The 116,149-nt window shown below is 55.6% G+C and overlaps 6 protein-coding genes across 23 annotated transcripts; 4 read left to right on the top strand and 2 right to left on the bottom strand.

Moving 5' to 3' along the window:
* The first annotated feature begins 5,519 nt into the window (after positions 1-5,519).
* On the top strand, positions 5,520-43,381 carry MAST3 (microtubule associated serine/threonine kinase 3). Of its 13 annotated transcripts, none has more exons than XM_032625645.1 (29): positions 5,556-5,609; positions 11,234-11,265; positions 13,750-13,839; positions 21,841-21,929; positions 22,016-22,085; positions 22,275-22,295; positions 22,823-22,901; positions 23,577-23,737; positions 23,937-24,012; positions 24,306-24,515; positions 24,614-24,715; positions 24,990-25,122; positions 26,627-26,703; positions 27,129-27,214; positions 27,839-28,047; positions 28,727-28,865; positions 31,414-31,546; positions 31,703-31,868; positions 32,408-32,509; positions 33,220-33,342; positions 34,191-34,300; positions 36,399-36,538; positions 37,077-37,321; positions 37,776-37,982; positions 38,489-38,715; positions 39,151-39,273; positions 39,904-40,040; positions 40,153-40,334; positions 41,303-43,381. In XM_032625645.1, the coding sequence occupies exons 1-29, from the start codon at positions 5,571-5,573 to the stop codon at positions 41,833-41,835; spliced, it is 4,041 nt and encodes a 1,346-aa protein (XP_032481536.1). In that variant the 5' UTR covers positions 5,556-5,570; the 3' UTR covers positions 41,836-43,381. The 13 variants fall into 13 exon arrangements, with proteins under 13 accessions (XP_032481546.1, XP_032481543.1, XP_032481544.1 ...); XM_032625643.1 differs by having other exon boundaries at positions 22,013-22,085; XM_032625655.1 differs by lacking the exon at positions 13,750-13,839 and having other exon boundaries at positions 5,520-5,609.
* Positions 43,382-44,721: 1,340 nt separating this feature from the next.
* PIK3R2 (phosphoinositide-3-kinase regulatory subunit 2) lies at positions 44,722-57,087 on the top strand. Its single transcript, XM_032628435.1, has 16 exons — positions 44,722-44,851; positions 46,652-47,399; positions 50,094-50,186; positions 50,532-50,573; positions 50,682-50,813; positions 50,904-51,114; positions 51,611-51,696; positions 51,847-51,955; positions 52,045-52,143; positions 52,293-52,473; positions 52,587-52,712; positions 53,758-53,900; positions 54,132-54,308; positions 55,137-55,208; positions 55,383-55,553; positions 55,877-57,087. Exons 2-16 carry the CDS (start codon positions 47,078-47,080, stop codon positions 56,082-56,084), a joined length of 2,172 nt encoding a protein of 723 aa, XP_032484326.1. The 5' UTR covers positions 44,722-44,851; positions 46,652-47,077; the 3' UTR covers positions 56,085-57,087.
* Positions 57,088-60,148: 3,061 nt separating this feature from the next.
* IFI30 (IFI30 lysosomal thiol reductase) lies at positions 60,149-63,637 on the top strand. Of its 4 annotated transcripts, none has more exons than XM_032629091.1 (7): positions 60,170-60,364; positions 61,379-61,561; positions 61,648-61,722; positions 61,965-62,057; positions 62,874-63,026; positions 63,207-63,260; positions 63,443-63,623. In XM_032629091.1, exons 1-7 carry the CDS (start codon positions 60,248-60,250, stop codon positions 63,470-63,472), a joined length of 705 nt encoding a protein of 234 aa, XP_032484982.1. In that variant the 5' UTR covers positions 60,170-60,247; the 3' UTR covers positions 63,473-63,623. The 4 variants fall into 4 exon arrangements, 3 of the variants coding, with proteins under 3 accessions (XP_032484980.1, XP_032484982.1, XP_032484981.1); XM_032629090.1 differs by having other exon boundaries at positions 60,175-60,364; positions 63,345-63,637; XR_004349434.1 differs by having other exon boundaries at positions 60,149-60,364; positions 61,965-63,026; positions 63,345-63,623.
* Positions 63,638-72,975: 9,338 nt separating this feature from the next.
* MPV17L2 (MPV17 mitochondrial inner membrane protein like 2) lies at positions 72,976-75,921 on the top strand. 2 transcript variants are annotated; one of them, XM_032628713.1, is made up of 5 exons: positions 72,996-73,241; positions 73,874-74,044; positions 74,701-74,777; positions 74,938-75,066; positions 75,389-75,921. In XM_032628713.1, the coding sequence occupies exons 1-5, from the start codon at positions 73,055-73,057 to the stop codon at positions 75,485-75,487; spliced, it is 663 nt and encodes a 220-aa protein (XP_032484604.1). In that variant the 5' UTR covers positions 72,996-73,054; the 3' UTR covers positions 75,488-75,921. The 2 variants fall into 2 exon arrangements, with proteins under 2 accessions (XP_032484605.1, XP_032484604.1); XM_032628714.1 differs by lacking the exon at positions 73,874-74,044 and having other exon boundaries at positions 72,976-73,241; positions 74,938-75,921.
* Positions 75,922-75,971: 50 nt separating this feature from the next.
* RAB3A (RAB3A, member RAS oncogene family) lies at positions 75,972-81,620 on the bottom strand. The gene is made up of 5 exons (XM_032628715.1): positions 81,465-81,620; positions 80,091-80,318; positions 78,795-78,913; positions 78,040-78,164; positions 75,972-76,815 (listed from the first exon to the last, which is right to left on the bottom strand). Exons 2-5 carry the CDS (start codon positions 80,316-80,318, stop codon positions 76,625-76,627), a joined length of 663 nt encoding a protein of 220 aa, XP_032484606.1. The 5' UTR covers positions 81,465-81,620; the 3' UTR covers positions 75,972-76,624.
* Positions 81,621-85,211: 3,591 nt separating this feature from the next.
* PDE4C (phosphodiesterase 4C) lies at positions 85,212-100,124 on the bottom strand. 2 transcript variants are annotated; one of them, XM_032628730.1, is made up of 15 exons: positions 97,754-100,124; positions 94,577-94,768; positions 93,852-93,888; positions 93,693-93,766; positions 93,408-93,460; positions 93,000-93,112; positions 92,826-92,919; positions 92,125-92,288; positions 91,827-91,925; positions 91,231-91,395; positions 91,045-91,144; positions 90,257-90,411; positions 88,257-88,379; positions 87,818-88,000; positions 85,212-87,291 (listed from the first exon to the last, which is right to left on the bottom strand). In XM_032628730.1, exons 1-15 carry the CDS (start codon positions 98,146-98,148, stop codon positions 86,902-86,904), a joined length of 2,337 nt encoding a protein of 778 aa, XP_032484621.1. In that variant the 5' UTR covers positions 98,149-100,124; the 3' UTR covers positions 85,212-86,901. The 2 variants fall into 2 exon arrangements, with proteins under 2 accessions (XP_032484621.1, XP_032484622.1); XM_032628731.1 differs by lacking the exon at positions 91,231-91,395.
* Positions 100,125-116,149: the final 16,025 nt, after the last annotated feature.

Here is a 116,149-nt window from a genome sequence, read left to right as displayed (position 1 = left end):
ATTCTATGTATATGAAATGTCTGGAACAGGCAAATCCACAGAGACAGAAAGTAGATTAGTGGTTGCCAGGGGCTGGGGGAGGGGAATGGGGAGTGACTGCTCATGGGGATGGGGCTGCATTTTGGGGTGCTGAAAATGTTTTGGAACTAGACAGAGGTAATTGTTGTACCATATAGAGAATATTCTAAATGTCACTGAACTGTATATTTTAAAATGGTTAATTTTATGTTATGTGATTTTCACCTAAAAAAAAATGTTCTCGGAGCCCAGGTGGGAAAAGAACAGGGTAAGGGTCTCTCCTGGGGGAGAGCATCTGGGGAAACTGAGGCCCAAGAGGCCAGGAGGAAGCCCATTCTCTGAGAGCCAGTCCTGAGGGGCAGCTGGGCTGGCCAGGGTCAGGCGCCCAGCAGGCCATGAAGTCAGAGCCATCGGAACAAAGAGGCAGTGTTCCAGGCCTGGCACAGTGGGGACGGGGACCCTGTGACCCTGCACAGAGCAGTCTTCACAGGCAGCAGGGCCCAGGCCAGGCCAGGGGGCGGAGTAGGTTTGAGGCCTGGGGGAGGGTCAGAGACAGAGAGAGACAGAGACACAAATGGAGAGAAACATAAAGATAGAAGGGACCATTGGAGATAGGGGTAAACCCATGGCCCACCTCTCGATGATCCTGAGACCCCTACATCAGGTGCCCCATTTTGCAGATGGAGAAACTGGGTCCAGAGACACCCAGACCACTCAGGGCCCCAGCTAGAGGTGAAAACATGGATGCAAACCCTGAGGCAGGGCACCCCCCACAGTGGGGCTGAGCTTTGCACCTTCCAGAGTAAGACCCATGCCCCGGGGCTACTCCCTACCTCCCACCAACCCCCCTCCCGAAAGTTGGGCCTCCCAGGCCTCAGCTTCCCCATCTGCAAATGGGCTAGAGTGTGGATAAAAGAGGGTTGCTGCCCACCAGACAGCCAGTATGATTTATCACTCTTTGGCGGCTCACAGTGGCCTCTGCGCTTGTCACACCTCTTTCCCATCCCCCCAAAGTTAGAGCAGTCACTGGAAAAACGTCAAGGGGGGTGGGGCAGAGCTGGACACAGACGCCCCCAGCTCCTTGAGGTCAGGGGCTGGGTGCAGGGAGGGGCAGAGGTTAAGGGGGTCCTGCAGGGGACCAGGGAGGGCTGCCCAGAGTAAGGAGGTCTTGAACTGGCTTTGTAGAATTAAAGGGCATTCCCGGCAGAGGTCACAGAAGAGGCAAAAGTTTGGGGGACATGATTTGGGGAACAGCAAGATGAACGTGGCAGGTCTGGGGCTCCATGGGAGAGACGAAGATGGTAAGGGGGGCCAGGGCCTTGAGTGCTGGGCTGAAGGGCTGGGCTTTTTCCCAAGAGCTTTTTCCCAAGGAGCTATGGCAGGAGTGTGAGAAGGATTCCAGCCACTTGTCAGGTGTTGTTTCTACCCTTTTTGAAGTCACAGTTGGAAGCTCACCTTGAGGTTCACCGCAGCCCACCTTCCCCGTGCCAAATCTTTATACTCCCACCTCTCTTGGCCTGCCTGCCACCTACTCCAGGAAGCCCTCCCAGCTGCCCCAGAAGCACACGTGGGATATGTCCCCAGAGCTGTCCCACTTTCAGATGCCCCACAAACTGGGGGGAGGGAGAGGCAGGAAGGATAGGGTCATAGGCCGCCCTCCCCAGGAAATGGTAATGGGAAGAACCACAGAACTTCCCCACCCCCTCAGCTTCCGCCTTCTGGGGGAAGGACAGGTAGTAACCTTTAGCCCGAGAAGGGCTGAGCTTCTCTCCATGTGGTCAAGAGACCTGGTGCCCCTGAGGGGCATCTAAGGAGGGTCTTGAAGGATGAGTAGGAGTTGGCAAGGAGAAAATCCATGAGTTCATTTAACAAACACATTTATTAATAAGAACATTTTTCACCAATAAGAACATTCTTCATTTACTCAACCAGGACTTCCTGAGGCCTCCAGAGGATCAACTGAGGATGTTTTAAAGAATACATAGTGGTGATCATTTTGTAAGATATAGAAATATCAAATCAATATATTGTGCACCTGGAACTAACATAATGTTGTAGGTCAATTATAATTCTTTTTTTTTTTCTTTTTTTCGGTACGCGGGCCTCTCACTGTTGTGGCCTCTCCCGTTGCGGAGTACAGTCTCCGGACACACAGGCTCAGCGGCCATGGCTCATGGGCCTAGCCACTCCGCGGCATGTGGGACCTTCCCGGACCGGGGCACGAACCTGTGTCCCTTGCATCGGCAGGCGGACTCTCAACCACTGCACCACCAGGGAAGCCCTATAATTCGATTTTTTAAAAAAGAATACATAGGGGAACTCCCCTGGAGGTCCAGTGGTTAAGACTCCGCACCTCTGCTGCAGGGGACATAGGACATCGATCCCTGGTTGGGGAACAAAGATCCTGCATGCCGTGCAGTGTGGGGCCCCACCCCCACCCCCCAAAAAAAGAATACATAGGTGGGACTTCCCTGGTGGTGCAGTGGTTAAGAATCCACCTGCCAATGCAGGGGACATAGGTTCGATCCCTGGCCCGGGAAGATCCCACATGTCCCAGAGCAACTAAGCCCGTGTGCCACAACCACTGAGCATGCACTCTAGAGCCCGCGAGCCACAACTACTGAGTCCGCATGTCACAACTACTGAAGCCCGTGCTCCACAACGAGAAGGCACCGCAATGAGAAGCCCGCGCACCGTAACGAAGACCCAACGCAGCCAAAAATAAATAAATAAAAATCTAAAAGTAAATAAGTACATATATTTATTTTTTAAAAAAGAATACATAAGTTACCAAGAAAAGAACTCATTCATTCACTCCCTGATTACACTCCCTGATACTCTTCATGGAGATATTTGAGGAGGGTTTTGATGGATGTGTAGAAGTTTGCAAGAAAAAAATCTATTTATTCAATAAATGTTCTCTGATGATTCTCAAAGAGAATTTGAAGTGGATTTTGAAGGATAGGTGTTCACCGTGGAAAAATTGCAGTCAGTCCTCCAGTCGGTCAGTCAATAAATGCTCCCTGTTGCCCTTTGAAGAGGTCATTTGGGAAGGGGTTCTGGGAAGAAGTTCTCCAGATAGATCACGGGCATTTGAGACCTCTCTGGTGGCTTCCCCTCCAGCAGCTCCCCATCTGTCCAGCCCAACCACCTCTGGTACAGGGAACCTCTCTTTCCTCAGGGTTCCAGCCAAAGTCCCAGGGCTGGAACCCTGAGGGCTGAGCTTGAGTCACATCTCCATCTTGAACCAATCACAGTGACTGAGATGGATAAGGACTCTAGGTCACATGTCCACCCCAGCTTGGATTACAGAACTTTTAGGCAGAACTAGCCAGAGACAGAAAGTTGGCCATGGTAGGGTGTAAGCTTACCATCACCTGGGGTATGCAAGCTCCAGATGAAGTCCATTTATTGTAGGGTTGTCAGATAAAACACACAACATCCAGTTAAATTAGAATTTCAGATAAATAACACATAGCTTTTTAGCATATCTATGTCCCAATTATTGCACAGGACATATACTGAAAAAGTATTCATTGTTTATGTGAAATTAAATTTGACCAGGTGTCTGTATTAGTTTGGTAGAGCTGCCATAACAAAGTATCACAGACTGAAATCACAGAGTGATTTCAACAACAGAAATTTACTTTATTATAGTTTTGGAGGCCAGAAGTCCAAGATCAAGGTGTCGGCAGGTTTGATTTCTTCCAGGGTCTCTCTCCACGGCTTGAAGATGGTATCTTTTCCCTGTGTCTTCACGTGGTCTTCCCTTGTACAAGTTTGTATACTAATCTCCTCTTATAAAGACACCAGTCATATTGGATTTGGATCTACCCACATGACCTCATTTTAGTTAATTACCTCTTTAAAGGCCTTATCTCCAAATACAATCACATTCCGAGGTACCGGGGGTGAGGATTTCAACTTATGAATTTTGGGAGAATGCAATTCAACCCATAACAGTGGCTGCTTTGGAAAACGGTCTGGTAGTTTTTGAGAGTATTTAAATGTAGAGTTACCATAGGACCCAGGAATTCCACTCCTAGGTATATACCCAAGAGAATCGAAAGCATATGTCCACACAAAAAGTTGTACCTGAATGTTCACAGAAGCACTCTTCACAATAGCCAGAAAGTGGAAAAACTCAGATGTCCACTAATGGATGAATGAGTAAACAAAATGTGTCGATCCATGCAATGAAATATTATTCAGCCATCAAAAGGAATGAAGTAGTGGCGTTTGCTGCAACAAGGATGAATCTTGAAAACGTCTTGCTGAGTGAAAGAAGCCAGACACGAAAGGCCACATGTTGTATGATTTCATTTATGTGAAATGTCCAGGACAGGCAGATCCACAGGGACAGAAAGATTCGTCTTTAACAGGGGCTGGGGGAGGGAGAATGGGGAGTGACTGCTCACTGGTATAGGGTTTCTTTTGAGGGTGATGAAAGTGTTCTGGAATTAGATAGTGGTGATGATTGCACACCCCTGTGAATATGTTTAAAAACCACAGAATTGTACACTTTAAAAAGGTGCATTTTATGGTAGGTAAATTACATGTTAATTTCAAAATGTGTGTGAGAAAAGCCAATTTGGCCTTGGAGTCCTGTATTTTTATGTGCTCAATCTGGCCACCATAACTTGGTGGGACACTACTGTACCTCACAGGCGATTAGCCAGAGACCTTAGCTAGGGTTCCCTCCAATCTGAGAACATACTCTAATGTCCAGCTCGAACAGTTGGTAACCAAGGGACCCTGCAGCTGCAGAGACAGTGGGAGTCCTAGTGAAAGAGAGAATATGGGTGCCACCTTGGGACCTTGGACTTTTCCCAGCCTCCCTTTCCCTTCTGCAAAGTCAGGCTGAACAATTATCATCAGATACCTGTGAGAGGAGGTCCTCATGAGGCACTTAGTCGGGTGCCCAATTGGCGCTCGGCAAAGGCAGCCATCCTCAAAAAAGAAACTGGTAACTACAGTGGCCACCTATTCTTGTAAATAAAGTTTTATTGGGACAAGGGCCAGGCTTGGAGTGAGGCAAGCAGGCAGGGTCGTGCAAGGGCAGAGTCTGATCCTGTTTTTATTTAAAATGTTCATGTCTAGCTCATCATGCATTTTTGTATTCGTTTCGATTTGTTAAACTATTGTATTAAAATGTTGTGTATCTTCATTACTGACGTTTTTTGTGGGCGCTTCTTAAATTTTGCACAGACGTGAGTGCCCCACTCGCCTCACCCTTGTTGTGTGCCCCCCCGGGGCGGGGAACATGGATTAACTTTTCTGAGCCTCAGTTTCCTCATTTGCAAAATGGGGATAACTCTCCCTTCTAGGAAGATTCATTGAAAAATGTTTACTTCTAGGCTCTGGGGGGTGGGGCGGGGCCTGAAAGGGCGGGGCAGGCTCGCTCGAAGGGGGCGGGCCTTTCGAGACCAGCTCTCGGAGAGGGGCGGGGTCAGGCCTCGTCAGCTGACCGCTTTGGCCAACGGCAGGGTGTGGCGGGGCCTGGCAGACTGAGACGGGGCAGGGCGCAAGCGAGCATTGCGGACTAGCCGGCGATGGACGAGCCGAGCCTCCTGCGGCGCCGTGGGCTCCAGGTGAGGCCCCTGCGCGGGCGGGCAGAGGGCGCAGGCGGAGTGAACCTGCTTGGGTGCCGGGGTCGGGGCTTTGGCGAACCTGCTTGGGTGCCGGGCTCGGGGCTTTGGCGGACCAGGGGAAACTGAGGCGGAGGGAGGTGCGCGCTCCGGAGACTCCCACTTGTCCACCCGCATCTCAAAGTGCTTTTCGCCTGTTGGGAAGAGGGTATGTCCATTTGACATATGGAGAAACTGAGGCTCCGTGGGAGAAAGGGGCTGAGGTTTCGACCTCTCCACCAGCAGCTCTAATCATATGAGCAGCGACAGCCTTTGAGCGCTCACCATAAGTTCATCTCGTTGTGTCAATACTTTTACTAGTGCTATATTAATATTAATTAATGTGTATTAATACATGACTCGTGCCTTCGCAGCGCCACCGCAGCCCTGCCTCAGCTCACCCCTAAGGCAAGCTGGGGAGGCTGGGGATGTCAGTCCGCCCTTTCGTCAGATCAGGAAACTGAGGCTGGAGTCTGGGAAAGTCACAAACCCCAGGTCGCACAGCAGGGATTCAGTCCAGCGACCTTAACCAGCTCTCAGGTGCACAAGCCACTGCCAGCTAGCTCTGTGGCCTGGGTGGGGGTGGGGAGGCTGAGGCGTTGGGAGGCACTCTTGGGTCTCCCGACCTCAGTTTCCCCATTCATTAGAAGGGCCCTCCTTTTCTGACCACTGGCCCCCGGTTTTTGTTCGGGAGGCAGCGCCACCAGGAGATAAGCAAAAAAGGCATCAGACCTAGGGGAGGCTGACATTCTAACGCACGTGACCCCGCGGCGGCAACTTCCTTGACCTCTCTGGACCTCAGTGTCCCCATCCATCCAGTGGGAATTTAGACAATCTAGCCGTTTCCCTCTGGGGCTTAGACCACACCCGTAAGAAGCCACCAGTTGCAAGTGGGGGAACCCGGGATTCATCATTTACCCAACAAACGTTTATTGAGTGCCTGCTGTAGTCCCCCGTCCCACCCCACCCCCGTCCCCCTGGAGAGGCGGGGGATGGGGGGGTTCACCCCTGGAACCGCCCTCCTGGATCTCCCAGCCTGTTGGGGGAGACGAATGCCTGAGCAGCAGTGACCCCGCACAGGTGTCAGCTGCGATGGGGCACGCTCAGGCACCCCTGGAGAAGGCGGCTGAACCGAGGGTTGCTGGGTGGCCTTGGGACAGAGGAAGCAGCCACTGGTGGCAGGGCAGGGAGTAGGTGTTTGGGGAAATGAATGAGGCTCAGAGAAGCTAGAAAGTAGGGGATGGGGTGGGGAGGTGGGCACTGAGGCCGAGGAGGGAGGGGAAAGGCAGGCCTTGAACCCCGGCTGCGGAACTGCGAACTTGTTGGGAGGTGAAGGAAGAGCCACATGTGTTTCGGTTGGGAGTCGGGGAGGGTGTGGGTAGAGCTGCAAGGCAGAGACCCTGAGGACATGCGGGGGGCGGGGGGAGGGGCCGTTGCCAGAGGCAGGAGTCGGGGGCCTGAGCATAGAGGAGGGGGTGCAGCAGGACTGGTTTGCAGTGGGGTGTTGTGGGGAAACAAGCCCCGCCCGGAGCCCCAGATAGAATTGAGCCCTGCCTGCAGCCTCTTAAAATAGAGAAACCGCCTTCGGGTAGGCGAATGGGGGGTGCAGCTGACGTCAGAAACGGGGGGGTTGCTGTTCCATGGGGAAGAGGCACCCATTCCCTGATGACGAGTCCCATGTTACAAATGGGAAGACTGAGGCTCATAGAATCATAGCCTCTGTCCAGGTGTCACAGTGTGTAAGGCGACAGAGGATTTGAACCCAGGCAGATCTGGCTCTCCCTGCAGCCCAACCCCACACTGGCAGGCCTCCATCCAAGGAGGCGGAGGGGCAAGTAGGGTTTGCCCAGTTGAGTGAGGGCATTCTGGACAGAGGGAACGGCACGTGCAAATGCCCAGAGGTATGCAACCATATGTGTTTATGGGGAAGCTAGAAGCCATTTCTTAGCGCTAGAACTGGGCATGTGAGATGGGACCATCTGCTTCCAGGGCTTCCAGTGCCGATTTTGAAGAGGTTAGACTTTCTTCCTAGGGTGATTGGGAGCTATGGAAGGTGATGGAACAGGGGAGGTCATGTCAGATCTGAGCGCTTTGAAAGACTCCTCTGGAGCAGGTGGGGGCCAAAAAGGGGGCCAGAAACCAGGAAGGCATCTAGAGTAAAGGACCAAGTAGGAGACACATGAAAATAATTTTTAAAATAACAGTAGAAGTGTAAATAACTGCTCACATTAAGGGGCATCTACAAATGCTAAGCACTGTACCTGCATTTAGTTCTCCAACAGCCCAAGAGATTATTAGCCTTATTTTTCACCAGGGGAAACTGAGGCTCAGAGAAGGAAAATAACACCCAGGAAGTCAGGGAGTTGGAATTCTAAGTGGTCTGGCACTTGAGGGTGCAAAGATGTTGAGGGCCTTGGTTTGGGGCATCAGTCACACACTCCTTTAATTGGAGCCCAGAGCGCCCCCAGCCGATCAGGTCAGAGCCAATCAGATACCCTGGAGGGTGATCCTTGCCAAAGGTCAAAGAGTCAATTCATAAAAGCTTGAGGAAGTCAGGTGCCGATTGGCCAGTCCAGACAATAGCTGGGGGTATCCTGGCCAATCTGACTGTGGCAATGCAGGGCATGCGGTTGACTGAGTACTAGGAGGTTGTAAACAGGACCTGGCTTGGCCTGTGGACCACCAGTTTGCATTGGCTGTGGGTAAGGGGAAGAGGTGGAGACTGGCCCTTCTGGTTTGGGTTAAGCTCAGTCTTCTGTGTAGCATTTGTAGGCGCCAGTTAACGTAAGCTGTTATTACTAGGACTACTACCACTATTATTTTATCATTTTTTTCATCATCTCCCACTTTGCCCTTTGCTTAACAAACGACAGAATTTTAAAAGCAGATCCCCAAAGAGAGCATCCAGGGACAGAGAAGGTGTCCAGTCTGTGTCTGGACTTTGTCTCTCCTGCTGCTGGGGAAGCTCCCTGGAAGGTCCATCTGGCATCCTCACGGCCCAGTTCCAACTATTCTCCTCCTCCAGGAAGCCCTCCGGCTGGTGCCATGTGGTCCCTGCTGACCTCTCTCTCTTCGCTCCAGCTGCCAACTTCCGATGAGACTTGGTGCCCACTGGGCTGAGTCCCACCTCCACCCTACTGTTTCCCACTAGCCTGCTAGCCCAGCCTGAAGCCCTCCTCCTGGAACTCTTTTGGCTCCCCTCTCCCTCCAGCCCCTTCTCTTCCTCTGGATCCCTACTGATGCCTCCAGTATGGGGGTGTCCATGCCCTACCCTGTCCCCTTCAGAATGTGGGCTCCTCAGGGTGGAGCTGAGGCTTCTGGTGAGGAGGCAGCATCTCCCAGCCCAGTCAAGCCCAGAAGAAGATGCCATAAATATTATCTTTAAAGGGCAGTTCTGGGGGGTTAGACCACCCCCACCCCCACCCCACCCCCACCCCCACCCCCTTCCTAGGCGGGAGCCACTCGCTGAGGAACAGCTGGCAAAGAGGGGGCTGAAGGCAGAAGCAGATGGCGCAGGGAGCAGAGGGTCCGGGGGTGGTGCCGGGAGAGTTCCATGTGGGCCCAGCGTTCCACTGAGCCTTTGTAGGGGGGCTGCTGACTGTCCCTCACCTCTCTGTGCCACTTCACATCTTTTTGTATTTTGGAAGTAAATTAAAATTTGTGGTTGAATTGGTAGTTATTAACCTCACAAAATCATTGTGTGGGCTCTGATTGATCAAAGCTTCCCCCAGTGCCAGGCCCTGAGCCTGCTACTTGATTCCTCCCAGGGCCCTATGTAACTGGACCATTTTCCAAAGGAGGAAACTGAGGCACAGACGGGTGAAGTCGTTTGTCGGGGATCACACAGACCAGATTAGGGAGCCAGACTGGGAACACAGGACTGTCCGTGTTTTGGAAGGAAATGGCTGGGATGGGGTGTGTGGGGGGGTGGCATGTGTGGACACAGCAAGAACCCCTGAGTTCAGATCCCAGCTCCTCACTGTTTTGCGGGTTAGTAGGGGAGGAGGAAACTGGTATGAGATCTCATAACAACCGGAGGGGGCCGAAGGAGACCCTAATGGTGGTGGTGGCGGTGGTGGGTCCACGAACGTTTGCACAGAATGATAGTGAGCTCTCCGTCCCCAGAGGTATTCAAGCAAACAAGGGGACCTCAGGGTGGCAGGTGAGCCTTCTCCCACCTTGAAGGGCTCTGACTTGATTTTCTGAGCTCAAGGTAGCCGGGGTCCAGCCTCAGGGCGACGCCCCACCCCCGCACATCCTCCTCTTCCCCTGCCTGGAGACCCTGTTAACCCCTCCCAGCCCTGTCATCCCGAGCCCAGCAGCTTCCGGCCCCCTCCAATTGGCTGCGGGGGCTGATGACATCATTGGTTGCCATGACGAACGCCCAACTCTGGATGTGGGCAGCCCTGAGCCCACCGAGGTAAAAATAGTCCTGCATCCTCAGCGCAACCGCCCCAGTGTGTGTGTGTGTGGGGGGGGGGGGGGGGGTGGGTGTGTGTGTGTGGGTGTGTGTGGTGTCCAGAGACCTGGATTCCCGGCCCTACCTCCGTCGAGAGATGTGGGCAGATGCTGCCCTCCGCGCCTCAGTTTCCCCGCCTGTAAAAAGGCTTCTGCTCCTGATGCGTAGTAGCGGCTCAGTAAATGTGCGTAAAATTTAGCAAGTATTGCGATAGTCTGCGAAGGCCCTTGCTGAGCTCAACAGTAACACAACAATAATTTCTGATCATTTTTACCCCAGAACCCTCTTACATTATCTCCAAATTACAGATGGGGAAACCAAAGCACAGGTAGTACCAGTCACTTGGCTCAAGGTTCCATGGCCAGGAAAGAACAGATGATAGATCTGGACCCAGGTCTGGGTGTCCTCAGATTCTAAACTTGTGCCACACAGCCTTTTGAGAATTAAAAAGCCCTCTTGGGCAAGCCATATTTGAGGGTGGACTCTGGGGTCACAGTGGAACCCAAGCACAGGGCTTTCTGCCCTATATATGGTGAGGACACCCAGGGTTGGTGCAGATCGGCTTGCTGAGCTCTAAAAGAGTCTTCAATAGGGAGTCACTGGTCAGTGTGCCCAGCCCCCACAAATGACCAGGACCCAAACCTGCATAGATTCTGCAGAAGGTGAGCGGGGAATGGCTTTCAGATCTGGGAGGGGACAGGGTGAGGATGACTAAGGAATCTCCCTTTTCTCAATAGATTATTAGTATTTAGCCACTACTGACATACTTCTTTGTAAATATAACTAATTTATTTTGAATAATGACTTTAAAAAAATGTAAGTAGGGGAGCTGAGAAGGGAGGTAGATTGGGAATCTGAAAGGGCTTCCTAGAGGAAGGGACACTTGAGCTGAAGCCTGAAGGACGAGCTTCAATTAACAAGCACCAGAAGGGAGGGAAAGTGGTCCTGGCAGAAGATACAGTTGGTGCAAAGGCCCTGAGGCAGGGCTGAGCCCAACGTGTGGGGTGAGCAGAAAAGAGGCATTGGTTGGAACAGGGTGAACAAGGGGCCAACTGGGAAATGAGGTGGGTGGAAAGCTAGGGATGTGAAGGGTTTGTCTCCTTGAGAATGACCCCTGTTTTCTTTTCAGAAGGAGCTGAGCCTACCGCGCCGGGGACGTGGGTGAGTTCACCTGGGGCCAGTGGGCTGGGTGGGGCCCTGTGGTCCTGGGCACAGATATTTCAGCAGCAGCCTCCAAATTGTGAATTTATTTAGTAATTACTACAAAGCTTCTCACCTTGATCCTGCCCCGGTGTTTGCAAAGTACTTCACAGGTGCCTCACGTGGCCCTCACCACAGGCTGGGAGGTGAGGTACAAACTATGCCAGTTTGCAAACGAGGAAACTGAGGTGCATAAGGGTTGTTTCACTGGCTGTACGGCAACCAACTTGAAAAGGTGGCATCCAGAGTCCAGACTGTAGAATTCCAGTCAAGTATCCTGGAACCAGCTTGCATGCCTCCCATGACAGGAAGCTCACTCTATTTTGGGGAACACCGGCAGAAAATCATACACTTCAGGGTCACATTAATGTTCCTGGTGATTGGCATTTTGAGATCCCAAAAGCTCAAAAAACATTTGTTCAGTGCCCTCCCCTGTTTACAGATGGGGAAATCAAAGCCCAGGAGGGGGAGGAGTTTGCTTTGTACTGGTGGTCTGGGGGAGTGTGAGTGCAGACACTCCCTCTTTGGAGGCTGCATTTGCCTAAGTTGGGGGTGGGAATTCCCTTGTGCCTCAGTGAAATCACTCACTCAACAAACATTTTTTTAGGATCTACTGTGTGCTGGGCTCTGTTCCAGGCACAGGGAACACGGTGACGAGTCAATGCTGGACCCTGCCCATGGAGCTTGCACTCTCTTGGGGAGAGTGATGAAGTGATGTTATACAGGGGAGAAATTAAACAGAGACAGACAGAGGGGGCTGGAGGGTGGCTTTAGCCCTGAAGATGTGGGATCTCTTAGAGGAGGTGACATTTGAGACTAGATCTGGAAGAGGAGGAAGAGCTAGGGGGAAGGTGTGGGGGGAACAGCATTCCAGGCAGAGGAAACAGCATGGTCAAAGGTCCTGAGGTGCGAACTAGCTTGGCACTGGAAAAACAGCATGGAGACAGGGGTAGCTGGGGTGAAGTGAGCATAGGGGAGGTGGAGGGAGAGGAGAAGGGGTAGGTCCTGGGGGTTGGATGAGAGTTTGAAATCTGATGGTGGGGCTGGTGTCGGAGTAGCCCCCAAGCCCAGACCATCTCTTGTTGGACTGGGAATAGTGCACCTGGTGGGGAGGGCCCTGAGGACCCCAGTAGGGAAGGGGCTTGGACACTGCCCGGAAGGCAGGCACTGTCCCCAGCCTTTGCCCAGGCTGGGGGCGGGGTAGTGGACCGTGAATCAGTACAAACCACTGAGGGCAAAGTCCTGGGCCACGGAATAGGACCGGGACAAAGACTCCCTGAGGGCTGTCTAGTCTTTGCCACCTGCGGTGTGCCTGACCGGGTCCAACCAGGATTTCAAGGGGGCCATGGCCAGACACAGACAACCGCAAACCTTCGGAGTCAGGGCTGGGCAGGAGGGAGGGTGGGGCTCTGAGCGCCAGGGGTCCACGTGTAGGGAGGAGGCTGGTGGGGCTGAATTAGGATATGAATGAGGGGGATGACTGTCCTGGCAGAGGGAACCCAGGGAAACAAAGTGCTGGAGGCGTGGTCGGGGCCTCCGGTGTGCGCCGGGATGGTGACACCCGCTGCGGGCGGCCGGGAACGCCTGGGCCGAGCGGCTGCGGGTGGGAGGATTGGGGTGGGGCACGCACACCGTGGATTGGTGTCCGAGAGACACCCCCCGGGGGCGGGGCGGGGCGGGGCTCGGTGAGCGCGGAGGTAAGGCCTCGACAGGGAAGGGGCGGGGCCAGTTGATGGAGCAAAAAGTCCGGCAGAGAAGGCAGTGACTGCCCTTCCTTTCCGGCCGTGCAGCTCGGGGGCTCGATACCCGGCACCCTCGGCGTCCCTGCTCGGGAGGGGTGGCACCGCGGCTCCCGCCTCGCACAATCCGACCTTTGCTGCGGGTCTGTGCCTGCGCGCAGGTGCGGGGCTCCGAGCCCCGCCCCGGGACGGAGAGAGCCCGCCCCCCCACCACCACCCGGCGGCCCAGGCCCCACTCGGCGTCTGTCTCGCCTGCCAGGCGTGCTGTCCCGCTGTCCGCGTCTGTCTGTCTGTCCGATCGCGACACAGTCGGGGCTTGGCGGCCACGAAGGGGGCGTCAGTACTCGGTCGCGTAGACGCGGCCCCGGCCTCGTCATGAAGTCCCGCAGGGACAAGCTGCACATCCCGGCGCTGACCCTCGAGTGAGTGCTTGGACCTGGAAGGGGAGATTTGGGGGAAGAGGGGCAGACTGACAACCACCCTTCTTCCGTGTCTCTGTTCAAGTCGCCCCGAGTCGCACCGCCGCCTCCAGGGAGCCCTCCCGGGTCAACGGCCTGGCCCCGCCCTCGCGGCCTGCGAGAGATCTAGTATCCCCAGCCTCAGGCCCCTTCTCCCTAAGGAAACCACAACCCCGGTCCCGTCTCCCCATTCGGCCACACGCAGGGGCCGTTGCCGGGTTCACCGTCCCCGGCCTCTTTCTTTGCAGTCTGTCTCCAAGCAGCCAGAGCCCGTCCTTACTGAGTCCCAGCAGCCCCTGCAGCCCCTGCAGCCCCTCACTGGGCCTGCACCCCTGGAGGTAAGTGACAGCGCGCGCGGGCGGGGCTCGGACATCGCCCTGGCACCCCAGAGACTTGGAAGCTGCCCAGACCCAGCTCCCCCGCAAGGTACTGTGGGCTGGTGACATGGACTCTCTGGGCCTCAGTTTACCTCTCCATAAAATGGCACTGTGATCCACACTAGGACCATGATGGGAAAATTCCATATTCGGTCATAGGCAGCAGGTTCCCCCTTCTGATAGACGGTCAGGGCAAGGCCAGAACTTGAGCTGTTGCCCAAGGACTTCCTGGAGACAGGTGCTGGGTTCCCAGCCTGCTCAGGGCCCTGCTGAATTGGCCTGGCCTCCTGTGCTGTGACCCAGCTCAGCTGGCCGGAAAGCTCCTCCCTGTGAATGTATACACACATACACACACACACACACACACACACACACACACATTCCTAACGCTGAGAGTCCACCATTAGAGCCCTGTGCACTGAAGTCAACCAGGCCAAGTGGTATAGGGTGAAAAGAACCAGCTTGACTGAGCACCTCAAGTTCCTTCTGTCCCCTCTGCAACCCTGGGAGAGAAGCACCCTTTCTGATCCCATTGCCCAGTGGAGGAAACTGAGGCTCAGAGAGGGGACACCAGTTCTCCTGGTTCAGTACGTCTGGGGGCCAAGTCAGGGCCAGCTTTGCCATCAGAGTCTGTTGAGGGTTTGAGCCACTCTCTGCGATGGCGGGGTCTCAGGATCTTGCCCCTGTATGGGAGAGAACATCAGGGATATAGTGGGCTCCTCACACAGCTTGGGCAAAAATTCAGGGAGGGGACAGATGTACAGGTCAGTGATGTCTAGAATTTGATGGCCCATCAACCATTTACACCTTAGTATGAATGAGCTGCTCAGACTCTTCCCATGGGCCTTTAGTGGGAAGAAGAGAGAACACTTTGGAGCCCACACTGGGAGCTGGGCAACAGGCAGGTACCTTCATTAAGTAGGCATCTACTGTGTGCCAGGTGCTAAGGGCATAGCTGTGAAAAGATGAACATAGTTTCTCCCTCATGAGGCTCTCAGTCAGTTCTCAGGAAGTAGGCAATGAACAAGGGAATGGACAAACAAGACACATTCAGACGGAGATCTCTTAATGTGGTGTTTGAGCCAAGGCCTGAGCAGAGCTAGGGGAAGGGAAGCACCAAGCAGAGGGAGCTGCACATGCAAAGGTCCTGAGGCAGGACCAAGATTTTTAAAGCCCCTGTGGCTACCTTGGGGGAAGAAAGGTTGGCTGGGGACAGGAGACAGGAATGGAGGTGGCAGAGGCAGGGAAGTGGCTAGGGCAACATCTAGGTGGGAGATGGTGGGGCCTGGACCAGGCTGGGGTGTCCAATGGGAGGCAGAGACTGTGTCGCCCCCATTTAGCTGAGGAGAAACTCGGCTTGGGACCTCAAAGTGTGTTGTCCAGAGGGACCCTGAGAGAGAGTGTCAGGCCAGATCTGACTCTGGGTCCTTGGCCTCAACCTCAGGTGAGGACAAGATGAGGGAAGGGACCTGTTGAGAGCAGATAAGCCAGTTTTACCAGGAGGAAATAGAGGCAGTTTGGGATTCTAGCTGAGTCCACTGGCCCCTTGTTTGCCACCAGGGGGAAGCAGAGCCCCGTTGACTTGGGCTAGGCAAGGAAATGGGTACCTGCCTCCCCTGCTCCAAGGGGAATAAGCCCACATTTGTCCCCTCGGCCTCCAAGGCCCTGTGGGTCCAGCTCCTGTGATGAACCACCCCCCCGCCCCGCGTTCTCCCATCCACCTCTCCAGTGCTCACCCTATTCTAGCCGTGCGGCTTCCTGGACTGCCAGAATATAAGCTGGCCAGCCTCAGGGCCTTTGCACTTGTTGCCCCCCCGCCCAGAGCTCCGCTTTCTCTGTTTACTCCTTTATTCATTTGTCAAGTATCCATCAAGCTCTCAGATAGGAAGCCTTTCGTGTCTAAACCTGCCCGCCCCTGCTCCACCCCACCATAAGGGCCCCCAAGCCCCGGTTGCATCCATTATGCACATCCATTTCCCTCACCCTGACCCCATCATGGTTGTGATTTCCATGTTTTCTTGTGTGATTATTGAGTTGTTTTTCTCATCCAAAGGTTTGAGAGCCCCCTGAAAGCCTGACCTGGATCTGTCCTGGTCATCCTATAGCCTCAGGCAGGGCCTGCTATACATCAGGTGCTCAATTAATGCTTGTGGCACGGACAAATGGGAAGCAGCTGGGAGGGCTGTACCTGTGGTGTTGGGGGGGAGGGAGCAGTTTGAAGAGAAGGTCATGAGTTGGGCCCATATGGCCAAGGGGACGACAAAGAGGCTGTTCCAGGCAGGAACAGCATTGTCAGAGGCGTGTTCCCTCTGGGGGCTTGGACACCAAGGACGGGAAGAATTTGGATTTTCTACCGAGGGCACTGGGAGCCACATAAAGTATGGGGCTTGGAGGGGCATGGACAGCTCATGGGCAGGTATGAAGGGCTGGGGTGGCCCTACCAATGTGGGGTCGGAGATGGGGGTCTGTTTGTCCACCTAGGGCTTTCCTATTTACACAGTTACTGGCACAAGCAGAGAGAGGCAAAGTCTGAGGCACAGAGTTAGGATTCGAGCTCTAGGAAAGGGATTGACCCAGGAGTGTGAATTTGCTGTAAGATGAGGAGCCGTGGAGGGTGTGTGAGTAGGGGAGGGGCTTGATCTAGTGGGCAAGGGGCTGGCGCCAGAGGTCACTTGATCAGCCAGCCTTTTGCGGGAGGTCTTTGCCGTGGCCACAGGCCCTCTGGATTGCCAGCTGTAGCCCTGTTCTGCAGAGGAGGAAACTGAGGCCAGATGGGCGTGGGAGAAACAGCTGCTGGGGATGCCAACACAATGGGCATAGTGGGAGGCGTGTAGGCAGCACAGGCTGGGGACGATGGGCAGCTCCTTTACTAACTGTGTGCAGAAGTGTCCCCGGCACACATGGTAGGGGGAGCTTGTGGACACAGCACGTTAGCCTATGGTGCATGAGACCGTGGCTTCATCCCCACTTGGGTCCCCAGACCTATGGGACCTCGAATTCCTCCCATGCAGGAGGCTGTGTTTCCTGTACGTGGCTCAGACTAAGGATGAGGATGATGGGTAACCTCTCTCATCCTCATCTACACATATGACCCCACAGCAGAGCCTGTTCTTTAGCCTCAGAATAAGTCCAGAATCCACCCACTTTACTCCACAGCCCCACCCTGGTCCAGGCCTGTGTCCTCCCCTCCCAGACCCTGTTACAGCCCCTCACTAGCCTCCTGCCGCCTCCACTCCTGCCCCCCCAACAGCTTCTGTTCCTCATGGCAGACATGGGGGGCGGGGTTCACAGACATAGTCCAGATCACACCCTCCCGCTGCTCACACATCCTCCATGACTCCCTGTTGCTGCTGCAGTAAAACTGCACTCCTCCCTGTAGCCCACAAGGCCCGCATGGTGAGTCTTGCTGGCATCTTCCCCTCAGTCCTGCTTCAGGGCCTTTGCGCGTGAGCTGTGCTCCCTGCCTGGGATGCTCTTTCTCCATGGCTGGCTCCTCTTCCTTCTCGATGTCTCACTGCTGGCTGCAGTGTCACCTCAGAGAGGCCTCCTGGCTAAAGTCGTCCTTTGCCAGCCTTACCCCTGCGCTTTTCCTTCCTCAACTTCAGTGTGTGAAACTAACTTGTTCATTTAATTGTTTCCTGTTCACTCTCTGCCTCCCCTACCAGACTGGGGACTCCTGGGGGCAGGGATTATTTGTGGCCTGCATCCCCAGGGTTCAGTACAAGGGCAGACACACAGTAGGTGCTCAATGTTTGTTGAGTGAATGAGTGGCCAGATATGGGTTGTTTGAGCCCCAGTCTGGGGGCATGGAGAGCAGGCCTGGGGAGACACTCAGCAGATATCTGGCCCACTGCGTGTGGGCCACCTGAAGGAGACACTGGGCTTGGAGGCAGCAAGGCAGGGAGTCTGAAAGAGACTTGAGAAGCAAAATCGGTGGCAAGATGGACGGGCAGGGTTAGGGCTACACATCAGGTAGCAAGTCCCCCTGTACGCCTCAGTTTTCTCAGATGTGGGGTCTGGGCTCCAGGTCAGTCCTGCCTCGGCCGGTTCCCAAAGCGTTGTGTGGCCTGTGGAGGGTCCACCTTCAGGGTGACACTGTCCCTGACTTCCTGGGGCTGTCATGAAAGGAGGAAGCATTAATTCACAGACATTCCATCGTGAAGATGAACTGTACCCCCAGCTCTGTACCAGGCACTTTCTGTGCCTCTGATTTTATTACATTTTCACAAAGGGACATGTGTATATGGGGAACCAGAGGCCTGGAAGTTTGCCTAATGCTAACGTTTATCGAACGTTTACCAGGCACTCTTGGGAGGCACAGTGTAATCATGTCAGCCCCATCTTCCTCCCATCTTACAGTTGAGAATACTGAGGCTTGAGAAGTTAAATCAGGCATCTGATTCCTGATAGTAGCCAGGCTGATGGCCTTTCCCGTCGTACAGACAGGAAGAGCATATCAGATGCCCTGACTCAGTCTGCTAAACACACCCTCTGTGCCAGTCCAGTGCTGGAAGATGCTGGGACCTCAAGGAGCCCAAGCCTGGGGAAGACAGAGCTGGACAGACACAAGAGAAGACCTCCTGAAGGAGGGGACGCTGGATTTTGCCAGGCGGGAAAGGCATTCCAAGAAGTACAGCCAGCGTGGGTGCAGTAGCATGAGCTGGGCCAGGCAGCTGAATGGGTCTTGAGTGCCGCACTCAGAAGGGGTTAGCGCCGAGGTAGGGGAGAAAGGGGCGCGATCGGATTTACATTTTGAAGGAAGGGAGCCAACTTCGAAGGTCCTACATCCAGGTACCGCCAACGCCCCGCCCCCGCCGCCCGCAACCCTAGCAACGCCCCGCCCCTCCGCCCGCGGCCACGGCAACGCCACGCCCACCAGCCAGCACGCGGGTTCGCAGGTCTTGCTTCCGCGTCGCTCGCCCCACCCGCCAGGCCAGGCCCCGCCCCCGCGCTGTCCTGGGCGGGGTTCCAGGCCTCGCTCCAGGCCTCGCGCTTCCTCCTCGCCCCCCACCCCCAGCCCCGCGGCGCGTGCCCCGCCCCTCACCGCGGGACTCCCGGGGCAGATACCGCCGTGAAGGTTCGCGTCCCGCCGCCGCTGGTTGCGCCCGCGCGCCTCTCGGGCCTCTGGCGGCGGCGGCGGCACAAAGGGAAGCAGCATGTCCGATCCTAGCTACTGGACGGCGGTGGCGGCGCCCGGCCACCGGAGCCGCCTGGCCAAGGGCGCGCTGCTGCAGCGCTCCAAGAGGTAGGGGGCTTCGCGCGGGCAAAGGCCGACCGAGCAGACACGAGTTGCCAAAAGTGTGTCTCGGCAGCGCGGGGAGGGCCACTGTGTCCGGCGGTAGGGGGAAGTGGGCGGATGCACTGGGATCCAGGTATCCCCTGGGGTCCCAGGCGCCTTCCTTTCACCGCTCCTTACCCAAATTGGGATGTCTGTCCGCCGGGGTCGCAGCTCAGGTGGTGACAGAAGCAGCAGGGATTTGGGACTGAATCAGGATTCGAACCTGTCCTCTGGGCAGACCTGCGGAGGAGCTTCTTGGAAAAACTGAGGCTGTTTAGTCCCTGGGGCCCAGTCAGCGGAAATGATGGTTCAGAAGCAAACATTTGCTGCGGGAGGATGGTGTGTTTGTCGGTTATGGGGGGGTGGGGGGAAATCACGGTGTTCTATCCAGAGCAAAGTGGAGTCTCAGTTTCTCCTGAAAGGCAGAGAAGCTAAGTGAGGGCTGTGAGCTCTGCTGGACCTGCGTTGAAATTCCAGCTCAGCCACTGTCAGGCTGTGTGCCTTCAGGCAGTTCCTTAACCTCTCTGTGCTTGAGTGTCTCACCAGTGCTTGGTCGGGGCACCAGAGGGGAGCACAGGCAAAGGCTGGGCGGTGGGACCAGCTGCTGAAGGGCCTTGAATGACTAATCCAGGGTTTAGGCTCTTCTCCCAGAACCTGGGGAGCCACAGAAGGCTCATGGGCACCTCAGGGATCAGGTGCAGGAAACTGGCCTCAGGCTCCTCTTTTCTGACATAATTCTCACTCTCTGTTGTGCCACAGGGCTGGTTATTGAAAAACTAGGCAGCTTCTCAGGGTCCTGGGCCTTCTCCAGGGAGGGCTGAGCACACAGTTGGTGCTCAGTAGATGCTCGGGAATTGAACAGATGATGCCCAGTTCCCCGTTGGGATCTCAGATTTGGTTGTTTTCAAGAAAGCCCTGCCTGAGAGCAAGAGGGAGGCTCCCAGTGTTTTTCCCAAATGCTGTTGGAAGTGAAAAATGATGCATTGGGGTGCAGTGTGGGGGTGAGGGGCTGGAAGAGGATGTGGGCTGTCGGATGTGTGTGTGTTGGGGGGGTGGTGACAGGAAGTTTTGCAGGAACCTGTGGGTTTCGCTTTTGCTTTTGCATCTCAGACTAGAGGACAATCTCTGTGGCTGATGACATCTGTGGCCTCAGTTTTCCAGGCTGGGAAATGGGTGCAGCTGGTCTCTCCCTCCTCTGGGCTTATTAGTATTGGCAGATGTTGGTGATTTAATTCGCTGGAGAGGCATTGCTTGCTCTCCCACCATGCACCAGGCCCTGTGAGTAATGTCAGGAGAAAGATGACAATATACGTACATGCCACAATTTACCCAGTGCCAGGCCCAAAGCTGAGCACTGTGTATGCACCTTTGCAAAGTATACAGATGGGAAAATAGGCTCAGCAGAGCAGCTGCACATGGAGCCGTGGATAGGCTGAACCCCTCCTCCGTGCATGTCTTGTCTCCTGAGCTGGTTGCTGACCTCACTCTCCTTGGCCTGCACTGTGCCTTCTGCCTGGGACGCCATTCCTGGCCCTGTGAGGCCCCGAGGTGTCATCTCTCCCTCCCTGAGCAGTTCTCCCGCCAAGGCTGGGCTGCGTTGGCGGCTCAGGCTGTGTGGGCTGATGCACTTGTCGAGAGCAATAGGAGCCGTTGCCGGGCGACTGCTGGAGTGGGTGGGGGGAACCGTGTCGCTCCCAACTTCCCTCTGCCAGGGCGGGGGCTGGGGCCAGGGCACATATGGGAATTACTGGGCAAGGGTTGCGGGGGGCGCCTGGGCCAGGGGTCTGGTGGCCAGGAGGGAGCTGGGATGAAGGGAGGAAAACATGTGGGCAAAAGTTTGGCAGAACAGGGACTTCCCTGATGGTCCGGTGGGTAAGACTCAGCGCTCCCAATGCAGGGGGGGGCCCCAGGTTCGATCCCTGGTCGGGGAGCTAGATCCCGCATGCCGGAACTAAAAGATCCCGTGTGCCGCAACGAAGATCCCACGTGCCGAAACGAAGACCCGGTGTACCCAAAATAAAATAAATAAATAAACAAATAAATACTTTTTTAAAAAAAACATTCTTTGAAAAAAAAAAAAGTTTGGTAGAACAAGAACAGGACCCAATATGCAAGATGCTGGCTTTAGGGTTTCCAAGGATCAGATTGGCGTTTTAGGGGGATCTTGGGGAGGGGGTCTGCTCAGAGATTGGAGCAGTGGCCCTGGGAAAAGGTGCATAAAATGGAGTGGGCGCCTGCCTCAACCCACCTGTGGGTTCCAGGATCCTCTCCAACCTCTGCCTTATTTGCCATTGTTCCTGGCAGTGGCCACGATGTGGGCAAGGCTGTGGGGGCGGGATTGTGGAGCAACCTTTCCCCCCACCCCGCCCCCCACCCCGGCATTGCGCAGCATGCAGAACTTCCCCCACCAGAGATCGAACCCGTGCCCCCTGCATTGGAAGTGTGGAGTCTTAACCACTGGACCACCGGGGAAGTCCTGGGCGTGGGATTGTGAACACAGAAGCTGGAGAAGCTGGGCCAGGGCCATGATGTTGCAGAGGGGCGGTCCGCCTGGGGAGCAGAGAGAGAGTGGTCGCCCCCAGCTTCCTGTCCTGCCCTGAAGCCATCACCCATGTGCTCCCAGCCGAGCAAGTGGTCCTGTGAAGCAGGAGTCCTGGACTTGTCCCCACCTTCCCCCCCAACAGCTGCCGCAGTGGGAACCGCAAGAGCCTGGTGGTAGGAACGCCCTCGCCGACCCTTTCCCGGCCCCTGTCACCCCTGTCCATCCCAACAGGTGAGTGCGGGGGCAAGCGGGGCAGGGTGGGAGTGTCCTGTCTCCACCCCCACTGACTCAGTTCCCCCCCACCTCCTCCTCAGCAGGCAGCAGCCCCCTGGATAGTCCTCGGAACTTCTCAGCTGCATCTGCTGTCAACTTCCCTTTTGCCCGGAGGTGAGTGGTCTCCGGCTTTGGGGGATGGTGTTGACATGATGGGCGAGGGGACAGGCAGGGGCATGCACCTGGTGGCTGGACCTGCCTCCTCATTAGCCTTTTCCCCACCCCTGGCCTCTGCCCTGCTGTGGTCTCTCCTCTGGCTTCCGCCCCTGGCAAATGCACACATGCACGCACGGTCTCCTGCAGCCACATCCCGAGCACAGACAGGTAATTTCTATGAGCCCTCGGGGAGGGGCAGGGGGAGGGGGTGGCATGGCTTGGTCCAGGAATCACTCATTCACTGAAAGTTGTTAATTCACTTAACAAGACCTGATGGAGGACCTGTTATGTGCCAGGCACTTAGGTGTCACTTATTCATTCAACAACGTTTATTCAGTGCCTGCTGGATGCCGTGCCCTACACTGGGGGCTGAGGAATGGGAGGCTGGACTTTGGCCCTCAGGGAGTCCTCAGTCTGGTGGGAGTGGCCAGCGTGTACTCCAGCAGCTGCAACTCAGAGAGCAGCTTTGATGGGGGACGTACTGGCCGCTGGTGTCAGGGAAGACTTCCCGGAGGAGGCAGCTGAAGAACAAGGAGAAAACATACAGTGGACTTGCTCACCCTGTATTCCTGTTCTTGGCCTTTTCTGAAGGTCCTTCCTCCAATGGGGCCAGGATCGGCCAGCCACAGTGCTTGCCCTTGGTCCCCACAAGCTGCAGGGGCCTTGCCTTCCTTCCAACTTCTCATTCTCTCCAGGGCCGACGGCAGAAGATGGTCCCTCGCGTCCCTCCCGTCTTCTGGCTATGGAACCAACACGCCCAGCTCCACTGTCTCGGTACCCACAAGTCCTACCTTGGCAGGCAGACAGGGGAGTGCCAGGTTGGGGGTGGGGAAGACACATCTTTGGGTTTTTTTTTTTTTTTGCAGTATGCGGGCCTCTCACTGTTGTGGCCTCTCCAGCCGCGGAGCACAGGCTCCAGACACGCAGGCTCAGCAGCCATGGCTCACGGGCCTAGCCGCTCCGCGGCATGTGGGATCTTCCCGGACCGGGGCACGAACCCATGTCCCCTGCATCGGCAGGCGGACTCTCAACCACTGCGCCACCGGGAAGCCCCTTTGGGATTTTTTTTTAAGGTGTTGGGTAGTTACCCAATCAGCAAACATCCTGGCTGGCCCCTCTGTGCCCCATTTTGGGCAATGTTGGGGCGTCCCTGAAAGGACCCAGCCTCAGCCCCAAGGGACTCCTGGTCCGGGATACACAGATATCCTCATCCTTGTGTGGTCAGGGAAGGCCTGGTCAGAGGGGGTCTTGGGGCTGCCGAGGGAGCAGGTAGGGAAGGCTTCCTGGAAGAGGGGACATCAAAGCTGGAATTTTAAGGGATGCATAGGAGCCAGGCAGGAGAGTTACCATCTGATGACCAGCAGACAGCCTGAGCCTTGAGGGGTAATGCTGGGGTCCTGGCTGTGGCACTGACCATGAACCCATGGCCCCGATACCCCCTCCTGCCAGTCGAGCTCATCCTCCAGGGAGCGCCTCCACCAGCTTCCTTTCCAGCCGACGCCGGACGAACTATGCTTCCTGTCCAAGCATTTCCGCAGCTCAGAGAGCATGGTTGATGAGGAGGGCGGCCACCACTCACCTCGCCTTCGGCCCCGCTCCCGCAGCCTCAGGTGGGCCTCAACCTCTGACCCCAGCCCCAGCCCCTCCCTGGGCTGGCTTTGGGACCCACATCATGGCTCCTCCTCCACCTTTGGTCCTGACCGTGCACAAGCCTGGCCTCCGGCCCTTGGCCCTCAGACCTGACTCAGCCGCCCTTCCCTGGGCTGTGTTTTGGGTCCCATGTCATAAGCCAGTTGTCCCCTCCTTCAGCCCTGGACGCGCAACAGGGGCCTTCGACAATGAGATCGTCATGATGAATCACGTGTACCGGGAGAGATTCCCCAAGGTGGGCAGCGCCTGGCGGCTAGACCAGCCCCAGCTCCCTCCGTGTTGCTGTCCCTCCAATGGCACCTGCTGTCTTCCTGGCTGCGTCCCCCCTATCTGTCCATTTCTGTTTCTCCCTGTCTCTCTGTCTCAAACTCCCCCCTCCCCCACCCACACCTGTACACGTTGCTTCTTCTCCTCCAATCTTTGGACCCCATCGTCACATCTTCTCTCTCTCCCGCCCCCATCTGCGCATGTCGCTCCCCAGCCCCATCCAATGACCAGGTCACCCCATCTCCCCCGCTCCCTGCCCAGGCCACAGCACAGATGGAGGGCCGTCTGCAGGAGTTTCTGGCCGCCTTCTCACCCGGCGCCCGGCTGGCACTGGCTGACGGCGTCCTGGGTTTCATCCACCACCAAATCATCGAGCTGGCCCGCGACTGCCTGGCCAAGTCTGGAGAGGCTCTTGTCACCTCCCGCTACTTCCTGGAGATGCAGGAGAAGCTGGAGAGGCTGCTGCAGGATGTGCGTGGGGGCAGGGGAGCGCAGGGTTTAGGGGTCCCCAAGGAGGGCAGGGCAGGACCAAGGGCTTGCGGATGACGCTACCACCCATCTGCCCCCAGGCCCATGAGCGCTCAGACAGTGAGGAAGTTGGCTTCATTGTCCAGCTTGTCCGGAAGCTGCTGGTCATCATCTCACGGCCAGCGAGGCTCCTCGAGTGTCTGGTGAGTGTCTTGGCACATGGCCAGGTGCCGGGCTGAGTCCAGGCACCCAACAGTCCTGCCGAGATACAAGAGACAGGCCCCATCGTATAGGGCTTTGAGAGGAATGCTGGGGGCTGCCGGGCTGCGGCGGGCTTCCCAGAGGAGGGGCCGGGAGCTAAGATCCCAGGGACGAGTTGGAGCCACTGGTGAGGATGCTTCAGACAGAGGGAGCGGCGTGTGCAAAGGCCTGCAGGTGGGACCAGGCCTCGGCTGACCAACCCCTCTGCACCCCCAGGAGTTTGACCCTGAGGAGTTTTACCACCTGCTGGAGGCTGCCGAGGGCCAGGCCCGCGAGGGCCAGGGCATCAAGACGGACCTGCCGCGGTACATCATTGGGCAGCTGGGCCTGGCTAAGGACCCCCTCCAGGGTGAGCTGGGGGTGGGGCAGAAAGAAGAAACTGGGGTGAGATTGCGGTGGAGCCGGGATTCCAACCCATGCCCACCTGACTCCAGAGCCGCCACACTGTCCTTCCTCTCTCTTTGGCCCTGTCCTCAGCCACCTGCAGGGCATATTATGGGGAAAGTGCCCAGGATTCCGGGGTAAGGTGGCCACAAATTGGAGCCCCTGACCTGCCAAGTCCTCAAATGCTAAGTCAGGTTGGGCCAGGGTGCATTCACGCTGTCCTGTGAATTCACAAAGCACTTTCCCAATTCTATCCTCCTGTGGCCCGGGAAGTGGGAGTCAGACGGGGCAGCCCATGGGCACGACCGAGGTGGCCGAGAACCCCCCAGCCAGGACGGGGGAACAACCGAGACATGGTGCTAGGGGAGCATTGAACCTGGCCTGGTCCAGGGGTGGTTGGGGGAGCTCTGGGAAGAGAGGATATTCAGGCTGGGGCCTGGAGGATGGAAAGGTGTGCAGATTTAGGGGAGAGAGAAAATGAACCGGGCAGGGGGAATGGTGAAGGCAAAGGTCCTGAGGTGGGTCTGTGTCTGGCGTGTTGAAAGAGCAGCGAGGAAAGGGGTGTGGCTGAGGAAGGAGGGGAGCTGTGGGGAGGCGACGGGGTCAGCAGGGACCAGCCGCAGTGGCCAGCGTCCGCTGGGATTGGGCTGCCATTGTCCCCATTTAAAGCCGGAGAGACTGAGGCTCCGGGCAGATGAGATTGAGCTGGGGTTCAGGCCCAGGCGTGCCCGAGACCAGATCGCCCGTGGACTAGCCGTGTGGCCGCAGCCAACCTCTTTTCTGTCTCATGAAGATGACGCAGGTGGCACTGTGGGTGGGCCCGGGTGTCAGAGGAAACACGAAGTGGCCAGGCAGGCAGGTGGCAGCTGAGGCTGCGGGGGCAGATCATCTACCCGGCACCGCGCAGTGGGCCCACTGACAGTGGGACGGGTGGGCTGCATTTGAACCCAGGCCTCCCTCACCCCGAGGCTCACTGCCTCATCTTAGCCTTGCTCTGTGAACGCAAGACACTGTCTTCATGGCCACCGTCACTGCTGTTGTTCACCAGCTGCACACTCCCACCCGGGGCCACCCCTCTGCTAAGCCCCAGGGCTGGAAACTAAGGGGGCTCGCCTGGGCCATGCCCTGAGCTGAGGAGGATGTTAGGAGCCATCACCCAGAGGGGCAGCGTCACAGCCGGTGTTCACAGGCCCGAGACTTGGGGCCAGGGTTCAAGGTAGGCTGAGCAATCGGAGCCTGGGCTTCCCACTGGCCCTTCTAGAAGGTTCCTTAGTCGTTGTTCAGTCCAGCTTCCTGGGTTTGACCGACACCTGGACGCAGTAGGGGCTGAATGACAGTACCGTGGGAGCTGGTCAGGGGAGGCACCATTTCCCCAGCCCAGGATGAGCCCTGGAGGCCTCCGGAAGTCTCTGGGTGGTGGAGGGGCAGGGCTCAGAAACCCCATTTGAGGCTCCTCTCTCATTTTACAGAGACGGTGCCTCTGAGTCACCTTGATGACAGTGGAGGACAGCCCCCAGCACCAGCAGCAGCACCGGAGTCCCCAGAAGTAAGACGCAGAGCTTTGGCGGCCCCACCTGTCTTGTTCTTTTGACGGTAGACCAGGTGGCCGTGAGAAGGGCTGGGTTTGCTGTTTGCTGAGGTTTTGCATACAGCAGGTGCTTAATGAACGCCTGTGACTTTGCGGGGGATGGTGGGGGCAGGTGAGACTGCCCTGCCATGGAGGTTGGGCAGGGCAGGGTTGGAGGGGGCACTGGAAAGGGGAGCTTTGCAGAATGTGTAGGAGTTTTCTGGAAGGAGGGCATGCGTGGCTTAAGCAAAAGCTCAAACTCGGAAGCTGAGTTTGAGAAGTTTGTAAAGGAGAAGAGGTAGCGTCAGGTGCCAGGACCAGCAGTTGGGACTTGGGGGCAGGAAGAACACAGCCTGCTCAGCAGTGGGGCAGGACCCTGACCCCTCTTGCTACCCACCCCCCAGAGTCGTGCCCTGGTCGGCCCTTCACGGAGGAAGCCCTGTGAGAGCGACTTCGAGACTATCAAACTCATTAGCAACGGGGCCTATGGGTGAGTCCTTGGGTACCCCGTAGACCCCTTTCTCAGATGCCCATGGGGATGGCTGAAGCCCACACAGCCCCTGAGTGTGCAGACAGGGAAACTGAGGCCTGAAGAGGGAAGTGGAGGCACAAAACAGCAGGGGCATGGCCTTGGAAGGGCTTGTCCATGATCTAGGTCCTTACTTACCCCAGGTGTTTGGGGTTCTAGGAATCTGGGGACTGAGCAAGGGCAAAGATGGCCACACGATGGCAGTAGCGTGCGCCAAGCATTCTTTAAGTGCCGCTTTGACGGATTTGCTTTGGGAGAGGGGGGAGGAGTCCCTCACAGTCGGCTGTGAAGAAATAAACAAGCTAAGGGTCATCTTTGGCTCTTTGTATGACACCAGGGAGAGTGGCTTAAACCCACGCGGTGGCCGCTTTGGGAGAAGGGAGGGCCGGGTAAAGAGAACAGGTGTCCCCGGTGGAGGGCACAGCACAGGCAAGGGCACAGCACAGGCAAGGGCACAGCACAGGCAAAGGCACAGCGGGTTGGGTTCTGGACCCAGGTCGGGTCCCAGTGCTTGCCGGGACCTGGATCTCGGGCCTCAGCGAGCCCGGCTCCCCCCCCACCCCACCCCGCCCCGCCCCGCCCCAGGGCCGTCTACCTGGTGCGGCACCGGGAAACGAGGCAGCGCTTTGCCATCAAGAAGATCAACAAGCAGAACCTGATCCTTCGCAACCAGATCCAGCAGGTCTTCGTGGAGCGCGACATCCTCACCTTCGCTGAGAACCCGTTTGTGGTCAGCATGTTCTGCTCCTTCGAGACCCGGCGCCACCTCTGCATGGTTATGGAGTATGTGGAAGGTGCGGTCACTGGGGCTTGCATGCCTCCAGAGCAATGGAGAGCTTACTCCTGATCCAGAAGAAATACCTTATCCCTCCTTTGATCAAGCCCGCAGTCTGCTCTGTCCTCCATGGGGTCCCAGCCTGCCTTGGGGGACCCTCAGTCTGTGGTGGGGGACCCAGCCTCAGGGAGTTGGAACTGGGGGATCCCAAAGAGAAGTGTGAGGGCAGGACCCTAGGGTATAGGGGTAGGATGGACGGCCTAGGCAGGAGGGACTGGTGGGCAAGGGCCTAGAGGCTAGAGCAGCGAAGGGAGGGAGGCGTGTGTCAGAAGGACTAGGGGGGTTGGGGGCCAGGGTGAGGAGTTGTGGGATCAGGTTTGCAGTTCAGGAAAGAGCAGGGCCTTCAGGTAAGTGCAGGACATGCATTTACCAAGCGGCTGCCGGGTGAGCAGAGGAACATGCCCTTAGGAGGCACCAGCTGTGTACAGGGGAAGGGACTGTGCACTTAACAGAGCTGCTGCCCTGGCAGGGGAAAATCAGAAGGCAGGGTCTGCCTATCCTCCCGCACCTCCCAGGTCCCCACCCCAATTCAGGACAGATTGGAGACACTTTCCAAAAGGTGGGGAGGGCACATAGGCACAAATCTGGGCACGGCTGTAGAGCCGAGGGCCTCTGTGAGCACGTCCACCCCTCTGCAGGCGGCGACTGTGCCACTCTCCTAAAGAACATGGGCCCGCTGCCCGTGGATATGGCCCGCATGTACTTCGCCGAGACGGTGCTCGCGCTGGAGTACCTGCACAACTATGGCATCGTGCACAGGGACCTCAAGCCAGACAAGTGAGTGGGCCTGGCTCTCAGGGGGCGGGGCTCAGAGTAGCCTGGGGGCGGGGCCTCTGAGTGGGTCTGGGACTGCTCAGGAGCCCCACCGTCTAGATTCTCCTGGCATCATGGGCCCCCTGCTGGTAGAAAGCAGGGATCTTGGCAATGTTGAGCACCTGGTGTGTACTGAAGAGAGCAGGTATTTAACAGGCATCTGCTGTGTGCAGGGGAAGGACTGCACTTATCGAGGTGCTGGCCAGGCAAAGTGAGGCGGTACAGACTGGACAGGGGAAGGGACCATGCACTCACAGAGCTGCTGCCACACAAGGGAAGTGAACGTGCACTTATGGGGCACCAGCTATATACAAAGAGCAGGGACATACACTTTGCAAGACCTTATGTGTAGAGAAAGGGACTGCATGTCTTGAGCTCCTGCTGTGTGTTAGTGCAGGGAAGAAAGAGGGTCCTAGAGTGTTTATTTTATCCTAGTTTCTAGTAAGCACCTACTGAGTGCCTGGTGCTCTCTGGGTGACTGAAAAACGCAACTGTGGGTGTAAATAATCCCTCATGCTTTGTAACCCTTTCATAACTTTCAAAGCACTCTTCCGTACATTAGTTGAGCACCTCCTGTGTACAGAGGAAAGGGCTGCTCTTTCATCAAGTGCCCTTTGGATACCAGGCAAGAAGTATGAGTTTCTCAGGTACTTGCCATGTGGAGGTGCGGACATAAGCGTTAAGAATCTGCATGTTTTCAGGGCATCTTGTAGTTTGCAAGTGGCTTAGAAAACAAAGCACCTGTATTTGGCACCTGCTGTATACCTGGGCCTGTGCTCACCATTTTCAGGAACCCAGACGGCGGCATAACTAACTTCTCACACACTGATGACCCTTTTGAGTTTATAAAGCACATTTTTTAGCTGGTGTGTATTTACTGGGCACCAGCTGTGTAAAGGTGATCAGAACAACAGTTATTAGGCTGTGTGTCAGTCCCCGAACACTGCAGCTATCTTTTTATAAAGTTTTTATGTTGAGGTCAGCATGCATTGATCACCTGCTGTGTGCCAGGGACATGGGTCCCTTTCCAATGGAGGTACTTGCTATGTGGAGGCGTGAAGAGCCCTGCATGTTTTCAGGGCCTTAAGAGCCCTGCATGTTTTCAGGGCATCTTGTTTGCGAGTGACTTAGAAAACAAAGCAAATGTGTGTTGGCATCTGCTGTGTACCTGGGCCTCTGTGCTCGACGCTCTAAGGCTGCTTGCTTTGTGCCCATTGGGCCTCTGTGGGATCATCCTGGAGTGGGATCTTCCAAGTGTCCCCAAGGCAGGGCCTGCCCCTCCCAAGCTCAGGACCCTCTTCTGAAAAACGGTGTGGGAAGGTGCAGCCCTGGAGGGTTCAGGGAGGGATAGGCCCACACAGTAGGTGCTCCAGAAAAATATTTTTTCCTCTTTGCTTCGGAAAATTTCAAATACACCCCAAGTCAGGAGAAGGTACATTTGTTTGCTAGGGTTGTCCTAACAAAGTACCACAGACTCGGGGGCTTAAACAACAGAAATTTATTCTCACAGTTCTGGAGGCAGAAGTCCAAGGTCAAGGTGTCGGCAGGGCCGTGCTCCCTCTGAAGGTGATGGGGAAGGATGTGTTCTAGGCCTTTCTCTCGGTTTCTGTTAGTCCCTAGGCTGTGGTGCTCCTCCTGTGTGCGTGTCTGTGTCCAAATTCCCCCTTTTTATTTTATTTATTTATTTTTTACTTTTTAAAATATTTATTTGGTTGCACTGGGTCTTGGTTGCGGCAGGTGGGCTCCTTAGTTTCGGCCCGCCAGCTCCTTAGTTGCGACACGCATGTGGGATCTAGTTCCCTGACCAGGGATCGAACCTGGGCCACCTGCATTGGGAGCTCTGAGTCTTAACCACTGGACCACCACAGAAGTCCCCAGAAATTTATTTTTAAATGGGTAGATGTCCCCAGGAGGTGCGTGAAAATGTGACTTTATAAAATAAAGCTGGCGCATATCATTTTATCACTTAAAATATTTATATCCTTAAGCTTGCAGGAGAACATGAACCACAGCATGCATGGTAGGTGTGTAAGTTTTAAAAAACTGGTGCGCCCATGAGAGGCACAAATATTTCCGTACACAGCAGGTGCTAAAGACATGTTCACTTAACAATAGGCGCTTACAGAGTATTCAGTTTGTTAAAATCATGGATGCTCGTACAAGAATATGCTGTAGATCCCCCCCAGGAAGTGTTCACGAAACGTTTTCATGCCCAGTGGGGACATGCTGTGATTCTCAGGAACTTAACTTTTGCACAGCGGAGTATACAGTAGATGCTTAAGAGCAACACCAGATGCACCCAGTTGGTGCACAGAGATGTTTGCCAAATTTGTAATATTGCCCAAGACCCGCTGCTTCTTTCAATAACGTGATCAAGCACAGGCAGTGCTTTCTGATCCAGGGAGGGGTCGGGCCGCCTCCTGTAGGACCAAGTTCTGGGGGGGCGAGGGGGCGGGAGCAGCCAGGCACCTCGGGCCCCCCAGCCCTGAGCGCACCACCCGCCTGCCCACAGCCTGCTCATCACCTCGCTCGGCCACATCAAGCTAACTGACTTCGGCCTGTCTAAGATCGGGCTCATGAGTATGGCCACCAACCTCTACGAGGGCCACATCGAGAAGGACACTCGGGAGTTCGTGGACAAGCAGGTGGGCGGGGCTGCCTCCCTCTGCCCGAAGCCTGAGCCCAGGACATGGGGAGACTTTGCAGCAAAAAGGAGAAAAGAAACTATCCCTGTAATTCTACCCACACTTATCTCCCTGGCTGGGGGCGGTCTTTCAATTTCCCTGTCCCACCTGGCCCAGGTATGCGGGACGCCTGAGTACATTGCCCCCGAGGTGATCTTCCGCCAGGGCTACGGGAAGCCAGTGGACTGGTGGGCCATGGGCGTCGTCCTCTACGAATTCCTGGTGGGCTGTGTGCCATTCTTCGGAGATACCCCTGAGGAACTCTTTGGCCAGGTGGTCAGTGGTGCGTTCCCCCTGCCCTGTCGCCCCAGGTTTAAGTCTCAGCCCCACTTTGGCTCCGGTCGGTGGTCCTCCCTGCCTTTGCCGGGGAGGGGAGCAGGCCCACTTGTGGATTGGGCACGTATGGCGTGCCCGGCCCCAGCTGAGCCCTGGGGACACAGCCAAGGGTGAGAGGGACAGTAAGGGAGATAAATAAGCAAATTATGGAGCAATCAGAGGCAAAAAATGCCGAGGAGGGAAGGAAGCAGGGAGAAGGGAGGGGGCAGGGGGCGGGTGCAGGGGTGCTATATTAAATAGAGAGTCATGCAGGGCCACACTGGGTGATGTGTGGGCAAAGACTTAAAGGAGCGAGAGGGAGTCACAGAGATGGATGAAGGGAAGGTGCTCAGGGCAGAGGGCACAGCCAGAACAAAGGCTGTATGGGACCAAGCCTGGTAGCTGAAGGAGCAGAGGAGGCTGATGGCTTGGAGCATAGAAAGGGGAGGTGGTAGGAGGTGCTAGGAAGCGCTATCCTCAGTCCCTCATTCCCTCCTCTCATTTTAGATGAGATCATGTGGCCAGAGGGGGATGAAGCCCTTCCAGCTGACGCCCAGGACCTCATCACCAGGCTGCTCCGACAGAGCCCCCTGGACCGTCTGGGCACTGGTACGTAGGTGTGGGTGAGGCCCAGGTGGGTGGGATGGGGGCTGGGGTAAACAAGAGCTCTATTTGAGAGGCTGCATAGAGGAGGGGGACTTGAAACTGGGGTTTTGAAGGATGCATAGGAGCTCACCAAGAACTAGCATAAGATTTTGAAGAGTAACAGGTAGCTGGGTCTGGTTCAGACAAGGGGCACTGAGGCTGTGTATATGAGCCTGCCAGGTCGCCATGGGCTGTGTCCTACGGTCCCCAAGGCCCAGCCCAGTGGATCCCACTGTCCCAAGTTTCCCCAGCCACCAAAATATTGATTAAGGGACTATTTAATATTCATGCAGCCACCCATTATGTGGCCACTACAGATCACAGTCAGGATGCAGCTTGGCCACTGGAGAGGACTATGGGGGCTGAGGTTGGGGAACAGGATACAGTCAGCTCTGCTTCATGCAGTCAGCTCTGCTCCATGGGGTAGAAACATGTGGGAAAAGCCCTCTCCTAAGGTTCTGGGGTTTCTCCAGGTGATGGGATCTCAGAGTCCAGCAGAGGGAAGAGCAGGGCCTGGGTTCTAGCCCTAGCTTGGTTCCCCTATGGGCTCTTAAAGGATGGCTCGTTTCCCCTCCCATCTTTCTGGTTCTGTGTTGGCCAAGTTTGGGTTCATAATTGGCCCAGGGGGCCATGGGGGGTGGGGACCAGCAGGGCTCAGCCAGGCATGTCTGCAGGAGGCACCCACGAAGTAAAGCAGCACCCCTTCTTCTGGACACTGGACTGGGCGGGGCTTCTGCGACACAAGGCCGAGTTTGTGCCGCAGCTTGAAGCTGAGGACGACACCAGCTACTTTGACAGTAAGCAGGGGTCCAGGAGGTGGCCTGTGCTGTCCCACGATCTCCTGGGGTGGTGAGGGGTGTCTAACAGGGTCTCCACCCCAGCTTCGTGCCTCGCCTTGGGCCTGGAGCTTCCAACTTCCTGAGCTTTCCAAGAAGCTGGGGCATGTCTGCTGGCTGCCCCCCGCCCGGATTTCCTATGCGTCTGAGCTCAGGAGGCTGTCGCACCACCTTGGGTTGCGGGAGGGGAAACCAAAGCACTGCATGTGGCAGCCCTTGCCTGGGGGTCCCCCAGCAGGTTCAGCCTCCTGAGTGTCAGCCCTGACCAGGCATGGAGCCCTGCCTGTCATACAGGAGGGTGGGGTGCCTCGCTCAGCTTTGGTGGAGGGGGTCCCCTCAAGCACTTGAGGTGAGCTCAGACAAATCTCCTTCTCCCCACTCGGTGCTCTGGCCAAACGCAGAGTAAACGCCCCCGGCTTCCAGTGCCTCCTCCAGAGCTTGATGTGTGATCTTGGGCATGTCAGAGATCCTCTCTGAGCATCTGTTTCCTTTTCTGTAAGATGAGGAACATCCTTTGTTTGAGATGCACAATTTTACCTAACTCTGGGTAACCCATCTTAAGGGTGAGGAAACTGAGACACAAGAATTCCCATCCACAGTCCCACAGCTTTTAGGAACACAACTGGGATTTATTCCCAGATACTAAATCTGCCGCCCAAGCCTCCTCTGGTCCTTAAACATACCAAGCCTGGTCCCACCACAAAGCCTTTGCCCTGACAGTGTCTCCCGACCTGGGAGGCCCTCTCCACATCACCCCACAGCCCCTGTGTCCACCTTCCCCAGCATCAGCATGCCTTTCCCTCCCGCAGCGCGCTCAGAGCGTTACCGTCACCTGGGCTCTGAAGATGACGAGACGAATGATGAGGAGTCATCCACGGAGATCCCCCAGTTCTCATCCTGTTCCCACCGGTTCAGCAAGGTGAGCCTGGGCCCTGGATGTAGCTAGTGCTCAGGAAACAGGGCAAGATGTTTGGGGGTTTTTTTCTTTTTTTTATTGTAGTGAAATACATGTAACGTAAAATAGACTATTTTAGCTATTTTAAACTGTACATACAATTCAGTGACATTTAGTACGTTCGCAATGTTGTGCAACCGTCACCTGTATCTAGTTCCAGAACATTTCCATCATCCCCAAAGGGCAACCTTGTACCCGGCTGCAGTCACTCCTCGTCTCCCCCTCCCCCGGCAACCACTCATCTGCTTTCTGTCTCTATGCATTTACCTGTTCTGGACATTTCACATACATAGAATCATACGCTATGTGGGACCACTGGGGAATTCCCTGTGTCTGGCTTCTTAAGGTTGATCCACATGGTAGCATGTGTCAGTGCTTCATTCCTAGTTATGGCTGAATAATATTCCATTGTGTGGTTGGACCATATTTTGTTTTATCCACTCATCAGTTGATGGACGTTTGGGTTGTTTCCACTTTGGGGCAATTGTAAATAGATCTGCTATGCTGGGTGTTATATTATAGCCTCATCAGCTTAACTTGAGTTCCTTCCTTTGTTTATAATTTGATTTTAAAACCTGCACTGCTTATGGGTCTGGGCCCCAGGCAGGAAACCCCAGCTGTGGCCCCTTGGTAGCCAGGCTGCTCTGAGCCTCAGTTTCTCCACCTGTACAGTGGGCTAAAGACTCTACGTCTTGGGCTTCCCTGGTGGTGCAGTGGTTGAGAGTCCGCCTGCCGATGCAGGGGACACGGGTTTGTGCCCCGGTCCGGGAAGATCCCACATCCCGCGGAGCGGCTGGGCCCGTGAGCTGTGGCCGCTGAGCCTGCATGTCCGGAGCTTATGCTCCGCAACGGGAGAGGCCACAGCAGTGAAAGGCCCGTGTACCGCAAAAAAAAAAAAAAAAAAAACTGTACGTCTTTAGAGATGTGGTAAGTAAGCATCTGAGGAAGTGACTCAGGGAAGTGTCAGGCATGTAGGAAACACTCAACTAAGCCGTCCCCCACGAATGTGCTTGTTGTTATGGTTTTTTTGTTTCTGTTTTTTTTTTTTTACGATGTAGACCTTTTTTTTTTTTTCAGGTACTATCTGAATTTATTGAAGGGCTTCTTAATCTAGGGTTTGTGAACTTGCATGGGAATAAATTACATCTTTATTTTCACTAATCTCTAACTGAAATTTGGTATGTTTTCCAATTGTAATATAAGCAACAAATCACAGTAATATTAGCATGACCTTGACTTTGTCACCAATACAAATCATGGATTTTTCACATCACGCTGGAGTCATTGTAAAATACCTTTCAAGTTCAAAACTACTTCAAAATTATGGTACTTATGAGACCTGCTAGATCTTGTTATTTAATGCATTACTAAAGAGGCACGTATAGTACCATATTGCTGGTTTAAAAAATATTCTAATATTATTTTAATATAATCAGCCTCACTTGCAACCTGACCTATTTCATTTGATGCATTTAAAAATATTACTCTGAGGGCTTCCCAGGTGGCGCAGTGGTTGAGAGTCCGCCTGCCGATGCAGGGGACACGGGTTCATGCCCCGGTTTGGGAAGATCCCACATGCCACGGCGCGGCTGGGCCCGTGAGCCATGGCCGCTGAGCCTGTGCGTCCGGAGCCTGTGCTCCGCAGCGGGAGAGGCCACAGCAGTGAGAGGCCCGCATACCGCAAAAAAAAAAAAAAAAAAAAAAAAAAAAAAAAAAAAAAATACTACGCTGAGAAGAGGTCTGTAGGTGTTACCACTTTGCCAAAGGGGCTCATGTACAGAAATCCATGCTTGTCATGATGGTAGCAGCTCCTCCTCAGAAGCCTCAAGGGCCAGAGCTCTGCCCAGAACTCCCCTTCGGATGTGGACCATTTTTTAAAGTCGTTATTGAATTTGTTTCGATATTGCTTCTGTTTTATGTTTTGGTTTTTTGGCTGCAAGGCATGTGGGATCTCAGCTCCCTGACCAGGGATTGAACCTACACCCGCTGCATTGGAAGGCGAAGTCTTAACCACTGGACTGCCAGGGAAGTCCCGTTACTGTTATTTTTAATTGCTTCCCAGGTCTACAGCAGCTCTGAGTTCCTGGCCGCCCAGCCCACCCCAACCTTTGCTGAACGGAGCTTCAGTGAGGACCGGGAGGAAGGGTGGGAGCGCAGCAGTGAGGGGGACTATGGGCGCCGGCTGAGCACCACCGAGGTCCGGTAGGTGGGCTGGGGAGTATAAGCAGGTCCAGCTTCCAAACCTGCTGAGAGGTGGAGCCACAAAGTCTTAACATTGGAAAGAGCTTCCCAGTGGCCCAGTAGAAAAGGGCAAAACATATTGGCCAGCCTGTCAGACCCCTGCCAACCTGGCCCCTATCATCACTCTCTTTGGCTTTGCATTCCTAACCACACTAAACCTAAAGCAGCCATGTACCATCACACTGCTAGGCTTTTGCTTGTGCTGTTTCCTCTGCCCAGAATACCCTTTGCTCATGAAGTCCCTTTCATCTTTCAATGTCCAAACTCACAGAAATAATCAATGTCTGCTAGAGGATGGGCGTTGGAAGCTGGGTTTTAAAAATTGAATAGGAGTTCTCTGGGCGGTCACAGAGGACAGAGCAGGCAGAGGGAACTCACCTTATATTTACAAATTACCTCTGACTCTAGGCTGAGAGTTAAGGTATGGTCACTAGGGGAGACTGGGTGTCCTGGGGTGAGGGCACCTGGCAGGTGTGACTCAGGCTCTTCCCTGCTACAGGCTGAGGTCCTGCACATCCTCCGGTTCCTCCTGCCACTTACCCTTTTCCCAGCCTGAGCGGGGCCCTAGCCCATCTTTCCTGAACACCATCAACCTGGACACGATGCCCAAATTTGCCTTCTCATCAGAGGATGAGGGAGTCGGCCCAGCTCCTGTGGGCCCCAAAAGGCCCGTCTTCATTCTCGGGGAGCCCGACCCACCCCCAGCAGCCACCCCAGTGTTGCCCAAGCCCTCAAGCCTTTCTGGTAGGTGGAATCCAGGGTGGGAGGGATGGTGTCATGGAGAGTTTCCCACAGGAGGGACTATTTGAGATGGGTTTTGAAGGATGAGTAGGAGTTCTCTAGAGACAACATTCACTTGTGTAACAAAGGCCTCAGTCTGGGGGTGATACCCCCCAGCTTCATTGGATTAGGATGGGAGAGAGGAATTGAACTGGGGAGCTCCAAGAGTGGGAGTTAGGAATCTGACTGGGGTGAGGGGAAGGCTTCTTGAAGTAGGGGACTTGAAGAGTGGAGCTTCCCAGGGAAAGCAGTGAAAGAAAGGTGTGCAGGAAGAGGGAATGCCTGAACAAAGGCCAGGAGGCTGGACTGTGTACACACCGACCAGGGAGGAAGGGGCTTTGCCTTCTGAGGGCAGAAGGGCCAAGTGGTGAGATGGGGGAGGGGCAGACTGACCCCCCGACCCTGCTGATCCCCGTAGCTGACACAGCTGCCCTCAGCCACGCGCGCCTACGAAGCAACAGCACCGGTGCACGACACTCTACGCCGAGGGCCCTGGATGCCGGCCGGGGCCGCCGCCTTGGGGGCCCGAGAGACTCAGCCCCTGAGAAATCCAGGACCTCCCCCAGCGGTGGTCGCGTGCCCAAGTCAGCCTCAGTGTCTGCCCTGTCGCTCATCATCACGGCAGGTGACGCCCATGGCCCAGCCTCATCTTTGCTTGTCTGTCCATGTCCATTTTAACCACGGAGTAGGGGCTGCTTTGGCCAGCGGGAGCTGGAGGGGGTCCCTCCAGGTGATGTGTCCCCAGGCACAAAGCTCCCAGGGCTGCTGTTCGGGGCTGAGCCCAGGAGATAGGAAGCAGCTGGGGAACTGGCATTCCTGGCAGCGGGCACTACATGTGCAAAGGCCTGGAGGGGAAGGGGGAGGGTGTTCGGGGCATTGGAGTGGCAGCAAAGCAGCCAGAGTGATCCGTGTGGGGACTTCCCTGGTGGTCCAGTGGTTAAGACTCTGAGCTTCCACTGCAGGGGCACAGGTTCGATCCCTGGTCCAGGAACTAAGATCCCACATGCTGCGCCGTGCGGCCAAAAAACAAAAACAGAAACAAACTGACTGATCGGTGTGGAGGGAGGGGAAGGTTCCTTGTGAGGGGACCCACAAGGGAGTGACCCCCCTCCCTGAACCTCGTCCCTGCAGATGACGGTAGCGGCGGCCCCCTCATGAGCCCCCTGTCCCCACGCTCGCTGTCCTCAAACCCGTCGTCACGCGACTCCTCTCCAAGCCGAGACCCTTCCCCCGTGTGTGGCAGCCTGCGGCCCCCCATTGTCATCCACAGCTCGGGCAAGAAGTATGGCTTCAGCCTGCGGGCAATCCGCGTCTACATGGGTGACAGTGACATCTACACCGTGCACCATGTCGTGTGGGTGAGTTGGCCCTGGGATGGGCGGGAACAGCCAGACCTGGTTTGAGTCCCAGCTCTGCCCTGGCAAGGCGCCTCCCTTTTGGAGCTGCATTTGTTAGTCTTGGAAAGCAAGCGAGTACTCATTGCCTATGAGGTTTTGGAGCCCAGGGCAGGAAACTGATGCCACCTGTGTCTTAATGGTCCTTGTCAGTTATGGGGAGAGGACTGAGCAAGAGGGATGGAGACCTCAAGTGGGCACAAAGCTCCCCGCACAGTGTTTTGTCCTCCCTCCCCCAGCCCAGGACCTGTCCCCTCCCTACTGGTCTCTGAAAGGTCTGGGAAACCAGGCAGTGTGAAAGGCAGCAGCTTGCTGGGGGCCTGTAGCTGACTCAGCTGGGCTGGGGTCTCTAGCTCTGGGGCCCAGGCCACTGACCCCGCTATCTGCCCCCACCCCCAGAGTGTGGAGGAGGGAAGCCCTGCCCAGGAGGCAGGCCTGCGGGCCGGGGACCTCATCACCCACATCAACGGGGAGTCGGTCCTGGGGCTGGTGCACATGGACGTCGTGGAGCTACTGCTGAAGGTGCAGGCCCCCAACCCCACCCCAGCCTCCACCCCAGAGCCTCCACCCCCGTCCATCCTCAGGGCCCCTGGATCTCCCAACACGGCCCACCCTCTGGGCTGCTCCTGTGACCTCCATCCCTACGCCTTGGCCTCAGCTCCCAAGTCTGTGTGGTTCCCCCCGTCCAACCATACCACTCCGCATTCGGCCCTGCATGCCCCGTCCCCTCTGCCTCAGAGCCACTCCTCCAGGAAGTCCTTCCTGCCCCCTGAGTGCCCCTCCTCCTGACCTTGCCTCTGGCCCACCCTGACTCTGTGGGGCTGGCGGTATCTGTACCGTCTTGGCCTCCTGCCTCCCCTCAGACCAAGGGTCCTCGGGGGCTGAGGCCTAGAGGCGGGGAGGTGGACACAGGTGAGGAGGCAGACCCCTAGTTGGATAGCTCCCGGGACCAGTGGGTGGGTAGATGGCTCATTGGATGGATGGACAGATGGCAGACATCCATCTTTGGCCCAATGAGTGGTGGCGTCATTAGGTAAGAAGCGGGTGGTTAGGATCCGGGGCTTCCAATGGATGAGTAGATGGGTGGGTGGGTGCATGGACGGCTCGTTGGATGGAAGGCACACAGGCGACCCCTTGCCATCCCTCCTGCAGAGTGGCAACAAGATCGCCCTTCGGACCACGCCCCTGGAGAACACCTCCATCAAGGTGGGCCCTGCACGGAAGAATGTGACCAAGGGCCGCATGGCGCGCAGGAACAAGCGGAGCCGAAGGCGGGAGACGCAGGAGCGGTGAGCGGCGGCCTGGCTGCCGGGGAGGGTTCATGCAGGACCTGTGGCACATTTGGGCGGCCCGGGCCGCTGGGGGCAGGGGTTTTGAAGAATCTGGGTTCCTAACCCCCAGGCGGAAGTCGCTCTTCAAGAAGATCTCAAAACAGTCGTCCGTGCTGCACACCAGCCGCAGCTTCTCTTCCGGCCTCCACCACTCCCTGTCATCCAGTGAGAGCCTCCCGGGCTCACCCACCCACAGCCTCTCCCCCAGCCCCACCACGCCCTGCTGCAGCCCGGCTCCCGATGCCCCAGCAGGTGGGTGCACCCCCAGGACCACCCTGGGAAGAACAGCCCCTTAGGGCTGTGGTGGTCAGCCCAGCGGGGGAGTGAGCAGAGTTGGGAGGCTGGAATGACCTGATGTGTGACAGCCTCAAAGGCGGTCTGGGATGGGCAGGGAAGGTTGTGCCCAGCAGACGGAACATCATGAACAAAGGGGATCCAGACAGGAGAGATGTGAAAGCTAGAGGGAGGCTAGGGAGAGGGGATTGGGGGATGGATAAGGCCGAAGAGCTGGGCTTAAATTGGGGGGCAGTAGGGAGCCATGGTGGGTGAGCCAGAGAGGGCATGGAAAGATTGTTCTGGAGCAGGAAAGGATGGTGACTTGGCCCAACCCTGAGGGTCCCCAGTCTGTGAGAGACAGACAGAGGTGGACACCCCTAGTCCCACTGGGTTAGCATCAGACTAGAGAGACAGTCTGGGGCAATCCACAGAGGCAGGGAAGGCCTCCTGGAGGAGAGCCACCAGGAAGCCCTCCCTGCCTTCTGGGGACCCCAACTGCTATCTCTCCCTCTGGCCTACCCTGACCTCATGGGGCTGGGGGTGTCTGTGCCATCTTTGTCTTTCTCAGATCAGGCATCCTCAGGGGCTGAGGCCTAGGGGTGGGGAGTGGACACAGGCAGAGGCAGGGCCCTTACTGGATAACTTCCAGAACCAGTGGGTGGATGGCTCATGGGATGGATAGATGGACGGTGGGCAGGTACCTTTGGCTGAATGAGTCAGTGGGTCATTTAAGTGAGAAGTGGGTGAAGAGGAGCTAGGGCTTTGATGGATGAGTAGGAGTCCACCAGATCTAAGCCAAAGGAAGAGCCTGTGCAAACAAAGGAAACACCAGGCCTGATGGGTGGCCACAGGGAACAGTGTGGGCTTTTGGCAGTCAGTCTTAGGGCCCCACCTCAAGGCTGGCACATTGAGGCTGGTGGCCCTGACCCTCCCGTCACCCACAGGCACAGTGTCTCCACCCAGCGCATCCCCAAGCTCCAGCAGCCCTGCATCTCCGGCTGCCGCTGGCCACACCCGACCCAGCTCCCTGCATGGCCTGGCCACCAAGCTTGGGCCACCCCGCCCCAAAGCCGGCCGCCGCAAGTCCACCAGCAGCATCCCGCCCTCCCCGCTGGCCTGCCCGCCCGTGCCAGCGCCCCCACCCCGCTCACCCTCACCCCTGCCAGGGCACCCGCCTGCGCCTGCCCGGTCCCCAAGGCTGCGCCGAGGCCAGTCGGCTGACAAGCTGGGTACAGGTGAGCGGCTCGACGGGGAGCTGGGGCGCCGCAGCCGCGGGCCAGACTCCGAGCTGGTGGTCATGCGACGGCTGCATCTGTCCGAGCGCCGAGACTCATTCAAGAAGCAGGAGGCTGTGCAGGAGGTGAGCTTTGATGAACCACCTGAGGAGGCCACTGGGCCACCCACCTTGGTGCCGCAGATCGCCGTGGAGGGCGCTGAGGCTGTGCCAGGAGCCCTTGGACCCTCTGAGAGAGACTAATCCCTCCTACCCATCCTCTCCCCGGCCTGGAAGTCAACGCATTTTTTGTGGAATGTGTTTTCCATAAGTTGACACCTGGATGGAGACTGAGCCACCAGCCTCTGACACCTGGAAGATGAGAAGCGATCGCGTTTCTTGCTGGAAGGTGCCTCCCTCATGTTCTGGAGCCAATCAATCAGGGGGCCACAGGGGCAGGCAAGGGAGACTAGGGTGGCATTGTAAATAGCAGCAAATCCCTGCAGCTAATTTATTACGTTTTATAAGCGATAGCCAGACTGAGCTGCCACTGTTAAGGCAGCTGCCCAGGTCTTGTCCCATGCACTTGGGACCCATCTGTAGACCCTGCCCCCTGGGCTGAGAAGGAAGCACTTTGGACAAGTCAACGTGTATTCGTGTTTTATGGTTTTTCTGTACTTTTAAAGTTTTTTTGTGTGACTTGATCCCACCCCTGACTCAAGACCCGCAGATTTGAAGGGATGCAGCCAAGCTTACCTGTCCAGGCCCAGTTTGGATGACTTGGAGATTCCATAAACAATTCCCCTCCACCACAAAACAAAGTAATCTTGATGATGGACTGGATTCTGAAGGCTACTTCCTACCATCATAGCCTCCATCCCTAGGCCAGCCATGCTAGAGTCTGCCTCCAGTCCTATAGGCTTAGGAGGTGTGGGAACTGGGGCTTTGATATATGAGTAGAAGTTCACCAGATCTAGGCAGAGGGGTCACCTGCGTCACAAGCAGACACTGATGGCCCAGGAGGCAGAGGCCTCAGAGGACACTGCCAGGGTAGGAGAAGACCCTGGACAAGATTTTTTGTATTTGATGCCCACCAGGGTGAGAACTTGACCATGATGTGTCTGAAACAGCCCCTGGGGGATGCCCTCGATATGCCAGAGCCTTGTAGGGCTGAAATTCGAGTGAGAAAAATCCAACTGGGGGGCAGTGAGGCCCAAGTTGGAATCTTGGCTTCACTGTTTGGATCTGGGAAAATGACTTCCCCACTCTGTGCCTCAGTTTCCTTGTGTTTACAAAACAAATCCCAACGACTATTAAGCACCTACTGTATGCCAAGCGCTTTACTTGTGGCTTTTCCCTCAGCCAACCTTGAGAAGGCTGGAGGTGGTGTCGTCATCCCCATTTTACAGACAAATAACTAAGGCCTGGCAAGGCGTGGAGACTTGCCCCCACCATTGCCTGGAAAGAGTCATGCAGCCAGGCCCTGTCCTGGGCATTGTAGTCAAGGGAGCTGGAATGGAGAATCTGTTGTCAGATACAGCCGACTCCAGCTCCAGCTCTCTCCCCTGTAATGCTGTGTGACCCATTGGGCATCTCAGAGTCTCCATTTCCCATTCAGAGGTGCCCAGCAAGATCACCGTACCCCACAATGGTGAGGGCACTTTCCAGGCACTGCAGCCCACTCTGTGTTCTCTCTGGAGACATCCGTGCAGCACTGCCTGGTGTTGAAACTAGATCAAGGCTGTGCATGACTTGCTCCCACCTTCCATCCCGGAGCTGACGGTGAATAAAAGCCCACATTTACAAAGAAGAGGTCCAATGTCTGGATTTGTGAGGGGCCAAGAAAAGGGTAAGGGAAGAGTGGGGTGGGGGGCGGGATGAAAACAGACCCTTGGCTCAAAGTCACTTGAAGTGGTTTTTGTTTTTTGTTTTTGGCGGTACACGGGCCTCTTACCGTTGTGGCCTCTCCCGTCGTGGAGCACAGGCTCCTGACGTGCAAGCTCAGCGGCCATGGCTCACGGGCCCAGGCGCGCCGCGGCATGTGGGATCTTCCCGGAGCGGGGCACGAACCCGTGTCCCCTGCATCGGCAGGCGGACTCTCAACCACTGCGCCACCAGAGAAGCCCTTGATGTGGGCTTTGAAGGCTGCTGGGAATTCACTGTTGAGATTCTTCCTGATGCCTTCTCTGGTCCTAGCCTCCTGCTTCCCTCCTGCTGCCCTGTCTGAATTGAGTACCCATCATGGGCTCTGTCCTTAGAAGCTTCATCCAGACACCCGTCTGGGGCCTTGAAGCTGTGTTAATAAATAAATAAACCATCTTTGTGTCCTTTTTAAACCCGTCTTTGCTTGGGCTGTGCCCTTAAGTTCCCCTCACCACCACTGGTACCCAGCCCAGCCCGAGCGCGTTCGGTTACTTCCGAAGCGCTCCGTAGGTCGGAAACCTTTGGCCACGCCCCCTGTTTCCGAGTGTCTTCGGCTATCTCCGGAAACAGTCCGCATCTGTACAGGCGTTGGGCTAGTTCACCGTACCCGACAGAGTTAGTTCAGCTGTTTCCAGACACTCTGGGCTACCACGGAAACCCCGGCTTTCAACTCCGGCTCCTTCTCGGCTCTCAGCTTGTTTCCTGAAAAGCGCAGCTTTCTGTCTGAGCCCCTCCCCCCAACCCTGCCGCCTCCATTTCCTGAGTTCTGGGCCGCCTCACTCGTCCTCTGGAGCCGTCCGTGCTTCGGCAGTTTCCGGAAGCTGGTGGTCGCCCCTAGATCTAAGTTCCCAGGGCCTCATTTGGGACCGAGCACCCTTGGTTCTTTCCAGAAACTTTCCGAAGTCTCGGGGCCCAGCCTGTGTTCTGCCGGTCCAGGGGCAGCGCGCTCGGTCATTTCCGGAATCGCTCGGGCATCTCTTGAGTCCAGCCGAGCCTAGCCGAGCCCAGCCTCGGAATTAGTCCTCTGACCCGATTATGTTCGGCTGTTTCCGGAAATGATCGGCTATCTCGGGGCGCCCCACCCCCACGCCCGTTACCCTCCAGTCCCGCGGGAGTACGTTCGGCTCTTTCCGGAAACATTCGCGCGTTCCCAGGCTCTGCCTCGGCCTCATTGCACCCTCTCGGCCCGAATACGCTCGGCCGTTTCCGCCGGGGGCGGGCCCGACCGTTCGGAACATCGGCGGCGGCGGAGGTGGGGATCCCGCGGCTGCGGCGACGGCGGCCGCGGTGGAGCCACGGGTCTGGCTCGGCTCTGCGTGACGGCGGCCGCGGCAGCAGCGGTGGCGGCCGCGACCAGGTAAGTCCGCGTTGGTCCGCGTGCCAGGCCGGTCTGGGGGTTCGGTCAGATGCGGGGCGCCCAGGCAGAGTGTGGGGCCGCGGTGGAAGCCAGAATGCGAGCAGGGTTGCATCGGGCCCCGCGGGAATTGGGGGCCGCAGGGAGCGGGAGGCCTCTGGCTCGACCTGGCTGCGTTGCAGCCTTCCCCGGACGATGGGGGCGGAACGGGGGACCCTAGGCAGAGATAAGGGGTTGGAGCTGCGGCCCTGAATTGAGGGAGGCCCTGCCGGGAGTGGGGCATCGAGCAGTAATGAGGGGCGCCCAGGCATTGTGTGGGGCATAGTGGGGTGCAAGACGGTAGAGGGTCGACTCCACTTCCGGCCCCTGGGCTGGGCTGCGGGGTCCACGCAGGCCCGAGTGCGCGTCTGCACACGCGTGAGCGCGCAGGCCCTGAGTCCAGCCGCCAAGACCCCAGCCAGGCCTGGCCTCTCCACCCGCCTCTTGGATTCGGGGAGCGCTGGTTCCCAGGCGCGCACACCGGGGCGTGTGCAAACGTGTGCTCAGCTGGGCGCGGAGGCGGGCAAGCAAGCGGATTTAGGCGGTTTCCTGGACGTCCCCCTCGCTGGGCCTCAGTTTCCCCACCTGTAGAGTGGGGGTACAGGGGCCAGGGAGTGGGTAAGTTGGGGCGTCCTGGAATGTGGAGCTTGTGCTCCCTGCTTGGACACCTCTTGCTGCTCCCGTGGTTGAGGGATAAAGTCTGACCCTCTGCCTGGCACTCGAGGCCCTGCGTGGTCTGCGGCTTTCTTAAAGCCACCCTGAACTCTCGGCAAGCATTTCTTGCTGTCAAGTCTTTACCTGTACTATTTACTCTGGCCAGTGCCCCCTCCTCTCCTCTGGAGGACCCGCCCCTAGGAAAAGCACCGCCTACCACCCCCCAACCTCTCTGGAGGACTGAACCTGCAGGGCTGAGATTGAGAACGTGTCTGTGCTGGGCTGTGTCACCCTGAGACTGGGGGCTCCTAAGGAGTGATCATTGCCCCTGCATCCAGCAGCCTCCCTCTTGGCAGTCGTAGTGCCCTCCTTCCCTTCACCCTTTACTGGCTCCATGTCTACCCTGGGGCTAAGGTCCTCTTGGCCTCCCACCAACCCCCTTCTGTTTTGAGTACCTACTGTGGGCACCAAACTGGGCAATGTCTGGACACCTCCCCCCCCATTCCCTCCTCCCCTGCAGAGATCAGAGATCCATTTGTTTGGACTCACCTCTAGGCCTTTGCCTGTGCTAGGGCCTCTGCTTGGACCTCCTTTCCTACCGCCTTTTGCCCCTGATGCCTCCTTCTGTGCTCAGCTGGCCCAGTCTCTCCTCAGGGCTCCCACAGCACCCTGAGCATCACCCATTACACCCTACCCACTCTGGGTATAACTATCTGTCATGTGGCTGCTGCCTCCTCTCATCTATCCTGGGCCTTGTGAAGTTGGACGGATCTGAGTTTTTGAGTCCTGGCATCCTGGCCCATTGAGTTGTCCAACAAAGACCTCTCTGCTCTGAGCCTCAGATTCCCCATCTCTAACAGGGATGATGAAGAGCTTGTTTACTGAGCATGCAATATGCCCGGGGCAGATTCTTTGGAGCTCTGCCCCCAACAACCCCAAAGGAGGGCTATTATTGTACCCATTTTACAGCTGGGTAAACTGAGGGGGCAGGGACTGGCCCCCTGTTACCCAATGAGTCAGGGGATTCTAACCTGGTGTTTGGGCCCATCTCTGAGTTGGGGGTGGCAGGAGTCCAAACTGGCTGATGCTGCCCTGCCCCTCTCCCCTTAGGTCGGCGTCCCGAGCCGAGCATGGTGACAGCCTGTGCCCTCGGCCCCCTCGCCTGGCGCAGCTGGAAGAGCCGCCAGCCTCGGGAGCCGATGGCTCCCCACGCGAGGGAGTGAGCGGCCCAGCCCAGCCCTACGGATTGAGGGGGGACGCAGCGGCTGAGTGACCTGAGATCACGCTGCTGCCGACCCCCTCCCACCAGTTGACGAATGGTGGACCGAGCAACGAGTGACCCTTGTCAGGGTCGTGGAACAATGGTGGGAAGCAAGGCGTGAGCATCCCCTGTGGTCACCTGTAACTTCTTGGTGGAAATAGAGGTCTGAGTCCCCAAGCCCACCCAGCGGACCCTCCTGGCCCCCACCCCAGGCTGATGGGGCCACTGGGGCCCCAAGCAGCCACCTGACCATCCATACCCCACCCTGCCCAGCCATGGCTGGCGCCGAGGGCTTCCAATACCGTGCGTTGTACCCGTTCTGCCGGGAGCGGCCGGAGGACCTGGAGCTGCTGCCAGGCGACGTGCTGGTGGTGAGCAGGGCAGCCCTGCAGGCGCTGGGCGTGGCCGAGGGCAGCGAGCGTTGCCCACAGAGCGTGGGCTGGATGCCTGGCCTCAATGAGCGTACACGGCAGCGCGGCGACTTCCCTGGCACCTATGTTGAGTTCCTAGGGCCTGTGACCCTGGCCCGGCCTGGGCCTCGCCCACGTGGCCCACGCCCACTGCCTGCCAGGCCCCGAGATGGGCCCCCTGAGCCAGGTGAGCAACAGGTAGGGGCCCTGGCAGGGCTGGGGAAAAGGGGGAGTGCCCTCAGACCCTCAGTTTCCTCTTCTCTCCCATGAGGCAATGGTGCTTCTTCCAGGAGAGGAGGAATAAGGACATTTGGTTGGTCAGCAAATGTTGATTACACTGCCGTCAAGGGCTGGATGCAGTTCATGGCACTGGGCACCGAGTGGTGGACACAAGGCCTGGCCCTGCCCTCATGGAGCTTCTGGTTCAAGAAGTGACGAGAACGTGATTAGGGAATGACAGATGCTGTGAGGAAGGAGCCTCTCAGGAGAGATGGGGGTAAAGGGCTCCGGGCAGCAGGTACAGCGAGGACAAAAGCCCTGAGGTGGGAATGTCATGACGGGTTCAGGGAACAAGCCGTCAGGTGGAGCAGAGTGAGAAAAGGGGCAGGGTCCTCACCTCAAGGACTTCGTGGGATTGATTTTGAAGACAATAGGGAGTGTCCAGTAAGACTCAGGGGCTCAATTTAGCTTCATCTTGTGGTTTGCAGACAAAGAGTGTCCTGGGAGTGGAGAATCAGGGCACTGAACATACGCTGCAATTGTTGTGTGCTGGGCTGTATGCTGGGCAGGGTGTGTGGGTTCCAACCAGGGAAACCGAGGCTCAGCTCGTGGGGAGGAGGCTGATGAGTGCTGAGCACCCGGCGTGGTCTGCTCCAACCCTCACAGCCGCCCAGTGAGGCCGTGTGTACAGATGTGGAGACCAAGGTGCAAGGGGGTTGAACCACTCGCTCAGGGGCAGTCACCCAGTGAAGGCCAAAGCCCCTGGGAGGCACCGTGGCCCCACCCGATGGCCTGCCTGGTCTTGTGCCTGAGGGACACTGATGCCCAAAGAGGGTCAGGCCAGAGTCCCACAGCGTGGGGTGGAATGGCGGGGTGCTGAGGCAGCATGGCTGCTGGCTTGGGCTTTGCAGCATCTGGCGTCTCCAGGGCCGGGGCCTGCGTCCCGCCTCGGCCTAGAGGAGCAGGAGGCGGCCCCATCCGGGCTCCCAGCCAGAATCTGCCTCTCCCCCTGGTAACAGCCGCCTCCCTCCTGTGCCTGGCCTGGGTCCAGACACCACACACATCCCCACTCCAGGCGGCCACCCGGCCCCACCCTCCAAATCTTCCAGGACTATGTGACATCGGCTAGGACCAGCCCTCTCCAGGCCTCAGTCTCCTCATCTGGAAATGGGGGTTACTAGTCCTTTTGTTCAAGCCCTGACCCTCCGGGATCCTGGGACCACCAGGCAGCAGGCTGCAGCTCCCTGCCTTCCCTCCATTCAACTCCACGCAGGGAGCTGCGTGCCAAACCCTGATGTCACCTGTGCCCCCGTCTGGCTGTGCACCCACGGGGAGGTTGCTCCCTCCCTGAGCCTCAGTTCCTCATCCGTAAAATGGGGATAATGCCTATTCTGATGGGACCTCCCTCCATGCTTTGCAAACTGGTCACAGGCAAATTTCAAAGTTGAATTTCAGAGCCCCCTTACCAGCTGGGATGTCACCCACCTCCCCTTGTTCCCTCACTTTTTTTTTTTTTTTTTTTTTTTTCATTTTCGACACAGCTGGGCCTTTCTTCAGCTCAAGGCACCACCTGGCCCATCATTCAGGGAGGCCCCGCAGGCCCCGGCTTGCTCCTGCTGTGTGCCAGGGCGTCCCTGCCAAGGGCCAAAGCTGCATCCAATGGTGGCCGTGCAGGCAGAGTTCGCCTGAGCACAAAAGGCTGGGTGGGGCAGAAACATGGGGCTGGGGGTGGGGTGGGGTTGGGACATGGAAGGAGGTCAGCATTTCTAAAAGGGGGGAATTTTTTTTAAGCAAAATGACTTAGAAAATGGAGAAAGGTCCTTGGAATGAGGTGTTCTGATCCAGCTGGGATATTTTCCTTTTACTCTCTTCAACCACTTTGTTGTTCCCACTGAGAAAGGAGAGATGATTCCATCGACCAGTTTCTCAGTTGAGGAATCTGAGGCACAGAGAGGGTGGGTCCTGTGCCTGGGGTTGCACAGCAAGCAATGGCAGAGCCCTAAACCTGCCGTATGAGTGTCCTGTGGCAGAGCCCTAAACCTGCTGTATGAGTGTCCTGTGGCTGCTGTAATGAACTACCATAAACTGGTGGCTTCAAACAACAGGAGTTTATTCTCTCATGGTTCCGGAGACCAGAAGTCCAAAATCAAGGTGTGGGCAGGGCTGTGCTCTGTCCAGAGGCTTTAGGGGAGGATCTTTCCTTGCTTCTTCCAGCTTCTGGGGGCTCCAGGTGTACCTTGGCTTGTGGCCACATCACCCCAATCTCTGCCTCTCTCTTCATATGGCCTTCTCTTATAAAGACACCAGTCATCGGATTTAGGGATCTCATCTTGAAATCCTTACCTTAATTATATCCGCCAAGACCCTATTTCCAAGTAAGGTCACAGTCACAGGTACCAGAGATTAGGAAGTGGACATACCATTTGGGAGGACACTAGTCAGCCAACTATATCTGGCCTCTGTAGTTGGGTGAATTGATATTTTAACCTAGAAAATCGTTTCCCACTAATTCAGCCCTCCCAGCCCCACCAGCTGGGCCTTCTGTCCGCTCCCCCAAGAGTGGTGGTCCAGATTCCAGGCACTTGGGCTGAGATGCAGCAGGCAAAGAGAGGGGCCTAGGTCCTTCTAGGGACCCTGCCAACATTCTGTCCCCTCCTGCCAGGCCTCACACTCCCTGACCTACCCGAGCAGTTCTCCCCGCCTGATGTGGCTCCCCCTATCCTGGTGAAACTTGTGGAGGCCATTGAGCGGACAGGTGAGCCTCGGCCTGGCTGCAACCCCTGGATTCTGCTTGCTTGCCTCTGGTGATGGGCAACTCATCTCCCTCACAGGGCTGCTGGGCTCACTCTGTATGGGAAGTGGCTGAGTCTGGATGTTCTGGGCCTCCGTATTGAGTTGGGGAAGGAGTAACTCCCAGGGGAATGTAGACCCCATCATTGCATGTGCCGTGCCCTCTGCCACCATTTCCCTCTCCTCCCCCTGTTCTTACCTCTGGGAGGTTAGTAGCCACCCCAGACCCCACACGGGGGTCGAGGCAGCATTTGAGAGCTGGCCTTGCCACGTGGGGTGGCACTGACCTACCCCATCCCCTTCCCCACAGGGCTAGACAGCTACAGGCCTGAGGCACCCGCCGCACGCACAGGTGAGGGAAAGCTTCAGTGGGCAAGAGTGGGAGAGGAACCTGCCCTGGACGGATGATGTCCCCTCCCTGCACCCGCCTTGGATCGATGTAACCCCCTTGCACCCGCAGACTGGTCGCTGAACGATATGGAGCAGTGGGACGCTGCAGCCCTAACAGATGGCGTGAAGGGCTTCCTGCTGGCGCTGCCCGCACCCCTTGTGACACCCGAGGCCGCGGCTGAGGCACACCGAGCCCTGCGGGGTGAGTCTGGCAGGAATCCCGGACTGGGGAGGGCGCTGGGGCGGGCGGGTGCCGGCCCTGGCTCACCTTCCCCTGGCCGTCTGTCCGCAGAGGCCGCGGGGCCCGTGGGGCCGGCGCTGGAGCCCCCGACGCTGCCGCTGCACAGTGCGCTCACACTGCGCTTCCTGCTCCAGCACCTGGGCCGGGTGGCCCGGCGCGCCCCAGCCCTGGGCCCAGCTGTGCGTGCCCTGAGCGCCGCCTTCGGGCCGCTGCTGCTGCGGGCGCCGTCGCCTTCGCCGCTGCCAGGGGGCGCGCCCGACGGGTGAGAGGCCAGGGCTGGGGAGGCGGGGCTGAGCCGGAGCAAAAAGGGGTGGGGCTTTAGATGGAGGAAGGGCTGGAGACGTAGCCAGGGCGGGGGTCTAGACGATGAGAAAGGAGTGTGGACGGGGCCCAGCGGGGGAAGAGGCCAGAGCTGTCATGATGGGCGAGCTAGGAAAGATAACAAGGGGTGGGACTTGAGGTCCAGGAAGACTCTAGCAGGGCTTGGGGCAAGGCCATGGGGCCTAGACCGGAGGGCCGGCACTTGGGTGGTGTCTGTACCTTCCTTCACACGCTGACTCCTATTGTTTGTTGTATGAATACTTACTGGGAGCTAACTGCATATACATAAACAGTAGTGGGTCTCGCACACCTGTGTCACCTACTCTTCTTCCCCTTGCATGCTTTCACGTAGACCCCCCGCCAGACACACATGCACGTGCAGGGCCCTGTGCACACCAGGCCCTACCCAGCGCTCACGACACGTCCCTTCCCCCTAGGACTGAGGCCACCCCCGACTTCCCTGCACTTCTGGTGGAGAAGTTGCTTCAGGAACATCTGGAGGAACAGGAGATTGCGCCCCCAGGTGACCTCCACCCCCTTTTATTAGCTCCTATCGTTGGGGACCAAGAATGCTGACTCGGAGCCCTGCCAGTATCAGCAGGCTTGGTTGCAGTGGGAGCTGGCCACAGTATGCAATTGGTGCTCAGTGTGCGTTTGTTTTCCTGTCCCCCAGCACTGCCGCCAAAACCCCCCAAGGCAAAGCCAGCCCCCACAGGCCTGGCCAATGGGAGCAACCCGCCCTCCCTGCAGGATGCTGAGTGGTACTGGGGTGACATCTCCAGGTAGGGTTGTGGGGTGGAGCTACATGGTGGACAAAGCCTGAGGGGTCGGGTCTCCCAGTGGGCAGCCCCAGTCCTGGCTGTCTCCACAGGGAGGAGGTAAATGAGAAACTGCGGGACACACCTGATGGCACCTTTCTGGTCCGAGATGCATCTAGCAAGATCCAGGGGGAGTACACGCTGACCCTCAGGTGGGGGCCTGTCCCTTCAGGGAGACCAGGGGTGAGCGGTGGGAGGGAGAACACCCAGGTCAGAGGACTGGGGGTCGTACAGCCAGTGGGACGTTGCTGGGTCTGGCGGATGCTGCTGGTTGCTGACACCCCCTCTCACCCACCCCTAGGAAAGGTGGGAACAACAAACTGATCAAGGTCTTCCACCGAGACGGGCACTACGGCTTTTCGGAGCCACTCACCTTCTGCTCTGTTGTGGACCTCATCACCCACTACCGCCACGAGTCGCTGGCTCAGTACAACGCCAAGCTGGACACGCGGCTCCTCTACCCGGTGTCCAAGTACCAGCAGGTGCAGGACTGGGGTGGGAGTTGGGGGCTGGGGGGGTGGTGGTGGTGGTGGTGCCTGGCCGGCCCTGGGCCTGTTTCCCAGGTAGCTTCCCTGACGGCACCGGGTATCCCCAGGACCAGATCGTCAAGGAGGACAGTGTGGAAGCAGTGGGCGCCCAGCTCAAGGTCTACCACCAGCAGTACCAGGACAAGAGCCGCGAGTATGACCAGCTCTACGAGGAGTACACACGCACCTCCCAGGTACCGCGGGCCAGCGCACCCCGGGAGACCCAGGCACGGAGGGGCAGTGCCAAGGCCACAGGGACAGACGTCCACTTCTAGGTCACAGCAGGCTCTTACAACCAGGGACCACCCTAAAAACATAGAAATCAATGTATGTGGTTCTAAAAAGAACAAAAAACCAAAACAGATGAAGAGGCACCAACCAGCCTCCCAGGAGCGGCTGAGCTGTGGGAGATGTCTTGGTTGAGCCTCTGGGCCTCAGTCTCCCCATCTGGAAACTGGAACTGTGAGTCTTAATTACTTCTCCATCCCCTTCAACCTGGATGTTATTCAAAATGATAATAACCACTTGACAAAGAGTTGCCTAAGACAAAGGGTCGGGAGGTCATGGAAAAGAGCAGTGTCTTTTAAAAACAAGGAAGTGGGGGGAGGTTTTATTACTCAAGGACTGTGTTAATAAATTTCTTTTGTAAGTTGAGATGCAACTTATTCAGATAGAACATCCCATCTCGAGCAGGGAATTTCTCTGTCTCCCCTGTAGTCCCTGAGCAATTTCTGTCTTGTCCCCTTTCTAGTGATGGGTCACCTGAGGTTCTAAGTGGACAAGATACCTGTCTGGGATCAATTAGGAACATCATGACCGTGGAAATGGCTTAGGCCCCCTGAGCCTCAGTTTCCCCATTAATAGTTCTGACTTTGTAGGAGGCTCTTGGGAGGTTTTATGAGATGATGCATGGAAGGTGCTTGGTGCAGCATCTACTCTGAGAAGGAGCCCCATGAATTGTAGCAACTAGATTTATCATTAATTCTCAGCCGTGCTCACAGACCCAGGTATTTTTTAAGGTGCCTAAAGGAGGATCTAAAGGAAGAGGGGGTTTGGGGAGTGTGGGGTTTGAAGGCTGAATAGGAGTTCGTTTGGTGAAGGAGGGGCTAGAGGAACGATGCACGTGGTGGAGGGAACAGCTTGAGCAGAGTCTCCATATCAGGTTGGGATCTGCCTTTATCCCTCACGAGGGACTTGGATGGAGTCCCAGGAGGTGCTCAGATCTACCCCCTCCTCCAGGAACTGCAGATGAAGCGCACAGCCATTGAGGCCTTCAATGAGACTATCAAGATCTTTGAAGAGCAGGGCCAGACACAGGAGAAGTGCAGCAAGGAATATCTGGAGCGCTTCCGGCGTGAGGGCAATGAGAAAGAGATGCAGAGGTGAGTCTGGTTCCTCTGCCCTGCCCTACTGCACCTTGATCTGACACAGCGCAAGTGGGGAAAGAACGGAAACAGAGAGGGCAGCCTGGGTTTCAGGGGAAGAGAGGGTCAGTTGAAATGGGCTTTGAAGGATGAATAGGAGTTTGCCAGAAAGAGCAGTCAGGGAAACAGCATGTCCAAAGGCTTAGATACTGGGAGCCATCTGAGGCCTCTGAGCCACTCCTCCCACAGGATCCTGCTGAACTCAGAGCGACTTAAGTCTCGCATTGCTGAGATCCACGAGAGCCGCACAAAGCTGGAACAGGAGCTGCGGGCACAGGCCTCCGACAACCGAGAGATTGACAAGCGCATGAACAGCCTCAAGCCAGACCTCATGCAGCTGCGCAAGATCAGAGACCAGTACCTCGTGTGAGTGCCTGGCTCTGCACTCACCCGTGGATCCCCCCGTTAGTGCAGGGGCACCTGGCGAGGTGACCTCTGCATGCGTCTCACTCTTGCTTTCTCCACCAACTAGCCCTACCTGGTCCCCTAGCCCCCTCGTCTGTCCGCCAACCCCTTCCCTCTCGATCAGGCTCCTCCCAGCCCCCTCAGAAGGGCTCCCTGTGCGGCGGCCTCAGCCTCAGTTGTGTAACGGGAACACTGCTCTCACGAGGCCAGGTCATTGGGAGCCTCCGACAGGGTCCACTCCATGAATGCCAACTGTGCAACCCAGCACACGGCGCCCAGCCTGAGCCCAAGATCCCTCCTCTGCCCACTGACCCACTGAGGACTTCATCAGGGGCTTCCTTCTTCCGCCTGGGTCTTTGACGCTCATGTACACCTGTTGTGTGCCAAGCACCGTGCACATATTAGCTCACTTGGTCCTTTCAAAGTCCTTTGTAAATCTGCCCTGTGCAAAGGTGCACCACCGTGTAGTCCCCAGGACTGAGCCTCTGATAGTGATAAGACCTTGCCATGATGGTACAATCCAGAGTCTCAAAAAGTGTTAACAGAAACATAAGAAATAGGGGGGTTCCCTGGCAGAGCTTGGGGAGTCCACCTGGGTTCAAGTGGTCCTTGGCCGGACCGAGGCTGACCCCTTGTGGCAATCAGGGGTATTACACCCAGAACCTGCACTTGTCAGCCCTTGCCTCCAACCAGGCTGGCCTGGCGCATGGTGGCTTGCCCTGCCTGTGTTGCAGCTGCTGTTCCCCTACCAGCAGAGCGGCAGGAGCCCACCTTTCCTCTTCCCCCCAGGTGGCTCACTCAGAAAGGTGCCCGGCAGAAGAAGATCAATGAATGGTTGGGGATCAAGAACGAGACTGAGGAGTGAGTGGCCAATTTGTGGTGGTGGGGGAAGGGTTGTCCCAGGGGAGGGGCCATTTTTGGTGGGCTTTGCAGAATGAGTAGGAGTTCACCAGGGAGGGACAGTTGTCCAGGTGGCAGGGGGACCTTGGAGGCTGACGAGTAAGTGACCAGGGCTCCTCCCTGCCTCCCCCACAGCCAGTACTCACTGATGGAGGATGAAGATGATCTCCCCCACCACGAGGAACGCACATGGTATGTAGGCAAGATCAACCGCACCCAAGCTGAGGAAATGCTGAGTGGCAAGCGAGATGGCACCTTCCTCATCCGTGAAAGCAGCCAGCGGGGCTGCTATGCCTGTTCTGTGGTGTGAGTGCCTGGCAAGGGAACGGCGAGTGGACTGGAGGTGGGGAGGAGGGATCCGCCCATTCCTTCCGAGAGCTCTCATTGAGTGCCAACTGTATGTGAGGCCTCAGGAAGACAGGAAGAAGCCCTGGATTCTTGGGGACGGGGGAGGAAGCTGGGACGGTATCAAAGCAGGAGATGGCGGGGTCTGGACCATGTCGGCATCCAGCATCCAGGAAAGGGGGAAATATACGTCCCAGGCAGGGTCACCTGACAGGAATAGGGGGGCGGGGCTGGGAGAGCCCGGCGGGGGACCATCTGACCCACCCCTCCGCCTGCACCCACAGGGTGGACGGCGACACCAAACACTGCGTCATCTACCGCACAGCCACGGGCTTTGGCTTCGCAGAACCCTACAACCTGTACGGGTCGCTGAAGGAGCTGGTGCTGCACTACCAGCACGCCTCGCTGGTGCAGCACAACGACGCGCTCACCGTCACACTTGCCCATCCTGTGCGCGCCCCGGGCCCCGGGCCCCCCCCCGCCCCCCGCTGAGCTCTGAGCAGGAGAACCGGCCCAGCTGGGGTGGCGGCTACATCCGCGGTCTCCACCTTTTTGAACCTGTCTCTCCTTTCTTGGGTTTTCTCCATCTCTCTCGTCTTTGTGAATTTCTCCAGGTCTATCTGTTTTTCTCTTTCTCTCTCTGCAATTCTGTCTCTCTCAGGTTCTCCTCCATGTCTGCCTGTCTCTCCATCTCTCTGAGTCTCTGTGCATCTCGCGCTGTCACACTTCGTCTCTTTCTAGCTCCATCCGTCTGTCCTCTCTTTCCCTCTTGGTCTCTTTCCCTCTATTGTGGGGGTCCCACCTCCCCCGCTCCATCCCCCTTCCCCCACCGGCACTGCCCTCCCTGCAGCTCTGGCCACCCACACCCCTGTGCCCTGCCCCTGACAGGCCCCTGGGGTCCCCAAAGCCCCACCTTGGCTGCACCTGCCATGTTTACAGAGGCCTCCGGGCCGTGCGGCCCCGACCTGGGTACCCCGATTTTTAAGCCATAGACCTGGGATCAGGGCAGGAAGGAACTTTGCTTGGCCACTTCCAAGAACCTCATCCATGACGTTTGGGGCCAGGTGGGACCTGCCCCACAGACCCCAACTTCCCCTTCAAATCCTGAAGTGAAACCCAGTTAACACCACAATGGGGCTGCTGCCAAGAAGTCACCCCCAGAAAGAAAATAAGTAAAAATAAACTCATGAGCTGACCCCAGGCCTCCCAGGAACCGAGGCCACCAGCACCTCTGGGGCAGCCGACACGCAGCGCTGCCCACAGCACCTCTACGCGACGCAGACTCAAGGCTTCTCAATCATGTCGGGCTCTGATTTTGTTTTTCCTCGACTGTACGTAAAGCCTTCTTTTCTCTCCTCTTTGGGACGAGAGCCCTGGTTTTCTATGCCGCCCACGGACCCCCACCCCACCCCACCTCCTGCCTGCCTGGCCAGGCTGGCAGGCGGGTTTTGTATGGTACGTTGATACTGATGTGGATATAAAACATTGAACTTGATGGATGCTTCTGTCTTTCGTGACAGGCTTCTTTAGCTCCGGGCTGCTAAATGAGGGCTGACAACCCCTGCCTCCTCCCCACCTCCACCCCCACAACCCCAGTTTATTTTTTTTATTATTTTTTATTTTATTTAATTTATTTTTTGCCTGCGTTGGGTCTTTGTTGCTGCGTGCGGGCTTTCTCTAGTTGCGGCGAGCGGGGGCTGCTCTTTGTTGTGGTGCGCGGGCTTCAGTAGTTGTGGCACGTGGGCTCAGTAGTTGTGACTCGCGGGCTCCAGAGCACAGGCTCAGTCGTGGCGCACGGGCTTAGTTGCTCCGCGGCATGTGGGATCTTACTGGACAAGGGCTCAAACTCGTGTCCCCTGCATTGGCAGGCGGATTCTTAACCACTGTGCCACCAGGGAAGTCCCCCAACCCCAGTTTAGATGCTCATGTCCAGAGAAGTTGAGAGACCTGCCAAGGTCACACAGCAGAGGCTCAGACCCCAAGCTCTGCCCCACACCCTGGCCTGCTGGGGGGACCCCAGGCAGACCCTGGCCCAGCTCCTCCCTGGCCCCCAAGTTTGAGTTGGAGTTCCGGCAATCAGCCACCAGCCCTACCCTCCAGAAAGTCACCTCCCCTCTGATGTGCAGCTTCATTGCCAGGCAGGCTTAATAGTCACAACCCCTCCCGTGACACCCAGAGGAGTCTGCAGTGCCAGCCCCTCCCTGCTGACCTTCCACTGACGCCCTCTCCACACCTGTCCCTGACGCCGGCTGCCACGTCCCAGGGGACACTGAGCTGGGTCCTCATGCTGTCTTTCTTTCTTTCTTTACTTATTTATTTATTTTTTGCAGTACGCGGGCCTCTCACTGCTGTGGCCTCTCCCGTTGTGGAGCACAGGCTCCGGACGCGCAGGCTCAGCGGCCATGGCTCACGGGCCCAGCCGCTCCGCGGCATGTGGGATCTTCCCGGACCGGGGCATGAACCCGCGTCCCCTGCATCGGCAGGCGGACTCTCAACCGCTGCGCCACCAGGGAAGCCCCCTCATGCTGTCTTTGATGCAGATTCATGTTCACCATCTTCCTCCTCCCAAAGGTCCCTGTCTCTCTACCCTCCCCTCTCACACCTCCAGGGCTGGGAACCTTCTGACCTTTCTTCTCCCCATACAGCACCTGTCAGGATCCACCCTGCCTGAGGCAGCCCCAGGTGGATGAAGGAACCAGGCTGCCTCTGACCCATCTCTCCACTGGGCTCTCAGAGGGACAGGACTTGCTTCCCTTGGCCTCAGAGCTCTGGTCCTTCCCAAGCACTGTCCCTGCTGAGTGATCAGTCAGGAGGCGCCCCCTAAATAACTCCAGCCCGGACTCTGCCCCCACTGCGGTCTTCACCCACTGCATGGGTGGACGCAGGGTAAAGCTCACCTTCTCAGTCCCATGAGTCCAGCTCACAGAGGCTCACAGAGCCTCTAGCCGGTCCCCACACTCAATCAACTGTGTTTTCTCAGAGACATCACCTCCCCTCTCTGATCCTGCTTCCTCTTACCAAGTAGGGTCAATGGTTTCTACCCCTGCCCCCAGTGGACACCTCTGAGGGTTCCGTGATCAAATGGGTGAGGTTACATTTATGAATTCCTCCAACAGGGCTGGTGTTTCATAACCACCGGAAAAATAGTAGCAATTATATTTATTGCTATGTCTTCTGTCCTGCCCAGTACAAGACCGAGCACACACTAGTTCCCCAAAGTTGTGTTGCTTAGGCTTGTAGAGGTTTCACAAAGGAAATGGGTTTTGTTAAGGGTTCAGAAGAATGGGGTGGGGGGATCATCCCGCAGTGGAGACTTCAGGGGAACTCCAGCTCCCAAACCTGCTGCTATGAATGTGGCCACGTGGGCCAGGGTTTCTCCAGAACTGAAGCGGGACACGGGCTGTGGAGCGGAGGACTGGGTTGTTTTCCGGCCCACGGGTGAGCATTTCCTCTGGTGGGATCGGAATCTGGGTCGTGTCAAGGCCTCGAAGTCTGAACGTCTCGGTTACTTCCCCCAACACCAGCAGCCGCCAAGCCCTTATCTGGGCTATTCTCCCTGCCCGCACCACTGTCCTGTCAACACCTCCCCAGGCTCACCTTGTCACCTCCACACCCAGCCTGGGGCAGCTCGCTCTCTGCTCCGAGCCCTCTATGGTAGCTTTATTCCCCAAACCTCACTTCTCCCGTTTTACAGAATGAGTTGAGGCTTCATCTCTTGAGATGCCCACACGGTCCCAGAGCTGATTCCTGTGGGTTTGGGTCCTACGGGGCCAATCCCCCACCCCCGCTCCATGTACAGAGTACAGGCTTCAGGTAATGACTGCTCCAACCCGGGCCTCTTCTGACCAGGGCGCTGGCTGAGGACAGGGGTGGCCTCCTCCTCAAGCCTTTGGACGGTGGAAAGAAGGAACACCAGCTTTTTTCTCTCCCCAACCCCCAGCCAGGGGTGAGGGAGCCAAGAGAAGTGAGCCCCTCCCTGCTCTGATTTCTGCTTTCTGGCCCAGCTGTGGCCAAGCCTGAGTCAGCCCCACGGGACCACGCTGGTGGATCTGGGCTCTGGAGCCTGAGAGGGGGAGGGGGTGGCGGTTGAGAATGAGGGGGGTCCGGGCCAGGCTAGGGGAAAGGGCCCGGGCTGCTCAGCTGCTGCCCGCTCCCAAGCCAGGGATCACCTCTCACCGGAGCATGGGGTGGGGAGGCGGGGTTCCCGGGCTAGGAGCAGGGGCCTGGAGCACCCTGGCGGCCCCCAGAGGGATCCGTGGACCCATAGAGACCCTCCTATCTCTTGGTCTCTCCGTGTCTCTGTCTCTAAGCCCCCGCCTATCCTCCGCTCAAGGTGCTAAAGCTTACCCAGCCTCACAGGGCTGGACGGGGCTGATTACGGGGAAGTGTCGGGGAAGATCGAAGGGCAGCCCGTTGTCCAGGGGATTGGGGGCCCAGAACCTGGCGGGCGGTGGGATGCGGGTGGGGTCGAGGTGGAAAGAAAGACCCAGAGAGAGAGAGAGAAAAGTAGAGATCCCTGGAGACGTCAGCCCCGGCCCCCGAGAGGCGTGTGCACCAGGAGGCGGGTCCGGCCTGGGGGCTGGGCCACCGCCTGGTTAAAGGCGGCTTCTTTCCCGGGACGCTGCTCCCGCCGTCGCACTTTCGCCCCCACTGTGATGGCCTCGTCGCCTCTCCTGCCGTTCCTGCCTCTCCTGCTGCTGCTGCTGGAGGTCGCCGCTGCGGCGCGGGCGTCCCCGCTGGAAATACTCCCCGAGGGGGCGGCCCCCTGCGAGGTAGAGAAGGCGACGCGGCGGGCGGGCCGGCGGGGACCAGCGCCCGGGCGAGGTGCACGCGGCTCCTCCCGCACCCCAGACTTCGACGGGGACGACCGGGGTCCGGAGGGGACGCTGCCCGGGTCGGTGCCGGCCGCCCCACCCCCCACCCCCGCTTCAATCCTGACACTTTGGCCATACTTTCCTTTCCCTTTTCCTTCCCTAACTGGAGTCTGAGTCGCTCAGCTGTCCCCCCACCCCATCCCCCCGCAACTCCCCCCGCCCCCCCCCCAGGGTGCATTGAGCACCTACTGTGTACATCTGGAGCAGGAATCGGAGTCTCCTCTTTTAGGCCAGGGGAAGCCCAGACTAGCTACGCGGCCTGCGCGTGGCCACCGCATTTATTAGGGGCGCCTTACTGGGTGCATTTCGGCCGGGGAAGAGCTCGCGTGCTCCTGGTGCGGAGTAAGCAGATGCCCTGGAGGCTGAACGACTCGCTCACAGACGCGACAGCCCGCGGCCCCTCAGCTGTAGTCGGAAGTCAACACCTATTAGGCGCTGCCTCTGCAGTAGCCTTGGGAGGGGTTGAGAGGAAGAATAAATGAGTCAAGCGGGTATGTAGGGCCTTGCTCAGCTCAGGGCCAAGGCTCTAGGGATGAAGTGGGAACGAATGAGCCTGCCTTAGTGGTATGCCTCATGAGAAGGCAGGATTGACGGCAGAGACCAGAAATGTGCATGCCTTGAATTCTTACTGCATGGCGTCCCCTGGGTGAGGAGTTTCACCTCACCTGGAGGAAGAAAGCAAGGCTTGTGCATTCATTAACTGCCTACCGTTTGCAAATCTTTGTCACATCCATTCTGCAGACAGACTGACATTTAGGAATATTTAGGAATGCCATAAAGCCTCAGAGTCAGGATCCCACCTGGCAAGGTCTGGAAGGAGTGTGAGATAGACAACCTACTGTTTGCAGCTCCCTTCCTGCAAGAGAACCAAGCAGAGCTGCATTTGAATCGCATCCCTCCCTTCCATTGCAGGCCGGTGAGCTGTGCCTGCAGGTGCCCGTCTGGAAGTCTGACCCTCCGCCCATCAACGTGAGCCTCTACTATGAGTCACTGTGCCCCGGCTGCCGGTACTTCCTGATCCGCGAGCTCTACCCGACGTGGCTGATGGTCTGGGAAATCCTCAACGTCACGCTGGTGCCCTACGGAAACGCTCATGTGCGTGGGTACAGGTGAAACTGAGGCCCGTGGCCAGGGGAAGGGGGTCGGGGGGTGCAGCCAGCACTCACCCCACTGCTTTTCAGGAACAGAACATCAGCGGCAGGTGGGAGTTCACGTGCCAGCACGGCGAGCAGGAGTGCAAGCTTAACAAGGTGGAGGTGAGCAGCACGCAGAGTTCCTGGGGGGGGGACACGAGGCTGGGGAGAGTGCCCACCGTAAGGAAAATGGAATCAAGGCTCACAAGGGATGGACTGCAACCAGCTCCGTCCCTTGCCTGTGTGCCTCCATTTAATCACATCTTCATTCTCCGCTTCATTAGTGGACACTCGTGGTTATTTCCAGAGTGGTCTTGGGGTGCTCTGGGCCACCCTCACATCCTTGCCTGTCCCCCGCCCGCCAGGCCTGCCTGTTGGACCAGCTGGAGAAGAGCGCGGCCTTCCTGACCATTGTCTGCCTAGAGGAAATGGATGACATGGAGAAAAATCTGAAGCCGGTGAGCAATGCCCCTCACTCAGCCTGGGTCGGAGGGCCCTGGCCTTCCTGCATCCAGACAGACCCAGGTTCAAGTGCTGGCCACGACTACCACTCTCCGTGCAGCCCCAGGAAAACAGCCTCCCCTCTCGAAGCCTCGATCTCTGAATCGAGAGAACCAAGATCTTCTGGGACGTGGGTAGATCAGGGAGGGCTTCCTGGACAAGATGCCTCCGAGCTGGGCTCAGACAAACAGGAATGTGCAGGGACACAGATAGTGACCCTTCTCTGGGGTAAGGAGATGACAGGACAGGCCCACTTAACTCCCTGGGGGGTTATGAAAAAGAACTCCCAAAGGAGTGGCTCATCTGCCCTGATCGTTTATTTATTCATCAAACATCTGGGCCACCCAAGAGACCTGAGCCACCCTGAGACACCTCCAGGCCCTGCAGAGTCATAGTATGGAGTGCAAAGGATGAGGGGACACTCAGGAGACTCAGGGGAAGGGGAAGGAAAAGTGCTCCTGGCAGAGGGAAGAGCAAGTACGATGCTCTCAGGAAAATAAAACACTATAGGGGTCGGGCTGCGGGTCTGGTCTTACGGGAGACAGGAGCAGCCTGAGCCCCTGCCTTGGGGGCCTCCACTCAGGCATGAATTAAGCACCCGTTGTTTATGGGTATTGCTGCGTCCCTGTGAACCCAACTGTCTCCTGTTGCTAGTGAGGAAACAAAAGCTTGGCTTGGGTTGGGGGGTGGTGCTAGTGGGAGGACCGTTGGGGAGATAACAGGGAGGAAGCTGAGACAACACCCCAGCCAGCCAGCAACCCCTCTGCCCTCAGTGCCTGCAGATCTATGCTCCAAAGGTGTCCCCTGACTCCATCATGGAGTGTGCCACAGGGGACCGTGGCATGCAGCTCTTGCACATCAATGCCCAGCTCACGGACGCTCTGCAGCCACCCCACGAGTATGTGCCCTGGGTCGTCGTCAATGGGGTAAGAACTCTTGCAGCTCTCAGGTCATCCCCCAGGCAGGGACCGGGTTGATGGATGTGACCACTGGGCTGGGAGGCAGGAGGCGGGGGCCAGACTTGGGGCCATTTGCAGCCCCTTCTGGGCCGAGCACGGGTCGGTTGGGGCAGGTGGGACTTATGACCTCCTGTCTTGCTTGTGCAGAAACCCATGAAAGAGAAGGACCAGCTCTTACGCCTCATCTGCCAGTTGTACCAGGTAAGCTAGACAGGGAACAGAGGGACTCAGCTGGTGGGGGCAGGGTCTCCTTTCAGGACCCCAACTCGTGGCCATCTCCTCCAGGGCAAGAAGCCGGATGTCTGCCAACTCAGAGCCAGTTCCCACAAGGAAGTCTGCTTCAAGTGATGGCCGGTGCCCTGGGAGGGAACTGATGCTGGAAGAACAAGATCCCACCTGCCCTCATTTTTTGATCCCTGACTCAGCAGCCACTACTTATCATCCAGATAACTTCTACACATTCCACGAAGCCGAGACTCAAAATTCTGCCCTGAGATCAAGAATCTCGCCCCACTGAGAACGGTGCTACACTGAAACTAGTTCAATAAACACTTCTCACTTCTGGATGTTGTGATTCATTTGATAAGTCAGCAAATCCCCTTTTCCTGGATCTGCACAATGCTGGAATCCCTGAGAAGCCCCCTGTCCAGGGGATGCAGAGCCAGACAGACATTCCTAGTCCCATGGAGGCAGGGATGGGCTAGAGGGGGAGGCACCAGCACTAGAGAACCCAGAGGAGGAGTGAACGTTCTGCATAGGGAGGAGGGACATTGGGACTGGGGTTTTGAAGGGTGACTAGGAGTTCACTGGGCAGAAAATGTATTTATTAATTCAACAAACATCCCTAGCTCCCCTTTTTTGTTGCCTCACATTGGGTGTTATGGGTTAAGCCAGAGAATGGTAACTGGAGCCAGGCAAGGCCAGAGGATGGGGCAGGGGCCTTGTCTTGGGGGGTTTGAAAGAATATGTTCACTGGGGGGAAATCATGGTGTTTCAGGGAAGGAGAACCAGTGTAAAAAGGCCCAGACAGCAGCAAAATCAGGAGTTAGAATGGCAGGCTGAGGGGACTTCCCTGCTGGCGCAGTGGGAATCTGCCTGCCAATGCAGGGGACACAGGTTCGAGCCCTGGTCCGGGAAGATCACACATGCCGCAGAGCAACTAAGCCCGCGCGCCACAACTACTGAGCCTGTGCTCTAGAGCCCGCGAGCCACAACTACTGAAGCCCACATGCCCTAGAGCCCGTGATCCTCAGCAAGAGAAGCCACCACAATGAGAAGACAGCGTACCGCAGCGAAGAGTAGCCCCCGCTCTCCACAACTAGAGAAACCCCACGCGCAGCAACGAAGATCCAGCTCAGCCAAAAAAATTAAAATAAATAAAATCTCAAAGAAAGTCCTTCCTTGACAGGTCTCATGGGATTTGCCCTGATTATTTTACACAGGTGCAGCAGGCGTCCAGTTTGCTTTACTGGAAGTTTCTGTAAGGAATCTCAGGGTGGACTTCTAAAAGCCTCTATCATTTGTTAACTGGAGATGACAACTCAAGTTTCACCTGCAGTTTCATCTGTGCCTTTTGGTGAATTTCTCTCTTCTTTGATGTCCCCAAAGTATGGCAAGGATCTTGGTTGGCCAGGCTGGACCTGTAGGGCTGACCCTCAAGCAAGGGACAAGCCAGTTTTCCTGTGAGGGTTTTGTAAGCACTGGCTCCCAAAAGTCCAACTTAGTTTCTTGAAACTGGCTGGTGAAATTGTATCTGGAAACAGTCTGTCTTCCAGGAGGTGGAGCTTAATTCCACCCCCTGACTCTAGCCCTGAGAGTGGACTGGATTTTGGAACTCAATTCCTAAGAGTAGGGAAAGGGAGAAATGGTAACCTGACAGTGGAGTAGAAACACCTGGCAGACGTCCCTTAATCACGTGAGCCAGGTGAGCCTCACGTGACCCTGGTTAACATCATGTGATCCGAGTTAGAGGCACCGGGGTAAATCATGTGATATCACACGCACCATCTGACGCAAGGAGGACACCACCTCTGTGGGATTCTCCCCAAAAACCCAGAACCCCAGTCTAACCACAAGAAAACAGCACCCGAACCAAGATGGAGGGACATTCTACAAAATGTCCCACCGGTCCTCTTCAAAAGTGTCAAGGTCATGAAAAACAAGAAAAAAACCAGAAAGAATCACAGACCAGAGGAGCCTGAGGGGATGACTAAACGCAATGTGGTGGGATCGTGGCCAAGTTCACACTTGAACGAGTAACTGGAATTAGGATTGATAATGCTGTCCTGTGGTTCCCTAACATCAGCCAATGCACCTTCAGGAATTTGCCAAATAGAATTGTATCACAGGGACTTCCTTGGTGGTCCAGTGCTTAAGAATCTGCCTTCCAATTCAGGGGACGGGAGTTCGATCCCTGGTCGGGGAACTAAGATCCCACATGCTGCAGGGCAACTAAGCCTGCGCACCACAACTACTGAGCCCACGCTCTCTGGAGCCCACACACCACAACGAAAGATCCCACGAGCTGCAACTAAGACCCAAACGCAGCCCAAAATTAAATAAATAAATAAATACTAAAAAAAAAAAATTTAAAGAAATGTATCACAGAGCTAAAAAATACAACCAACTACTGAATGTAACAAAAAAGAAGCAGAGTGGCATGGACATATATACACTACCAAATGTAAAATAGATAGCTAGTGGGAAGCAGTCACATAGCACAGGGAGATCAGCTCGGTGCTTTGTGACCACCTAGAGGGGTGGGATAGGGAGGGTGGGAGGGAGACGCAAGAGGGAGGGGGTATGGGGATATATGTATATGTATAACTGGTCCACTTTGTTATGAAGCAGAAACTGACATACAATTGTAAAGCAATTATTCTCCAATAAAGATGTTAAAAAAAAAAAAGAAGCAGACCTCACAGATATAGAGAAGAAGCTAGTGGTTACCAGTGGGCAGGGGGAGGGGAGAGGGGCAATATAGGGGTAGGGGATTAAGAGGTAGAGACTATTAGGTGTAAAATAAGCTACAAGGATATATTCTACAACACGGGGACTATAGCCAATATTCTTTTTAATTGTATTTTATTTATTTTATTTTTGGCTGCGTTGGGTCTTTGTTGCTGCACGTGGGCTTTTCTCTGGTTGTGGCGAGCGGAGGCTACCCTTCGTTGCAGTGCACAGGCTTCTCATTGCGGTGGCTTCCCTTGTTGCAGAGCACGGGCTCTAGGCGCGTGGGCTTCAGTAGTTGTGGCATGCAGGCTCAGTAGTTGTGGCTCGCGGGCTGTAGAGCACAGGCTCAGTAGTTATGGTGCATCGGCTTAGCTGTTTCGTGGCATGTGGGATCTTCCTGGACCAGGGCTCGAACCCATGTCACCGGCATTGGCAGGCGGATTCTTAACCACTGTGCCACCAGGGAAGCCCAATCTTTTTTAAAAAATATTTATTTATTTGGTTGCACCAGGTCTTAGTTGTGGCAGGCGGGCTCCTTAGTTGTGGCACGCAAACTCTTAGTTGTGGCATGCATGTGGGATCTAGTTCCCTGACCAAGGATCGAACCCAGGCCCCCTGCATTGGGAGCGGGGAGTCTTATCCACTGAGCTGCCAGGGAAGTCCCACCAATATTTTATAATAACTACAAATGGAGTATAACCTTTAAAAGTTGTGAATCACTATATTGTATACCTATAACATATAATATTATACAACTATATTTCAATTAAAAAAAAAGAAATGCATCACAGTGAGGGCACTAACCAAGCTCCTTTTTAATTAACTGACTAGGGTACTTATGCCTATAAAATCCCTTCTAAAAATTAACACAACACTGTAAATCAACTATACTGCAGTAAAATAAGTTTTTTAAAAATCCCTTCTAAAATACAACATAACGTCATATTTGCATTTTATCATATTCACAAGTTCTACCTACACTTGAGGAGGATGTACTGATGTACATCTGAGGCAGAAATCTTGGGGCCATATCTTAGAATCCTGCCTCTCACACCTCCTGGTGTAGAAAAATACAAAAATACATAGTGAGAAGTAAAAGCCTCTCTGAATTACAGACCAATAGGTATGCAGACAGAGTTTAGTGGCTCCAATTCTAAAATTCCAACCATGGTTCAACAGGAAACACAGTGTAGGGGAAATAAAATTTAGAATTTGATTTTGGGAAGTTTGTCCAGAATGTCAAAGATTTGAACACTAGGTTAAATCGAACACTAGGTTAAATTAACACTACGTTAAATGAAACAATACTTAGTTACCTATTTAACCAAAGTGACAATAAAAGATGTGACAGGCAAATACAGTAACATAATAAAAGAAAAAGCTCCAGCTCTTTTAATTTTGAGACGACTCAGTTTTCCTAATTAGAGACTTGATAAAGACAACATTTTGATAAAACAGAATCTTTGTTTTCTATATGAATTACTTAACAGGTAAAGAAAAATCTCTTACAATAATCCAAGAAAATGTTATTTTTTTAACAGAGAAAGAAAGTCAAATTCTAGTCACATTATTGATAGTAAAGCTCATTGTTGATAACCAACAAGGACCTACTGTATGGCACAGGGAACTATACTCAATATCTTGTAATAACCTATAATGAAAAAGAATTTAAAAAGGAATAGATAGGTATATATTATGTATAACTGAATCACTTTGCTGTACACCTGCAACTAATGCAACATTGTAAATCAACTATATTTCAATAAAAAATTTTAAAAAATAAAGCTCATTTTAAAAATTCTTATAATAATCCATTTAATTTTTGCCAATTTGACCACACAAGATAAGATTTCCTCTTTCTCCCTCTCCAACTTTCTAAATCCATTTAGGTTTTTCTCCTTTATTTTCCTCTTTTGTATTTTGAGACAATCACTAAATACCCTTAAACAAGGACAAAATTACTTTTCTTTTTCCTTCCTAAGAACGCATCCTTGGACTTCCCTGGTGGCTCAGTGGTTAAGAATCCGCCTGCCAATGCAGGGGACAAGGGTTCAATCACTGGTCCAGGAAGATATCACATGCCGTGGAGCAACTAAGCCCGACTGCCACAACTACTGAGCCTGTGTGCCACAACTACTGAAGCCCACGTGCCTAGAGCCTGTGCTCCACAACGAGAAGCCACCACAATGAGAAGCCCGCGCACCGCAACGAAGAGTAGTCCCCGCTCGCCGCAAATAGAGAAAGCCCATGCACAGCAACGAAGACCCAACGCAGCCAAACATAAATAATTTACATTAAATACTTGCTAATTAAAAAAAAAAAGAGCGCATCCTTCATACCTCATACTCTTTCCTGCAGAAACACATCTTATTTTCCGTGCACACTTCACATACAGAGTTTTTTTTTTTATACAGAGTTTTTTTTTTCTGTACCTTTATTATTCCTAGCAGTTTCATTTACTACATTGATTATAATTCATAACCCTAAGTTCCAGTGAAAACTAGGAAGCAAGCAATTGTAAACTGCCTGTGGCCATACCAACATTCTCTAGTAGATTAGCAAATTTATGGATACATCATTTCATAATTTCTAGATGCATATGCTTCCTTATAATACAAATTTTTGATGTGGCAAAGGACGTGTTTACTAGCGGAAACATCACTACTCCCTTTGTAAAAATCAAGAAGCCAACGAGATAAACTTATGTTTACTGATTAATATTTCAGTATTTTCTCATGTTTGAAAATTATCTACATATTCAATGAATATCCACCATTTCACTTAACTTAGTATAAGGTTTCAAGTTTCCAAAATGATTCCGGAAACTTTTTTTTTTTTTTTTGCGGTACGCAGGCCTCTCACTGTTGTGGCCTCTCCCGTTGCGGAGCACAGGCTCCGGACGCGCAGGCTCAGCGGCCATGGCTCACGGGCCCAGCCGCTCCGCGGCATGTGGGATCTTCCCGGACCGGGGCACGAACCCGTGTCCCCTGTATCGGCAGGCGGACTCTCAACCACTGCGCCACCAGGGAAGCCCTAGAAACTTTTTTTTTTACATTTATTTATTTTTGGCTGTGTTGGGTCTTCGTGGCTGCACGCAGGCTTTCTCTAGTTGTGGCGAGCAGGGGCTACTCTTCGCTGCGGTGCACGGGCTTCTCATTGCGGTAGTTTCTCTTGCTGCGGAGCACGGGCTCTAGAGCGCAGACTCAGTAGTTGTGGCGCACGGGCTTAGTTGCTCCGTGGCATGTGGGATCTTCCTGGACCAGGGATGGAACCCATGTCCCCTGCATTGGCAGGCAGGTTCTTATCCACTGCACCACCAGGGAAGCCCTAGAAACTATTTTTCAGGAGACATTATAAAACAAAATTATTGTTGAGAAGTTCACTTATAAACTTTTATCCTATTTACATTTATTACTTAACTTGTTTTTAACAATTATGCTTAAATTATTCATGAAAATTTCATGAGTCATTAAATAGCTAGCCATAATCTTGTTATTTTTCTTGTTGATAAATCAAGCAAGTATCAAAAATCACAGAATGTAAAAAGTTAAATATATGACCTCCTTTATTTTAAAATTTACTGTTGTGCTTGATATACATCAAGCAATTAACTTTTATTGTCTGTTTTGTTCTTAGTTTGAATTTACAGTTTTATAATCTAAACATCTAGTAGAGACAATTAGTTTGACTAATCAACTTACATAAGCACTTTTTTTTAAGCCAATTAAATAGAGCTCTTTTACAAGTTAATTTTTAGCAATACTTCCCAGAGGTAGAAGAATATCACATGTATATAGACAAACATAAACCTAGAGACAGAAGCAGAGATCTTATAACTTTTATTTTTAAATTTTAGCCATGAGACAGGTACAAGAATTTTTAACTCATTATTGAAGAAAAAAAAAATTTGGATCCAAAGTGTGTTTCTGGCAGATGGATCAAGTTACTAATATTTGTGAAGAAGCCTTTTTAAACTTTTTTTCTTGCCGGTGTATTTCCAAATAGCCCTCTGAGTACATAGTTCCATTTTGGCTTAGGAAAGAAGAAGGCCTTGAAAATAGTTCCAATCAGGCTCTGAATGTCTCCAATAAAGCCAATTTCTGACATAGAGTTCCTTTTAAAAAAAAAAATCCTTTCAATATCTTATCATCAGGTTTCAGCCCAGACAAACAGTAAATTTTCCCGGCAGTATTGAACTCCCTTTTTTTTTTTTTAACTTCTTTTTTTAACCAAAAGCATACCTATTCTAAGTGATTCAAAACCAAAACCAATCAGCCTTCTATGACTAAACCATAGAGGGGTCCCCAAAGAGGGTGCAAAAAAGGCAGCTCTCTCAAGATCCACAGCCACTCCCAAAGATGGCCAAAAGAGAGAAAGACTTAGACAATTCCCCTCAGAGGCTGGCAACAGTGGTCCAGTAGTCGGTAGGACCCTAGCCACAAATGGGGTGCAACCCACATTTCTTTCTGGCCATCTACATATTCTCAGGGCTCTCACCTGATGGTTGGACATGTAGGACCAAAACCAGCATGCCCTAGCAGACAGAAAGCCAAGCCAAGCTCTCGGCACACAAGTCTCTGGCTGAGACTGACACACAAGACAGATTAACAGGGGAAAAGCATAAAAAATTTATTTACATGTACGTGGGAGTCTTCGCAAGAAAAATGAAGACCCAAAGACTTGTTATTTACTAGGTTGAACAGAGCGTCAACTGCAGAAAAGCAACTAAAATACATGGGGGAGACTAAAGGAAGATAAGAGTTATTTCAACAAGACCTATTTGTACAGATTTCTCTCAGCTTTGACTCCCTGTCTCTGGGGATAAGAGGGTTTCTTCCTCCCAGTAGAGGGAGGGCACCTTTGCCATGGGAATTATATTTCCTGCTTTCAGTAAGAAAAAGGAAAGACCAAGAGCCCTTGTTGCATCTTGCAGTCTTACTAATGCCTTTAACTCAAAATAATTAATCTACCAGAGCAGCATATTTTGTGGTGGCATGTTCTGAAAACTCCTTCAACAGAAACACCCAAAATCACAGGTCTAGACATCAAAAGCTGTTCCTCCTGGTGGGCACTAAATTCTTAATGGATTCTCCACTGCTTTTCAGCCAGTAAACCAGTAATCCATTGATAGAGATTGCCAAATGGTCAGACCATAAAGCCAAATTCCCAGTCCCTGATGCCTCTAATGCTGGTGACATTACCCATCATAAAAGCATCAAAAACAAGGCACCTATCTAGAGAGAGGAAAACACAGATGAGAAAAATAGAGAATCAGCAAGATTCTCTTACCTCTTGGAGTTGCCAGGGCTTCAGCCACCATGAAATGCACTTCTCTGCTGAAAAAGTTTACCTGACTCTGTTTCGTGAATCCTAATTTGACTTTTCCCCCTCTTTTAACCATTTTGGAGGTTTTCCACAAAAATGCAGTAAAATCTGGAACCTGGAATACCAGACTGAGTTACTTGACAGCAGTAGGAAGTGTTGAAGGATAATTTTCCCAAAAAAGGTAAAAATCACGACTCTCATACAGAAATAAAAATGAGTATGTGTTCAAAATTGTTAACTCGTTGTTAATAAAGGGAACTGGTCAGGCGTTAAGCCCATTTCAAAGAAGAACCAAACAACAAGACAAAACAAGCACAGTAAAATGAATGTGCAAATGAAGGCCAAAAAACTGGGGGTGGGCATCTCTCCACTCAGCAGAATTCATTTGCATGTCTATAGGGAAGAATTATTTTTCCCTGTTATCAGTTATAACCACAGGGTTTATAAAATATCTCCCATAGAATCAAAATCAGAAAACCCTGAAGGGTGTCCTCTAACAAAGAGGAAAAAAAATTTGTTTGTAAAGAGTCAAATAGTAAATAGTTTAGTTTTTGCAGACCATACAATCTTTGTTCCAACTGCTCATTGTAATGAGAGTAGACAATAAAGAAACAAATGGGCATGACTGTGTTCCAACATAGCTTTATTTATGGATTCGGAAATTTGAATTTCATATAATTTTCACATGTCCCAGAATATTATTTGGATTTTTTCACCGACCAATTAAAAAAGGTAAGAGAATTCTTAGCTCGCGAGCCTCACCAAAACCGGCGCCGACAGGATTTGGCCCACAGGCGACAGTTTGCGACACCCTGTTCCTGTAGGTAACGCATAGATTTCCATTGAAACTCACATTTTCCCCTCCAGGAACACAGGAAATAACAAGGTGATAAAACTGTCCCTGCAGCAACACAAAGTTGCTGTGAAATGTCTTAATGCACGTCATGTGCCCAGAACAGTGCCTAACGTTTTAATTATATTATTCTTGAACTGAGGTCAGATACCCAGCAGTAGTCAGGACCAACGTCAGCGTCTACACAAGAATCCCAGCGGCCTGCGCGCGCCGCAAAACTGTAGCCCCGCCCCCACTTTCTCGAGTCTCTGCGGGATTGGACTTCCGCCCCGGTAGTCACGGCCACAGTCCGATCCCCTTTTCAGGAATTTCGGGAGAATCTGGAAATCTGGAGGGCAACTACAAGAGAGAACTCGGTAGAGTTGTTCAAGATTGGCCATCTCAATGCGGGACGCAGGATGACAGTCAGTGATTTGCCAGCCTAACGATAGTCAGCGAGAGTCTCCGATTGGCCAGTTCAGTACTGGGCAGGCAAATAAGGGTGTGGAGGCGGTTACCCATAGGCCAGAGCTGATAGGGGCGGGAAAACGAGGTTAGAACGACAGCAATTGGCATACGCGGTGTGACGCGAAGCCTATTTGCGATTGGCCCGTAAGGCGCGGAAGGCGGTGTGCGGCTTCGTTCGGCAATTAGCCTCTAGACGGGATACCGACTTTTGATTGGCTGATACCTCTCGGGGCGGGCAAAGTGAAGAGGCAAGCGGTCGGCGATTGGCTGCAGTGACTTGGGGCAGCATGCAAATCACGAAGGCAGCGTGCGATTGGGTAGCACGGCGCGAGGCGGGGATCCGGGACGCGGGGTGACTGGGGATTGGCCGGCATGGGCAGGGCGGCCGGGTGTGCCAGTTCCTAGGTCCCGGCAGGCGATGGCGTCCGGCGGCTGGTGCTGGCTGCGCGGCCTTTGGGCCGCGGGGCAGCCCCTGTTCCAAGGCCGTGCGTTGCTCGTCACCAACACGCTGGGCTGCGGCACTCTCATGGCGGCCGGGGATGGAGCGCGCCAGTCCTGGGAGATCCGCGCCCGGCCCGGCCAGAAGTTTGACACGCGGCGCTCAGGTGAGGGGGCGAGTGCTGCTGGCCTTTGACCCCAGAGGATCTTTGGCCCCAACCTCAATTCGGAGACCTGTGACCCGGACCCGCGTGCCGTGACCCATGACCCGTGACCTCAGTCCCTGGCAAGACCCTTGACCTCAGCGTGCACCCTAGACAGCCCCTCCCTGATCTCTGTCCCCTCCCCCCTCGGGGGTCTTCATTCCCTATCATACGTGGGGTTTCTGTTCGCTCCCATCCTGCGGGTCAGGTCCCCGCCCAACCCCTGGTCCGGTTCCCTCTGTCTTGCACTGAGAGACCTAGCGTTGAGCACAGGATGCTGCACCCGGGGTAGTCAAGGGCGCAGCGTCTGGCCCCAGCCAGCCTAGGATCGCGCCCTGGTCCCACACTTCCCTACCCGCTGTGCCTCTGTTTCCTCCTCTGGAAAGCGGGGCGATGGTAGAACCCTCTGCCACGGTGGTGAGGGAATGAGGGAAGAAAATGCAAACGCAGCTCTTGGAATGGTACGTGGCAGTGGGGCTAGTAATGGGTTGGGCTCTGGGAGAGTGTCAGGCTTACCCAGGTCTTAGACAGGGAGGGAGTGAATTGGGGGCTTTGCTGGCCTAACATGCACCCCCTGACTCTTGGACCGCCCACAGCGAGCATGTTTGCTGTGGGCTGCAGCATGGGCCCTTTCCTGCACTACTGGTACCTCTGGCTGGACCGCCTGCTCCCTGCATCTGGCTTCCGTGGCCTCCCAAACGTCCTCGGGAAGGTCCTCGTCGACCAACTGGTGGCCTCTCCCATGCTGGGCGTCTGGTACTTCTTGGGTAAGGAGCCCCGTGAGCTTGGGCTTTGCCCCTCATAGGTCGTGAGGGACAGAGCCAACTTTGTGTTAAGGATGTGGAGACCCATTACTGATGCACCTCCTGAAGGCTGGGGTACAGTGGTGATAGGACAGACCCAGTGGAGGCAAGTGTGAATGGCAGAATCACAGAGAATGATGCTAAATGTAGGAAGGATGAAGACAGTGTCTGATGGGGCTGCCCTGGACAGTGGTTGGGAGAACGTCCCAAAGGAGAAGACACTCAGTTGAGACTTGAAGAAGGAGCCAGAAGGCAGGGGGAACAGCCCATGCAAAGGCTCTGAGGCTGGAGGAAGGGGAGCTGAGACTGACGTTGACAGGGCACAAGCATCCTAGGACCGGTAATAAAATAGCCTCAGCCTCAACAAGGGTGTGTGGCGTACGCATCCCTCAGGGTACGCGATTATTCATGACAGACCTCTCTCCTCTCACTTCTCCCCGACTTGACTTGTTCTGTTGTTTAGCCACCCTGCTGTGCTGCCCTTCCCACTACAAGGCTTTTAAGTGTCCTGTTTCCTCTGCCTGAGACACTGTTCCTCAGGGGTCCTACCCCACCCGCTCTGCTGTCGTACTCCGTACTCCCCAGCCTCTGACACTCTCATTTCTTGGTTTCCTTCCTAGGCCTTGGCTGCCTGGAGGGCCAGACCCTGGGCGAGAGCTGCCGGGAGCTGCGGGACAAGTTCTGGGAATTATACAAGGTGGGCGTGCCTGCCCAGGCCCCGCCTATCCTTTATCTCTGCCCCCTTGCATCTGTCCCTCCTCTCCCTTTCACAGGCACCCCCTTTCAAAGCCCCACCTCTCACAGCCACCCGGCCCCGCCCAGCCCCGCCTCTCACTGCATTCCACCCCTCCCCGTAGGCTGACTGGTGCGTGTGGCCTGTTGCGCAGCTGGTGAATTTCCTCTTCGTGCCTCCCCAGTTCCGAGTCACCTACATCAACGGCCTGACGCTGGGCTGGGACACATACCTCTCCTATCTGAAATACCGGGTAAGCGTAGTGGGCAGACCAAGGACCCAGGGGACTCCTTGGGGGGGCCACACGTGTGAGCCCCAAATGGCAGTACAGCTACGCTCCAGGGTGCGGGCCTCTCGTGCCCGCGACAACCTGCACCCCATGGTGGGTGGGTGGGTTGCTGATCACTAGCGGGGTGAAGACCAAGCCCACGTCTTCTGTCTGATGTGACCTCGGCCAGGTCCCTGCCGCATCTGTCCGGCAAGGCTGACCCCAGCCCTGACGGGTGGAGGAGGGTTCAGTGAGGAGCCCAGAGGGATGAACAAACGCCTGTAACCAGATCCTCTTGTGTGGACAGATCCCAGGCCCCCCAGCGCCCCCAGGCTGTGTGGCCCTGGGCACTGTGCAGACTGAGCTGCCCCACACTGCCACCACATGCCAGCCAGGGCAAGACTGACCCTCAGCTGACCAGCCGCCTGGGCAGGAAGGGGAACGGACTGCTGGGCCCAGTCCTAGGCCCACCCTGATTCCTAGGCATCCGGTTGGGCTGCCCCTTCCAAGCCCACTGCCGGGCCTCTGTTTCTCCATCTGGAACACAACCATGAAGATGGACCAGAAGGGTTGGTCATCACCCCAACCCTTCTGGGAGAGCCTCAAGTGACTGGTGACAGATGTTCCACCCTCAGCACTGGGCCTCAGCCAGCCAGCTAGTACCAAGCCCTCAACACTCCTGCGGGCTGGACTCTGGGACCAAGGTGGGGAGATCGCCCATACACTTGGAGCAGGGCCCCCAGAATGTGGAGCCTTGGGTGGGGTGTGTAGCCTCCAGTCTCATCCTCTGTTCGTGGACTATGGAAGTACAGAGAATTAAATTCTCTTTGTAATTGAAAATCTTGTGGATGGGCAAAGCCAGCACTGGCAGGCCGGCGCTCATAGGGACACTGTGTCGTCCATTCACTTTATTGGGTGTGTGTAGTGTTGTCATGACATCTCCTGGGGGGACTGGGGGGCATGTTTGACACTCATGACATCAGAACAGGTCTGGTGAGAGGTGGTGTCCCAGGGTGGTGAATATCCACAGCAGCCCCCACCCCCCTCCAAAAAAAGGTACAACCTTGGGGGCGAGGAGCCAGGCGGGCCATTTCCTGGCTCTGACCCACCCCGTGGTCCACGTCGAGATGCCTGCAGCCACCCGGACCTACCGTGTCACAGCCAGGAGGCTGACAGGTCTGGCTACCTTGCATCATGCAACCAGACTGCCCTGGGGTGTCATCCGGCCCCCACGTAAAAACTGATAACTGTTGATGGGGGTGAATTTATAAAAAGGTGGGGTCTGGAGAGAAGGGTGAGTGGTGAGTTCACGGGGCCACGACACGCCACTGCAGAGCGGGAACAGGGCTGTATGTACAGGGTGGGGCACGGAGCAGGTGGGGTGCCCGAGCCCCTGGGGGACATCTCCAATAAATAAATAAATAAATAGCTACGATAATAAATAGGGTGATGGGCTAAATCAGGGCAGGGGACTCACGCCCACGGCCAGTAGGGGCCCTGGCTCAGGCCCAGAGGGCGGGGCCAGGATGGGGCGGGGCGGCTCTCAGCAGGCGCAGTCCTGGTGGGGGGGCGCCTGCTGGTCCGTGAGCTGTGGGCCCTGCTTGGTGCCCGTGACTGCAGGATCGGCTGTGTCCAGTGATTCGGACATCTTCTCGCAGATGACGTCCACCAGCCGCTCAAAGGTCTGCTTGACATTAATGTTGTCCTTGGCGCTCGCCTCAAAGAACTCGAACCCTGTGGTCAGGGAAGGGAGGGGTGAGGACCCTGGTTCCCCCACGCCCAGAGACACTTTTCTGAGGGCAGGTAACAGCTGGAGATTCCCAGTGCCAACTGCATGTTAAAGGCACTGACAGGTCCCTTGGGGAAGCAACACTGGACTGAGTCAGCCTTTATTTCCTGCACTCCTTTCTTCACCCTAAAACTGTCCCCTCTCATTGTCCCCAGAGCCCTGGTAAGACCCACTTCCCTGCTTCCACCATCCAGCCGAGCCCTGGCCCTGGCGGCATCTGACATTCAGACCCAGGCCTTCCCCTGCTCACACACTCTCCATGGCTCCCTATTGCCCTCTGAAAAGTCTGGCTCCTCAGCGCGTGCTTCAGGCCCTGCGAGATCAGCCATATTTCCTCCAAGTGACCCTCATGTTGCAGTCACATAAAACTTTGCCAAAAGGATCTTTCCCATGTCTGGCCTTTGCCCACACTGTTTCTTCTGTCCGAAAGACCTCCTTTTTCTTTAAGTACCAGATCCAAGGCCCACTTCCAGGAAGACTTACCTATGCCAGGCAGAGCCTGGCTCCCCCAGCTGAGGTCCTTTCCTCTCTCACAAAGCTGGAGGCCTCTCAGGGGCCCAGCAACACCCAGCACAAGGCTGGGCAGTGAGAGTATCAGAATGAATCAGAAACTCCTGCAGAGCAAACTCCTAAGCATCCATCAAGACTCACCTCAAGGGGCTTCCCTGGTGGCGCAGTGGTTAAGAATCCGCCTGCTAATGCAGGTTGGGACATGGGTTCTAGCCCTGGTCAGGGAAGATCCCACATGCTGCGGAGCAACTAAGCCCGTGCGCCGCCACTACTGAGCCTGTGCTCTAGAGCCCGCGAGCCACCACTACTGAGCCTGCGTGCTACAACTACTGAAGCCTGCGTGCCTGGAGCCCGTGCTCCGCAGCAAGAGAAGCCACTGCAATGAGAAGCCCGCGCACCGTAACGAAGAGCAGCCCCCACTTGCCGCAACTAGAGAAAGCCCGCGCACAGCAGTGAAGACCCAATGCAGCCCAAAATAAATTAATTAATTAATTTTAAAAAAAAGATGGCCCCTGGATCAAGGCCAGCTTGCAGAAAGTATGAATCATCTGGACTCGAATCCTGGCTTTGCTGTGAGACTTTGGGTGTGTCTCCTCCCCTTTCAGGGCCTCAGTGTCCCTTTCCTAGCCTGTGGGTGTCCAGCCTCGCTGGGTACTCACCCAGGTGGTCAGCCAGCTGCCGACCGCGTTCCGATGACACCACCCGCTCATCCTCCATGTCACACTTGTTCCCCACCAGCAGCACCTGGGCATTGTCCCATGAGTAGGTCTTGATCTGGGTTGACCTGGAGGAGGTGGTGACAGAGGAGGGTTAGGGCTTGGAGAATCTGAGCTCCGCCCCCCTCTCCCCCTTCTCCCCGTCCTCCCCCCACTCCAGCCCCCACCTCCCATTAATTCTTTAATTCTTGAGGGAGGCAGGCTCGATCCTCCTCCCTGTCTTTGTCCTGCCAGGAACACTCTGCAGGTGTCTGCTCCCACAGTTCACTGCTCTTGGGAGTCCCTCTTTCAAGCAGCCTTTCCCATCCTTCCCAGATCCCCCCCACCCCCAGTGAAGAATTCTCGCTCTTTAACAAATTCAAACATTTTCTCAAAATGTATCATTACTCTAGTCAGGAAATGTCAATGTTTATATCCTCTAACCTACGCAAACTGTCTTCATATTTTCTGTCGCTCCCAGATTTTTTTTTCCTGTATGTTTACAGTTTCATTTTTCTACCTGAAACCCTGCTTCCCATTATTTTGAGCTGATGCCACACTGTTTTAATGATTATAGACTGATAGCAGGGCTGGGACCCCAATATTGTTATTTACATTTCTGCCAAGCGGCTGGGGCTCCCTGATCTCTGCCTGTACCCCAGGCTTTACACCAAGCCTAGCTCAGAAGACCATCTGCGAGCAGGTGGGGGCACGCTCACCAGTCCTGCACCGCATTGAAGGACTCCTCGTTGGTGATGTCGTACATGAGGATGAAGCCCATGGCGCCCCGGTAGTAGGCTGTCGTGATGGTCCGATACCGCTCTTGCCCCGCCGTGTCCTGGGGAAGAAGAGACAGGGTGTCAGAGAGGACACACACGGAAACTCCTCAGAGTGGGTATGAACTCTGAGATGGTCAGGTCCAGCGCCCTCGAGGCCCAGAGGAGCAGGGGCTTGCCCAGAGGCACAGTGGGTCAGGGAGAGTGAGCTGGCTGCCTGCACTGGGAATGTGGTACCCAGTCATCGTAAGGTACCTACAGAATCGTTCCCTCATTCATTCAACACACGTGTACCTGTGCCACACCCTGTGCTGGGCACTGGGGACATAGCTGTAAACAAAATGGACCAAAATCACTGCCCTTAAAAAAAAAAAAAAAAAAAATCACTGCCCTTGTGAAACTGACAATCCAGTGCAGGAAACAGACAATAAACCTGTGAAAAGGTAGAAAATGTATCGTCAGAGGGTGGCGAGGACTGAGGAGAAAAATGCCCGACAAGGACGGGCAGCGTGGGCTGCCTTCAATTTTAAACTTGAAGGATGAGGGAGGGAGCCATGTGGGGATCAGAGGAAGGACGGTCCAGGCAGAAGGCACAGCCCGGGCAAATGTCCCGAAGTGGGACTGCATTTGGTACATCTGAGGAACAATGAAGAGGCTGAGACAGAGATGGAAGGAGACAGATGAGATGGGGTAACAACAGCGGCAGACTAGGCAGGGTCTGGCTGCGAGGAGGGGGTGCAGGTTTTACCCGGAGTGAGGTGGGAGCCGCGGAAGGACTGTGGGCAGGGAACGAGCAGTTCTGACTTGGCATTTGGCAGGCTTCCTCAGGCCTCGGGGGCGTTGAGGAAAGTGGCCAGAAGACCCTGACGGAGGAGCCTGCTCCTGTCCCAGGGAATGAGGTTGGGGGTCAAGATCCCTCTGAAACCTGATACAGACACACATGGAGGAACTTGAACGTGGGGACACTGAGGCACCAAGCAAATGATGCATCTGATGATGTCAGGGTCAGGAGAGGACCCATAATTTGCTCCTTCCCCACCCCTGAAGAGCACTGATTAGGTACTGATGGAAGAACAGGGGCCCTCTCTTCAGTGCCTCTAGCCCCTTGTACACAGTAAGTGCTTGATAAATGCCCAGTGTGTAATGAATGAATCTAGACAGGAAAGAAATAGGCAAAGCTGGGGCTGCTATTCTCGGGAGGGAGAGCGATGAAGCCAGAAGCCCCCCAGCTGGACCCACCCAGATTTGCAGCTTGATCCTCTTATCGTTTCGGTAGATGGTCTTGACCTTGAAGTCGATGCCTACAGTGCTGACAAAGGCAGGCGTGAAGGAGTCGTCTGCGTAGCGGAAGAGGAAAGACGTCTTGCCCACGCTGCTATTTCCGATGATGAGGATCTTGAACATATAGTCGAAGTTCTGGTCCGAGGACTCCTTCTGCCCATAGCGAGAGTCTGTGGCGGATGCCATCTGGGGATGCGGAGCGTAGGCGAGCGTGAGGGGTCTCCCTCCACCCCCAAACACCCAAGCCCAGGCTCAGGATGGAGAGCTCCCAGAGAGGGACGGAGATTACCCTTATCCCATCAGGATCCCCAGTACTAACGGTGCGGCCCACAGCAGAGGGCGGGCCATGACCTTGAAAGGCCCGAGGTTTCAGGGGAGGACCTCAGAACGAAGGGGATGGAGACACCCCTGCAGCCCCCTCCAGCAGGCCTGCTCCCCAGGTCCGGCTGTAACCTAAGCACTACAGCTGCGCCTGGAGGGGTGACTACGGCCGGCCCCGCCCCCTATCAATCATTCGTGTTCCTCAGAACTGAGCCACGCGGGCGCACGTGCACACGCGTGTACGGTACCACAGGGACGCGTGTCCGCAGTCCTCCTCCCAGACTCTCAGGCTGGGAGAGCTCGGGCTGAGACAGCTACATCACGTGATAGGAGCGGGGCGTGCACACGCTCACGTGCACACAGCAGGGCACACACTCGGACACGCTCGTGCATATCTGAGCGTCGAACACAGTCGGTGCATGGGACAGAGCCTGTCTGCACACCGACATGCATATACAAATGTGCAAACCCACCCGTGCGCACTGCGTCCTCCACCCGTGCAGCCGAGTACACGTCACCCACACGGGCACGCATCTCCGTGCACATATGCACATTGCTGTGCACGCACACGCACAGTCCACGCGTCTCCCTCCACATGCCTGAAACACGCACAAACTTGGATCGGGACCTCCAAGGGGTCACACGAGAATACCCTGGTACACAAGCAAGGGTACACACAGATCCGCCCGCACAGGCGGGCGCGCACACGCGTGTGCACACCACGCGCACGCGCACGCACGGAGCCTCCCGCGCGCACAGCTTCCCGCAAGGCACTCGTCTCGTCTCCCCTCCCCCTCCGCCGCAGAGCCGGGGGTGGAGGGATGGGGGTGGGGGGTGAGGATAGGGCAGGTAGAGGAAGCCGGGGCCCTACCCCTCCCCAGGCTCGCGACTGCCGCATCCTTCCCCTCATTTAACGCCGGCCAACTTCGTCCCCCTACCCCAGCCCATCAGTCAAATGAAGGTTATGTATGTGCTCCGAGAGGGAGCGCACCGGACCGTCCGGGAGCTCACCTTGCCCTACACTGATGCGGCGGCAACCCTAGCGGCAGCGACTTTTTTGGCAGCGGCGGTGACAGAGCCCCCAGTGCGCTGATGTGGGGCTGCGTGTCAGCGGAGGCGACGGCAGCGGCTCAGGCCCCTGCAGTCCGCGGTGACGTCCTGCACAGAGAGGGGCGGGGCTTAATATGCAGATGAGGTCGTGACGCCATTTTAGGGAGGAGCCACAGATGGGGATGTGGTCCACGGTAGCACGCAGAGCCGGGAGGGGCGGGGCTCTCACGCAGATTGACATGAGAATGGGGCGGAGCCCAGCGAGCTCATCCAGTAGCTAGCAGAAGCGGTGCGGGAGGGGTGGAATCGCCTGCCGGCTCCACCTCTCTTTAGCGTTAGGGAGGCGGGGCTCCGCGGCGCCTCCTCATTGGCTTAAGTCCTCGAGCGACGGGCTCAGTAGCCAATCAAAGATTGTCACGCCCTCCTCCTGTCCAATGGCAGCTCCCGAGCGGTTGAAGGGACGAGAGGTTGAGGCCTGGGCTGAGCCTGGGTCTTCTGGGGGTGTTCCCCTTCCCCGCCCCCATGCACCCAGGTCGGAGACTCAGGAGGTCCCCTTTCAGTCCAGGGTGCTGTGACCTCTCCTTAAACGCTCCCTATTCCCAATTTCAGAAAAGAGGAACAGAGGTTCGAGAAGATGCTCCACGTCTCCTATTTATTGGATTCAACATAAGTAGAAAAGAAGAAAAAGCGGAAATAGGGGTCAAGATAGACTCTGTCTGATTTCAGCTGTAAGACCCCCAAAAGGGACCGGGCTAGTAGATGCTCCACCCTGTTTCTGAGATGAAGAAAGAAGAAATTGGGATCAAGAGAGTCACCCTTCCCCACCAATTTCCAGAAAAAAGGAAGGGGCTAACGAACGCTCCAGGAACCCCTTTCCTTCCTGCTCCCCATTTTCCAGAGAAAAATTCAACGAAATGCAGGAAGTAGGGCAGAAAAACGGCCTGTCCCTTAAACTCGCAAAGTCTGCGGTAAAAAACCTGGGAAACAGGGAGGATACGAGCGAGGTTCAAAGACCCAACAATACAGACAAGGGGTGGGAGATGCTTTACTCCTCCCTGGTTCCTGAGTTTAAAAAGACAGGGACAGAGAGTCCTCCCTCCTCCATCCTGGCAAAATGAGACTCAGAGATGGAGACTTTGGGGTCCAAGGTGACCCGTCACATCCGTCTTCATGTGAAAAAGTCAGAATTGGGGGAGGGGAGGAAGAACGAGACCTTGGCCTCCATTCCAGGTCTCTGCCCTCCACCCCAACTCCGGTCCCCACACCCGGCAGGGGGCGTGTGGCCCCAGGAAAATTCTGATCTCCCTGATTCCTCTTCAGGAGACGAGGGGCGGGGCTTGTCTTTTTTATAAAAAGCTCGCCAGCTGCAGAGGCTCCTAGAAACCAGAATAACTTAGCTCCTGGAGGCCGCCCACTCCCCCCACCCCCGCCCCCAGCGCCCCGGAAGTGCGGAGACGTCCCTCCAGCTCTCCTTGCAGTTGGGAAATCTATTTTTTTCTAAGGATAACATTTTTGTCCCTCCTCTTCACTCAGACTATAAAAGTATCACAAACCCACTGCGGAGAGCTGGGAAGATTCAGAAAAAGATAATGAATAAATATAAATCCACCTCCAATCTCTCCCCACGGGAAGACCAGCAGTCGAGTTCCCGCTTTGGGGTGGGGGATTGGGGGGGCGTGTTCCAGGCGCTGCCCAGGTGGAGGCGAGGGCGTGCGAGGCAGCTAGGCTCCCTGACCTCCCAAATGCATGCTTCCGGGTTTGTACGTGGGTGTCGATCGGAAATACCCACTTATTTTTTTCCCCAAAGGGTAAAGGCCCACACCAATGTATACCAGCTTCTGCACAAAGGATTTTGTATTTTATTTTATTTATGTATTTAATCATTTATTTATTTGGCTGCGTTGGGTCTTCGTTGCTACACACGGGCTTTCTCTAGTTCCAGCGAGCAGGGGCTACTCTTCGTTGCGGTGCGCGGGCTTTTCATTGCGGTGGCTTCTCTTGTTGCGGAGCACGGGCTTTAGGCGCGCGGGCTTCAGTGGTTGTGGCACACAGACTCAGTAGTTGTGGCGCACAGACTCAGTAGTTGTGGCGCACGAGTTTAGTTGCTCCACGGCATGTGGGATCTTCCCGGACCAGGGCTCGAACCTGTGTCCCTTGCATTAGCAGACGGTTTCTTAACCACTGCGCCACCAGGGAAGTCCCAGGATTTTGTATTTTAAAATAAAAATAATGGAAGGATTTATTGTTAAGAATGAGCATAAGGCTCTGGAATTAGGGATGGTCGAATTGGAGGTGAGGACTACAGACTTGAGGGGAGGTGTTCTGTGTGGTCCGAGCAACAGAGCTGCACAGGAGAAGGGCCCCAAACCCTCTCAGATCCCATCCCACTACCTCATCTTTCTCCTCCGGTGAGTCATTCCCTCTTCGAGGTTCCAGGTGCAACCTTGCCTCAGGGCCTTTGCACCTGCTGTGTCCTCTTCCTCAGGTATTTCCCCAGCTCTTTCTGTGCCTGGCTCTCTCATCCCCTTCAGATCTCCAATCAACACCCACCTCCCTCCAGAAGTTCTGATTTCACCATGTCACCTCCTATCATGTCACCATAGTTTTCCTTCCTGATACATCCCCATTAGAAATGATCATGTTGACTTATTTATCCAATAGCCAGCTGTGAGCTTTGAAAGGCGGGGATCGGCGTCCCCAGCACCTACACCTTTGGACACAGTAGGTACCCTGTGATGGTATGACATGAATGAATGAACAAATGAATGATTGGAAGGAGCGTGACTTTGGCCACTGAGGTTAGGGAAGACCTCTCTGAGGAAGTGACATTTGAGCAGGAATCTGAAGGAGGAGAATGAGCTGGCCACTGGGAGAAGTGGGGGAACAGTGCTCCAGACAGCAAGAACAGCGAGTTCAAAGGCCCTGAGGCTGGAACTCACTAAACAAGCTCGAGGGACAACCCCTCTCCAGCTCTGTGAGGAAGGGGGGCCAGGCAACATTTTCTCCCTCACCAGAGGGCAAACTGAGGCCCTACGAGTCACCCTAGGAGTTCACAAGGGCTGAAAGTTCCCAGCGGCCCTAAAGATCTTCTCCCACCCTCCTCTTTGGGTCTAGAGTGGGCCACAAAGGCAAGGACTATGTCCCTCAGGAAGGACCCTAAATGGGAGGAAATGGGAGACCTGGAGCATATGAGTGACTTCTTCCTCATCCCCTCTGTGAGCCTCAGTTTCTATACCTGTGAAGAAAGAGCTCAGGACATGCTTTCCTCAAACAATACCTGTTGTTACAATCCTGTGATCCTCACAAAGAGCACATTTTACCCGCGAAATGACAAAGGCTCGGGGAGGTTAAGAGATTTGTTGACATTGTCAAAGACTCCCAGAGAGCATCCACCAGTGCCAGCCTGGGGTGGGAGGGGGAGGGTCAGGAAGGACTTCCTGGAGAAGGGGATGCTGAGCTGAGACCCAAAGCGGGAGGATGAAGGAGAGAAGTATTCCAGGTAGGGGGCACAGCATGTGCCAGGGGCCTGAGGTGGGACTGTGCTTGGGGTCTTAAAAAACCAGTGTGGGTAGTGTGCAGTCAGTAAGGGGAAGAGGGAGGAATACCTGTGGCCCAAAATGAAGGGGGACATATGAGTGTTCTTATGAATGGGTAGAGAAAAAAACAGAGGGAAATAAGGTGAAATGCTGAAGGCAGATGATCTGTGGGTGAGGTTACAGCAGAATTTTATTTTCGTCTTTACATGTTTCCATTATTTTCGGATTCTCTACAGTGACATGTATTACTTGCAAGGTGGAAAGGATAAAAAATATATATAAATAAAAATCCCATAAATCTCTCTGCCTTTCAAAAGTGTGGAAGGAAATGCACCAAGTTCATGATCCAGATGCCCTTTAATTCTCCCTCTGTGGCATTTGATCATTAATTGCGATGACGATGAATCATCCACGGAATGAAATTATTAATGAAATTATTTAGGAATGAGGCTGTTCTTGAAGCCAGGGGCTGCTGTGATGACTCGTGCCATGTATAAATCATTAGACACGCGGGGAGGGAGGCTAGGGGGTGGGGGGTGGGATGGGGGGATACTGAGGCCTCCGGAAGCGGGCATTGAATCTGAGACTTGAGCACAGAGCCGCCTCACCTGCTCTGCGCCAGGCCGGCACCCTCAGGGTGAACTCAACCAAGCTGGGTGCGGGAGAGACCTCTGGCAAAGCGAGGAAGGGCCCCGAATTCGCCCCGCCTCCCCGCTGTGCCTCCAGCCACCAGGGGGCGCCGCTGGCTAACGTCTGCCCCCCAGCTACAGGGCCCCGAGCCCTCAGGCCACAGGACCTCTCCGCTCCTGCTTCCCCATCCGTGAAATGGGCACGGTACTAATTATGGGTGATAGAGTTTATTTAAACCCAGAGAATGCCTCATATTTCTAAGATATTTCAGGGAGGTCACAAACACCACCCTCCAACCAAAGTTTACCCAAGTACTAAGGATCAGGCCATGGAGGGGAAACTGAGGCCCAGAAGGGGCTGTGACTCGCAAGAAAGCATCAGAGGCCTCCTTTTCCCTACGGGGAATCTGAGACAGCCTCAGAATCAGAAGATCGAGAGACCTTCCGTGGAGGAGAAGTCTGTGCTTTTGTTGCTGTTCTAGAGAGGGAGAAAGTATAAGGGAGCCAGCAGGGGTTCCTGGGACCAGGGAGAACTAGGATCCTTAGACCTGAAGACAGAAACCACAGCAACTTAAAGCAACAGCCAGTGCACAAGCAACGAAGGCTCAATCAGTCTTCAGAGACAGTTCCTGACACACAGCCCTCTCTTTCATGGCCCCTATCACCCCCCACCAGAGCTCCAGAGACAGAACTGGGTCTGGATGAAGCTTTCGTGCTGAGAATTCTCCCATTCAAGTTCTTGTTCTCTTGTAATGAGCTGCCTTGCAGATGAAGGGGAGGTGTCTAGGGGAGGGGGCATCTCCTTGAGGCTGACTCCCCACCTCCTTGTGCAGGGCTAACCCAGAGGCACATAAGAGGCACAGGCCTGGCACACAGTAGGTGCCCGGTAAATATCGGATAAAGAATGAAAAAATAAAGTGATTGACGTGGCTGAAGAGTGACCACTGGAGAAGATGCACAAGGGGCCTGGCAGATACTCCCTTTCTACACCAGGGGTTGAAGTCCAGGAGGGAGAACTCAAGGGCCCTGGAAGAGGCTGCCCCCAGCCCAGCTCCTTGGAGAGCTCTCTCAGCTGAGCTCAGGGTCAGAATGGATCCCGCCAGGTGCCTCCAATTCAACCCTGAGACCTGTCTGTAGCTAAAAGCCTGATTGTCTCCCTCAGTGGGTGGGGAAGGCAAAGCAGGGGCCACCTGGGACCTCTTCCTGGAAAGTCTACACACCCTTCAGGGACCACTAGGTGCCCAAAGGCTCAGCCATCACATTGCCCTCATGGTCCACACAGGGCTTGCCCACGGTCCTCTGGTTGTCCAGGTATAGGGCCCCAGGGTCTGGGCTGGCCTCAGGGGACAGGAGCTCAGTGTCAGGTGACTCTGAGGCCTCCCCACCCAGTGCTCCCTCCTCCTCTCCCTCCTCCTCTTCTGCCTCCTGCAGAGTCAGCTGAAACTGGAATCTGTCGGGACCACCTTGCTTGGGGCTGGTGGGGTCCACAGGGCTGCGGGGGATCTTGCTCTGGTACCACTCGCGGTTGTCCTCCAGAGTGTCCAGCAGGTCCTGTGCATCTGGGTGTACCAGGTCAGCCCACGTCTCCCACAGTGGGTGGGCGATGTAGTCAATGAAACCCACCTGTGGGGTGATACGGAGTTGGGGGATAGAGGTTGCTGGGTGGTGTGTTACCATGGAACCTAGACCCAGTCCAGCCCCCAGGCCTTTGCCCGGGTTGTTCCCTCTGCCTGGAATGCCATTTCCCAACTCCTACACATCCTTCGAAACCCTCTTCAAATAACCCCTCCTCTTGGAAGACTCCTCTGCCCCTTTTGAGCTCCCCCAACCCCTAAGTCTTTCCCTCTACCTCAGCTCTGACTCCTCAGAGCTGGATGAATGTGTCCCCCAGACTGGGAGCACCTCAAGAATCTCCTATGTCACTCAGAACAGATACTTCCAAACTCCACAAGTGAGTGAAGATCTCTCTTTCGACAGCCCAGAGGAAATACATACCAGGCCTGACTCTACACAGCCCAGTGCAGACCCTTAGGCCACATCCTCTCATTTGCCAGCCAGGGGTCAAGCCAGGACTCGTGGGGTCAGCTCAGCCACTCCTTTCCCTCCCACCTCCCCAGTGCCCACCAGCTCGGCTCAGTCACCCTCAGACCTGGGACTTCTCCACTGAGGCCGTGTGCTTATCGCACATAGGGCTGATGTCCAGGCCTGATTCGCGCTCACGGTCGCCCTGCTGGAAGAACTCAGCCATGATGCGGTCTGTCCACTGGCGGTAGAGCGGCAGCGGCTTGGTGGGGTTGCTGAGGTCGGCACAGTGCACCAGGCTCTGCAAGACCTGGTGAGACCGAGGCTCGGGAAGGCTCAGGCCAGGCCACCCCAGGCCTGGCACCCGCCCCAGAGGCTGGCGCCATGGACATACCCATCTTACAGGTGGGGAAACTGAGGCTGGGCAGGGGAAAGGGTGGCTAAGGCACAGCCACGTGACCGTATGTGCCTCCATTTCTTCAAGTTGGGCACGCAGTTGGCACTTCATAAATGCAGTTGAATGAGAGTGTGGAAACCAAGACCTTAGGGCTGGCCCAGCCACACACCTGGATGTGGTCGGAGTAGTTGTCTAGCAGCAAGACTCCAAGGCTTGTCACCTTCTTGGTCTCCACCATGGTCTTGAGGTCAGCCAGGATGTTCATGTGTTTGGACATGTCTGTGGCCAGCACCTGGGGGAAGGTGAAGGAGGATGGCAGGTATGAGGATAGCGCCTGCCCCACCCCCACTCCCCACTTCCCAGATGCCACACCCACTTGGATCCACAGCTCTCTGAGCCTCAGTGTCCTCATCTGTCAAATGGGGGCATGTATCAAGATTTGCTGTAAACCCAGCTCACAAGAGAAGCTGAGTCAATAGTCCCTTCTCGGGCTTCCCTGGTGGCGCAGTGGTTGAGAGTCCGCCTGCTGATGCAGGGGACATGGGTTCGTGCCCTGGTCCGGGAAGATCCCACATGCCGCGGAGCGGCTGGGCCCGTGAGCCATGGCCATTGAGCCTGCGCGTCTGGAGCCTGTGCTCCGCAACAGGAGAGGCCACAACAGTGAAAGGCCCGCGTACCACACACACACACACACACACACACACACACACACACACACAAGTCCCTTCTCCAAGGTTGCTGGGCTTGTGGGGTGCATCCCACATGTGGGACAGGGCATGAGGGAGGGAGATTAGACCTGGGGGTTGACATGAAACATGCCTGAAGCCCAGCAGATGACTTGGCCAGTGCAAAGGTCCTGAGGCTGAATAAGCTGAGGAACATAGAGGAGAGAGTTGTGGCTAGAACAAACGAGTGCAGGAGCAACATGGGAGCAAGTGAGGGTGATAAGAGTGGGGAGGGCCTCAGGGAGGAGCGGAGGATTTATCCAGAGGGCTGTGGGAGCCACAGGTGGACTGAGTGCTCCCCAAACCTTCCTGTGGCTGCTGCGTGTCCAGGAGGGCTGTTTTCAGCCACCGGAAGGGAAGTTCAGCTCTGAGCACAGCTGCTTAAAAATCATTTAGCTGGACCCATGCGGACCCAGCCCAGGAATGACCCACGGGCTTCTCTGAGAATCACACCGAAGTCTCAAAACTTCTCCCCAGGGGACTTCCCTGGTGGTCCAGCAGTTAAGACTCCATGTTCCCAATGCAGGGGGTCCGGGTTCGATCCCTGGTCAGGGAACTAGATCCCGCATGCCGCAACTAAAGATCCTGTGTGCCACAACTAAAGATCCTGCATGGTGCAACGAAGATCCTGCACACTGCAATAAAGATCCCTCATGCGGCAACTAAGACCCAGCACAGCCAAATAAATAAATAAATATTAAAAAAACACTTCTCCCCAAACCTCCCATCTGGACCAAATGATGCTTCCACTGGGAGTGCCCACTGCCCAGAGCCCCCACTCTCCCTCAGCAAACTTTTAGTTCCTCTTCACTTGGAGCCTGGTTTCCTCTGAGCCCTCCCCACATGCTGTTCCCTCTGCTGGGAACACTCCTCCTCACCCCATGGTCCTCTACACTCTTCAGGCCCTGACTTCAGTGTTCTCTCCTGGGGAAGCCCTCCTCAACCTTGAGCATCTCTCCATCACAGCTCTGTCTACAGGTCCCCCATCATGGCTCTGCTTGTGGGCCCCCCAACATGGCTCCCACCTATGTGTCCATCTCCCCCACAGACTGTGAGTTTCATAAAGGCCAGAATTCTAATGGTCACTGTCACAGGACAAGCACAATGGATGCTCAATAAATGCTTGTTAAATAAATGAGTTGATGCACAAGACCCCAAAACGTACTGGTGTCTCCCAACTCGACAAATATCAGATGCACAGACTTAAGGGTCAGAAAAGTTGCACCTGAAACCCCAGAAAGTTTCCACATCATTTGCGCGTGAATCACATCCAAGACCTGATTAGCCTGACCAAGGGCCTAGTCACCCCTACCCAAGGCTTGGACAGTCATTGCCCCATTTTACAGACCAGGAAGCTCGGACTCAGAATGGGGCCATGCCCTGGTCCAACTGAACCCCCAGCCATACCAAGATCGCCCCACCCCATCCATCGTTGTTGTCTCACCATGTCGATGACCATCCTGCGCAGACTCAGCCGCTGCTTGGTGGTGAGGTTCTGGAAGATGTCACAGTTCTCTGCCTGCAGCAGCTTGAAGCCCACAGCCAGGTGGTGGTTCTCCAGCATGGAGGTATCATTGTACATAAGTGCAAGCTCTGAGTCTGTAGGGGAGGTGGAGCACCTCAAGATCTGCCCACCCAACCCACTCCACCCAAAGGCCGGTTCTGTAAATTCTCGGTAAACTCCTACTCATGCATTGAAGCCCCAACTCCAATGCCCCATCCTCCAGGAAGCCTTCTAGGACCCTGTCTCCCCCCACGGCCCTGCCCTGACTCTGCGAGGCTGGGGGCATCTGTGTTCAGCTCTACCTCCTCGAGACTGGTGACTCCTTGGGGACTTGGCATGGCAGGAGACAGTGCTGTGTGCTGGTTGAGTGAACTACCAAGTCTTTGTCTTATTAGACCCTGGGATCCTCAAGTGAGAGGGCTCCACTCTTATCTCCAGCTCTCCAGGGATGTATATAAGAGGTACCCAATAATTACTTGTCGACTGAGTTTTTCTGACACCACAAAGGATCCTAAACTTTAAAATCTCAGTGGGCCCAAATCAGCTCTGTCACATTTGTTATTCTCTCATTTACTGAGTATCTACTGTATATCTGGGTCTGCTCTCAGCACCTAAGGGAGGGAAGATTGTGGCAGTCATTTCACAAACAGGGAGACTCAGAGCAGGAACGGGACCACCTAACATCACTTGATTGACAGGTGGTGGCAGGGCCCAGCCCCCTAACTCACTGGTGTTAATGAGAAACTGATTGGAGACCCCAGGATGATCCACATCATGGATGGCGCTTGCAAAGATGGCAGCCAGGACTTCCAGGTCAGTGAACACGGCCTGAGTGGGCATGGAGCATAAGAGGTGAGGGGCAGGCTCTCTGTGCCCTGCACGCACCAGGGCTGCCTGCAGCTGTAGGGCCCTACCTCAAGCGCAGGTGTGGCCAGCAGCACATGTGTAGACTGGGCCACGTCAGCGGCGTGTAGGCTATTGTGGTAGGCCACATCGTTGTGGTAGTGACCCTCCAGTGTCAGTAGGTAGGTGGCAAGTGTGTCTGCTGGGATCCGAAATGTCTTGAGCAGGTCCCGTTCCTGGTGCATCACAGGGCCCCAGTCAGGGCCTCGGCCTCTGGGTGGCAGCACACACTATTCCTATGCCTTCTCTCCTTCTGAATCCCTATCCATCTCTCAAGTGCCCCCTCTTCCAGGATGCCCTCCCTGCTCTCCCTCTGAACTCCCCTGGTCTCTGTCCTTCCCCTCTGGCTCATCTCTGACCCCACAGTTGTTCCCTACAGACTGGATCTCTTCAGGCCTGGCCCAAGGCTGAGGCTTGAGTCTTGTTGCCAATCAGCAGTGAACTTTTAAACCTAACAAATGCCTATCCATCCTTCAATGCCCCTGCTCAAATGACCCCATTCAGGGATGTTAGGGAGGATTTGAAGAATATGTGCCCCCTGAGGTCCTGAGGTAGGAAGGAGTGAAGGAAACACAAGGGTATTAGAAGCCAAGGGCAGGGGAGGTACCTGAAAGATGCTGAACATGATAGCTGTGAGGGGCCGGTTCCCACTTAGCTCTGCCACCTTGAACACATCAAGCCCCCACTTCTTGGTGTCTTCCAGCTCCTAAAATGTGAAGGACTGGAGCTTAACTGCAAACCAACTTCCCCAGACTCTGGAGCCTCAACCCCCATCCCCAGGACTCAGGTCCTACACTGAGCCCCACCTGGTCAGTATATAGGTGGGCAAACTGAGGCCCAAAATAGGGTAGCCACACAGAGCCAGGATTCAAACCTGGGTCTCAGCATTCCTATTGTAAACCCACCTTGGCCAGTTGTCCCTCCTGATCAGTCTGGACCCCAAAGCGTGGGACAGTGGCTGCAGAAAGGCTGGTACTGTGGGGGAGTCCACGCAGGCCGCTGATCTGGGACATGGGCTTTGGGGGCTCCGTGGGGGTCACCCTGGGCAACTCCACCTCAGTCTGCTGGTCTGTAGATGGGGCAGGGTAGGGCTCAGAGAAGTCAATTCACCTGCTAGGGTTGGCCTGCTTGGCCTCAAGTACTGGACCTTGCCAAGCCTCAAGATCAACGTATTTCCTTTTTACCTGGACCAAAGTAATCTCAGAGTAAAGTCCTTTCTGGCCTGTAGATACCCTTCTCCTCTGTTCAAGGCTGATCTCAGTGACCTCTTCTGCTGGACATGGCCCCTGGGCACCTGGAGCTTAGTATTTCTCCCAAAACAGTCAAATGTCCTTTCTGTCTCCCAAGCTGGAGACCCAGCTCTGTCGTTCCCTCTATCTCCTCCTTGGCAAACTTCTACTAATGCTTCAAAACCCTAACTTTAATGTCCCCCTCCTCCTGGAAGATCCTCCTGTCCCTCCCTCTGGTCCAGCCCTGCCTCATGGGGCTGGGGGTGTCCGTGTCTGGTTCTATCTTCCTCAGTTAAGGTCTGTAGCAGAAGTCTTTCTTTCCCTTCCATCCTCCTACCTCTGTAATGTGGCCTAGTCAGTGACCCACCATAGCTCACCCAGGAAGGTTTGGGATATGTACTCAGACACTTGGTTCCCAGAGCTGCTGGCTTCAGACAGGTGAGTCAGCTCCCGGTTCAGCATCCACTTGAACTGCAGGGGAAGGTGATGTCAGTGATGATAGGGGCACTGTGGACATAGGCAAGTGATCTCAGTTATCTGGCCCTACTAACCTTGTTGGAGGCCATCTCCCCCACCGAGTGCCGCGCCTGCAGTGTCTCCAGCTGATCCAAACACCAATCCAGCTCGTCCAGTGTCTCCAAAGCCAGCTTCTGCCCAGTGTCCTCTGGGGGCCAAGCTGGTCAGGGGCCTGCCCCACCCCCACTTGGGAACCATGTGCCCCTCCTGCTCCCATCTCTGCATCTGGACCCTGGATCCCTTCCCAGTGAGAATGAGGCCACTCAGGACCCCAGGATCTCCGCATCCCCAAGGGTGTTTGGGCGGGGGGATGGCGGGGTGGGGTGGTGGGGGAGGTTTACAATTAGCACAGCCCAAGGATTCATGGGCTGGGGAGGTCCCCATAGAGAGGAAGTTCACAGCTGTCCCACAGTGGAAGGAGGGGATAGGAGCAGGCGCATTACCTGTTGGTGGAGGGGGCTGACTGCCAGATGGGGTGTTCCCGACGCATGCCTGCCTGCAGTACAATCGGCTCAGGAGCGGCCTGCCCCACCCATAGGGCCCCGCCCCGCAAGACCTCCTGGCCCCTGCCCCTCCTCCTCTTCCCCCGATCCCCGAATTGCCAGCCGCGCCCTTTCAGCCCGTGCCCCGCCTCTGCTTCGCCCACCTTGTCTTCTGATCCCGCCCCTCTCCGCCAGGCCCTGCCCTTCTCTCCGCAAGGCCCCGCCCCCGCCCCGCCCCCTGCGTACTTGGCTGCCCCGCTGCCTTGCAGGTGGGCAAGGGCCGCAACGTTGCTCCGAACCGTCCTCAGACTGGCCAGGACCTGCGAGGGGGGGTGGCCAGCGTTGGGAAGGAGGGGTCGGCTCTACCTGCCCGGCACACGGGAGAAAGGAGAGGTGGGTACCCACCTGGGCAAAGGGTGTCACAATCACGTCTTCTCCGTGTCTGCGGGGAGACCAGACATGGAAGGGCGGTCAGAAGGAGCCCTCCCACACGTTCCCATCTTCCAGTTTTTTCTGGGTTTTTTTTTTTTTTTCCTTTTTTGCGCCACGCGGCATGCGGGATCTTAGTTATTGAACCCGTGCCCCCTGCAGTGGAAGCGCAGAGTCTTAAGCACTGGACCGCCAGGGAAGTCCCCCATCTTTCAGCTTTTACCCACACTGTGCCCTCAGCTGAGGGCATCCTCCTGTCCCGACTCCCTCTTTTGGGTGTCTTCCTAGTAGTTCCTGGACTCCCCTCACCTGACTCTTCTCTGAAAGCAGCCACAGCCCCTCTGACCAATCACTCACTTTATCCCCATCTCACAAATGGAGAATCTGAGTCCCAGGGGCAACAGGGGTCTTAGTAGAGGCAGGAAATTATTGCTACCAGAAAGCTCAAATCAAAGTGTACGTTCGGTTGCTGTTAATTGGCCTTAATGTCAGTGGATTGCCACGCAACCCCAGCCTAAAGTGAAGCACAGAGGATCACTGGATATCATTCTTAGCATGTCCTACTGAACAAGCAAATAGGCAAACTCCTACATAAACTTTAAGGCCCACCTCAAACGGTCATTTGAAGGAGGGGTACCGAATGGAGGAATAAAGGAAGGAAGGAAGTAGAAAGCAGTATTATCCCCCAGCCTCAGACTCACAGGTCGCTAGCCACAGAGGAGTTCCGGGACATGGTCTTGGACGAGAGTTCGTAGTCACTGTCTGAGCGGTACAGGAAGGACTCCCGCCTCTGGCTGTGCTGGGCAGGGGCTTGGATGACCCGGCCAAGGCCAGACCCAGCCTGATGGTCCAGGGCGCTTCTTCCGCCTGATAGCCCATTTTCCAGGTCCAAGCTGAAGGAAAAGGAGTCATAGTCAGAGCCGAGGGTCCTGGCATATGGATGCTGGGTCATGGCCTATATCAGTTTTGTCACATCCTCCCTGGGGCCACGTGGTGGGCTGGTTAGGAGTGGCCTGCAGCTTGTCCATCTGTCCCACGGTCACACCCCTACTCAGGGACACTGCGTCTCTCACGCCTCCATCTCCACCTCTGTACCCCAGAGTCTTTTCCACTGGGACTAATCTGGACTCCAGGACATGAGTTTCAGATCTGTCTCCAAGTGGCTGTTGTGACCATGGGTAGGTCTCAGCTTTTCTATGGACATCAACAACTTTGTTTCTAATATGGGTGTGGTAGACTTCATCCCCAGGGTGCTTTTAGGGAGTTACAACCGAGCACCTGAGGAGAGTGACAGGGCTCCCGTATTACTAAGGAGTAAACTGAGGTCCATGTCGCAGGGTAAGTTCATGGGGATTGGAAACGACTTCCTGGGCTTTCCTCTCTGGATGGGATCTGGGTCCCGCCTAGACGGGGCACACTCGAAGACTCCTCACAGCCAGGAGAGGCCCCATCCCCAGCCAGCTTTGGCTACGCCCTGGACCACCTGTCCCCTTTCCCCAGCTCCAGCCCGTATGGCCCCACCCCAATCTCACCAACCACGCCTCCAGCTCGCTCTGGCCCTATCCTTAGCTCCCCAGTTCTTCTGCTTTATTTTTGACCTGAACGCTCTGCCTGTTCTCTTCCACCTCTGGGCCTTTGCACAGGATGTGTCCTCTCCCCAGAGCACCGTCCTCCTCCTGTTCCAGGCAATCCCCAACCGCCCCTCCCATCCCTCCCTCCAGCCACACTCTGACGGAATAAGGGGGATCTACTACTCTCACCCTTCGAGTCAGAGGTCAGAGAAAGAGTGGCAGGGGGCATGGGGCTAGAACAGAAGTGTGGGAGGGGGAGTTAGCAACCAGGGAGAGGGGCTGCAAGTGAGTCACAGGTTTCTGAGAAGGGAACGGGCAGGAAAGACGGAGACAGGAAGACTCCAGGGGCCGCCCCCTAGACACGCCCCTCCTGGCCGAGGGCCAGTGTCCACCTGGTCCCCCTCCAGGTTACCCCATCCCAGTCCACGGATGGGATCGGCGCCTGCCGGAAGACTCCGAGCAGGGAATTCGGCTCAGACCGGGTTGGGGGTGGGGAATTCGGCAGGATTCTGTCCGGTTCAGCTGGATTCGGTCCGGCTCGGTCAAGTACGGCCAGGTTTGACTAAGCTGGGTCTGATCATACAGGATTGGACCTCTTCCCCTGAGTTCAGTCGGGTGAGTTCGGTAGAATTCGGCTACAACCGACCGCATTCGGGTAGGTTCGGATGCGTTCGGGCGTGTTCGGCTACGTCCAGTCGCGCCAGGTTTTCGAGCAAGTCCGGGTGGCACTCGGGCCAGGTCGGGCATATTCGGCTTAGTCCGGCCTCACTCGGGTGTTCGGCTATGTCCGACCGCTGTCGGTCTGTTCGGGTTCTGGGGCTCCTGGAGAAGCCCAAGTCCAGCGTTTCTGAGTTCCCGCTTCGTGACGTCACCCGGAGGGGCGGGACTTCTTACCTCTTACCCGGCCTCCGAGTGTGCCGGGTGACTGGAGGAGAGACACTCTTGGGGGCGGGCTAGTGGCGGTGGATACCCTAAACCTGTGCTCAGAGGGGGAGGCCTGGGCGTGGCTACCACCTACCCCTCCCTCTCATCTCCCCAAAAGTTCTGGGAAAAGCACACCTATGGATGAATAGGGAAACGGAGGCCGGGAGAGGCCACAGCGTGCTGGGTTCGAATCCAAGTAGCGAGCACGGAGAGTTAAGGGCTGAGCCGGGGTTTTGTCGCTACGGCGGAAGCTGTTTTTCTTTCTGCTCTAAACTTAGCCGAGAGCTGCTGGGTCAGGCCGTGGTTCCATGACGCGGGCAGCGGGGAGGAGCTCGCACCGACTGTGGGAACGGCGCGTCTGTCCATCCGTTAGACAGGTAAACTGAAGCACAGGGGCCTCGGAGAGACCTGCCCTCGCCCAGCCTCACGCCCTTGACGTCCTCGACGCTCCCGTGCTCACTCCGGAGCCCTCGGCGGGGACCCCTCTTCGCAAGCTTCTGGTGCCCTGGGGGCGCTCTCCCGGACCCGGGACCCCAGTCTCGGCCTGAAATGGCCCATCAGGGACCATCGTCACAACTGCCTCCCTCTCCACCAGCTGCCACTGGCCGTGTGACCTTGGAGAAGGGACCTTTAGTCTCTGAGCCGCAAGATGCCAAATTACCAAGTAAGAAAACCGCACGAGCCAAGCGCAAGGTATGAGACCCAGTCGGCGCCCACCAGCCCCACCTCCAACCCCAGCCTCTGCCCTGCGACCCACGATGTGACAGTCGCTTCCTGAAGGGCCGGAATTCGAACCTAAAGCGGTGGAACGAGTCCTTGGAGAACGCAACCGAGTGGGGCTGCGCAGAGGCGGCGCTCTGCGCGGGTGCGCAACAAGCTCTCTTACACCGCGAACACCCTGCCTCAAAGGCCTCCATCAAATCACTTCTTCCTCCGCGGAGATCGAGGGCTTAGTGTGAGGCCACCAGGCCATCCCGTTGCTGGCGCCAGAACGGATGGCGGGGGCAGACCAAGGGGAGGAGTGACCCTCTTCCCTCCACCTCCAGGACTCTCAGCCCGCCTGCCCCGGGTTGGCGAGGGTCAGAAGGAGACGTGAGCCTCAGCCCGTCCTGCTCCAGGCCGCACAGCTGGAGAGGGACAGACGGCTGGTCCCCTGGGCGTGTGTCCAGGCGGTGGGTGGAGGGAAACAGAGATGGAGAGAGACAGTCATCAACTAAAAGAGACAGAGATAGGACAGAGGGAGAGAGATACCGAGAAAGGGCAAAGAGGCAGAGCCTTTATGCCCTGACCCCCAACCTGGCCCCAGCTGTCCTTGACTCTGCCCTTCCCACCTCCAGCCCGGCTGTTCCCATGAGCCCTGCGAGGCCCACTGTCTCGCCTCACCACAGCGGATGGGCCACGGTGAAGCGCCGCTGCAGGCGGATGCTCTGGTTCACCAGGAGCTTCCTGAAGAGCCCGGGGGAGCCGCGCGGGGATCCCCGGGGGGAGCTGGGCACAGGGGCCGGGGCGGGCGCAGGGGGACCCTGCATCGCCAAGACCGCGTGGAGGCTGGACGGAGTACAGGCTGCGCGGGACCTTTTCTGGACAACCACGGGGGCGGGGCCCGGCGGGGAGAGGGCAGGAGGCGCACCCGCCCCGCCTTCGCCGCAGGACCGCTCAGGGACGCCCTCACCGGGACAAATGGGGAAACCGAGGCACTGAGCTAGACGGGACACTCTCTGCTTCCCCTTTGGGGGAGCCCAGAAACCGCATCTTATACCACTTCCCTCTGCCACCATGTCCCCCGGTAGTGCAGCTTGCTCAGCTGATAACTTGGCTGAAAAGAGACACAGAAGTCAAAAAAGGAAGCGCTCTCCATTATCAGGGAGTCACCGAGACACAGAGTTTGCCGAGGGGCTGCCCAGATCCCACACAGTGCTTGCAATACCCCTCTACCCATTTTCCAGATGGAGAAACTGAGGACTGAGCCACCAAGGGGCTGCTCAGAAACTACAAACCTTTAATCCTTTGCCAGGTGGGGAACTGAGGCTTGGAGAAAAGCGGTAACAGATGCAAGTCTTCACGGCAAGGCAGCTCCCCCTCTTCCTGTCCCCCTCCACAAGTCCCCACATGACCTCCACCTGCTCTGACATTCCCCAGGCCCTGTCTCTGGATCGTTTCCCCTCTCCTGCTGTCTCTACTGGACAAACATCCGTACTCCACTCCTGCCAGGCCTTCCGGTCCTGTGAAGCTTCAGCTGCCACCGCCCACCCCAGGAAGGACCCTTGGAAAGGGAAGCCTTGCCCCTGGTATCAGGGGGGCTGTTCAGGGGTCTGTACCAGCTGGCCTACCCTCAGAATGCTGGGGTTGGGTGGTCTTGCCCCATTCTTCAGAAAAGGAAACCAAGTCTCAGAGAATGTCACACTTGGAGGCAAGACCCAGAACACCCACCTCTCAGGCAGAAGCAACCTAGGCCCACCTGAGGCCACACAGAAGTTATGGGCCTGACTGTGTCCTGCTGTGGGATAACAAGCCCCCTGCCTGGGCCTTGCCCCAGGGGACTGCACTAGTTTTGGGTGTCCCAGACAAATGCCACCCAGGTTTCTGGCAATCCTGGGGGGATGTGAGATACTATTTCGGGAGATCAGGGCTTCAGTGGTGAGACCCTGACCCTCCCCTGACATCTCAATCATACTATGGTCCCCGTTGTATAGATGAGAAAATGGAGGCTCACAGAGGAGTCACACTGGGGCTCAGGAGGACAGAGAGTCTCAAGGGTCTGGCTGGGAACCCCCTTCTGTCCCTGTGGCCCTGCAACCGGACACCTGGTGGGAATCAGACTCTCTGTCCCCAAGACAAAAATACCATCTGTAGCTGCTGTGGCTATACCTAATTATAGCTTGTCCCCAGGGGATAGAGGCCGCCAGGATCAGTCTAGTGGAGAGACTGGGGCTGGGTCCAAGGAGCCTTGACACCACCTCAGCCCCATGGGGGAGACTCTCAGTGTTCGCATATCCCCAAGGAGAGACTGAGGAGATGCAGTCCTTCTGAATTCACAAACATAAAATGGAAGGTTAAGGCTAAACACATGGGTACGAACTGAGCACTCCTTGCTCTCCCGGTGCTGACCCAAGGGCTGTGCATGTAAAAGTCATTTTATTTTCAGAGCAACTCTATAAAGTGGGGACTATTCTTCCCATTTTGTGGCTGGGGAAACCAAGGCACAGAGAGGTGTGCTCATTGCCTGAGGTCATTCAAGCCTAGGTTGGCAGCCTCCCCAGCCTCTCCCCATGGCTCCATCTCCTCTGCAGTCCCAGGTGCTACTCTGACATTAATGCTTTATCAATAGTTTTAATATTAATGTTTCATTAATAGATTCAACTTTAAATACTTTATAACCAGTTTTAACGGTAATGCATTATCAATCGCTTTTTGGATAGAGAAACTGAGCCACACAGCCAAGATTCAGCATTCACAACCTGGCCTGCTTGACCCTGGGAGATGACCCCAAGCTTCACCCAGGAAGGGGCAGAGGCCAAAGGAGGGGTTGACGTGACTTTGTCTCACCCTAACTTTGTCCTTGCATGCTATGTGACCTGAGGAGGTGCCCAGCAGCCTCTAATGTCCTTAACACTTCGGTGTCTCAATTTCCCCTATTTGAGCCTCTTCCCTGGGCAAGCGCTTGTCTCCTCTGCCACCAGGTGGCCCCCGTGAGACAGGAGGTGGGTGCTGTTACACCCGTTTTATGGACAAGTATACCATAAGTCTGAAGCTTTGCACATTCTGTTCCTTCTGCTTGGCATACCCTTCCCTGCACTCCTCCCGGCTGACTTCTCTTTACCCTTCAGGCTAAGCTTAGATGTCACTTCTTCCGAGCAGTCCTTCCTCACCCCCTACCTCCAAAAGCTGGGTCAGAAGCCTCCTCTGGGCCCCACGGCACCCGGATCTCTCTCCATCACAGCACAGATCACTCTGTGTTGTCTCTAGCTGGTATGAGTCTGTCTGGAGAGGAGAGATGACTTGCCCAAGTCCGCCTGAAGAATCTAGTTATCTTTTTTTGCTTTTCTAAAAAAAAAAAAAAAGTTTTGGCCACACTCCAGGACATGTGAGATCTTAGTTTCCTGACCACGTATCAAACCCGCACCCCCTGCATCGGAAGCGCAGAGTCTTAACCACTGGACAACCAGGAAAGTCTCCCTTTGAAGAATCTAGATAGAGGAGGGTGGAGGCTGAGTCACAAGTGCAGATGGTCACATGGGTCAGATCTCACCCTCCTCTGCTCCAGATCCTCCTGTGGCTCCCCATTGCCCTCACTTCTGAATCCATACCTCCCTGGAGGCCTGTGTGGCCTCACTCCTGCCGGCCTCCCCAGCACACTCCTCTTGGCTCACTCCGCTTCGCTTCTGTTTCATCATTCCCTCCCCACTTGCTGTTTTTCAAAGCATCCAGGCTCATTCCTATCCCATGCCCTTGCCTGAAGGCTCTTCCCCTGCTAACTTTTTTTTTTTAATTTATTTGGCTGCACCGGGTCCTTAGTTGCGGTTCACGGGCTCCTTAGTTGTGGCATGCGAACTCTGAGTTGTGGCATGCATGTGGGATCTAGTTCCCTGACCAGGGATCGAACCCAGGCTCCCTGCACTGGGAGTGCAGAGTCTTAACCACTGCGCCACCAGGGAAGTCCCCCCTGCTAACTTTTTTGTCTTTCAGGTCACAGTTGAAGCATCACCCCCTGCAGGAAGCCCTCCGTGACCAGCCAAGTAAAATAAATATTCTCAGAGCACCCTCCTCTCATGGGTACAATTTCACATTTACTGTCCTGTTTATTTGATCTGTGTCTGCCTCACCTGCCAGCCCCTTGAGGGCAGGACCAGGTCTGCCTTGCTCCCAGTTGTGCCCTCAGTGCCCAGCACTCAGTAGGTGCTCAGTAAGTGTTTGTGAGATGAATAAGAGCCTCCCCTCCCACCCTCCAGCCACACTGATCTGTGTTCATGTCCTCATATATCTGATCCTCTTGAGTCTGATGCTTTGCACATTCTGTTCCTTCTGCTTGGCATACCCTTCCCTGCACTCCTCCCGGCTGACTTCTCTTTACCCTTCAGGCTAAGCTTAAATGTCTTCTTCTTCCGAGCAGTCCTTCCTCACCCCCAACCTCCAAAAGCTGGGTCAGAAGCCTCCTCTGGGCCCCACGGCACCCTGATCTCTCTCCATCACAGCACAGATCACTCTGTGTTGTCTCCAGCTGGTATGAGTCTGTCTCTACCTTTAGCCTATGAGCACCTGCTTGCCCTTGGGCTGTGGCCCCAGTACAGGGCCTGGCACATGGTAGCTGCTAAATAAATGCTTGCTGAACAAGATGCTCAGACCCTCCCAGACCCATGCGATCCACCTGGGGTACTGGGGAGGAGGGCCACAGCTGAGGACCGTGCTCTGGCACAGACCGTTCATGATAAAATGCAGAAATTATGGGTTTGTGTTTGCATCTCACTGATGACACAGGCTCAGGGACGCACCACCGCTTGCTTGGCAGAGCACAGAACATTGGCCTTGAACCTAGCTTCCCGGAAGGCTGAGCCTCTCCCACCACATCAGCACATATATGCATGGGCAGGACACACACACACACACACTCACAGGAACACAACCCACCACTCCTGCCTTCCAGAGCCACGTGGTTCTCCCCCGAGATGGGCCCAAACCTAGTCTCTGTTTGTTCTTTCTTGAAGATGGAAAGTCATGAGTCACCGGGAGAGAGGGGAGGAGAAGCTGAGGGCTGGAGGGTGGAGGCAAGGGGCCTGCTGGGTCAGCTAGGAAAGCTCCAACCCTTCTGGGCTGTGGGGACCTTCTGCCCCAGACACCAGCCAGGGCTGCCGGAGGGCCAGGCTGGGGTGTTAGGCCAGGCTTGTTGATCAAGAAGTCTGTGGCCCGGGGAGGTCCAGGGACCAAGACAAGAGAAAAGTCCAGAGAGGAAAGCGACTCACCCAAGGTCACTCAGCCTGGCCTCAAACCCAGGGCTCTAGATCTGGCCTGATTTAGCTCCCCCTCCCATCCAAGGAGGGCCTGGGACTCCTGGATCCTGCTCTTTGGTGGCACTGAGGCCCCTCTGACCCCACTAAGGCCCCTGTTTTTCTGTGTTTCTATGTCTGTCTTTGTCTTATTCTGCCCCCCTCCCTCAGTTTGTATGAAAAGGGAGCAGCCCCTCCCCCACCTCTACTCCCCTCTTCTCCACCTCATTCTTGTGTGGAAGAAACATCCTGTGCTCAGTCTTCCCAAGAGGCTTCCCTCTGACAGCAGGGGACACGTGAGTGTGTGCGTGTGTGTGTGTGGACACGCCACAGAGGAGGCTCCTCCCCCAGCACAGCAGACAGCCTGCCCTGGCCCTCTCATATACCCAACCCAAGCTCCCCTGAAATGCTTGCAGCGGCCACAAACCCACAAACACCCGAGGACACTCCAGGGTCTGGAGGGCCCTTGGACACCGAACTGGATCAGAGCGAGGACAGTCTCGCCCAGCCACACACACGGGCACCACAAGGGGAAACACCCAAGCACGTAGGTAACTGGTATACACACACCTGAACACATCCCCATCACCCACAGAGACACAGCCAGCTGTGGACACTCACACAACAGATAGGAGCACACACGGGGTCACAACTGCTCAGACTCACACGCATTCGGATGCAACGGCACTTGGGCACACCAGGTCACACAGACCCGTAAGCAATCATGGCACTGCCACCCCCCAGCTCCACCCTCCTGTAAAGCGCCAGCCTCAGCCAAGAGGCAGAGACCCCCGCCCCTGGAAAAGCAAAGACCCTCCCCTACTCCCGCCAGGCCCTGCGCGCCCCTCCCCCACTCCGCGGGAGGGGGCTGCCCCCGCCCACCTACCGCCTGTGGAAGGAGGAGGGCCAGGCGCGCAGCGACTTCTCGAGCGTCGGCCGCGGGCTCAGGTCCCGCTCCCTGCGGCCCACAGACTTGTCCGGGTCTGAGTGGAAGCGCCGCTGGATGAGGATGGGGTGCCGGGGCTGCCGCCACAGGTGCTTCGGAGCCCTGGCTATGCCTTGGCGGCTGCGAGTGCGGTTCAGCTCGCGGGATGCCTCTACCCCTTCTTGGACCCCTGGGGTCTCCATGCGACCGAGCGGGGGAGCAGGCTGAGAGCAGGGAGCGGGAGCGGTCCCCGGGAGCGAAGTGTCTGAGCCCGGGTCCGGCCAGAGCCGGGGGTGGAGAAGACAGAGAGGAGCTGTCCGCGCCGGAGGTGCTGAGGCGGGAGAAGGTAGACACAGGGGCTCAAGGTGGGGCTGACACCGAGGAGCTGTCCTTGTTGAGAGGGTGCTGAAGGATAGATAGCAGGGGAAGAACTTGGGGGTGAGGGTTGAAGACAGGATCTGGGTAGATCCCCGGCGCCAAGAATGGCCTGAAGTCCCCTCTGGTGCTGAAAGAAATAGGATCAAGACATGGACTTGGAGTGAAGACAGAAATTGTCCTCCCTGTTGCTGCTGAATGGAGAGCGGGAAAACAGGGGCTCTGGAGACCCCCAACACCAAGGCACTGCCCCGACTCCTGATGCCGAAAGGAAAGAAGGCAGTAGATTCAGGAGCTCCGGGTGGCTGAGACAGAGAGGAGCTGTCCGCAACCTGTCGGTTCTGAAAAGCAGGGCAGGAAGACAGACAGCGGTTCAGGAGAACCTTCAGACCAGGGTGCCGACTGCCCAGGAGGTGCTGAAAGCAGTGGTGGGTCCTCAACACCCCCCCCCCCATGACTGTAGCAAAGACAAGTCTGGAAGCAGAGTCAAGGGCTCGGGTCTTCAGTGGTAGGCACAGATGGCAGCCTCTGCTGAGGAAGGTAGGCTTAGTGGTTCAGCCCCAGATGGGGTCTCTCTGGGACCTTAAAACGCCCATACGTGCAGGGCAGGAATCCGGGACGTAAAGAGAGATGGGGGAGGGCTGTGGCAGGGCTCTCCAATACCTGGGATGGGCACACAGAAGCTGCCTCTGGTTGGGATTGCCAACAGTGGGGGTGGGTAGAGAGGGGCAGTCTTTTATAGCCACACTGACACCCAGATCCTCAGCAGAAATGGCAGGATCTCATTCGTCCTGTGACGCCCTGGGCCCCACCTCCCAGTCACAATTCCTGCCCTCAAATCCCAGGCCTGCCCCTCCCTTCCACAGTTCTAGAAACTCAAGGCCCTGCCCACAAGGCATTCTAATCTCAGGGGTAATTTCCTGGGAAGTGGCAAAGGGAAGGCGAGAATATTTTTGATCATGGTTAACAGAAATAGACATGGACAAGAGCAGGGCTGAGAAGGTGGGTGTGGCTGGGGAAGGGAAGCATTTGCAGCCATTTGGGAGCAGAGAGCTCACAAGGACATCTCAAGGATATTTCCCATGAAGACTGTCTACCCTCTACCCCAGTTATGTCCCCAAGTTGGAGTAATGGAAAATGCTTGGGCCAGGGATTCAAGCAGACTGAGCTCCGGCCCCAGTACTACCACATTTTGCTGGGTGATGCGAAACAAACTGCTTCTCTCTGTCCATTACATATGGCTCAGCCCCCTACCCTCCAAAGCTGACAGTGGGAGACAGCTTGGTCCGGTGGTGGGAGATGTGGGCTCTGTCACTGGCTGGCTGTCACTTTCCCTCCACAACCCTGTTTTCTATTCCAGAAAATGGGGATAATGATGGTGTTCCCACCTCTTGGCGTTGTTGCAAGGATGAAAAGAAATGTCACATGTGAAGGGTCAATGACCAGGAGCTGCCCATACCAGTCCCCGCTCTCTCTCACCCCGTGCTGGTGTCCACCAATGCCTGATGTGTCTACTTCAAAAATAACCTACTTCTCTCTAGCCCATGGCTCCTGTCCTGGTCCAAGCACCACTTTCTCCTGCCCAGAACTGCCCAGGCCTCTTCGTTGGGCTCCAGCTATTTCCACTCCTGTTCCTGACACTTCTTCCTACAGCAGTCACAGGGAAGTTTTTTAAATGCCAATCTCACTCCCCTGAAAACCCACCCACGTCTCCCCATTACACCCCACGAAGTCTTGTGTGGTCAAGCCCCTGCCCACCTCCCCAGGCTCCCCTCCTACCCTCCAGCCACAGTGCACCCGATCTTCTTGAGTCCAAGACTTTGCACATTCTGTTTCTTCTAATTGGCACACACTTCCCTGTGCTCCTCCTGGCTGACTTCTCTTCGTCCTTTAGGCTGAGCCTAGATGTCACTTCTTCCAACCAGTCCTTGCCCCACCCCTCCACCCACCCCCCGCGCTGGGTCAGAAGCCTCCTCTGGGTTTCCATATTGCCCTGATCTCTCCAGCTAGTATGAGTCTATCTCCACCATCTCCCTGTGAACACCTACTTGCCCACGGCTGTGTTCCCAGTACAGAGCCTGGCTCACAGTAGGTGCTTAATAAATGCTTGCTGAACAAATTAAAGAAAGGTTCAGCCAGACAGAGTACTCTCCCTCTCCTGGGACAGGGCCTCTTGACCCCCCACATGCCTCCTCACCTGCCTGCGGCCAGGCTGTGGCTTTGCTCATTCCCTCCAGCCTCGATGTTGAACACCACACAGGCACTGGGCTCCACATCTCCAGTGGTCCCGAGACGGCTCGACAGTGGTGGCAGCAATGGGGTCCCTGAGAAGCACCTCTGGATGACACCACTGCCAAGGGGGTTCATGGGGGCCAAGCCAGAATCCGCCGACTCCCAGACTGACTGGGGAGAGAGTGACAAGATATGAGCCAGTTCCCAGGCATGGGGCCTCTCTGGGACCCTGGGGACCATGAGACTCTGAGACGCCCTCACCCAGATTCCTGGACTGACCCGGAGAGTTGTGTGTATCTCAGTCCTACTTATTCCCGGAGTGAATTTCCTTCTCTGAGCCGCAGTTTCCTCATCTATGAAATGGGGATGTGGATCTCAACTTTGCAGGATGTGAATAGCGCCTGGCCCACAGTAGGCTTTGCAAAAGTACTTATTTATCAATCAATTAATATTCATTGTTTATAACATTATATAATATATTGCTGTTTATTATAATATGCACTATAATTGCATTCTAGCATAGTATATTATTTATTAAAATATAAAAATAAGATATGCAATAAGTAAACAAGTGAATAATGGCAGTAGCAATAGGTAATCTTTCTTGTACACTCACTCCACATAGGTGGTGTTCTAAGGATCCCTCATGGGTTAGCTCACAAGAACACAGTGAGGCCATTTTATACAATTATCCTCATTGTACAAACAAGAAAAACCGAGGCTCAGAAGTTAAGTAACTTGCTCAGGGTTGCAGTTGGTAAGTAAATGGTGGAGATGGGATTCTGAATTCTGAGCTTTGGTGACTCATTTCTTGAAGGAAGGACTTAACAGGAAAAATTAAATGAGATAGTGTTTGCAAGCATGTGCTGGGTAAACGCTTGGGACATTTAAAAATCAAACAGAATCGGGATGAGTTGATGAGTCGGGAGTGTGCGCTCTCCAGCCCAACAGATCTGGATTCAATCCATGCCATGTGGTCTAGACCAAGAATGCCTCAGTTTCCCCATCTGTGAACCAGTGATGAAATCCAAACAGATTCCTTGGGATTGTGGATAAGAAAAGGATTCGGCCGGCATGCGCCAGTCGTAGGCTGGGAGCTGTCCGCAGTGCTGACCCCAGGAAGTGGCACCAAAACTGGAACCCACAGCCATGGGGGTAGGAATGGGAGTCAAAGGAACAAACATGGGAGAGGCAGAGCTCAGAGCCAGCCTTCTCCTGCTCTGCCCCTGCACCGCACAAGTGAGTCTGTCTCCACCATCAGACTCAACATTCAGATGGGGAAACTGAGGTCCAAGACCACAAGGCTAATCAGGGAAGAGCCAGGGTAGGGGGGTGGGGAAGAGGATGAGAGAAGGGGACAGCAGTTGAACCTCTACTATGTTTATTGCCTTCCTTATGAGGTGGATCTTCTTATTCCCATATCACAGAGGTGGATGTTAAAGCTCAGAGAGGAGATGACTTACTGAGGGTCACACAGCTGGGGGCGGCTCATGTTCCCCCTCTCCCTTCAAATCTTTGCACGAATCTGCTCCTCCTGGGACCTAGGATACCTGACTGTTCCCTGACACACACACACCATTTCGACAGCAGCTGCAGGGGCTTGGGTGGTGGATTCTTCAGCAAGCCCCGACTCCCAGGATCTAGCCCAGCTGCTCCCCTCTGGGGTAGTGTAAGGTAAGGATGGGGGCTCTCAGAGCTGCAGGTGGGGAGCAGAGGGTTCTCCGGACCTCTCAGCTGCAGCGTTAATCAACCTGCCACTCCAGACTAATTGCTTCCCTCCCTGAGAGTCTGGCGGGATGGGTGGGCAAGGCATTGCGGGGAGGCTGAGAAGCTGTCTTTTGATTTGTCCATCTCTCCTGTCTCTGAGATCCTGATATGAGCTAGCTCTGGCTGCGACCCCAACTCCTGCCTCTAAGACAAACCCTAAATCTGTCCCTTGACTGATCCTAACCCTCCCGTGGCCTCCAGCACCCCTAGATCACAATCCACACCCCTCACCGCAGCCCCCAAGTCCCCACGTGCCCTAGTCCCTGCCCTCCATCTCCTCTCCCCTTCCTCTTCTCCCCTCACTCAACCTGCCTCAGCCTCACCAACCTTGTCGTAGCTGCTCCTTAAACCTGCCTCAGGGCCTTTGCACAGGCTGTGCCTTCTGTAGGAAATTCCTTTCCCCCAGCTCTCCCCATGGCTGGCTGCTTGTTTTCATCCATTCTTCAGCTCAAAAGTCACCTCCTCAGAGAAGCCCTCCCTACCCAGCCTAGGCAGCCTCACTCACATTCACCCACCTCCAGAGGTTATCCTTTTTCTTGGTTTAATTTCTTTCTGCCCAGCCTGTGAGCCTCCATGTTCCCAGGCCCAGCACAGTAGGCACTCCACGTGCAAGTGGAATGACGGATGCTGTAAACTGAGTGTTTGGAGGAGCATAATATGGTCCCCACTTTGCAGAGGAGGAAGGTGCGACTTGGAGAGGGAGCCAGCTGCCTGATCGCACACCACATTAAACAGGGGGGGCCAGGGATTGTCCTGGGCGGTTGGAGCAGTTGGGGGCTCAGCTCAATGGCAGGGGTTCAGAGCACAGACAAGGGTCCCAAAGACTCAGGTTCAAATCTTGCTCAACCATTCACCTTAAGGGAGAGGTAGCCTCTCTGGGCCTCAGTTTCCTCATCTGTAAACTGGGACTACCCTTATCTTTCTCCTCCTCCCACAGACAGCTGGGGCGTGGCTAAATGAGTTAAAAAGCGTGTGGGACCTTGCCTGTTGCCGAGGCCCACCTCATCCTGACTTCTCTCCAGCCACAGAATGTTAGCCCCCACCTTTTTTTACACAAGCGTATAGAGTCCCAGAGAAGTTACCAGCCACTCAGGCATCAGCCTGGGATTCAGATCCAGCTCCTGCCCAGTTCCCCACTCACTACTGTCATTTTCTCCTGCCTCAGTTTCCCTGCCCCGAATGTCTGGCCTCACACCCTCCCCACCCTGGACTGAGGGCAGCCAGGCCTCCTTTCCTTGGGCAATCAAAAACCTTGCATCCATTCGCAAAGGGTCCCTAGTGCCCTCCCTCCCCCATGCCCCCCCCACCCAGGTCCCCTGCTCCCAAAAGCAATGGCTGCAGCCCGGGGCTGGATACTTGGATCGAGTCTTAGTGGCCTTTATGGGCCTCAGTTCCCCCATCTGTAAGTGGGTTTCCAGGCAGCTCTGGATGTTTCCAAGTCCTGGGACGCCCCCTCCCCCGTGGCCTGGACAAGGGTACCCCACTTCAGTCACAGCCCTCTCCCCACTGCTCACCTCGTTTAGCGGGAAGGAGAGTGCTGTTCTGCTGCGCCTCATGGACCTGGGGAGATGGACGTGAGACCTCTGGGCTCTGAGAGCCCCGCTATACTCCTGTGAGAGGCCCCCCCAGACAGGGAGCCCACCCCCATACCCTGCATCCTCTCTTGGAGCCCACAGATACTCAATCAAGGTAACCTGGGCCAGACCACAGGCACCAGTGTGGGGCAACCACCCGGCCCTCTGCAGGGGCTTCCGTCTAAGGGCAGTGGGCTCGGTGCCCGGACATACTCCCCAAGCCCCCTCCCAACTCCCTGCCCAAGTCAGCAGCTTTGGAGCCTCAGGACCCTCAGGAGGAAGTCCCCTGGCCCCATGGGAGATCCATTTAGCTCCCAGCCAAGCTCTGGAGGGTGCAGGGACCCCAGCCCACTACTTGAGAACCCCCCCAAACTCACACCAGCTCTGCGAGGCCTGGGTAGGCCTGACGCTCACTGCCACCACTGAGTCCTGCCTGAGTCCTGTGACCTCGCAGGCAGCGGGGGAGGGGAGGACTTAGCCTGCCCAAGCGGCGGTCCAGGGTCCCCGCCCAAGTGGAGCCCCTTAACTGTCTGAGCGCCAGGCCTGAGCAGGATACACCCACATACTACCCTCAGGACCCAGCCAGGAGGTGGGGGGCAGAGCGACTGGCAGGGTGTGAGGGTGTCACCAAGAAGGTGTGAGAGAGAGTGGCCAGGAGCGAGTGACCACGTGTGTTTGCGGGGGGTGGGGCGGGGGGGGGCGGGGGGGGGCGGAGTGGGGGGGGAGGGGCGGGCCCAGAGTGGGCAGGTGTTAAGTTGAATTGTTCTAGTGTTTGCTTATGAGAGAGGGAGGGAGCCAGAGAGAGAAGAGGAGAGACGGGGAGAGAGATGGAGAGAGATGGAGAGAGACAGAAAGATGGAGACAGAGACAGAGAAAGAGAAGCAGAGAGACAGAGAGGCAGAGAGAGGTGCAGTTTTGAGGTCAGAAGAGGAGGATTTTACCAGCTTGGGGTCTGGGACATGGGCTTCACAGCCAGAGCCCATGAGGTATGTCTTCGGGAGTTTGAAGATGGCCTTCAGGAGGTCCCTGGAGGCTCCGGGAAAGTTGCCCACCGTGCTCTGCTGCCCAGGCAGATTGATGACCCTCTCTGGTCCTCTGGTCAACACTCTCTACAGACAGTGGGGGCTGGAGCTGCAGCAGGAACCTGGGGCCCCCAGGAGGGGTTGTGGGGTGAGGAGGGCTGTGGCCAGGGGAAAAGGGTTCATGTGACATTGCCACTTCCCAAGCTGCCATGAGTTAATGTTTCACCAGACCTGCTGCCTGCCTGGGAGGCCCTGCTGTCCCCTCTGCCCCCAAGAATCATCAGCGCATGACCCTCCCCTGGGCGGGCTTCACCTCGATGTGCTGGATAACTTTGACCCCCAGCCTCTCTGACCACCCATCTCACTGTGGGTTAAACTCAGCCTTGAGGGGGCAGCTCCAGGCCTGAGTTATGGCCAAGGCACATGGTCGAGACCCAGCCTGCAGCCTCGGTGTCCCAATCTGCTAGAGAAGCCTGGCAAGTCCCTGGGGGTGGAGTGGGTAGAAGGAAGAACCCACAGACCCACCAGGGTCCCCAGTCCCAGGCCTGCCCCTCCCCAAACTCAGTTTTCCATCCTGTACAATGGGAGGGAAGAGAGTGGACGTCCATGCTCAGACCCTGGGAAACAGAACTGAAACAATGGGAGTCGAGGAGGGGAGGGCATTTTGACTCCCTGTTCTCTGCATGCTTCTGGCCCTTTCCAGTGTCTAAGTGTTTGCACAGGCTGTCCCTGCCTCCTGGTTACCCCTGCTGATCTGCCCTCCTAAAGACTTGAAAGAAGACCGGTCGGATTCTGGAACTTGCTGGCTGGAGACTCCCCCATGGTGTTCTGGTTAAAACTCACACTTCTTCCCATAGCCCACCTGGTGCCCCACAGATCCCTCCCTCACCCAGTTCTGACCCTGCTCACCTCTTTGTTGTTTCCCAAACACCCTTAGTTTTTCCTACCACAGGGCCTTTGTACTTGCCATGCCTGCTTCCTGGGACACCTTCCCTGGTTTCCCCCAGGGTGGCTCCTTCACCCTTTCAGGTCTTGGCACAAATATCACCTTCCAGGGACTTCCCTGGGCAGTCCAGGGGTTAGGACTCTGTGTTCTCACTGCCGAAGGCCCAGGTTCAATCCCTGGTCAGGGAACTAAGATCCCACAAGCCACGTGGTGCACCTTCCAGAGAGACCTCCCTACCCTCTCTGCAAACCTGGACACATGGGACCCTGGGATCCAGTCACAACCCCAATCTGTGACTTTCTGGCCCTCAGCTATCTGAAATTATGTCACTTGATCCCCTGGCTGTCGTCAGTCTTTCCCCTTGAGACTGTTGGCTACGTAAGGGTGGAGAAATTGTCCCCACTGTGACCCCAGCACATAGTACGCACTCAAGAATGTTTGTCAAATGAATCCATGATTCAGGATGCCTCAGAGGAACAGCAGGGGCTTTATTCCCACAAGCCTTGCCCCTCTCCAGACACCCCAGCCCCATCCAAGCCCCCCATCCCAGCCTCTTGAGGATCACTCCAGTGTGTGATAGGCAGAGGATGACCTTCAGCTCACAAGCCCCTGAAGGAAGAACACACACAAGAGGTTGTTCAGGCACCAGTGGGCTTTGCAGCAGGGGCCTGCCCTGCTTGGGAGGGCAATCCCCCCAGCCTAGCCTCCCCCCAACCCCATGGATACCTCATCCAGCTTCTGGAACTCAGACACACCTTTGTGGCAGCACCTCACGGCCATTATCACACATCAGATGAGCAAAACACACACCAGCAGACACACGGCCACCACCACACCTGGGTTCCTGTGCAACTCGGGGGCTCCAGTGTCACCTGGAGGGGAGCTCTGAATCAGCCCTAGACCCCATCCCTTCTAAGGCTGAGACACCCACCAGGGCCCAGTGCCTTTTAAGTCCCCTCTCAGGAAGCTGTGCTTAATTCCCTCTCCGGTCTCTGCTGTAACCATTTTTTCAAGCACATTTTTATTCTTTTACTTTTGTTTTTCTTTTCCTTTCTTTTCTTTTTTCTTTTTCTTTTTACAAGCAATCAATTTTGTTCACTGTGTTTCCACAGCCATTGTTGGCCACTTCTGGGAGTTCTTGCAAAGTGAAAAAAATAATCCAACCTAGAACTCTGTTCCCAAATGCAGCGACTTTCTGAGGCTACGTGCCAAATTTGACACTTCGTGAAGATGGTTTATATCCTGTGACTTTAAGCAAAATGTTATTACGCTTCGTGTTTGCATTCTTCTTTGCATGTTTTGGAGACAATGTATTATTTTGAATGACAGATTTTTCTAGACCCTCTGAAAATGCTTGGCCTCTATTGGATCCCTGGGGCCCTGTATGATCACACCCTGCAACTTCCTCACCCTCACTGCTCCCCACTAGTACCCCCACTTGCCCCATTCCAGCCATCTCACTCTTCTTCAGATGCACCAGGCGCAATCCTACCTCAGGGCCTTTGCACTTGCTGTGCTCACTGCCTGGGCTGTTCTCTCCCTAGCTACCTGCGTGGTTCCCTCCTTTGCCTCCTTCAAACCAAGACCTTGGCTGAATAGTCTTTAAAAATTTCAAAACCTTTGCACTCACGTTCCAACCCCTTATCCTGCTCTACTTTGTTCTTTTATAAACAAATATGTAATTTACTTATAACCTGTCTCCCAACATAACTGTGTCTCACAGGACCCGACACAGGATAGGTGCTTAATAAAACGTGCTTGGAATGAAGAAGGTCTGAAGAGGTTTAGGTGGTGCTGGGGTGGGAGAAGAGGTCCTTCCCAGCATATTCTTAGGACTGTGTCTCCCCCTGGTGGCCAATCTCAGAACTGCACCCTGGTATCCGCAACCATTCCCCCATCTGCCCAAATGTCCCAATACTCACCAAGGTCAGAGGCCACGGATGTCCCGTCAGTGGTGGCCGAGGACACGGAGGAAGGCACCGTGCTGGGATTGGGGTGAGTGGGGCTCCGATGCAGGGTGGTCAAGGAGATGGAACTCAGGGGGCTAGAGTGGGAGGTGACGGTGTGCTCTGAACTGGGAGAGCCGGAGCTGCAGTGGGTGACTGTCTCTCTGCTTGTGAGGAGATGGGCTGCATGGTGGAGGTTGCCCCTGAATTTGAGGGGGTTATGGAACCTGCCTCTGAACTAGGGGTGCTAGGGTGAGGGGGTGGAGCCTGTCTCTGGGCTCTCTTGGCTGTTGTGGTTTTCCACTGAAGTAGGGGAGGGGTGGCTGGAGGGAGAAGTCAGAGATTAGGAAGTCAAGTTCTCCATCTCTGAGATTGTAACACCTGAAAAGAAAACACCATTGGGGCGCAGGGAGAAGATGATTAGGAACAAGGGCTTGTGACCCTGGCCCAGACTCCCCTCTGGATGCCTCTTTCCCTATTATGTCAGATAGACGACACCCACCACTTAGGGAGACTTGGAGGATTTAGTGCACCACGTGAGTGCTTAGTGGGAAACTGAGGTGCCCTTGTCTGAATTTCCTCATCTGAACTCCCACAGCCAGGGTTCCAGTTCAGGGTGGACCCTCCCTGCCCCTTACTCTTGCTTCAGGGGTCTAGAAACCTCTGGATACGGGGAATGGCTGCAACCCATGCTGAGCAGCTCTTTTAAAACTTCTGGGACTCAGATTCCTTGTCTGTAAAATGGACATCACAGGAAGTCAGGGTCTCTGAGAGCTCACGCAGGTCTGGTACAAGGTGATGTTTGACGGCAGAGATCCACCTGTGAGCTCCCGAGGATCAGCCCTAATATGCTTCCCCAGGTACCTGGAAAGTCCCCATGGCTAAACTCAGAGTTTTATTGGGGGCACAGAGGCCTGGGCTCTAAGACTCTGGAACCCCCACTACCTTGCTCCAGGTGCTCCCTAGCTTCTACCCCATCCTAGACACGGAGCCCAGAGGCCAGGCTGAGGGTAGGTAAAGATTTCATGGGCTGCCCCCCCCCCCCACAATTACTTCCTTCCCAGTTCCAGGCTGCTGGGCACCTGAACTGCTTACAAGTTCATTCATCAGCCACTCCCTGCCCCACCCCATCCACTCTGCCCTGGACCAATCTTTGTGCTTCCTCCCCTGCCTCACCCCAAGCAGGAGAAATGCAGAAATAATATCTGGCACTGGCCCCAGGAGGGGGCAGGGTCCACATGCAGACCCTGTTTCTCTGTCCAGTTTCCCAGGCCCCACGGGGATGACAGATGAGTCTAGAAGAGGCATGGTGCGCTGGCCTGACTTCATCCCCATTTTACTGGTGGGGAACTGAGGCTCAGAATGGTAGAGAGTCTGGCCCCAGGTGACTGGAAAGTGGGAAGAAGGCCCCTCAAAGACCTCCAAGGAGTCAAGGACTAAGAGTTCAGCCTCCCCAAAATGCCTCCCACCATTATTTGAGGAAGAATACAGATGAGAAGAGTTATCTGCTGAAATGAAGATGACTCAGGGGCCACAGTGGACCCCAAGCCAAGCTAGACCTCTGAGGAGTTGAACTTCTAAAGCAAACTGAGGGAAACTAGTGGGCCTGCAAGGAGGAGGTTGTTGAGGACATAAACTCTACTGAGTGCCTGGCACAGAGCAGATACTCATGAGCGGCTGGAGAGTTGACCAGAAGGTAAAATGGGGCTGTTTCTATGCACTGTGCCAGGAGTTTGCTTTGCCCAGAGACTCCTAAACCAGGAGACTGGCATGAGCCAAGTCAGCTGGTTCGAATCTGGGTCTGGCACAGGCTGGGAGACTCGGCTTGCCTGAGCCTCGGTTTCCAGAGCTATGAAATGGGGATAAATGTGGTGCCTTCTGAGTGAAGCCCTTGTCTGCTATAAGAGTCTCACGTGTGGTGGCCTCCACTCTGATATTCCAGGTTTGGGGCTGGGACATGGGTCAGAGAGAGCGATGACTTCTCCACCCTGGGAACTGTCTTATAGAGGGGCAGAAAGAAATTGTCAGGCGCCAAGAACTTCTTCTGGGAGCCATAGATGCTCAGTGACCAGGAAGTGAGCCCTTCTCCCGCCCGCACCCCTATGGTCCTGGGACCTCACACTTCTCCCTTTGGGGTCTGGCTAAGAAAAACTGAGATTTGAAACGGAACCTCAAACTGGGTATGAGGCATTCACCAGCCTCTCGCTGGCTCAGGTTACGCTGGAGTGGCAGAACTGGCAGCCTCAGGGCTGGGGGTGGGGGGGGGAAGGGTGGTGGTGCTCCCACTGTTCTCACGACCTCCCCACCTTGCTTCTGGGAGAAGGAGCCCTTTTGGGGGGAGGGATGGAGTGCCAGAGCAGGGTGGCCTAAGGGAGGAGTCCAGATGCCAGGTGTGTGGCTAGGCCATATGCCCCCTCCAGCTTCCTGGAAGCTGGATCTCCTTCTTACCTGTTCTTACCTGTAGAGGTGACACTGGCAGTTCCGGAACCCCCACCAGGTTTCAGCAGCAGCAACAGAAGCGGCTGCGGCAGCTGGGAGCCCGCCATTCCTGCGTGGGGAGGGGGGACTGCGGGCTCCGCGCAGGCGTGTGGCCAGGTGCCTGCTCCTTACACCTGTGCGCCCCCCTGCTGGCGGCGCGCGGAGCTGCTCAGGGGCGAGGTGGAGGCGGGGCTTCCGGACGCAGGGCCTCTGGGGGGCGCTACGGTTCACCAGGGGCGACATTCCTGACCGCCTCTCCACTTGGACCCCTCCACCTCTCCTAACAAACCCTCCTGATTCATGACCCTGAAGCCTTTACACTCTGCCTATCCCCTCAGGACACCCTCTGCCCCTTCTAGTTCCCCCTGGAGCCCCCATCTCTCTATGCCCCCTCTATGGCTGCCCCAAACCCACGCTGTCACCCCCCTCTACCCCTCCTCTTGGCCAGGCTGCCCCCTCTCTCCCTCTCTGCCCTGTCCCTGATCCCACCAGCTGGGGATGTCTTTGTACGGCTCTCTCTCACCCAGATTGGG

This window comes from Phocoena sinus, chromosome 3 (assembly GCF_008692025.1).
Source record: "Phocoena sinus isolate mPhoSin1 chromosome 3, mPhoSin1.pri, whole genome shotgun sequence".
NCBI lineage: Eukaryota > Metazoa > Chordata > Mammalia > Artiodactyla > Phocoenidae > Phocoena > Phocoena sinus.
This window is presented reverse-complemented; position numbering and strand designations above follow the sequence as displayed.

What these genes read in the sequence shown, in the direction of transcription:
- MAST3 (XM_032625643.1), top strand. Translation starts at nt 5,571, where the DNA reads ATGGACGAGCCGAGCCTCCTGCGGCGCCGTGGGCTCCAG. An exon ending in TGCGGCGCCGTGGGCTCCAG is followed by an intron (nt 5,610 to 11,233) that starts GTGAGGCCCCTG and finishes TTTTCTTTTCAG; the next exon opens with AAGGAGCTGAGCCTACCGCG. An exon ending in ATTAGCAACGGGGCCTATGG is followed by an intron (nt 27,215 to 27,838) that starts GTGAGTCCTTGG and finishes GCCCCGCCCCAG; the next exon opens with GGCCGTCTACCTGGTGCGGC.
- PIK3R2 (XM_032628435.1), top strand. Translation starts at nt 47,078, where the DNA reads ATGGCTGGCGCCGAGGGCTTCCAATACCGTGCGTTGTACCCGTTCTGC. An exon ending in AGATGGGCCCCCTGAGCCAG is followed by an intron (nt 47,400 to 50,093) that starts GTGAGCAACAGG and finishes CCCTCCTGCCAG; the next exon opens with GCCTCACACTCCCTGACCTA. An exon ending in AGTACACACGCACCTCCCAG is followed by an intron (nt 52,713 to 53,757) that starts GTACCGCGGGCC and finishes CCCCTCCTCCAG; the next exon opens with GAACTGCAGATGAAGCGCAC.
- IFI30 (XM_032629089.1), top strand. Translation starts at nt 60,248, where the DNA reads ATGGCCTCGTCGCCTCTCCTGCCGTTCCTGCCTCTCCTGCTGCTGCTG. An exon ending in AGGGGGCGGCCCCCTGCGAG is followed by an intron (nt 60,365 to 61,378) that starts GTAGAGAAGGCG and finishes CTTCCATTGCAG; the next exon opens with GCCGGTGAGCTGTGCCTGCA. An exon ending in TGCCCTACGGAAACGCTCAT is followed by an intron (nt 61,562 to 61,647) that starts GTGCGTGGGTAC and finishes ACTGCTTTTCAG; the next exon opens with GAACAGAACATCAGCGGCAG.
- MPV17L2 (XM_032628713.1), top strand. Translation starts at nt 73,055, where the DNA reads ATGGCGTCCGGCGGCTGGTGCTGGCTGCGCGGCCTTTGGGCCGCGGGG. An exon ending in GTTTGACACGCGGCGCTCAG is followed by an intron (nt 73,242 to 73,873) that starts GTGAGGGGGCGA and finishes GACCGCCCACAG; the next exon opens with CGAGCATGTTTGCTGTGGGC. An exon ending in GGGCGTCTGGTACTTCTTGG is followed by an intron (nt 74,045 to 74,700) that starts GTAAGGAGCCCC and finishes TTTCCTTCCTAG; the next exon opens with GCCTTGGCTGCCTGGAGGGC.
- RAB3A (XM_032628715.1), bottom strand. Translation starts at nt 80,318, where the DNA reads ATGGCATCCGCCACAGACTCTCGCTATGGGCAGAAGGAGTCCTCGGAC. An exon ending in TTCAATGCGGTGCAGGACTG is followed by an intron (nt 78,165 to 78,794) that starts GTGAGCGTGCCC and finishes CACCTCCTCCAG; the next exon opens with GTCAACCCAGATCAAGACCT. An exon ending in GCAGCTGGCTGACCACCTGG is followed by an intron (nt 76,816 to 78,039) that starts GTGAGTACCCAG and finishes CCCTGACCACAG; the next exon opens with GGTTCGAGTTCTTTGAGGCG.
- PDE4C (XM_032628730.1), bottom strand. Translation starts at nt 98,148, where the DNA reads ATGGTGGCAGAGGGAAGTGGTATAAGATGCGGTTTCTGGGCTCCCCCA. An exon ending in TCCTCTGTGGCTAGCGACCT is followed by an intron (nt 93,889 to 94,576) that starts GTGAGTCTGAGG and finishes GTCTCCCCGCAG; the next exon opens with ACACGGAGAAGACGTGATTG. An exon ending in TGGCCACACCTGCGCTTGAG is followed by an intron (nt 91,145 to 91,230) that starts GTAGGGCCCTAC and finishes ATGCCCACTCAG; the next exon opens with GCCGTGTTCACTGACCTGGA.